Source organism: Arachis stenosperma, chromosome 2, assembly GCF_014773155.1.
Source record: "Arachis stenosperma cultivar V10309 chromosome 2, arast.V10309.gnm1.PFL2, whole genome shotgun sequence".
NCBI classification, from domain to species: Eukaryota; Viridiplantae; Streptophyta; class Magnoliopsida; order Fabales; family Fabaceae; genus Arachis; species Arachis stenosperma.
In genome coordinates, this window is record NC_080378.1 from 119,814,948 (window position 1) to 119,934,181 (window position 119,234).

General features: G+C 28.5%; 13 protein-coding genes across 15 annotated transcripts; 5 read left to right on the forward strand and 8 right to left on the reverse strand.

The window, feature by feature from the left end:
- Positions 1-1,567: 1,567 nt before the first annotated feature.
- LOC130961862 (protein GL2-INTERACTING REPRESSOR 1-like) lies at positions 1,568-2,903 on the reverse strand. The gene is made up of 2 exons (XM_057887899.1): positions 2,678-2,903; positions 1,568-2,538 (listed from the first exon to the last, which is right to left on the reverse strand). The coding sequence occupies exon 2, from the start codon at positions 2,482-2,484 to the stop codon at positions 2,122-2,124; it is 363 nt and encodes a 120-aa protein (XP_057743882.1). The 5' UTR covers positions 2,485-2,538; positions 2,678-2,903; the 3' UTR covers positions 1,568-2,121.
- A 24,419-nt stretch (positions 2,904-27,322) lies between these two features.
- LOC130960381 (40S ribosomal protein S17-like) lies at positions 27,323-27,993 on the reverse strand. The gene has a single exon (XM_057885760.1). The coding sequence runs from the start codon at positions 27,885-27,887 to the stop codon at positions 27,456-27,458; it is 432 nt and encodes a 143-aa protein (XP_057741743.1). The 5' UTR covers positions 27,888-27,993; the 3' UTR covers positions 27,323-27,455.
- Positions 27,994-28,151: 158 nt separating this feature from the next.
- On the forward strand, positions 28,152-28,555 carry LOC130960382 (uncharacterized). Its single transcript, XM_057885761.1, has one exon. The coding sequence runs from the start codon at positions 28,153-28,155 to the stop codon at positions 28,339-28,341; it is 189 nt and encodes a 62-aa protein (XP_057741744.1). The 5' UTR covers position 28,152; the 3' UTR covers positions 28,342-28,555.
- Positions 28,556-49,060: 20,505 nt separating this feature from the next.
- LOC130961785 (B3 domain-containing protein At2g36080-like) lies at positions 49,061-51,789 on the forward strand. Of its 2 annotated transcripts, none has more exons than XM_057887791.1 (2): positions 49,061-49,981; positions 51,380-51,789. In XM_057887791.1, exons 1-2 carry the CDS (start codon positions 49,216-49,218, stop codon positions 51,640-51,642), a joined length of 1,029 nt encoding a protein of 342 aa, XP_057743774.1. In that variant the 5' UTR covers positions 49,061-49,215; the 3' UTR covers positions 51,643-51,789. The 2 variants fall into 2 exon arrangements, with proteins under 2 accessions (XP_057743774.1, XP_057743776.1); XM_057887793.1 differs by having other exon boundaries at positions 49,067-49,981; positions 51,383-51,789.
- Positions 51,790-62,141: 10,352 nt separating this feature from the next.
- On the forward strand, positions 62,142-64,140 carry LOC130963629 (protein trichome birefringence-like 8). Its single transcript, XM_057889734.1, has 4 exons — positions 62,142-62,476; positions 62,977-63,366; positions 63,457-63,615; positions 63,831-64,140. The coding sequence occupies exons 1-4, from the start codon at positions 62,142-62,144 to the stop codon at positions 64,138-64,140; spliced, it is 1,194 nt and encodes a 397-aa protein (XP_057745717.1).
- LOC130961071 (uncharacterized) lies at positions 64,119-72,372 on the reverse strand. Of its 2 annotated transcripts, none has more exons than XM_057886732.1 (18): positions 72,213-72,372; positions 71,012-71,486; positions 70,393-70,487; positions 69,772-69,936; positions 69,280-69,667; positions 68,666-68,784; positions 68,285-68,357; positions 67,985-68,205; positions 67,861-67,905; positions 67,455-67,548; positions 66,768-66,959; positions 66,228-66,331; positions 66,015-66,090; positions 65,626-65,772; positions 65,335-65,460; positions 64,869-65,039; positions 64,461-64,520; positions 64,119-64,357 (listed from the first exon to the last, which is right to left on the reverse strand). In XM_057886732.1, exons 1-18 carry the CDS (start codon positions 72,254-72,256, stop codon positions 64,244-64,246), a joined length of 2,709 nt encoding a protein of 902 aa, XP_057742715.1. In that variant the 5' UTR covers positions 72,257-72,372; the 3' UTR covers positions 64,119-64,243. The 2 variants fall into 2 exon arrangements, with proteins under 2 accessions (XP_057742715.1, XP_057742714.1); XM_057886731.1 differs by having other exon boundaries at positions 66,003-66,090.
- Positions 72,373-83,837: 11,465 nt separating this feature from the next.
- On the forward strand, positions 83,838-85,194 carry LOC130960217 (probable F-box protein At2g36090). The gene has a single exon (XM_057885547.1). It carries the CDS (start codon positions 83,893-83,895, stop codon positions 84,934-84,936), a length of 1,044 nt encoding a protein of 347 aa, XP_057741530.1. The 5' UTR covers positions 83,838-83,892; the 3' UTR covers positions 84,937-85,194.
- A 1,534-nt stretch (positions 85,195-86,728) lies between these two features.
- LOC130961348 (40S ribosomal protein S2-2-like) lies at positions 86,729-88,541 on the forward strand. Its single transcript, XM_057887182.1, has 3 exons — positions 86,729-87,054; positions 87,287-87,685; positions 88,204-88,541. The coding sequence occupies exons 1-3, from the start codon at positions 86,788-86,790 to the stop codon at positions 88,360-88,362; spliced, it is 825 nt and encodes a 274-aa protein (XP_057743165.1). The 5' UTR covers positions 86,729-86,787; the 3' UTR covers positions 88,363-88,541.
- Positions 88,542-88,802: 261 nt separating this feature from the next.
- Positions 88,803-90,216, reverse strand: LOC130961349 (casparian strip membrane protein 3-like). The gene is made up of 3 exons (XM_057887183.1): positions 89,903-90,216; positions 89,350-89,473; positions 88,803-89,192 (listed from the first exon to the last, which is right to left on the reverse strand). The coding sequence occupies exons 1-3, from the start codon at positions 90,154-90,156 to the stop codon at positions 88,977-88,979; spliced, it is 594 nt and encodes a 197-aa protein (XP_057743166.1). The 5' UTR covers positions 90,157-90,216; the 3' UTR covers positions 88,803-88,976.
- Positions 90,217-92,231: 2,015 nt separating this feature from the next.
- On the reverse strand, positions 92,232-94,834 carry LOC130961900 (casparian strip membrane protein 2-like). The gene is made up of 3 exons (XM_057887938.1): positions 94,535-94,834; positions 93,496-93,619; positions 92,232-92,711 (listed from the first exon to the last, which is right to left on the reverse strand). Exons 1-3 carry the CDS (start codon positions 94,786-94,788, stop codon positions 92,496-92,498), a joined length of 594 nt encoding a protein of 197 aa, XP_057743921.1. The 5' UTR covers positions 94,789-94,834; the 3' UTR covers positions 92,232-92,495.
- A 2,844-nt stretch (positions 94,835-97,678) lies between these two features.
- LOC130962059 (casparian strip membrane protein 2-like) lies at positions 97,679-100,075 on the reverse strand. Its single transcript, XM_057888147.1, has 3 exons — positions 99,744-100,075; positions 98,805-98,928; positions 97,679-97,957 (listed from the first exon to the last, which is right to left on the reverse strand). Exons 1-3 carry the CDS (start codon positions 99,992-99,994, stop codon positions 97,739-97,741), a joined length of 594 nt encoding a protein of 197 aa, XP_057744130.1. The 5' UTR covers positions 99,995-100,075; the 3' UTR covers positions 97,679-97,738.
- Positions 100,076-100,809: 734 nt separating this feature from the next.
- LOC130961129 (probable UDP-N-acetylglucosamine--peptide N-acetylglucosaminyltransferase SPINDLY) lies at positions 100,810-108,823 on the reverse strand. Its single transcript, XM_057886842.1, has 18 exons — positions 108,423-108,823; positions 107,584-108,011; positions 106,633-106,794; positions 106,339-106,514; positions 106,151-106,226; positions 105,688-105,816; positions 105,438-105,557; positions 105,270-105,338; positions 105,100-105,181; positions 104,436-104,530; positions 103,731-103,795; positions 103,169-103,367; positions 102,793-102,987; positions 102,591-102,685; positions 102,345-102,480; positions 102,034-102,251; positions 101,820-101,947; positions 100,810-101,671 (listed from the first exon to the last, which is right to left on the reverse strand). Exons 2-18 carry the CDS (start codon positions 107,992-107,994, stop codon positions 101,211-101,213), a joined length of 2,817 nt encoding a protein of 938 aa, XP_057742825.1. The 5' UTR covers positions 107,995-108,011; positions 108,423-108,823; the 3' UTR covers positions 100,810-101,210.
- Positions 108,824-114,113: 5,290 nt separating this feature from the next.
- LOC130961965 (protein S40-7-like) lies at positions 114,114-115,037 on the reverse strand. The gene has a single exon (XM_057888019.1). The coding sequence runs from the start codon at positions 114,928-114,930 to the stop codon at positions 114,271-114,273; it is 660 nt and encodes a 219-aa protein (XP_057744002.1). The 5' UTR covers positions 114,931-115,037; the 3' UTR covers positions 114,114-114,270.
- Between the last annotated feature and the right edge of the window lie 4,197 nt (positions 115,038-119,234).

Below are 119,234 nucleotides of genomic sequence, written 5' to 3' on the forward strand. Positions count from 1 at the left end.
ACTTCATATATTATTTTTATGAAGAGAAAAAGAATTGACATGGGGTTATCCTCAAGAAGTAATGGTGGATAAATTAATTTTTGAATGCAACTGCTATGATTAAATCAATCCCCAACTATCCTTTTGCTGTTGTGACTTATGAGAGTAATACAATATTTTCATTCTGATGTTTTTGGGCAAACTGAACATTTATTTGCTTCCCCAAAATGTATTCTTTTATATCATATCATGATGCCTTTCTTATACTTTTATTATTATTATAACGATGACTGATTCAATGCATTCATATTCATTCATTTGACCCCATCCACAACTTAGTATTAATCTCCTGATCTGTAGTTTCGGTTCTGACTTCTGAGCCTTGGTCCCTCATGTTGTTGATGTTGCCCTCTTTTATCTCCCTCACCTCTAATGTTTTCACCTCTGAACTTTACCTTTGTCAAATTCCCCTTGTTTGTTGCTGACACTAAGTAACAACATTGAGACCCTTGGTGTGGGGTTTTCATCAAAATCAAATCAAACACATGAATCCAAAATAAAAAAGGAAAGGAGAAATGAATGGTAGGTTAACAAAAATGGATGCTAGTTTTGGGGTATTGCTTTGTGTTTTTTTGGATTGAAGTTATTGTAACCAATGCATTGCAGTTGAGAAATGCTTAAATGAAAGTGCAAAGGATCATGGAGATTGGAGGTGTGTATTGGGGAAAATAAGCAAGAGAAAAAAAAAATGGATGGGAAAAGGTGGGCATTAATAATCTGAACTAAATATCTCCCTCATTATTCTCAACCGCCCCAATTACTATTGCATTTATGTGATTATAAATGGTCTTAATAGATCGCCTTCTTTTTTTTCAATGCTTGGAACTACCCAACCCACCCTCCACCATCCCTTAATTCAATTTAATTGATCAGATTCTTCTCTTCCAAACCCACAATTAAGTTTTCTAATTCATGCCATTGTTCTCATTATGCTCGTGGATCATGGTTGTTACAGGTCATAAGGATAGTGATTGAAACTATAAAATTGATTTTTCCATGGGCGTGCCCTTAATAAATTGTTAGCATTTAATCTCATCGACAAAGTCAACAGAAACATTATCTCTTCCCATTAGTTGCAAACCATATGTTTGAGTTCAACAAAAATGCTTCATTACTTAATAGTTAGGTATGCACTAAAGACATGTCTATTACCAGAAATTCTACTCAACAATGAGTTTTTACCATTGTTAGTATTTTAATTCAAGAGCTCTATCACTGCACTATTTCGGTGTTAATAATCATGATTGTTTCTCACTATTGTGGACTGAGACATAAAAATGGGTTAGGTCGGTGTGGCAGCCACATGATTCATGATTTTTACAACAACCTTAGTGGGCCTTGCAATCTATTTTTGACTCTCAATAACAAAGTACACAGGATCTATCTACTTGTTTGTGTGCCACGGTAAACTTAGGATTCTGCTACTTTTATCTTGTCTCAAATTTTAACCCTTTCCTTTCAATTAGTATATAAAAATGGTGGCTATAACAAAAACAGCATGTGCTCTTGATTGAATAAAACAGTTATATATCTATCATAAAAAGAAGTCAAGAAAAAACTAAGGTCCAATTCACCTAAACACAAGTAAAACTGCCAGTGCAGAAATTCTGAATCCAGTCTCAGAAAGATACTCAATTTTTTTTCTTCCAATATTACATATTAATTATATAACTAGAATAGTGCTATTTACGCTCCACTCTTTGTGTGGGGGGGGGGGGGAATTGTGATGCCCTCAGTTCTAAGAAGAGGGAAAAACCGTTAAAAGAAAATGGAGCGCAAGTAGCACTATACTCATCCTACAAGAGAAAAGAGCAATAACATAAGAAGATAGGTTTAAAAAAAAAAGGTGATAGAGGTTACTAGAACTAAAATCCTAATAACAAGTATTTCTAGCAGCAGAAAAAATAGTAATAAGACGATTCATCTTTCTTAGACTTGTTATATTTTGAGTACTTATCACTCTGTCACTAAAAATAGTGACAGAGTGAAAGGTAACAAGTAAAAGGAAAATAAAAGAGTCACAGAAAGATTTTTCTGCCGCAAAAGAAGTACTCAAAAGAAGGTAGAAAATAAAATACTAGTCTAGTTCTTGTTCCTCCTTGTGTTGTTGTTGTCAATGTTGTTGTCTTGAAGAACATCAAGCAAAACGGTGCTCTTGCATTTGGGACACTTAGGATCATCAACAGATAGCATCACATACATGAGACAACGTTGGCAACCAACCACCACCATGAACGTAGCTTCAGGGCTGTCTGACCACTTCACACTGTCGTTGTCATCTTGGTTATTCAGCTCAGTTGACACGCACGAACTCGGCGGCGACACGGTTGCCGATCGAGCCGGCGACAACTCCTCCTCCTCCACCACCCTCCTCCGGTCAACCCTTGGTGGTGATAGGTTCAGCTTCAAGTCAAGCTTTGGAAACCTTCCATTCCTCTGACTCATGGTTTTGTTAGTTATTGGTTTTCTTCCTCTTCGGCTACTCTTTCTGTCTTTCACCTGTTTTTTAACAAGAGAGCAAAGGACTTAAGTGTAAATTCATATACTTCAAATCAAACTATGTGACAAAAGAAATACATGAAACAAAAAAAAAAAGTGAAAATTGAAAAGAAAAATATCTCTATGTGTATGTATGTACCTTAAGGATTTGAAGGAGAAGTGGAAGATATAAGAAAGAAAGTGATGTTTTATGTTTGTATTGGAGGGTTTGGACCTTGAAGGAAGGCCATGTTTATATAATGAAGAGAGGGGGTGATTTAATAAAGCTTAATTTAATTGTGAGAGAGAAAGAAAGAGAGAGAGAGAGAGAGTGTATGTTGTGTGATGAAATTGAATTGAATTGAATTGAATTGAATTGAATTGAAGTGATGTTGTATAGGGGGGGTAGAAGAAGAGTGTAAATTGTGAGCAAGAAAAGTATTAATTGTATGGAGAAATGGCAAGTGAGTATGCTGTATGCAGGAAGCGGAAAATTAAATTGAAAGCAAGACTAAATATAAATATAAATATAAATAAATATAATACAAAGTGCATAGTGAGGGCCTTTCTTCATTCATTACTATTTGCTTATTTATGTTTCAATGTGAGTCGGTCTTTAAGACCCTCAGAGATATGTGCAATACTTCAGACATTACTTTATATGCCTCAATAGATTAAGTTCATAAATATATTAATTTTTTTCAAAATATATATATATAGGTAAAAAATTAGTTATTAAATTAATCATAATATATTTTTATATAAAAATATATGTTATTTTAATTGTTTTTAATGTGTATTTTGTATTTTAACGTATATTATATATGAGTGTTATAAATTAAAATTGGTCAATAAAAAACTTTAGATTGAATATTTTGTATTCTAACAAATTTTTATTTTACAAAAGTCCTTGAAAATTTTTTCTATTGAATAGATTGGTCTTTTCTTTATTTTTTAAAGGAAGATTAATTTATTTTATATATAATAATTTTTAAGATTTAATTTAATTGGTTTATAATAATATTAAAATTTATTGAGAATTTATTTATATTATACTTTGAGTTTAATATTCTTAAATTTTGATTGTTTAACAATTGAAGTTTTAATTTGGTGGAAACTCAGGTGCAGTCGACTTCACGTGAAGTTGATGTCTAAGAGTCATTAAATAATTTGACTGATTTGACTAAATTTTCATCTAACGACTCTCAGATATCAACTTCACGTGAAGTCGACTTCACCTGAGTTTTCACCTCTAAATTTATGTATTTTCTCCGTTTCATACTATGTATGTGTTACTTTAAAAAAAAATTCATTTAATATATCTGTCATTCTCATATATTTCAAAGTAATATTTACAAGGTATTATTTTAAAATTTTTTACTTCACACAAACAACAACCAATGAAAATATTTACAATGAGTTAGCCAATAAGAATAATTTGATAAATTATTTTGTAATCAACTTTGTTTTAGGTTCCTTTTTTTGTGACTTGTTTTAGGTTCCTTTATTTAGCAAACAAGTGACCAAAGTGATAACTACTATAAATTAAAAGGCGTACAATAATTTCTCTTAATTTGTTTTGTAATAAATGCTCATAAATTTTAAAATTAAAAATATCTACCAGATGAAGAGAGATATTATTATTTCTAATATTGATGAATTAAATTTCATAGTTTCAAGAGAGAGCGAATTTGTTATTCTCATGTTAGTTTAGGAATAAGATATCTTAGTAATTTCAACCAAAAAAAAAAAATCATATACATTAGACTAACCAGAAAGTTAAAATCGAATATTATTTTTTAAATAATTACTTATTTATATCTATTTTTTGGTGACTCTCATTTATATCTATTTATATTTATTATGTTGACTAAAATGATGTTTTATTTATTTTTTATATTATGCTCTCAATATTTTTAATTACAATTAAATATTTACCTCATAGAGTAATTTTGGTTAAAAAACAATACCCTTCTATATTTGCATTAACACAAAAAAAAGAAGTCAATACTTAAAAAAAAAGAATTTAGTTAATATTAATTTAATTACATGACAAATACAAAAAAAAATATTATTGATATCTAACATTTCTTTAAATATAATACAATAGAATACACTCTCATGCATCTTCATCCCTTCTTCCACCCCATTTTGTCGATGCAAGAATCACAAAACAAGTAAAAGAATGGTCAAAGAGATGAGAAAAATGATTAAATATATTATAATACTATTATTACATTGGACCACAGATTCCAAATAATGTTCAATTGATGAGGATTGTGGGGGTTGCGAATATTTAACTCTTAAGGTTATCGTTATTATGTTTAATCAACCTACTATTGCACATTGCTTAAATTTTCTTTCATTTCTTGGTTTTATATTACTTCCTGGCATTCACAATAATTGATCTTGAGACTTTAATTATTTAATAATAACAACATGTTGACCCTTACTTACTCTTAATAATTAAAATGCCATATAAGAATTCCCGAAGATGCTGGGAAATTAAACTTTTCGTTTTCTAAACAACAATAAAGTCAACAAAAAAAATAAATAAATAATAAATTAAGAAAATTTTGATCTGACTCAAATATATATATATATATATATATATATATATTTTATTCGACCGATGAATTATTTCTCATGGTAATTTTATTGCTTTTTCTTCTGAAACTAGGAGTAAGTTAAAAAAATAAAAAAGTGGTTGAACATTATGGCTGTGGGTGCAATTATTTTATTTAAAAAATAGACAAAAAATAAAAAAAAAACCTTCATCTAAACAGATGAACATTTTTTTGAATTATTATATATGTATTTTGACACATTTTAGACATAACACTTGCTTAACATTTATTACGCTATTTTACATTATGTCTGTGTCTTAATAAAAAATAAAAAAATATTATTTTAAATATACTTGAATATATTTAAATACGGCGACTTATTTACATATTCTTGAAATGAATATAAAACTAACATCTATTATTAATTATTAATATAAAAATTACCTAAAATAATTTATCTGATTAAAAATAAGTTTAAAACAATACAAAATTTTATGTTTTAATATCAAATGAATATCAAGATATTATTATAGTTTATCAAAAAAAATTATTTTATATATTTGTTGTGTCTCATTGTTTATCAAAATTTTGAATATAATATTTCTGTATCTCGTATTGTGTCGTATCATGTGTTAGTATCAACATCTCTAATTTATAGGTTTTTATAGAATAAATTTTCAACCCTAAAAGTTTCTACCACTAAAAATAAATAAACAAATTAAATTCACTCTCTCTATACATAAATATTTTGACACAAAAATATGCTAAGGGAAAACAAGAAGCATGCAGTAATAAATCTGTGTAGTTGTTTGAGGAAGTACAAGAAAGTAATAGATATGCAACCATCATCCGACAGACATGCATTACATTTACAGGATCTGATCTCTATTCTATGTTTCTTTCATTGGGACCAATATTGGACCATTCCTTGTTTAATATAATATATTGCCCTCACAAATAAATAATTTCATTTTAGTAATTGTTCATACCCTCGCCCAAGTATAAAGGCCCTCCAAATAAAAGGCCTAATCCAGAGGATCGAGCCTTGCTAAGCACCAACCTTCACATTAAAAAGTCGGTGTTGAACCCGACTTACTTCCAAGAAGGCGGGACAGAGAATAGCTGGCAGATAAGCACTCATTCAAATGAATAACTGCCCCTAAAATCTCTCTAACTACTTTATCGAGCCATATCTTAACCTCCCTAAGATAGTGGGACGGTTAACACCCTAAAAATATGGCACTACCCCAACGGTGGTTATTGGCTCACCACTATAAATATACTGACTCCCCTCAGGTATCTCTAAGCCCAATACTCTCTAGACCTGCTCACACCCTTGCTAACTTAGGCATCGGAGTGTCTTTGCAGGTACCACCCTCCATTCACTCACGAACACAAATCGGAAGGAGGCTCCAACGTGCAAACTAGCTCGGAAACCACCATCTGCGGACGATTGGGCCAACCAAAGCCATCCATCTTATTAATCTCCGATTACCCACCGTAACAGTAATTATTATGAATATTAAAAAAATATGTATATATAAGTATATATTGTCACGTTAGTTAAAAAATATTTTTCACATTTATCATGTATTATCATCTAAAAAATGAACATAACTGAATTATAATATATAAAATTTTATATTATTACTATATCAAAATTAAATTCATAAATAAATACATTTTTTCTTTAATTTGTCAATTTTATTAGTCATGATGATTTGTTATATAGTAGTGTAGCAAGAATATGGAGCATTTACTAAATTCTAGAGGTGAACTCCAATTGTATATGCCACCTACCCGTTTCTTAATAATATTTAGATATAAAAAAATTGTACATTTAGAGAAACTTAATTAGTGGGTAACTCAAATTAGTTTAGGAGTAAAATATGCTTTTTTTTTTTTTTTGCTAAAATAATGCATCTTTTGGAATTAAACTTTTAAAATATTAATATGAACATTTAAAAATTTAAAGGCAAAAGTCCACGAGATAAAAAAGAATTGTAAAGTAAAATGTAGTTAATCCTAAATAATATTATTTAGAAAACTTATGTGTTATTTTTTTTTCTCCATCTTACTTCTACAGAAAATTATTAGTTGGAGATTTGTGGCAGGAAGTCAGAAATATCTATAGTTATCAAATTTGGTTTAATTTGATCGGTTTGATTGAAAATTCGATCACTCGTTGAACTAGTTAAATATCAAATTTGTTGAATCTCGAGTCAATTCTGTCGGTTTTAGTAAATCGACAACTCAATTGGTTTATATAACCTAGACTTGGTCATGTTTATTTAAAAAAATTGAAACGACGTCGTTTTAGTATCTCTTCCTCCTCCCCCTTCATGTGATGTCCTAATCTGATGAATGCGATGGTCAAACCCACCCTCAAGCCCTCGTTTTTCTTTTCTCTTGTTGTGAGTCTCGTTATTCTTTCTCTCAAGCTCAAGTTCTATTACTCACAGTCTCACTCTCATCTCTCGTCATGGATCTCTCACTTTTTACTGGGTCTCACATTCATTGTCTCAACTCAGGCTAACTCGTCGTCACGGTCTGTCTTATCAGTCGCTGTCTTTTTACGCTCGCTTCATCGACGACAGAAGCAGATAGAACTAGCATCTAGTTCTCGAATTGTGGAGGTTGTCGTCTTTTTGTTTCGACCATTAATTCATTTTGTCAACTTTTTTTACCGTCAGTCCTAAGGGAGCTTCTTTCGACCCTATTTGTTCAGTGAAATTAGAATTTTATGGTGGTTGTTATTGTTGTATATAATTTTTTAGAATTGTTGAAGCTGAATACTAGAGATTTGAAATAGTATTTTTTTATTGTGCATGGTATTTCATTATTATAAATTTTTACTACACCTTAAAAATAATCATAGTTAAATTTATTGTTGTAAATTATCAATTAGCTAAATTTTTGGTGTAAGTTAAATTGTTGCTGAATATATCACTGACCAATTTTTTTTATTGCTGAGTAAATGCTGGATAACATCACTGTTTTTCTATTTTTAATTTGTTAAATTGTTGCCCTGTTTTTTTTGTTTTTTTTCTAGAATTTTAAAATGTCTTATAAAGATAGATATAGATTCTGACTTTGAGATCACTTCTGAATTTGATTTACTAATTATGTTATTTTTTGTTCGTTTTTATTTATTTAAATTAAAAAATATTTTATAATAAAAATTAATTTATTATCTCTTTTTGTAAAAATATACATTTTAATTTTTTATTTTAATTTTATTTAATTTTGATCAAATCAAACGAATGAATCAATAATCTCTCGATTGAATTAATAATTCAATAACTCAATTATAAAATTGAGTTGATTACCGATAACGATAAAAATATATTATTCTTTTAATGGGATTTAAATTTTTTATGAAATATAATCATTGGCAGATATGGGAAGATAGTTAAAAGTCAAACACAACATCTCAAATTTAAATGAAGCATATAATATAAAAACAAAGAATCATATGTTCAACAGCGAATTATATAAATGTCTAATTTATGAGTTGACTGCATAACTAATATTAAATTTAAAATATTAAAAAATAAAAAATTCCTACCTAACTATATCTATATCAATCAAGGACGAAAAAAATTGGTGATCAAGATCAAGGTAATTGGAGAAAACCCTAATTAAAATCCAGCTCCTGCTTTGCATGATTTGGAAACCACTAACAAGAATTGATGAATGGTCAAAAGGAAATTATGTAGAAGTTTGACCAAAGTGATGAAGGGAAATAAAATCAACCTGTAAATAGACATTATTTTATTTTCCATATAAGGAAGTATATGGTCAACGTGGCAAAGGTTCATGGAATGTGCTTTAAATGATTTGTTGATGCATTACTATAATAAGTAGACAACAATTCCATTCTCATTCATCAACACTTCACCACACCATAATATTATTATTATTATTATTATTATTATTATTATTATTATTATTATTATTATTATTATCGATGACAGATGTACAAACAACTTAGATAGGTAGATAAATAAATATATGAATTATTAGGGTTATGTTATGTGTACATTAAAATCAATTATTAAAATCAGATACTAATAAAAAATACATGTTAAAATATAAATATATTATAAAAAATAAATTAAACCACACATATATTTATACATAAATATATTGATAACTGATTTTAGTAACTGATTTTAGTGTCCAAATAGCATTTCTCGAATTATTATTATTCAACTCATTCAAAGTAGTGGAAAACCACACACACCAAATAATTATCATACATACATAAACCAAAGTATACTATACCAACACAGGAAAAATTAAATAAATATCTTACTCTTGTCATTTTCGGTCGCATTATATTTTTCTGCCTACCATTTACTATTTTTTGTTTATTTGTAATGATCATATGATCCAAGTTAAATATGGTGTTTCAGTTCATGTATTTTTATCGAATAATTTACATTTTAAAATAAATAATTTTTTAAAATAATTTTTTTTATATAAGTACATACACAAATATTTTGTCTCAAAATATACAATTTTTATTTATTTTACCTTAATAAAATAAGAAAATAAAAATAGATATTAGGAATCAATATTATTTACTCTTTTTGGCTTGATCCTCTCGTTTTAACCGTTTTTTGTTAATTTTTTTTTATCAAATATGTATTTTCGTATTATTAATTAAACTAAAAGAAATCGATAGTTGCGTATTTTTAGTTTTTTTACCACTTAGATTAAGCTTTTTATATAAGTGATTTCCCAACAGTTTTTGTATGTCTAATGTTTCACGCATACTGTCAAACAAGAAAATAATTAAGCTTTTTTTTTTCAATTACCGCTTTAATTTTGAATTTTATTTTTTAGGATAATTTTTTTCTTGATTTATAATTTTTAACTCATCATATGTACTCAGTCTATTATTATTTGTTATTGGTTGTTCAAACTGAAATTATGAAACTGCAGTACATCTTATGATTATAAATACAAATATACCAAGCGTATAATAGTAGGAATTGTTGGAATAAATTAATTTCAATAATCCAGATTATCCATATTGAATCACCAAAAATATTATAGTGCGGAAGCGTACCTAAATTCATAAATATGAATCATACGATCGGAAGAGTTTGGATCTTGTGGTTCTTTCGATCTTCCTCAACCAAAGCCTTCTGTATTCCTAGGAGGCTGTACTGCAACTCTTTTGATGGGGAAAGAGTAACAAAGGCGGCTTTGGTATATTGGGGACCGAAACCCTGAAGGTCTATTTATATTTGAGCATGGCACCCATTAAACCCTTAAGCCCAAATAAAATAGTATCTAAAGCCCAAAAGATAATATATCTAAAATCCAAAAGATAATTATCTAAGGAACAAAAGATAATATCCGGTTTTATTCTCATTTAATTCCAAATCAAAAGTAACAATGACTTATTCAATTAGCATTTATAACAATAAATGAGATCATCATTATATAAGTCATTTAATTTGAAATAGCATCATTTGTGATTATAATTGATATATGTATTGCCCACAAATAAGTTAGGAAATTAAATAATTTCCTAACAATCTCCCACTTGGGCTATACATATATTCTTTCTTGACATAATCACATTTTATAAACTTTATGCGCGCATCTGAATGCTATTTCTTTCATTACTTTAACAATCTGGTCCGTCTCATACATTAGATATGGAACTACCGCAGCTTTTATCACATTAAATGCCGTGACTAAACCACGCCAATCACCATCCTAATATACTTAACGACATAGATCAAATTTGGATGAGTAATATGGAAATTACATGCCAAGTGATCTCATGCATGTCTATTTCCAGCTGGTCCAACTTTATTGAGATCAAACACAATACAAATATTACAAAATGAACATTTCATATAACATGAAATAAACCATCAACTTAATTCTGCAGAAAATAACTCAATATCTGTCATAGGACATATAGCATAAACTCCCACTAAACCAAGGCATCATAAATATTGACACCCATCCGAGCAGTGTGCTCATGAAAAATTTTAGGGTTCAATCCCTTGGTAATGGGTCTGCTAGCATATACTCTGTTTCCATATGTCCTATGGAAATCTATTTTTCTTAAACTTTCTCCTTGACAACTAAGAAACTTGATGTCTGTATGGTTCGATTTTGTCAAGCTCTTATTGTTATTGGAGTATAGTACTACTGACTTATTGTCACAAAATATCTTTAATGGCCTTTCAATGTCATCTACTATATGAAGCTTAGTGACAAAGTTTTGCAACCATATGCCATGAAATCGGAATCAGAGTACCTAATGATCTCCAAATTTTCTGATCTCCGATAAATAAGCATGTAATCCTTTGTTCTCTTTAAACAACGCATTACGCGTTCAACAGCTATCCAATGATCCATATCCGGATTGCTCAAGTATCTACCTAACACTCTCACTATAAATGATATATCGGGATATATGTAGACTTGAGCATACATTAAATTCCCTAGTGCTAATGCATAAGGTTTATCATGCATTGCTGTCATCTCAAGATCATTTTCAGGGCATTGTTTGAGACTGAACTTGTCTCCTTTAGTTACGGGTGTGTCCATTGGTCTACAACTTTCCATACCATATCTACTTAAAATCTTATCGATATAGTTCTTTTGTGATAATCCAAGAATACCTTGAGAGCGATCTCTTAGTATCTCGATTCCTAATACAAAAGAGGCATCACCAAAATCTTTCATTTCGAATTTGTCCGATAGAAATTTCTTAGTTTCATGCAACAAGCCTATATCGTTACTAGCAAGTAGAATGTCATCAACATATAAGACCAAAAGGATGTATTTACTCCCACTGAACCTGCGGTATACACATTCATCTATAATATTTACCTCAAAATCATAAGGTAATGACTTAATTAAACTTGTGATACCATTAACGGGAAGCTTGTTTGAGACCATAGATGGATTTTCTCCTTTTTCTATTGGATCTCTTTAATGACACTTCTTGAGGTTGTTGAGCTTGCTGTATGGGTTGGGGTTGAGGAGGATTCTCATTATTTTCCTGTACTGTAGCAGTATCTCGAGTAACAATAATATTCTTATTGTTCTCTTGTACTGTAACTGGATCTACAGTAGGATTCTCATTTTGCTCTTGTACTATAGCTGTATCTTGAACAACAATAGGCACAAGGACCTGATCATTGTCAGTTATAGAATCCTCATCAAAAGCAACATTCCTAATATTTCCTTCCCCCCAAACTCAACATCCTCAAGAAATCTCGCATTTCCCGTTTCAAAATAGATCTTAATGCAGGATTGTAAAAGTTGTACCCCGTGAACACTCAGCGTAACCAATAAAGTAGCAACTAATTGTCCTTGAGTCTAATTTTCTTTCATGCGGCCTATAAGGTCGCGCCTCAGCTGGACATCCCCAAATATGCAGATGCTTTATACTGGGCTTTTTCCAGTCCAAATTTCATATGGGGTTTTGTTAACTGCTTTGCTTGGCACCCTATTAAGGATGTATACTGCGGTCTTTAATGCTTCTCCCCAGAGTGATTCAGGCAAGGAAGAATGACTAATCATACTTCTCACCATGTCCTTAAGAGTTCGGTTCCTTCGCTCTGCAACACCATTCATGCTAGGTTTGCCTGGCATAGTGTATTGCAGAACAATACCACACTCCTCTAGGAAAAGAGCAAAAGGCCCGGGACGTTGCTCACCTGAGCCGTCATATCTTCCGTAGTATTCACCACCACGATCAGATTTGACAGCTTTAATTTTTTTTTTTTTCAAGTTGAAGTTCAACTTCAGCTTTGAAAGACTTGAAAACATCCAAGGCTTGGGACTTTTCATGAATTAAATATAGGTACCCGTAACGAGAGTAATCATCTATGAACGTAATAAAGTACCGTTGTCCATTCCAAGAGACAGTAGGGAATGGGCCACATATATCGGTATGTATTAGTTCTAAGACATCTTTAGCTCTCTCGGCACCTAATTTCCTTTCGTTTGTCCTTTTCCCCTTTATGCACTACTCAATGCAGACTTCAAAGTCCGCCAAATTTAGGGGTCCGATAATTTCATCTGACACGAGCCTCTGAATTCTCTGTTTAGAGATGTGGCCTAGGAGTTTGTGCCATAATGATGCCGAATTCTCATTTAGTTTTTGTTTTGCACCCGTTTGCAGTATTTCATTATTATAGGAATTTAAGTTAAGCCTATATAGATTATCCACCAAATGACCAGAGCAAATATTATTTGAATTGTAAAAGAGACTTACTTTATTGTCTCTGAATGAACAAAAATAACCTGATTTGTCCAAACGAGAAACAGAAACCAAATTTCGTCTAAATGACAGTACATAAAATGTCTCTAATAAATCCAAGTAAAATTCACTCGTGGAACATAATCTAAAGGTTTCTATAGCTTTGACCGCAACTATATTGCCGTCTGCTACGTAGATGTATCTTTCAACATCACTTGGCAGTCGACTCCACAGACAACCCTGCATAGTGACACTTACATGAGTAGTAGCAGCAGAATCTACCCACCAAGTATCAACAGGTGCATAACTTAAACTAGCCTCAGAACAAACGAAAGTAAGAACTATACCCTTCTTTACACGCCAGGTGGCATATTTGGTACAATCCTTCTTCATATGTCCCACCTTTTTACAGAAGAAACAAGTTGAAACTTGATCTTGTTTCTTAGCCTTTTTTTTTTTTTTTGCTGAGAAGGCACATCCGCAGTAGTATCACGCTTTCTTTTATACTGATAAGATGAAGCCATGTGAGCACTTTCAGTCTTATCTTGCTGTAGCCTCTCTTCTTCTTGCACACAGTGAGATATAAGCTTATTTAAGGATCAAGTATCCTTCAAAGTGTTATAACTCACTTTGAATTGCCCAAAGTGTGCAGGAAGGGAAATCAAAATGAAATGCACGAGTAAATCTTCAGACAACTCTAATTTTAGTGCTTTCAATTTTGAAGCAAGATGAGACATTTCCATAATGTACTCCCTTATGTTTTCTTTACCTTTATACCTCATGGAGACAAGTTTGCTCAAAAGACTACTTGCCTCCGCCTTTTTATTCTTGGTAAAGAATTTTTCAACATCCTTTAGGAACTATTTGGCATCTTTATCCTCAGTAATTGAGCCCCGAAATGCCTCAGAAATTGAGCGTTTTATAATCATAATGCTCATTCGATTGGATCTCTCCCACTTCTCTATTTTAACCTTGTTGAGATTTTTCGGAGTGGAAGTGAGTTTCTCCTCTCGAAGAGCTATATCTAGATCCATACAACCGAAGACAATCTCCACGGTATCTTTCCAAACTTTAAAGTTTGAACCATTCAGCATAGGAATACTGCTAATTTGCGCAGAAACATTGGTAGCTAAAGCCATAGTTTCTGGATTAGAACAAAAAGAACATGCAGTAAATATTAGTTAATTAATGGGTAAAAAATCCATATTGAGATATCTAGTACAACATTAATTTTCAATCTTTGGATAGAAAAATTAACTGTAAGTGATACTCTCATTGCAGTAATCAAATATTGTCAAAATTCCTGTCACACATTAAGCCTTTCTTTGGACCGACTTAATGCGCACATGGAGACTTAAACTTCGCAACCTATTTATTACCGCATATATTTTCTATTAATTGGCCAAACAATAACCTTCCTTTGGGCCGATTATTGATCGCATAATTAATAGAAAATAAACAAAAGTGTGCAATGCTTATTATTTGGCCAAACAATAAACTTCCTTTGGGCCGATTATTGTTCGCATAAATAATAAGTATTACTTTATTCTTTAATTAGTTACCCAAATATGTATTTACCATCAATATGTGTATGTAATTCGGCCAAATACAGACCTTCCTTTGGGCCGACCAATATTCGCATGAATTACATATCACCATATTCCTAATGTTTTAAATAAATCAATTTTCACAAAAGAGGCTACTTTGGCAGCATAATGTTCAATCAATTTATTTCAAAACCAAATCTTTATAAAATAGATGGGTATACTAATCCAAATTGTTAGTAGTTTCTTTATGTAACAATTAAATAATATTTTCTATTATTTAAATATTATTAATATGTATACATAACTTGGCCAAATATAAATCTCCTTTTGGATCGATTAATATTCGCATAAGTTACATATACATAATAATTCTTATATCCTATAAGGATAATCAATTAACTTTACACCAAATTAATAGCACACATAATTAAATCCAAAATAATCATAATAATGTTCTTTAGAATAAAACATCTGTTTATTACGTAAATTAATTGTCAAATCGCTCTCATGTAAAATATATATATATATATATATATATATATATATATATATATATATATATATATATATATATATATATATATACCTTAATGTATTATCCAAACAATAATATATATATACATATTCATAATGATAATACACGTATATATATATATATATATATAAAGATTGCAATCACAGTATTAGAATAAAAAAAATGTTAACCTTTAAAGTGATTATATATCCTATACTGTGAAAGGTTATATATACAGTGCCGTTTGCGTTGCCTTTTTTTTTTAATTATTATTAAATATATATACGTATATTGATGCACATACAAAAGGGAACAATTAGCGTGTAACAATTTCGGATGCAACGTAAACAACGCATATATATATTGATCTAATAAAATAAAATCGAATATTTTCGATGATTAAATTATGGATGGCTCTGATACCACTTGTTGGAATAAATTAATTTTAATAATCCAGATTATCCATATTGAATCACCAAAAATATTATAGTGCGGAAGCGTACCTAAATTCATAAATATGAATCATACGATCGGAAGAGTTTGGATCTTGTGGTTCTTTCGATCTTCCTCAACCAAAGCCTTCTGTATTCCTAGGAGGCTGTACTGCAACTCTTTTGATGGGGAAAGAGTAACAAAGGCGGCTTTGGTATATTGGGGACCGAAACCCTGAAGGTCTATTTATATTTGAGCATGGCACCCATTAAACCCTTAAGCCCAAATAAAATAGTATCTAAAGCCCAAAAGATAATATATCTAAAATCTAAAAGATAATTATCTAAGGAACAAAAGATAATATCCGGTTTTATTCTCATTTAATTCCAAATCAAAAGTAACAATGACTTATTCAATTAGCATTTATAACAATAAATGAGATCATCATTATATAAGTCATTTAATTTGAAATAGCATCATTTGTGATTATAATTGATATATGTATTGCCCACAAATAAGTTAGAAAATTAAATAATTTCCTAACAGGAATGAAAATAACGCAAATACATAAATAAAAAATATATAAAAAACGTAGTTTTCTGCCTTTTATTCAGAATATTCGTGGACTATTAAATAAAGATAGGGGATATAATAGGATATAATATTTAATTTAGTTCCGATTTTGTATATGTAAATTTTTCATTACACTGTATCCGGCAGTTAGCGACAATTATGAAGTGGAATAGCAGCGGATGTCAATCAGCTCAAAGATAAAGTGCGGTAAAATTTTTAGCGGCGATTAATAATAACTACTGAAATAATCACTGTTAGTCGATATTTTGCTGCAGGTTATTTTAGTGACAGTTTTAACCGCTACTACAAACGTAACTAAGCCTACTTGTAGATGGCGATGGTTGTTAATCGCAGCAAAATGTCAATTGTCAAAATACTGTGTTTCTATTATAGCGGTAGATTTATAACCACCGCCAAATGACCCAAATGACATATTATATTTCTTTTAAAGCCGAATTTTTAATATATGATCAATTTTTAAATTCTTTTTACGTTCTTCCACTAGGGTAAGTTGCTTTAATTTATTAAAACAAATAATAACCAATCAAACTTAAAAAAAAAATAGAACAGAAATAGCTAGATGCTATGTTAGATTATGTAAAATGATATCGTTTTAATTTTGGCACTCATAAGTAGTGTTTATTAAAATTTTTTCTCCCAAAATAAGTGATACGGCGTTATTTTTTTACTACTTATTTAAGCGTCAAAATCAAAACTGCATCATTTCACAAATTCTAATGTGGCATCTGTAAAGAATGTTTATTGAAACTTGTTTTTCAAAATAAGTGATATGGCCGGCGGTGTTTTTTAACTATTTATTTGAATGTCAAAATTAAAATTATACCATTTCACAAGTTTTAACGTGCTATTTGATTGTTTATATCAATATTATATTAACGTTTGTATGTCAAAAATTATCTCAAAAATTAATGTGAATTATATTTATAAAATTTAAGAATTAAATAAAAATAATTAAAATTTTAAAAATTAAATTAAAATATAGGTATAAATTTAGCCATTAAATTGAGTATTAACTGAATATAATAGTATCAATGCAAAACTGATGAGTCCGGTTTTGTTTATTAAATTTAAAGCTGCATTGAAATAATGTGTATTGAGTTGGAGCTTTAATGAGAGCCACCCGAAGCATATGCTACTATACCATCCTTCTTTAAATATTGCTTGATAAGTACAAAATATTTAATAATAATATCGGTCATCCATTTATGAGAATATATATATAGGGTTGCTTCCAACCCAAAAAAATAAAAGTAGTCATAACTTCTCCCTTTGATTGTCTTGAAAATAAATGAATTCACCTTAAAATACTCAAAGGTTGATGAGATAAGTGGTTGAAATATGTATTTATTGTCTTGTTAAATATTAGCTATATACTTTCACAAGTCCAAGGCACATATATATTTTATAAAGTTATCCACTCAATTATTCAATTAGTAATTTTATTTTTTATTTTATTTTATAAAATAATATATACATATATATTTATATATACTGAGTTTTTTTAATTTATATTTTTCAATATATCAAATGCTAGTGATTCTTTATTTTATTTAAAACTAGGAGATAACTTAGTTAGGGTGATATTTAGGATGGTATAGATATTATTTTTTATTCAAAATTATATATATAAATTTAATTTTAATATATTAATAGTATAAAATATTTTATATAATCATACAATTATATTCGTTTTTTTTGAATGACCATTCATGTAATCAATAAAAATAGTAGATATTTTTTATAATGTGATACTAAATGATTAAATGTACATATAAAATTATTTCACACGGATATTACATTAAAATTAAATAATATTCACTTGGATAATTTCTAACACAACCACACACTGATATATATAAATTTGAATCTAAAATTTTTTGTTACATTTTCTTTTGGTTGAACTACTACGTATTGTTTGGCGATGAATTGAAGACAAATTTTTGGTGTTCAAGTTTTGGGAATATTAATAAGGCTAGGGAATTTTTACTGAAAGGAATATAGACTTTAATTAAAATGTTGTAAGATAAAGTATATTATTAGGTTGGTTTAACTGATCGACTACATCTTTATTTTCTTTTAGTTTAGAAATAATGTTAAGAAAATTTAATCCTTATGATGACTAACCCAACTTAACTACTAAAATCAGTTACAGTTTAATAAATTTCAGTTTATAAGTGACCTTAATAAGAAAAAGAAAAATATGAGTCGAAGTAATATAATTAGGGTGAAAACTCAGGTGCAGTCGATTTCATGTCAAGTTGATAATTGAGAGTCGTTAAATGATTTGACTGATTTGACTAAATTTTTATCTAACGGCTCTCAGTTATCAACTTCACGTGAAATCGACTGTACCTGTATTTTCATCTATAATTAGACATAATATAATTCCAAGTCCAATATCTAAGATTCAAACATTATCCGAACAAATAACATTTATAATTAGAAAATCTTGACATGCAACTCCACAATAATTGAAATTCTAAAAAAAAAATCTTTGAATTTCTGAATATTATAGATATAATCATTGGTCTCATTTTATTCATTTAAACATTTTAAAAAAATAATTTTATAATATGATATTACTCAGAGCTTCTATGATAAAAAAATTTAAAATTTCAGTTACAACAACAAACAAAATTGGTCGTTAATATTTTGTTCCCTTTGATTTTTACTAAGGAAACAAAAAAATGGAAGTAAATTAAAGAGGTAATTTAATTTGTAAATATAAAAACTCCAGAATCTTATAATGTGTGTATATTTAGGGTACTTAGACACTTGTTTGATTATATGGTATTACCGGTAATGATTATGTTACATGCATATTAAAATTAGCTATTAAAATAAATTATTAGTATAAAATATATGTTAAAATATAAATATATATTAAAAATAAATTAAATTATATATGTATTTATACACAAATATATTAATGATTGATTTTAATAACTAATTTTAGTGTACGAATATAATTTTTTATGCTGCAAACATGCTTAGTCTTTAGTATTGTTCACCTTAGTATGACTCATACTTGTTGTTTTTATCCATAAAATTCAGCTCTTTATCGTGTTAAAAAGAAAAAAAAAAAGAAAAAGAAGGAAAAATAAAAAAAAAAGAAAGAGAAAAAATGGATAATGTAGGGTAGGTAGAGATGTTCCTAGAATTTGCATGGTGAATTTAGTGATGAACATGTACGTGTATGAATGCATGGTCCGTCGTACAAAACGAAAAGTGCAAAATAGTCTTCCATTGGAAACCACGTGTACATTCCATTTCTCATATCAAGTGTTTTATAAAATCTCTCCTATATAGTTATACTCTTAATTAAACAACATGTGAGGCTTTTAAAATTGATGAGGATTACTAGAGTGGATTATGAAGTATCTATAATTGAATATCTATTGCTAATTGATGTTAGAGATATAATTATACATAATTTTTATTTATTTAAATTCTTAAAATAAATAATTTTATGACATAGTTATTATAGTTTTTATGAGTAGAATATCTATAGTTTAATATAATTATTATTATTATTTTTGGAAAAAAAAATTCAACATAAAATATACTAAAATTTAAAGTCTAAAAAAAATTCTTGCGAGATAAAAGATGTTTAATTTGATATATTATCATTTATGAATAACTTCTTATTTATTGAAATCCTGAAATTTTAAAGCACATATTTATTATAATAAAACGATATATTTTAAATGGATATACACAAGATGTATTAAGTTTTTTTTTTTATTTTAGTCTATGATAATAATAAAAAAAATTTGTGGTCTATAAATTTTATTATAATTTTAGCTTTTATTATGATAAAAATTAAAATTAGAATTGAATTTATGTATTATGGTGGATAAAATTTGTGAATTGTGAAATTTTTTTTATTGTTATCATAGACTAAGATGAAAAAGTAATTTGATAAAATGAGTTATATTATAAAATTAATTATTGTAATCTTGATCGAACGCTAAAGAAAATTGAAGATTTTGCCCCCCTCACTGTTAGAAAGTCAAACAGAGAGAAAGAGGAATAGTATTGGTGTCTGTCTAAACCTTTAAAGCCATTGAATTTTTGTGTCGAAACAAAAATATAACGGAATTAAATTCGTGGAGAGCGATTGCCTAACCATTCTATACCAATATCCTCATGTGCCTCTTCAAATCAACTCTTTACTTTAAATAATAAACCCCAAGAATGGACTTTGGGATATTCTTCACTCCCTAATGTCATCTTTAAATTAAAAAAACAAACACAATCAAAAGATTATTCATCTTAATTACTATACATTATATATACATTATTTTTAGTAAGTTTAATTTTGTTCCGATTCGGTTCAGCTGGCACAATGCTTCGGCCCGAGCGGCCGACTTAGCGGGTGCGTGACATTCGAATTGAGGAGAATACCAGACATTTTCTCTTCTCCAATAAAGCACATGACAACTGAGATGGAAAACTTTTTGGAAGGCAGGTTTGTCCTAATGGGACCCGCCCTAGACACAGAATATATAAGGAGAGGGACTTACCCCTCTTCCACGGTACGTCACTATTCCGATCCCTCACTTTTACTGTCGCCTTATACGGATTTTGACTTGGACGTCGAAGTCCCTTTTACAGGTGGCTCCCTTCCACTTCATCGCAATAACTTGGGAGGTCGCGTCGCTACTTCGCTCACCCTCTTACGTCAGTACAAGAAGCCCAGTCGCGCTCCAACACCCCAAATCCAAGTCCCCTGTATCCTACACGCACCCTGTTCATCCGACCCGTTCGTCATCCAACTAGACGAACAAATTTTGATACAATAATAATATTAATAAAATTTGTACAATTACTTATTCCGATTTATTACAAATTTAAATAATTTTTAAATTAGTGAATTTGAAAATTAGTATCAAATTCTTATCCTTTAATTATATATTTGGCCATTATTTTTAATCAAATGCATGGTTATATATAATTGCATATTCTCCTTTTTCACAAGAAACATATCACTAGTATAAATCAATCATGAGATGTTAATTTAACATAAACCTAACTTATAACTCATATGATGAATCAACCCTTTAATTTCTCCACAAGATATAGGCTAAGATAGAATAATTATTATATTCCATTTAATTAGTGTATGTTCTTGTCAAACCAAGTTGGCATTTATGCACATATATAGTATCCGTGTTAGTTTACGTATTGCTACTCATAAATATGTACCAACAAAAAACGTGAAATAAATACTCAATAAATTGGCTCACCTCACCTTACATTTTTAATGCGCAGACTAATAAGAATTGTAATTGAAAAAAAATGTACTAACGGATAACCAATCGAACTCAAGTTCCAAGTATTTTTTTGCTCAAATTTTATTTTAATTTTTATAGTAGTTGCTACTTGGTATAATTAATTAATTGAATGTAACAATATAGTATATATTGTTGTAGATAAGGCCTTAGCTTTGTACCAATGTATGTGTAATAAAATAGCCTCTATACTATCCCGCATGTATCTTAACATTATAATATGCAACAAAAGACATCAACATATGATGAAATAAGGATTAATATATGAAAAATATATTGAGGTTAATCTCTTACTCAAGTAGCTCCAAAGAAACTTTTAATAAAACACTACAACAATATATATTATTTTTTAGAGTTTTATATATAAAAAAATTAAAATTTGTCAAAAAAAAATAAATTTTGACACTATTTTAACTATAAAAATATATTAATAAAAATATTGTCAAAAATAATATTTTTAATTATAAATAATTGTGAAAAAATTTAAATTTTATTTTGATAAATATTGGCTGTCAAAAATAATTTGTTAAAAAAATTTGAGAATATATTTTCTGTGATATTTATTAACCGTTAAAAATATTATTTATTTTGACACTTATTGATCATAAAAAATTTTTAACAAAAATTTTTAACAAAGAATGAGATGAGATATTGAAACTGAAGAATAAACTAAAATTTTGAAGATAAAGAATAAGTAGTATGACCGAGAGCCAAAATTGACGGAGCCCAAAGAAGAAGAGGAATAGTGGAGTAAATTGAAAATAAATTAGTGTCAAAATTGAGGAGTAATTTTCTATGGTCAAATTATTCATCAAGAAAATATAGAGAATTTGATATTTGTGATATTTGTCAAAAATATATATTAATTTTTATATTTAATTATTGCTGTTAAAAAAAATAATATTAAAATAACTCTCTTTTCTTGTAATGAAAATAACCGGTAATTTATTTTATCTACAGTAACAATAAAAATAACAGTTAATATATTTATCAATAATTAAAATTAGTTGTTTTATATTTATTATTAAAAGATTTTAGTGATCAATAATGAATTTTTTTTATCATTATAAAACTTTATAATAATAATAATAATAATAATAATAATAATAATAATAATAATAATAATAATAATAATAATAATAATAATAATAATTGTCACAAAAATATAATTTAACTAAAAAGAAATATTGATTATAATGATATTGCTACTCAAACTAGATTTAGGTCCATAATTTTGTACATGTTTGAACAAGCTATGTAGGTTAAAACTCGGAGGGTTATAAGTCAAATATAAACATCTTTCTTTCTTCCTTCTACCAATAATTATATCACTAATTTATCAAAATACGCCATGTAATGGCTAAGAATTTCACACAACTCCATAATTATATTTCCCATTTTGGTGTAGTTAACTTAATTATATTTTCCTATATAAGCATAGACATTGTACTCACCTACCAAACTGTAAAACGTTTGGTCAACGAACGCCAAAAGAATATTATTGGACCACCAAAAGTCAAACATGCGGGCTTTAATCTAATAATTCTAAATTTGTTTTGTGAATAATAATACTTATTTTCAACTCACTTTGTTTTCGTCTTTTTCCATTTGTAGAGTTGGTAGATGGAGAATTATTCTTCATCTTGCCACATAAAGGAGTTTAATTTATGTAAGACATTGAAAATTTTCTACCCTTCTATGCCTTTGTTAATGAAAATAATTAATGAGAATGAACAATTTGGTAGATGGAACTTTGAAAGAAGTGACTCTTAATTAATTAACAGAAGTAGTTGCCTGATTTATTCATTAGTATAATTAATTAACATTCATATAGTACCATACAAATTAAAGTCACAACTCACAAGCAACAGGATGAGAACATGAGAAACTTCAGTGTTCAACACTGAGAATTCGTTTGAATAAGTACATGAAATTAACTTTTAATTATTAGCCACTATTAGTTAATTTTTTTATTACAAAATTATATTTTAAATTTTTTTTTGGAGGATTTATAGTTTATGATTAAAATTTAGAATTTAAAATTTAAGATAAAAAATAATTTTACCAAATTGATTGATTTTTTTATTAGCAATGGACTGTAAAACCTAAAGAAAAATAAACTAAAAGACAACCGTTCTTGAAAATGAGATGCCGATAGAATCAGCATGAAGATAAATAAAAATATAAAAAGGTAAATTAAAGAATACATGAGAACCAAATTGATTGATATTAACTTAAAAAAATTGACTCCCTAATTAATTATTTACACTTTAATTTAAAACAAATATTTTTAGATTTTTCTAATATTGAAAATTAAATATTTAAAATTAGTTACCTAATTTATTTATACATTTAGATTTGGATACAAAATTTAAATATTAACTAAAGATTTATGTTAACAAATAAATAATATTTTAAATCAATTTACTACGTATTTTTAATGGAAACATTTTTTTGGTATTAACATGGACATATTTAATATTATACATACCATGCTGTCCTGGCGAAAATTATTTTGTATAAAACTTGAAATATTATCATTATTTTGTTATTAAGAATTTAGGCCCTCAATAGTCACCTGGTCTATTCCTGAGATAGTCAAATGCAAAATTAATTCTACCACAAAGAGTCCAAATGAAACTATGGGCTATAATAATAACATAAAAATAATTATTATTTTTTTAAGAAGAAAGAAAGAAAGAAATTCTGATCATCCTAAACATATTTTTTACACAGACCAAGCAGATTGAAACCATAAATTATAATACCCTATTGATGAAACTTTGAATTAAATTCTCAACCTCCTCTCATTGAAATGCATGGGAAGCATTAAGTTGCATGCCTATATATTAGCCTCTAAAAATTATGGAGATGACTGGTGAGAGAAAGTGTATATGCATTTCAATTCTACTACTCATGCATTCATGTGCCAACTATACACACTTCTCTGCAATCTATTAATACACCCATTCAAGTTTTTTCAATATATTTTGCTGCTTTCTACTAAGGTTGTGTTTATTTTGGATGAGATAACTCTAGAAGGTAATGCATTATTTTAGGATATTTAAATTTGTTAATATAATTTCATAAATTTAATTTTGATATACTGTTCGTATAAAATAATTTTATATGTACATCCAATTACGTAATATTACATTAATAAAAATAATTACTTTTTACATCGACCGCATAAATGGTCATAAAAAAAAATATAATTGTAAGACTGTATAAAACGATTTACACTTTTAATGCATTAAAATTAAACTCAAATTTTATTACAAAAACAAAATATTTTTAAAATGGTGGAAACAAAATATTTTAGGGTTTAAGATATCTGATTATGACGAGTTAATTCTTATTGGGCTGTTGTAAAACAAAACAGAATTTAAATCTCAGAATTTAAACAAAACAGAATTCTTATTGGGTTGTTGTAAACTAACTACTCGACTAATTTAAAAGTTGGTTACTAACCATATAATATAATAAGGGACAATTCACCTTATTAAACCAAATGGATACCAATATTACCTGAATGTTCCTAATCAGAAAATACAACGTCAAAGTTTCAAAACACATTTTTATATAAATCGAATCCAATGGATTCGAATTAGGTAAAAAACGTTGCTGAATAAAAATCGAATCAAGTGGATTCAATTTAAGTATGTGGTTAAAATGATAGCAAATCGAATGAATTTGCTTCGATTTATATAGAAATGTGATTTGAAATTTTAGCGTTGTATTTTCTGATTTAGAATATTTAGGTAATATTAGTATGCATTTGGTTTAATGGGGTAAATTGCTCGTATAATAACATTAATATTTGGAAATTATTTATTAAGTGAACCGCATATGTAGAATCAATGTTGCACTTTCCGGTGAAAATTCCTTCAATGCTGTCACTATTAAACACTGTGACTATATAATCACCAAAATATTTTCCAGATTCCAATATATCCACCGTTTCACGTGACACGTAGATTAGTTTCTCAAACAATTAATAAAAAGTAAAATAAAATGAAATTTATGTATAGTAGATAACTTAGACTACAAAATTAACTGCACTTTAAGGTTGCTTCTAGGTCCATGAGAGTACGCTATATTATTAAATTTGAATTCATGTTGGTCTGTGTATAGTGTAATGATTTTATGGAATGTTACGGATCATGCAAATTCTTTCATACTTTCTACCTACCTAACCTGCCCCAAGTTACGTTCATGTACACATATATATACGGGGTGCACGCAATCTTATTTTTCAAGTTTCATATTAAATTTATCCAAGACCATTGGGTACTTTAACCCAACTATTCTGTCATGTACTTCAAAGATATTCAATGCAACATATTGAGGAAGATTGGTTTATTCAATTGACTACTGTGTTATTTTTTCACTTATTGACTATATATGTATAGTAGCTATTGGTTTATTCAATTTATCCTCATGCTGGTAAATATTCATTGATCTTGTTTTATTTTATGTAAATATGATACATAATACTAAAACAGTAGTGTCAATCAGACTATAGTTTATCTCGTACAGTCAGATGAAAATTTTACATAATTTCTGAATTTAATTTGTTCATTATTTAGAAATTACATATGCTCTTATCTTAAAGTACACCACCTTCATATTATGAAGAGGTTCAAGCATGCTTAAACTATTAGTAAGAAATTATATTATCAACAAATTAATCATATATTTGTTACATTTAAAAATTCTTGGGCATTAATACATGTCATAATGTGCGCAAATCCTACAATTTTTGCTGGACCTTCAAGCTCCAATTTGGATTTGTAACCTTCTATGCACAAAACCATTGAAATGGAACAATGAAGGTTTAGGATTTTTTTTGGGCCTCAATCCCATTGAGGCCCAATTTCACCCTTGGGGAGAATTTTTATAAAAAAAACGGGATATTTCAGGAATTACCGTATAGCGTATTATGTATAGTCCTCGTTGATTATGTTTTGTTTATGCAGCTGAATGAATTATGCAAATAGTAATTTGTCATCCCAAACATATCCTTTATTTTTTTGGTTAAAACAAACATTCTTAGTCTATTATGGTATCGGCTAAAAGAGACATGTTAATTGGTGAAACTAATCCCCTTCATTCATCTTTGTGCTTTTAAGTTTAAACCATGCAAGCAAGGAAAAGATGATATAGTTTATGTTTATCTAGTGACTTGTGAAAAGATGATATAGTTTCATGTATTCTCAATTATCATCTTCGCATAAAAAGACTCTTCATAAAAACTACTTAACATGATTAGCCATGTTCATACATGAGTAAGAAATCATCTATGCTCTCGGCTATCAATTTCGCATGAAGTTACAAAATTAATTGAACCTGAATTTCGCCCAAAAATAGTTACTATGTTCTAGTTTCCCAAAAATAAATAAATAAAGTAATAACTAACCTCATTCTTATCGTTACTGCACCAAGATTAATCTAACTTGCTTAACCATTCCCTTCTAACATAAAATCATAATTCTAATATGTAAATATAATAAAAATTCAGCTAAAACCTACTAAAATCACCAATATGCAATAGTGCAGCATTGTAATATTCTCTCCCAATGCAATACAGAACACACTGATAGCACTAACAATTTAACCAAAAACAAAAATTAATTCCATTAAGAAACGCATTCAAGAGTTTTAACAATATAAAGTTCTAAAGTCTGAACATAAATAAAACGACAAAAATAACAACGAAAACGACACAACCACCATTATCAAAATTCAGAACCTCCTACCAGCGCCGCCAGCAAAACCACCGCGGCCAAACGGAACCTGCTGAACCGCCGTAGGCTCAACCTGCACAACGCCAGGAATATCAGACATACCTAACGCAGCAAGCATATCGATGGTCTGCTTATCGACCTCGATGTTATCGACATTAATGGCGGAAACTTCTGGAACGAAATCCATGCGCCTCTCTCTCTCCTCTTCCTGCAGCTTCAGCGAGATTCCACGAACCGGTCCTTTCTGGATCCTCTTCATCAGGTGCGTTGAGAACCCTGCGATCTTGTTTCGGAGCCTCTTCGATGGGATTAGCGCTACTTCTTCTAGAACCTTCTTGTTCGTGTGAAAATCCAGCGTCATTTTCGAGTAGTACCTCTCGATCACTTGCCTCGAGGATTTCTTCACCGTTTTTGTGCGAACTCGCCCCATTCTGTGTTTCACTCAGTGAGTTCGTGCAGCGAGTTAGGGAGAGGAGAAGAAGAAGAAGATACGAAAGGGGATTGTTACTTGTTAGGGTTTCAGGGAGAAATTAGAAACTCGAAAGTAGGGTTTTGTAGGAATTTTTCTTGATTGGGCTTTGGGCTGGGCCTTTTTATTTTGTGGGCCTTACTGTTTAGTTACTGGGCCTATTTTCATTCTTCGGAAAAATACTTAAAAAACTTTGAATTTGTTAAGGGATGGGAGGCTGTATGAAATGGTGTTGTGGTCGTACCCACCGACGCGGAAGCAAGTGGTGGCGAGCGCCGCCGTGTTTGTGACGGGAGCGTCGCTGGTGGCGGCCGGAGCATACCTATCAATGGCGAATATAGGCCCACAGCAGGCTCGTGCTAAAGCTCGAAGTGAAGAAATCAAGAAGCTTCTCAGGAAGTTTCTCGATGATTGATTGCAGCAACTTGTTAGAAAATTAGGGTTTCATGCGTGTAATTGAAAGTTGTTTAATTTGTGATAAATATTTATCGCTAAACTGTAATATTATGAATGAATATAGTTTTTGGTTACGAATTCGGATCGTGTTGTGCCTTTTGTAGTTCATAAATTATGTGTAGAAAGCTTCAGTTTTAAGGTCCTATAGTGAATGAAGGCTTCATCCCCTTCCCTTGGAGTTATATGTTTATTTATTTTTTATTGAATTATATGTTTTTTTTTGTTTCTACGGTATCTCCCAACCCGACAGGTTAAAAACTAATATGCCGCCGTACTGAACTCCATTTAAGGGGCTAATGGGTTGCTACATACACAAGGCAGGATTCGAACTCCTAATACTTTTTTAAGCAGACTAGTAAGCTAATCATTGGACCAACCCAATTTTGTTGAATTATATGTTTATTAGGTAGCGTTTGGTGGAGAGATAGAGACGAAAGAATGAGACTGAGAGAGATTGAAATAAATTTCAGTATTCTGTTTGGTGCAAAGTGAGAGACAAAAATTAAAACAAGAATAAAACTCTAATTTAATTTATACAAAGGATAAAATTGAAATTAATTAATTGAAATAAAGATATTTTAGGTATAAAATGTTATTAAAATTTCAGTCTTCATCTCTAAAAATTTTAGTCCCATGTGTTCCTACTTTTTAGAGGTACTGAAATACTAAAATTTTAAAAACAGAGACAGAAATTTTAGTACCAGTCTCTGAACTAACAAATATGATACTGAATCTCAGTTTCTCAATCTCTGTCTCAATACCTCAAAACAAACGCTACCTTATTTTCCTAAAAGTGTCATCTCAATGCCTTGAGAATTTGAATAATAACTTGTATACATTTCAATCAAATTTATAACGAATTAATTTTTTAAAGTTAATTTATATTAATTAATTAGTTAGCTCACTTATTTACTTAAATAATTGTTATGAGTTTAATTTAAATATACATGTAATTTGTATACACTTAAATCAAATTTATGACGAATTAATTTTTTAATTTATCAAGTTAAAAAAATCAACTTAGATTAGTTAATTAGGTAGCTCACTTATTTGTTTAATATATGGACTGTTTTTTTTTTTGAACTTGTATGGACTGTTTAATATATAGGGCCGGTTTCAAGTTTCAGCCCAAAACATACTTACACAAGAGCAAAAGAAAAAAACCACTCACTTAAAAACTGAAAACATATCCAGTCCAACAAAAAAGTATAAAAGAATATAAATGACTTACTACTTATATATATATACTATTGGACTAATAAATACTGTCTCATTATTAACTATTTTTTTATTTTAATACCAAAAAAAAACTATTTGTTTATTTACTTTTGTTTAGATAAACAATGAAAAAGTAACATTTTCAGTGAACTATAATATAAGAATTAATTTAAAGATATTTGAAGTAGTTGCAAACTACAATAATAATGTACTATTATTTATTTAAGTGTTTTGTGGTGCATCATATTAAGCACATACAAAATATCAGGTTAATTTCATACACAGCAAAATACAGATTAGAATTTGTGAATTACTCCCAAATCCAAGTAGCAGTAATTTTTTTTTAATCTCACCTTATCCCTTTATACATTTATTATTATTAATTTTTCTTCAATCATACCTAGTAGCTGGATTTATCCTTATCTTTTCTATAATACCTCGTTAATTCTATTTGCTTTGCTTCCACACAAAGCATGATGCTTTGTTAATTAAAGGTGATATCAGATATACATGACGAATGGATAATAATCATTCTAAAAATAATAATAATTACAACAATAATAAGAATCTATTTAAGTGTGACACATGTCTCCACCTCCTATGTATATCTTTCTCACAGAAAAGGACATAATGAAACTCTAGTAGTGTGATTAATTATTATTAATTAATTAAAGTACTAATAACAGTTCACCATGATTGATAAAGTTTAGTTTTTGACTTATATATCGTTGCCTTTTGAGTTCATTTTAACGTTCACCGAATGCCCATTTTTCTGATTCTATATTTATCAAATGTCATATTCACTACAGCATAGGATGAAAAAGCAAATCAACTTTTAGGTGAAAATTCTTCACTTCACGTCTCTTTTCTCACACTAGGACAAAATTTTACTTGTTTCAACTACTACTCCATCAACATACATATTTACTTACTATTTTAAAAATAAAAATATAGGATGCTAACTTTTAATTGTCAATATTAGTTACTTTTATTGTAAATTCATTTAACTTTATTTTTTAGAGAATTTTGAGTTCAGAGTTAAAATTTAGGATTTAGAATTTATAATTTATAATTTAAAATTAAAAAAATTGGTTTCGTAGTTAAATTTTTTAAATATTATTAAAAAAGTCTAAAAAGTCTGTATTTTTATTAAAATTTGACCAGTATTTAACCAGTAAAAAAATAAGTAATCTGACACCATTAAAAAAAATACTAATAATAACTAATTAATGATTACAAATCACAAAATTTACTGTCTTTTAACACTCTTCAAATATTATATTTAAGCATTAAACAAGACAAAAGACATTGATATTCTTTCAAAAATAATTGCACAAATACTCATATTTTTAAATATATATATTAATATTATATTAGATTTAGATCATAAAACATTCAACATTCATATATTCCTTTTTTAAATAAAATAGTATCATGAGTAATATCACCTAACATCCAAGAAGCAAAGGACATAAGCATAGTTTACCCTTAAAAAATACTATGTTAACCAATGAAGAATCAAATAAACTAATTAATAATTATCTTTAATTTCTATTGGGATAACTATTATTTGATTTTATAATGTGAATCATTTTGAGAAGGCATATATAATGAAATTATGAAGTTTGATTTGTCATGACTTGGCATATGGGCAATGCTTGATTGGTGGTGATGATGGGAGAGCTATAATAATAGGTCTTCTATTGAGTCCTCAACCAATTGACTTCAATCTTCAAAAGTTAGGCCATGGATTGTGACATTTCATTAGTCTCCATTTTTGACACCCACATAAGTGATAAGTGTCCCTTTGTGTGACAAAATCTACACGCGGATGCGTATAAATTCTAGTAACTATATATATTATATTAATTAAATTTCTTTATAATAGTGTATATAAGTAATTAATTAATTTATTATTCCCATTGTTTAATTGATAAACACGTTACATTGTATTCTTATCTAGCTAACTACGGGTGTAAAACTTTGAAATGTTCAAGGTAAAATTTGCATGGCTGGGTGAATAAGAAAGATAGGATTTTATTTAATTAAACCCAAGAGTATATATATACATATAGTTTATGTGCATGTTCATTGCACCTTAAAATTTTGAACTGTTTTATGAAAATGCTATCTGTCATACTTGCTGTGGATAGGCATCATCATTTTAAATGGAACATCTATCTTTTTTTTTAATTTAAATTGGTCTTTAAATACAAGAAAAAATATTTAGAATAGCGACCGATGATTTTAACGATTAACAAAATTAGTTGTGAATAGCGATTGATTTAGTGATTGATTAATTTTTTCTATATCAAAAAATATTAGTCGCTAAATCGGTCGCTAATTTCTAATTTAGCGACAGAAAATTTGATCCCTATTTAATGACCGATTTTATTAGCAATCGATATTGTTTGGTGAGGATTTAGTAGCCTTAATTAAAAATCGATTGCTAAAATCAGTCACTAATAATTAATGATCAACCTATTTCAAATTTAGCGTCGCTATATTGATAATTTTTTATAATAAAAATAGTTATTAATATAAATATATGTATATATATTAAAATATAAAATATATATTAAATATATATAGTGATTAATTTAATAATTAAATTTTAGTGTATACATAGTATTTTTATTTTAATTTTATGTTATTTTGAAATATCAGTAACATATTATTACGCATGCATATATATGACTTATATTAATACTAATTATTTATGGATGGAATATAAATGTCTTAATCAACCACATAAGCATATATATTAGCCCTCAACTAAGTAGCACTAGCTAGCTAGTGTCCATCACATGCAAGGCCTTCACATACACATGAATTTTATCACATTCTAAATTCTTTGTTATTTTGTACATTACTCTTTGAAAAGTAATAATAATAATAATAGTTACGTTTGCATTCATCATCACTTAAAGAGTATGTTCAGGTTAAGGAACGAAAAATAATTTAAGACCTCTCAATGTGGCGGACTTTATAGGTGGACGTTGATGTATTATTTGTTGGTTAGTGTTTTCTATTATTTATTATGACTATTATTATTAATTTATTATCATCATGTGTTGGTACATGCATTCATTGTGTGTCCTATTAGACCGTATATTAACGCATGCACTCCCATTACTTTAAAAGGCAAGTCAAATTTGAGATGTTCTTCAATTCGTTGTAAAGCTACTTCTAAATGTTTACCCACAAAACTTCAATCAACACCTAGCTTATTTAATTTCAAACATGCTATCAATACACTTCAAATTAATTATTTGTATAAAATATATATATTAAATATTATGATTGATTAATTAATGATTTTTTTATATGTATATAATATTTTTATTTATTTTTTCAATAAAAAATGTTAAAATGAGTTCTTATATATATTATGATAACAATAAAGATTTATCTTACTAAGTTTGATTGAATATATAGATATAATGATATTATTGTGATCTATATATCATATTTTATGTTTGTAATAAAATTATTTTACACATAGGTCTCCTATTGATTATTTTTGTAGTATGTTTCACTCTTTTTTTATATTTTTATTTATCTACCTTTTATTTGATCCTCTTCTAATTGGACTCTGTTAATATTTTTTAAACATATCAAAATCACTTTTAAAGTGAGATTCTATCAATTTTATACTTTTTAAACGTTTATATTAAAAATAAAATTTAATTTTGATGTACTGATAATGAAAAATATTTTACATAATCTATCGTACAATTACAACTATTTTTTTAAATGATTATTCACGCGGTCAATATAAAAAGTAGTTATTTTTGTTAATATAGCGTTATATAATTGGATACACATGTAAAACGGTTTTATTCTGATCATGTATTAAAATTAAATTCTTAAAATATTAAAAAAAATAAAAATAATTTTTTAATGAGAAATAAGGAAATGGAGATATGGGGCCTAGTGGACCATGCTATAATATATTGGGCCTCCTGTGGGGATGGTCCCACAACTAGAGTCCTATACTCTAGATCCACCCCTAAAGAGAAAGGGTTACACAAGCATCACGTGACACGTGCCACTTAACCAATTCCATCACCATTCTCTGCAACGCTTTTGTTACACTTTGTAGTACACCCAACAATAATAACTCACAAAAGAAGAACAAGAAGAAGAAGAAGAGAGCATGCTAATTCCTATTGAAACCATTGAGTGATGAAGAATAAAAGCAAGCATGGTTGACAAATAGGAACTTGGGAATGGAACAACAAATTCCTTTTCTTTTTTTCTTTTTTTTTTTTTGAATTTTTCTTGAGGGGCCCAGGGGGCCTTTCTGATCCAATGTGGGCCCACAAAAGGGTATAGAAATATTTACATTGATATTGTGGGCCCCACTTCCCTTTATGTGTAGCCCCCACCACAACGCATGCCTTTGCCTTAATGGGTGAGAACTCAGACAACACAAGTGAGAAGTGTGAAAATTAATTCACCAAATCCATTTCTTTTATTTTTAGGGCCAGCCCATACGGTCCCAAAGAAAAAAAAAATTAAAATTAAAAAAAGCATCGTCTCTTCTGTGTATTATTTATTATAGTGTCATTAGTGTGTATTTGGAAAATGTCTCAAAGCTTATGCCTAATTGCCTATGTTATATCTACTCCTTTTTTTTCTAATTTTTATGGACAAAGTTGACAAATACAGTCTTAGATATGATATATAATTTTTTTTCTGTTTTATGTTTGCCTTTATTTTTAAATAGATGTGTATTTTTAGGCAATAGATATAATAAAACAAAAAAAATTGATTGTACAGATGGAAATACAAATACAATTTTTTTGTCTCAATATAATTTTTTATATTTTTTATATTTCCTAAAGTTATGACAAAGTATTTGTCTCTCTTTCTATTTATGTCTCTCTATTTATTTGATTTTATTTTGAGAGAATTACTAAAAAAAATTAGAATCTCACATTATTTATAGGAATTGACCATTATTACAGTATTTATAATTCATTGAAAAAAAATATAAATTTTTATGAACTAATTTTTAGATTTGAATTAAATATATCCGATTAACTTGAAATGATATGATACATGATCATATTTTATCTTTTATATTAAACCATTTATAAAAGTTCAGTCTTGCAGGCTTTACATTTCAAAATTTTTGTTTTGGATATGAAAGAGTATGTTAAAAGTTTTACATTAAATGTTCCAAAAATACTGTGTTATAAAGTCGACTATGCTATGTATATATTAAAATTAGTTATTTGTATAAAATATATGTTAAAATATAAATATATATTAAAAATAAATTAAATTATACATATATTTATATACAAATAAACTGATAATTACATTAATAATTAATTTTTGTATTTAATTTTAGTGTACGATTAATATTTTTATTACAGAACATGCCAAAAACAAATTTCAAGCTAAAGGGGTAGAACTGATTTTTCCCATGTGACATCATTGTTTGGATTCCACTACCTCAAATTAATACCACCTTGAATTGATTCAGAGAAACTGAAATTTTGTTACTTTCTTTATCAAAAATCATTTTAGAGAAATTGTTTAACATAAATTATTTTACATCAAAATAGATTCTAAAAAATCATAGAAACACAGACATTCAAAGATATGATCAATAGCATAATACTTATTTGGTAAATATTCTTCCTCTCTATTGGATGTTGTGTAATTTTGCATTGGTTTTTTATGGTAATTTTTGTTAAGGTCAATAAAGATTGATTTCCAATTTTTAATTATAAAAACTCTGATATATTATAAAATTATTTGTTTCAAAAAGTTAAATTAATAGGAATAGTTATATTTTTTAACACGGTGTATTATGAGTCTCATATTTTTTAAAAACATGACTTCTAGCTAGATAGTTTATAAATTAAATGTAAAGCATCTTTTGTTACTTGAATAAATATTTGAAATTGAGTTAAACTCGTCTAGTTTTAATTTTAATATGGTTTCAAAGATATAATTTTTAATGTTAAATTAAATTTGTCAAAATTATAATATTATTATTATTATAATTATTTAGGAATCATTTTTAATTATAATTTTGAAATTGTTAAAAATATAATTGTTCATGTATTTTTTATTAACAAAATTTCTTAGAGTTTTTATCTAAACAATTAAAATTCGATTCTAACTTGTTGACTTAGAAGAAACAAAAGTATAAAATAAATAAAAAGGGACAAATATCTAAAAAAATTATGTAAATATTTTTATATATCTGCATTCAATTAATCTAAAAGTATATACAAACCCTAAATCGTTGAAGCTTTACTTTATAATTTTAACCTGAAACCTATATTATATATTAAAAAAAATAGAAACATGTTTTTGAACTCATTTTAACAGTTTAGAAAGATATTTAATTATCAATGATTCATCAGTAATAAAAATCTTAATAATAATTAAAGTGTATATATTTTTAATTTCTAATTTTCTATGACTTATGGTGAGACTTGAGAGGTTCTTATATTAATTATTATGAGCTTTAAGAAGAGAGGGTGAAGCATCTAGCTGGTGTATAGCTGCATGCTTCTGAGTAATTTCTGATGTACTAATTATATATATACTTTAGAAAATTGTCCATTTATTTAATTAATTTAAATTAAACATATATAAATGATAATATAAAATTATAAAATAATAGAAATAAATTACTAATAAAACATATGTTAGTATTATAGGTAGCTGGGTGTAGGTTGTTTTGTTAGACCAGTGACCCCATCATGCCAGATACATATATATAGTTTTCTTGGATTAATGACAAAATGTTAACATAAAGTATAGTATAGATTAATACCTTAATAAGTTGATAAATAGTAAAGTTGATAAATATATGAGGAGTCCCAGGTTTGCATGCTATGTTTGTTTTTTGCTCCTTAATTAATTTTATTAATTATTTTATAATTTTCTTGGAATAAATAAATTATTAATTCTTTCTTGTCGGATTGCTATATATATTATTTAATTAATAATCATTTCAAGTTGATATATGAAACTTCATGAAACTTATCATCATATTTTTCGTCATCCATGCTGCTTTCGCCCCACTTTCGCATCATCAATTGCTTGTCTCTTACCTTTTCTTTAATAATAATAATAATAATAATAATAATAATAATAATAATAATCAGAAAACATATTTGACATGGACTATAGCTTTGAAATCATTTCAGCAATAATTCATAAAATGAAGAAAACAACAATTCATAAACTGAGAAATACCTTCAAATGTATGTAAAAAACTAAAAATATAGACATAAATTTTAATTAATAATAATAACAATAATAACAACAATAAAATTAGATTTTATTATCATAAAATTAAATATTTTTAAAATTTAAACTAATACAAGGAGACATATAAAAAATTATATTTTTAATATACTTTTTGAAATACGAATTAATTTTGAATTTATCTAAAATTTTTGTATAGGTGTTTGTTTTTTTTTTTGAAGAATAATAAATATTAAAATCTAAATTTTTTTGTCGTACAAATTTTGATATTATATTATAAAATTATTTTTTAAATAAATTGAATTAATACAAAATATATATAAATAATTATATTCCTAATAATTATGACCACCTAAGTTTTTCAAAAGTTTATAGTAGTGGATATATAATTATATATAATTTTCAACCTTCTTGCCTTGGGTTTCGGTCTAATAACATTTCACCACAAGGCAAAACAAAATTATAGTTTGGGAATGTGTTATTTGTTTTCCATGTAAAGCACCATGAATTATTATATACAGATCAGAAGGAAAGAAATCTAGTTGCGTGGGACACTAGCATAAATAAAGAATATAATATTAATTTCATATGATGAACGACAATATTTTTTTTTTTTTAAAAATTAGACTTATTGCTAACAATTGAATGATGTTAACCCATTATTAGTGATGTTTTCGATAAGCCAAATCTTGGGTATGTGTCTTAATTAAACATCCATTTCATGACTAGTGATTAACAATAAAACTTTGATTGAACCACTCATTATCACAAATTATATATATATTGGCTATAATCTTGCACCATGAGACACATTCTCATATAGCGTATAGCATTCCCTCATAATAAAATTCTTCAAGTAACTAACCATTGTTATTATTATTATTAAATTTAATTATTCTATTAGTCCTATAATTTTACTAAATTTTTAATTAAATTTTTATATTTTTCTTTTAATTGAGTCTCTATATTATTTTTAATTTTATAATTACATATTTTTCATGTTAAAAATATTAAAATTATAACATAATATTTTTACCAAAATACATACGATTAAAAATTTAATTAAATTTTTAATTATAAATACTTTCAATTTATAAAAACATATTTAGTTAATTCTAATATTTTTTATACCAAAAAATAACTTAATTATAAAATTAAAACAGTATAAGAACTTAATTAAAAAAATGTAAAAATCTAATTAAAATTTTAATACTGTAGAAACGAAAAAGATATTTGAACCTTATTATTATTATTATTATTATTATTATTATTATTATTATTATTATTATTATTCCTTGATGATGATAATCTCTTTCTTAAGAGTATCTATATCTATATCTATATATATATGTTTATCACCTTGCCATTTGGCATGCTAATATGCAATTAGCTTTTTATGTTTTCTAAATTTGCTTTCACTCATAATCATGAGTATAAATGTTAGTCAAATAATAAATACTTGGACTAGGTTAATTGTTAGATATACATTATTAGTCATGTTCATTCCACTTTCCCCACCCCTCAAGTCTTCCAATAATATAGTTCAAATTCAACCTATCTAGCTGTCTAGTTGAAACACATTGTTAGTTTTATTTGACTAATATTATTCTTAAAGTTCCATTGTTTGATATATGTTTCATGTTTTTGTTAAGAAGTTTGTCTCAGGTGCAATCTCGTCATATACTAAATACAATTTAAAAAAAAATGGCCATAATAACTTTCTCATAATACTTTCTTTAAGAAAAATTATTTTGAGACATGATGAACATTTTGCCATTCTTTACATTTTTTTTTAAATATTGGTATTTTTTTAACATTTTTGTGTTGCATATATAGCTATATCTTTCTTTTCAAAAAAAAAAAAAATTACACTCATGTATAAGGCTACTACACCTCTCTTTAATGTCATAGAGAGAATCATAGCTTTTATACACAAATTTTAATTCCAACAAGGTAGAGTACTTATTTAGTCTTTTAATGTTAGATTAAATACTATTTTTTTTTTTACATTTAAAACATCTCATTTTTATTCTAAATATTTTTTTTTTTCAAAGATATCAATTTTTTCTATTAATATTTTTTTAATTTTCGGTTATTTCATTATTTTTAAATCACTATAGTTACTACTATAACTATTATAATTACAATTTTTGTCACTATTTAAAAAAAAAACATAATGTAAAAAAATATATTTTAAAAAAAAATTGTAATTTTAACCATAAAACTAAAATATGACGAAATAAGATGTTTAAGATAAAAATATAACATTTAAAACATTAGTAACAAAATTATAACTTACACGATACTTATTAAACAATACTTTATCTTTTCAAACAGTATATAACTTTTAACTATATTAGATGTACACTAAAATTAGCTATTAAAATTAATTATTAATATATTATAATATAAAATATACATTAAAAATAAATTAAATAATATATATTTATACATAAATACAAAATAACTAATTTTTATAATTAATTTTAGTATATAAATAACATTTTTTTATAACTTTTGATCTAATGATACACATTCGAGCCAAATGAAATAGATTGTTGTGGAATATAATCACGCGGATATAAGATAAATGATTAATGTGCAAAGACAATGCAAAGTTCAGTACCACTTGAGTCCCTACCTATCAAATGAAAGTCTAAGATATCGGCCATTTTGCATTTCTGCACTATTATCAAAGTTTAATGGTCCATCTCCAAAAGACAAGTATGTGTCAAGTATGAACTTAAGGACTATGGTCCCCTACTAATTAATTAACCTCTTGAATCAACAAATTTAGAAAAAATAAATGAACTAAACATTTGTTGAAAATTTGGCATCAACTTTAATTTCTGGTTTCTTATTTGGTTCCGTTTGGAACTATAACTTTCAACTTGCTTTTAGTTACTACTATGCTTTTTGTGGGAGTTTTAGGGTCACACATTTGTGTTCACATTTATAAATTATTAATTATTGATGCTATATATCTGGGATTAGATATCTTTGTACACTTTTCAGGTTCAAAAGGGCATCACGCAAAACATATTATTATTAGCTAATACTATGTTTATCAATAATGATTAATAATTAATTAGTTTCTAAGTGAGATCTGCTCTCTAACTAATTATTTGGTCCACTATTATAATTCCGCCCTTGCTCTTGTTGTTTAAATTATGTTTTTTTAAGGTTTCAATTTTTATATATGTATTAATATTTTAGTACAAGATTCTTTTGTACTGATGATATTTAATTAAGTGGTATTATATATGTATGCAAATTAAAATAATTAATATTTTTATTTAGATATATATAATAGAAATGAAAGTTTAGTTATTTTTGTGTATGTGTATTGACATGCTGAATAATTAAATGTTAAATAAAATATTTTATCCTAAAAATGCACAAAATAAAAGTTAAGTTTTGTTTTAATTATGCTAGTCTACTCACCTATAGTCCGAAATTTGACCAATTAGTATGAAATTCAAGTATCACATGCAAGGTGTTGTGTAATACTGGTAAAAAATAATAAAAATAAAGTGATAAACAAATTTTAAAAAATTTATATTTTAGATAGATGAATCTATAAAAAAAATATTAATAAAGTCTTTTATAATAATAAATGTGGATAAATTATATTGAAATTAAACTTTTCTTATATTCTGATCATAGAAACTAATTTATAGATGCATTCATGTCTACTATTGTATGTGGAGTATTTTATTGATATTTTTTTTCTTTCGAAATTAATTTGTCCGAAATATATAAAATTTTAAGAATTTAATTATTATTTGATTCAAATAATAATGATGATTCTTTTTTAAGAAAATAAAAAAATGAAAAAACCTGAGGATAATAGTCTTGACTCTTCAATAATACTAACAAATAAAGCCCTAGATTGGTTTTCCAAAAACACGCACAAACACACTAATTAATTACGGTAAAAACTCAGGTACAATCAATTTTATATAAAGTTAATAATTAAAAATTATTAGATGAAAATTTAGTCATATTAATCAAATTATTTAATCGCTCTCAACTATCGATTTTATGTGAAATTGACTATACCTAAATTTTCACCATTAATTAATTAATAATTGGATGAGTAAGTATCTGTTGTTGAATTTGTTTAATAAGTCACGGTGTACGAAACACACTCAGGTGCAAGATGCGTATCAAGATTATAGATTGCATACATCGTCTTTGGCCTTTTATTAACAAGTGGTGTTTGGAATATGTCACCACTTCAATGAACACTATTATTACAATCTCGAACACTCTCTCTGTTGTATCTCTTTACTATACAAAAGACAAATTTTTTAGTTAAACCAATCATACCATCTCTATCACAAAACTAAACCATGCTCTTGCTGCCTTTCTTCATCGATTCTAATAAACAAAAATATATAAATAAATAATAGAGATACAAATTCCTGCCTTATTATTAATATATGCAATTTTCTTGCAAGTGTGTATATCTCTTGAATTTATGTGAATTATTCTACATATATTATTTTTCTTATCTTATATACTGAATCTTTTTATAACAAAATTAAATTCTAAACTTTTATTTTGTAAATATTTTGATATTATATTATTGTTATAAATTATTTATTTCAAAAAATTAAATTAATAAAAAAGACATAAAAAATTATATTCACTATACAACCAATAATAAATAATAACGATTTTAGCAAGTTTTTGCAGCGGTTTTAAACTGTCGAAAAATATTTTAGTGGCGTTCAGATTCTTTAAATGGTAAAAAATGATAATAATACAAATGAAGTTAATTATACATACAATTTTTTGAAAATAATTAGTCATTTTTAAATGGATTTCAAACCAACAATAAAGATTGAAAGAAATAAAAAACAAAAGAGTTTTTGGCTAGGTCATGTTTATAATGCATATATATATGTATGTATGTATGTGTGTGTGTGTGCGCTCATGCAATTTATCACTAAAAGGAAAGACATCATAGACTTAATTAGTCATCATATCAATTCTTACAAGGTAAGATAGATCTTGCAAAATATTCAAGTTGATGACGAGTGATTATTCTTCTCACTTGGGAAATTGAGGAACTCCAAGAATGGGAAATATTTAAATGTTATATATATATACAATGTATTATATACCTGTATGACTACATGTATAGCTAACTAGAGTTGGCATCATTGGCTCACTATTGGTCAAATTAAGGTTTTGTTTATTGCATTAGTATTATTATTATTATTATAATTAAGTTTGGTTTTTGGATTAGTCCAAGCACACATCATTACTTTAAACATCTAAATTAAATTTTATTTTTTACATATATTACTATATATGACTACTAATTAACATTGTTGGTGTTTTTAATTTGAATAATCTAAAGGCATATATAACCTTAAACTAGAAACAACTGCTCTTCTCAAGCAATTTTTTAATCATTTTCATGAAAAGATTAAAAGAAATCATCATGTATATTACTTATTAATTTATACCAACTAATTTTTTTTATTCACTAATAGCTAGGGTTAGTCCAACATGATGTATAAACTACTAAATTAAGAATTTAATTATATTTTGTATTTTTTCTTTCGAAAAATACTAGAAAATAGTTTTAGATTTAATGATAATAATATAAAAAAAATTTTAAGTTTACTGAAAATACCAGTGTTCCAGTTATTTTAACCGTTGGTTTTAATTAATATATATTATAAATTTTTTATAATTCAAATCAACGGTTGAAATAATTGAAACACTAGTATTTTCGGTACACTTAAAACTATTCCAATAACATAAATCAAACAAAGCTTTAATTAAATATTCCACTGGAATACCTGTAATTAAAAAGAAAAACCCTAAAAAAAATGATTAATTAGTTGTCCCTCTATTTGGAGGTGCCTACCCTACTTTCCTTAAATATCTTATGGAGGTTGTCTTGTTTCTCACCTCATCAACCTGAAATAAAGAATTCAGATTTTTCCATACATAAAGACCAACCCATACCACAAATGTAACATATCATATGATATAATATAAATAAATAAATATAATTAAAATAATTGCATGGCAGAGTCCTAAGTGCTAATAACTCAACCCAGGCTGTGTCTTTCTTCATGTTAAAGGATTCCTCTCTTAGCTTGCACTATGCACTAGGCCAAGAAGCAAGATCTTTTGTGCAAGTAATACAAAAATTCATGTTTCGGCATTTACTTGTAAGTGATCATTTGCTGCTGAAAACCCTGTGATCATTTTCAAGATCTTTTTTCCCTCTCTAGCAATTAATTGCACCCCATGTGTTATTCTTCTGGTTTTGCATTATTTCCATGCTCATCACCACATTGAAAGGAAAAAATATTTTTTAATATATATATATATATATATTTTAAAAAAATCTAGAAAGTAATCTTTTAATTAATCAATATTAAATATTTTTTATTATAAATTTATTTTTTAATACTATTTTTAAAAAAATTTAAAACTTAAAATTTATAATTTAAAAATAAAAAATTGATTGATATTAACTAAAAAAATTATTAAAAATTATTATTTACATTAAGTTGTTTTGTTTAATTTATAATTTTAATTCAATGTGTTATTCTTCTGGTTTTGCATTTCCATGATGATCACCACATTGAAAGGAAAAATATTTTTTAATATATATATATTTTTTAAAAAATATATATAACAAGTAAACTTTTAATTAGTTAATATTAATTAATTTTTTATTATAAAATTACTTTTTTTACTCTATTTTTTAAAAATTTTAGGATTTAGACCTTAAAATTTATAATTTAGAATAATTTTAAAAAAATATTTGATATGCATTTTATTAAAAATTTGTATTTACATTAATTTGTTTGGTTGAATTATTATAATATTAGAATAAAAATTGGTTGTTAATATTTATAATGAATAAATTAAATATATTTTAAGAGTGAATATTATTAAAGAAAGACATATGAGGAGAGTTGTTGGTATTAAGAGAAGAATAGAGAATGAGGATAAGAAAAGGCCAAACAATAATGCACTATAATTATGGTTGTGACTCCAACAAGAACTTAAACTTTAAAAAAAAAAAGTTTAACCTTTTGTAGAGCAGAAAAGGGTGTCTGAATCTACCTGGAAATTGAGGTGAGTTTTGTCTTTAAGTCATGGAAAAGACACAATCTAACTAAAAAGAAAATTAAAATAAAATAAACTAAAAATAATTATAAATGAAATGGAATAATTAAAAACAATATACTAATTAAAAATTTTAAAATAAAATAAATGTTGGATACAAAGTGTGAGGAGGGGATTGAAACACGATTGCCCAGAAAGGTTTATGTGTCTTCTCTAATTGGACAGATCTTATCTCATCTCTCTTTCTTTTTCTACATATATCTCTTCTTCATTGGGAAATGAAGGCATCTATCTATTAATATATTTTAATTATTTTTTCTCCTTCATCCAAATTCAATTTCATAAATTTCAAGTTCAATTTTTATGTATAAAAATAATGAATTTATTATTTAAAAAATTATTTAAATATATAAAAATAATTGTATATATAAAATTCTTTAATTATAAATATCAAAATTTAAATTCTCTATATTAATTAACTGATAATATAATAAATTTAATAATTTAGTCTTTACTGTATTCAATGTATAACATAATAAACATTCTAGTCATTTCCTATATTAAAAATAAGGAATGGCCAAACACTAATAATTCAGGCAAGCACGTGACATAAACAATATTCTAATCTTCCACCTTGAATTAGAATACACATTTGAGATACTTGAATAATGAAATAATAGACTTTACATATATATTATTATCACATACATATATATACCCAAAACCAATACAAAACAAGTGAAGAAATGGACCACTGTACCCTTCTCCTTTGGCTACATTTTCTTTCTCACACAATTATCAATCACCACCACTAGACCTGAGGTACCAAAAATAAATAAAGAACTAAGGAACAATCATTGAAAACTAAATTTAAAAAGTTCATCCTGAACTTTTTACCCATAAAAAAATATATACATATATTTTTCATTGTAATAATTATTTATAACCAAAACAAGTTGATATTGATATGAGATTGATTTGGTAAGAAGATAGGAAATAATAAAGAACCAAATTTTACCAAACCCTAAAGTCAATAAATTAATTATATGTATTATTATTGTCGATATAAAATTATTATATTATCAAAAGTATATAATTTTTTTATTTATATAATATAAATATTGGATTAGATGATAATTAATGTATAATAATAAAAGGATAAAAATGGTTTTCAGCGTGTATATAAAAGAGGTTTAATTATTTTGTTATTCTTATAATTTTGTAAAATTTTTAGTTAGGTCTTTATATTTTTTTTCTTTTTAATTTGGTCCTTACACCAATTTTTTTTAATTAAGTCCCTATTCACAGTAATTGTTTTAATTAAATAGGGTCCCAATTAAAAAAATAATGCAAAAACCCAAATAAAAAGAAAAAATTATAGAAACCCGATTAAAAAAAAGTAATGCAATGACTCAATTAAAAGGAAAAAAAAGTACAGAGATCTAATTAAAAATTTTGCGAAACTATAGGAACTAATAGAATAATTAAACCTATAAAAAAAACGAAGAAGATATTTTTTTAATTTAATCTTCTTGATGTGCATTATAAAATATTTTATATAATTATATAATAATTAAAATTATGTATTTAGATAAGTTTTTAAATAATAAACTTTTAAATTTACTTATTTTTACAATGTAATAATAATATACAATTATTAATTATTTTACACTAACAAGCATGAAAGATAAATTTTGTTTTATATAATATTTTGGCCGGCAAAGGATTGGAATTAATTGGGAATGAAGGAGCAGAAAATATTGATGATTACTTTGGTATGAGAGGAAGAGAAATTAAAGGGCCACCACATCACTTGATTTGTTTGCCAATTTAGTAACATGGGCGTGTCTCTAATTACACGAAATAATTATTTATTTATTTTTCAATATATAAATTTGGAAGAATTTTAAATGTACCAAAAACACTGGTATTCCAGTTATTTTAACTATTAATCTAAATTATAAAAATATATATAATATATATTAATTAAAATCAACGATTAAAATAATTGGAACATCGGTGTTCTTCGATATACTTGAAATTTTTCCTATAAATTTATTTATAAATTAAAAGAGAATCTCATCCCCTTAAGATTCATACACATATACATGTTCGGCCCAATTCAGTGATAATAATTGAAATTTTATAATCACAGTATGTCTCACGTAGCATAACAACACCTGTACAAAGTGTACACCTTCTGCTGTGTGAATTCATACACCAATCATTGTTATTTCACTAATTATAATATACTAATTATGATACAAAACCAACACGAGTGCTAATAATTCATATGCATATATATATACCTCACCCCCAAAAACATACAAGTCCAATGTTAATCACTATTATATACTAAGGACAGTGAATAGTAATGTTTAATTATTCGTACACTTATTAGTTTAAGAAAAAATTGAAAAAATAAAACTAAATGATCCACCAGCTTTTTATACAAATAATATATTTTTATATGCCAACAACATAAAGAGATTTATATTGTATATTAATTAATTAATTAATTAATGTATGCTTGTATTTGAATAAATTCTAAAACAGTGGATAATTAAATCAAATATTTTTACTTAAATTTTACATAAAAGATCAAATAATAAATTATCATATTGATAAAAAGTATTTATCTTTAATATATAAGTGTTACTACATAAAAACTAAACTAAAATAGAATATAAATAATGTTACCTAAGCACTATAAGATTAATCACTATCAATTCTTATTATTAACATGTGATTATAGATGTAAATCTTATTTAATCATAAATATTTTACAAAATGGGTTCATTTTTATAATATTTATATTATAAAACTTTTTTATACAATTATTTAATAAAATTTGTTCATACTATGACGTAAAAATATATAAAGTCATGATCCAATTAAACCTAATTTAATTTCACAGAGAATTCATAGAAATCTACTAGATCGAGTAAGATCAGTCCAAGAAGTTATGATGTGGGTCAATAGTAGCGAAGTTTGATACAAAATTTTGAAGGGCAAAAATTTAACATAAAAATTTATTAAAATAAAATTTATAAATATAATTATTTTTTAAATTTGTTACTAATAAAATAATAAATAAATAACTCTACAGATAAAAAATATAAAATACTTTATAATAATATTTTTTAAGTCTTTAGTGACTTAAAATTTTCAATAATTGAATCAAAACTAAATTTTTTAATAATTTATAATATTTATTAAATTTTTTTATCAATTTATACAAATTCAATAATATCAATACTTATTAAATATTTTAATATTATTTATCATATAAAAAATTAAATTAAATAAACAATAAAATATAAAATAATATTAAATTCCACAAATAAAAATACCTAAATTTTTATATTTAAACTCAAAAGTAAAGAGAGTGTTGCTTGTTGAATAGAGAGTTACCAAATACTAATAGAGAAGCTACTTTTTTTATTTGATTTGATTGTTAAATGATCATTTTTTATTCTTATCTTTTTTTGTTAGATAACTTTTTGATTTAATTTTATTTTATCTTTTAATTTTGATGTGTTGAGAAAGCCAACAAAGATTCATCTAATTCAGTTCAAATTTAACGTTCTTTATATTATAGTAAAATATTTAAGCCAATTAAATTATTTTTTATTTTTAAAAAAATACTACTAATTTTTTTATAAAAAATTTAAAGAATCATAACCTCCCGTTATCTCAACTAAACTCCACCCCCTTCGAACCAATCTACTCGATATATTCAGCCCGACCCGACTTGCATATATAATAAGCAAAACCTTGTCATTCGCAACTTCAAATGCATGCTATCTTCAACTCAAAAATTCAGAAGTGATCACTCACTTTTAAAATGATCTCCATCAAATTTAGGTATTTTATAATTTCAATTCACTTGAAGTTGTTTAAAATTATTGTTAGTTTAAAATTATTGTTAATTTAAATATTCGAATCTCTTACAAAATTTTTACCATCATTTAGACGAGGATGTCGAATAATTCATTCATTGTCTTGATAAACAAATAGAAACTTTCACCCAAATTAAAGAAACGTAAATCTCGCATCTAAATCTAAATTCGCCTTAGTTTCTTGTATCACCTCGAAATAAAATTACATTTAAAAAGTTTCTTAAATAATAAAATTAAAAATTAAATTATTTTTATTGATATAAACGTAGAATATGTAAAACTCTTTTATATTATTAGTAATTTATTACAGATAATTTTACATGTACACAAAAAATAGTCATCAAATTAATTATATTTATAAAATATATATTAAAATATAATAACATACATTAAAAATAATAATGTCAAAAATATATTTTTTATAAAAATATTTTATTTAAAAGTATGACTTATTTATTTAGCCATATATTAATAAAAAAAATAATTTTATAAGACCTCAAAATCTAGTTTTATAATTCATCATTTAAGAAAAAAAAGTATTTTCACATAAAAATAAAAATTTAATTTTAATATATTATTAGTATAAAATAGTTTTACACATACATCTAATTATATAACGTCACATTAACAAAATATAACTATCTTCTATATTAATCGTATAAATAATCATAAAAAATAAATATAACAGCACAACTTATACAAAATATTTTAAGTACATCAAAATTAAACTCTAAAAATAATTGTAAAGCCTTAATTGGAGTATCAGTTTTGCAGTATATATATATGGATTCCGTTAGGAGACAATGGACTATTTGTACAATGTGTACAATGGTTATTGAGTTATAAAATGAACATCTCCTATACTATTTAGAATAATCATCCGAATACAAGGGATAATAAACATCTTCTCGACCTTTCGGATCTAGCGCATTAATACCTATGATACCACTCATCTCAAAAACTTCAGCTGATAGAAAAATATAATACTAATGATTATATCTTTAATACTCCATAAACCTCTATTATACACATTGTATAAATATTTCATTGACTCCTCGTACTTTTCCTATATATATGTATATAGTTGTGTTAGTTCTCCTCCTCCATCTAGTAGCACATTTTGCACACACACACACATCATAAACTAGTTTATACTTCATACAAGTTAACAACTCATACAATAATAATACACTACTCATACCCTACTCTCTCTCTCTCATTGTCATATCTTTGCAAACAACACATAAACAAACTCCATCAAATACTTCCCACAGTTTCCACTCTCTCTCTCTCTCTCCAAAACTAAATATAAGCACTTGTTTTCTTTTCTTTTCTTTGCCTCCTCAAAAAACAAACAAAAAACAATGTCTATAAACCACTACTCTTCTTCCCCTATGGACCTCCAAGAAACGACACCGTTGTGGTGGACTCAACAACCACAACCTCCTCTCCACTACAACAATAATATTCATAATTCCCAAAACACCCCTCGCTTCAACCTCAACAACGAAGAAACCGACACCGCCACTACGTCACACGAAGGAGACGAAGAAGAAGAAGAAGAGAATCTTCCAGAACCAATACAACAAGACGATAACAACCACCAACATAACGAGAGAATGTTCGAGAAGCCGTTAACGCCAAGCGACGTTGGAAAGCTTAACCGTCTCGTCATCCCAAAGCAACACGCCGAGAAGTACTTTCCTCTAACTGCCTCCTCCGCTACTGAGTCAGGCACCGAGTGCAAGGGTTTGTTACTGAGTTTCGAGGACGAGTCAGGAAAGTGTTGGCGATTCCGTTACTCGTATTGGAACAGCAGCCAGAGCTATGTGCTAACCAAAGGATGGAGCCGTTATGTTAAGGACAAGCGTCTCGACGCCGGCGACGTCGTTTCCTTCGAGCGCCACCGCGCTGACTCTCAGAGGCTATTTATTCGCTGGAGGCGCCGATCTTCTCCGGTGGCGCAAGTTAGCAGAGTGCCTCACGCTGATGTGAATAATGACAAGACTGGTGTAGCGTGGACTAGCGGATTCTATTGTGCGCACCCTCCTTATCCTGCGCATCATCTTCATAACCAACACTTAACATATCCACAACAGCATGAGGGGAGTAGTAGTAGTCTTCATGCAGGTATGAAACTTTTTTTTTTATTTAATTTTAATACATTAATAATCTAAAATTATACAATCAACTAAGAGTATAATTTTATACATAATTAATATAAAATATAATCATTTTTGCTATTATATCACTAAATATACGTATATATTACGTTAGTATATAAAAATTAAATTTATTAATGTGATTATATATAATTGGATATTATTTTACTATTACAAATTTTATACTTCTTAAAAATATTTTTATTTTGATTTTTGTTTACTCTTCTCTAGTGATTTTGTTTAGATTTTTTTATTTATTTTATTACTTTAGTTTGATTGATGAGGGTGGGTGGGTAATTGGGTATTATTATTATTATTTCACAAGGATTTGTTGATTTTATGGAATAATGAGTGCTGCAATCTTATTTTACCTAGATGACCTTTTTAATGATTATTTGTTCTTGTGATGATTTATTTGTCTCTTGAGTCTTAAGATTGAAGCTTCCGTTTTCGGTGCATCCAATTTGGTAATATAATTGTCTATTTATAATGCATGTCTTTTTGATGAGATAAGAATATAATGAAGAACCTATTGTTTTTTGCTTGGAAGAAATGATGTTTATTATTTGTACAATGAGAAATAATAAAGCATGATGAATATAATTCCATTTCTCTTTAATTAGTCATCTCTAATTACTATTAGAACACCTTTTTTTTTTTATTTACTATTAGATTATATAAATAATTATTAATTACACTCTCATGAAAGTGCGTGGAGGTTACTTTCCAATTACTTGGGAAAAATGCGAGGTTATTAGAACTTTAGAAGTTAGAAGCCTTTTGTAGTTTGTGTAAATTTTTTGGGATTTGACCAAACTACCCCCGTGAAGAATACGCGCCCATTTTTGGTTGAATGAAATCATGAACATGAAAACAATTTTCTATGTTCCTTCTTAGTACCTTTTCTTTCCAACAAAAGCTTGCAGGTTCAGAAAACTAGGCGGTGCCCTTCAATCTGTTTCCATCACTTCATCCTCATCACAATCAAAATTTTCCTTGTACCTTTTTTAATAAAATAAATAAATAATTTAGACAAAATATTAAGGTGAAAACTTAGATACAGTCAACTTTATATGAAATTGATAGTTAAAAATCGTTAGATTTAGTCAAATCAATCATATTATCTAACGACTCTTAGTTATCGACTTCATGTGAAGTCGACTGCACCTGAGTTTTCACTGAATATTAAAATATATTTAACACAACTATTAGATGTTTTGAATTAATTAAATCTTATTATGTAGTGATAGTTAGGTGATTAATTAAAGTATTGTTAATTCATTTGTTTAATTAATTAATTAATTAATTAATTATGATTGAAGCATTGGCACTGACATGTGCACGTGTTTAATTGAAATGGTTGAAGTAGGGTCCCAAGGGAAGAACCAAAGGATGAGACCAGTTGGAAACTGTTCAAGTTCAAGTTCGAAGGTACTTAGGTTGTTTGGGGTGAACATGGAATGCCAAACTCAACATGATGATGATTCTCAACCTTCAACAACAAAAGAGGATACTAGTAATTCAGATACCCACCATTTCTACCACCATAATTATTATCATCAACCTTCTAATAATTCTCACCCTAATCACAATCACATGTTACCTCATCAACAATCATACTACTATTAGCACCTTAATTAATTAATTAATTAATTAGCATATACTACATATGTGCTAGTTAATCCCACCCCCTTTGATTTGATTTTGCTTTATTTGATTTTGATTTTGTTTTTTGGGGTATGCTTCAGGTGTAAGATATAACTATATGTAATCTTTATCCGGTTAATTATTATTATTATTATTATTATTATGTTAAAGGTTATGGAGTATCTTTCTTGTCTTAAATTGGAGGGGTGCATAAAGATGCAAGTGTATTATTTAATTTTGTTATGGGATCTTGATGTTTTGGTTCAACCCGACATGTCAATTTATCTAAATACCACGGTGCGAATAAGTGGCCATGTTCCCAATGTTGTTAATTAAAACTATGCTTCTACGTAGTAGTACGTAGGAGTATTAAATAAGGAATGGATATAATATATCAATATTGTATAAAGACTTCAATAATAATGATATTAAATTAAACTAGGTACCTAAATTAATAAGTATATGTATAGTAGTATTAGGCTTAATGAAGATTGTCCATTTGGTTTTGGAACTTTGTCCATCCACTATCCTAATTTGAGTTATGCGAAGTTAAGAATTTTGTTTGCAATATGTTAATTAAAGGAGAGAAAATCTTAATATTTACAAAAAATAACATACAAAATTTAAGTTATGAATGTATTAAAAGTGTGTGTATATATAATTGTCATTGAAAATTTCAATAAATTCATTATTTTGTGTGCATACAATTTGAGCATCTTTTATTTATTTTGATATTATAAATTTTAAAAATGAAAAAAAAATTATATATATATATATATATATATATATATATATATATATAAAACTATTTATGTGATTCTTTTTATTAGTTTAAACTTTTGATGCAAATAATTTCATGACATAAAATTAAAACTTTTTATATGTCGAAAAATTTAAACTTTGACCTTTGTAAATCTTCAAACTAAAAAAAACATAAAAAAATATATGACAAATAAAAAAAACACTAAAAAAGAGTTACATAAATCTAAAAAAAATATTATATGAGTAACGCATTATAAATAGATATAATTAGACAAATAATCTCATGACATAACAAAGAATTAAACGTTTCCAATATATTATTAGCAATGAAAAAAAGTTTTTAAGTTGGCAAATGATGCACCCATATTTGCTTAGCTTGAACCTTCACATTATTGAAGTCCATCCTTCAACTAAGAATAATTACTCATTTTGAGCTTTATTTTGGATGTTGTTTGCAATGCAATTGACTTGTATATCTCTAATGGATCGATTATATTGTCTGTTATCTTTAACTAAGTCAACCAAGGCAATTATGATTTTTAAGGTAGAAGAACATTAGCTTCTTTACAATACCTAGAGTTTAATTTGACCATTTGCAATTAATGATATGCTTCTATTATATAAGGGTAATTGATAATGTTTTGGTACTATTTTGTTTTCTATTTATATAGGAGTACTTGAAATTCAACTCAATCTCTAATTTGAAGGGAATAAATATTGGATAACTTAATCAACTTGGTTTAGTCGAGTGCTCAGCTCACTCATTTGTTTAAGTAAATATCAGAGATTTAAATCCAATCTCATGTATGTAGCAATTTATTGATCAGCGACAGATCTTTAAATATAGTTCAGATCTGCGAAAAATTAGATCATTAATTTGTCGGACTAAAAAATACCATAAACAAAAAAAAAAATCAGTCAACTAACCAATGACCGGATTTGATAAAATTGATGGCCAATTTTGTGGTGCCTATAAATTTTTGTCTAAATTTTGTCTAATTTACTTTTTGTAGTAAGTTTTAATTTTTTAAAAATTATTTATTTTTATATCTTTTAAATAAAATAATAATTTTTAATCACTTTTAGTAAATAAACACCACTAGGCACCATAGCATTCACTAAAATTGATTGAACTAAATTTGAGGTTATTTAAAAAACTTTATATTATATACACATTCATATGATTCAAACAAAATGGGAAGCCTTAAAAATCTTAATGGTTTTACTGCTTTGGATTTTTGGCTTTATTAATGGATGGCAAGATCATAGTATAAATTCTTTGAAACGGCCTTCAATGTTTGTGGGCCTTCAAAAGCTTTGTAATTAAACATCATAATTATACATAATTAATAGAAACATCTTTAAACGGTTTCCTTTTCCCAACATTCTAGTTAAAGTTGATCAAAAATATCCTCCAAAGCCCAAACAAATTAAATCCAACACATTTGGTAAATATGGAAGTCAACTAGCCATTCTCTTGGCATCTTTCCATTTTGGAAAAGCCACTACTATATATAAATAATTAGTGTCATTTTTATGAACATCATAAAAATTTAAAAATTCTTCTACATATTAAATAAATTAAAAAATAAAAAATATTTTTCTTCTTTCATTTTGTAATGTAAAAGGTATTTTTATATAGAACTAACCATTTTCCCATACATTTAGTTTATTTATTTCAGGGAATGAACATTTGATTTATTTAAGTAAAGTCTTAAGTTTAAACATATGAATAATAATAACACCATGTTATAAAATTTTATCTCATACTACTATAGTAAATCAAATTGAAACAATATAATAAGAATTTAATTTGTATGCGCTTTTAATATGAAAGAAATTTTAACAAACAATCAAATAATTAATCGTGCATATATTGATATATAAAAAAAATTTAGTATATTTAAAAAATAAACTAAATATAGAATCTAATTATATGAGTATTGTTCATACTCTAGCCCAAATAATAAAAGGTTCAATCTAGTAGATTGGCCTCTACTACTTGTCCGATCTTCTTCAAAAGGTCAGGTTTGACGTAAGGCACTTAACACTTATTTAAGTGAATAACTATTTTCGTAAATTTCTCTATCACTTTTAGAAGAAAAATCTCAATAACCCTAAGATAAAGAGACGGTTATCCACTGTTAGAAGTGGAACAACTACTTCAATGCTGGTTATTTATTCATTTCCTATAAATACACTAACATCCTCAGGTAAATCTAAGTTCAAATATTCTAAACTTGCTTAACTCTTTGCTGATTTAGACATCGGAGTATTTTGCAGGTACCATTCTCCTCTTATTCAAGCATATAAACAACTTGGAATGCGGCTCATAGACGCGAACCAGTCGAAGACTGCCTTTTTTCAACGTTTGAGCCACACATTCAAGTCCAATCAGTCCGGTTTCAGATAACTCTCGGAACAAATATATAAAATTTTTTATATTATAAATATATCAAAATTAAACTAATAATAAATTGTAAAATATTAAATAGTTTTTTTTTTTTTCAAAAATTAATCCAAAGATAGCATAATAAGTCATCTTCAATTGCCTAAAATTGCAAACTCCATCAAAAGGTTGTAGTGTGTCATCATCTTTTATGATTATGAATTAAGTATTAATGATGATGTCCAACCAAACATGACCATAACACTTCACAAAAGGTCATGACGGTAAATAAATATTAATTATAGTTATTAGAATATTTGAATGATGAATTTGTGTGAAAAAGAAAGTAGCAGGTAGTGAATAAGATTATGTATGTGTGTGGATGTGTGTGATTGCAACAGGATGTCAAGCAGATGAGAAGATGAGAAATCGCCGAGGATAAAGATATAAGGATGTGACATTCATGAATTGACCCAATTAACATCTCATTTTCTCACTTTTTTCTTTTAAACCGTGCCTAAAACAGAAATAAAATGTCGTAGGTAAGAGAGAGAAAAAAAGAAGAAGAAGAAGGTTTTAATATTAATTTAGAAGTCTTAAGTTTAAATTTCGCTACAAGTAATGGTCAAGATGAAAAATAATAAAGAGATAAAAATTTTTTTTACATAGATAAATTAAAAAAAAGTTATTTTATTTTTTAATTATTAAAAGTAAATTATTAATTCTTTATTTTTTTACATAAATACCTCTTTTCATATAGAATTATCCTTAAATTTTTTATGATCTTTAAAGTTATATTTTTCTTTATTCTTTCCTTGGCATATAATTAAGTTAATTAATCTTGATAAATTGGATAAGAAAACTAAAAAAATAGAATAAACACTCAAATTAATTCTCAACAAATTTCTTATTACATACTTTAGTTTTTGATTAATTTTTTATTATTCTTATTAAACATGTTAATTTTTATGTATTTTTAATAAAATTTTTAACATTCATACTAAATAAACAAATTTTATTAAAAAACAAATAAGTTTTTAAAAAATGCCAAATAAAATAAATTAATTTTCCTTCAAAAACCAATTTATTTGATGGATAATTATCTAAAATAATAAAAATTTAATAAAACTAAAATATCCAATTTTTTTTTTTTTTAAAAAAAAAAAGAGAAGCAAAAGTGGCAAGAAAAAAGAAATTGAGTGGGTTAGAGAGAGAGAGAAAGAGTATAGTAATTAGTAAGTGAACACAAAAAGGAAAGGAAGGTAAAGAAAAGCAGAAAAGATAAGAGAGTGCAGAGAGGGGGCAGAGAGTAAGGTATGGTGTGGTGAGGTACCATTGGCCCCATTCACTCACTGTTTTCTGACGTCATCCACCTCCCATTTTGAGAACATGAAGAACTACTTTTATGTCTTTGTTGTAATTCACTTATATTATTCTGGAATCTACTTCCCCACTGTTGGGATTCTCCCTCAAGATTTTACACAATCACATATATACCCACCTTCATAATAATAATAATAATAAAATAGAAACTCAATTTCACATCAAATAATTGAAAATTGTTAAATAATTTGACTAATTTAATTAAATTTTTATTTAACGGCGACTCTCAATTATCAATTTTACATAAAATTGATTATATTTAAGTTTTTGCCTAATAATAATATAATAAAATGATGTTTTTAATGTGTGTTTTAATTTAAATCTAATTATAACAAAAAATTTAATTTTAATATATTGTTAGTGTAAAATAATTTTATACGTATATCCAATTACTAATGTCACATCAATAAAATAATTATTTTTTATATTGACTACGTGAATGATAATCTAAAAGAACTAGTGTGATTATAGGATTATGTAAAATATTTTACACTACCAGTGTATTAAAATTAAATTCTTATAATAATTAAAAAGGAAAATATTTTTAATTTATTTAATTTTATAAACTATAATTTTTTTTATTAATTAGAAAAACTTCAAATTGGTATATTTTATACTATTAAAAAAATTATATGAGAATGAGTTTTAGTTTTATTTATTTAGAAAAAAGTGTATACCAATACCATAAATACAAGAAAATATATACCTAAATATAAATAACATAAGTTTGTGTATATATATCAAATCAATATGAATATATGGGAGGGCATAGTGCTAAGTAGTCATATTTGTGTGCTGTTAATTTGGTCCTTGGTGGGTTGTTGAAGGTGGTGGATGTGTACTTGATTTGATATGATATGATATGATAGATAACACACCCCAAGATGCATGTAGCAAATATAAATACATATATATAAACCATTCCTTCTTCCATTTACAAATTAAATACTTTCATTCATGTGCTCAATCTGACATCTTCAACTTGAGTGATAATTCCAACTTGACAACAACATTATTTGAACATTAATTAATTAATTAATTAAATTAATTGATTAGCTTTATCTATCTTTTCTTGCTACCACAAAGCAGGTGCTAAATAATGACAACAATACTAGACTAATTAATTAATATCATATATTAATTCAGAACCTAAATTAAATCATTAGTTTTAATGTTAAAAGATTTCATCCTAGGTATTCAATTATATATATTGAAATGATTTTTTGTTTATAAGTCATGCATATCGCATTAGATTATTGATTGTCTATTAATTAGAACAATCTTTTATTTTAAGTTCCTGGTCTATCTACTTAATTATATAACTACCACTTTATCATTGTACAATATTATAGAATTTTATTAATATGATTTAATTTAATTGACTTATTTACTTAAAATTCATCACTTCAATTTTGAAAGTTTCAATATATTTTATCTATATGAATTCAATATTAATTAAATTTACATTTTATCAAATAATAAATAAAATGAGTTAGAATATAGACAAAGTCTTTAAAATTTAAAACTTTGTTATTGAATTTTTATATTAAATAAAATTTTTAATTAACTCCGATCCTTACTAATTATTTTTTGTTAAAAATATAAAATTATTTTAAAATATTAATTTTCATTTTTTATGTAGAATAAATTGTAATAGAATAGTTTAAAAGTAAGTATTTTAGAATTATTGTATTTTTTCAAAAGATAACCACTAGTAGTGATGTAATTACAAATTTTTACCTATTATAAAGATTTAATTACAATCTTTCAAACTATAGAAACCTAATTAAGATTATAGGGACTATAAAATAATTAAATATATAAAATAATAGTGTGTAATTAAAAAAAAATTAACTAAAAATGTTAAAATTTGTATTAGTTTATTTAATATTTATTAATATTAAAATAATTAATAAATACTAAATAAGACTGATTGTTATTTTTATCTTTCTAACATTATCGATAAATATAATGTAAATAGCAATTTTTATTTTATTTTTTTGTTTAAATGATAGTGATGGCGGTGATGAGAGACAAAAATCATAAGGATGATGTTGGTTACACTTGCTTATCTTAATTTGTCATCAAGACTCAAACATGTGAATGGAAGAAAGTCATATATGCATAGATGGAAATGCAACACAAGACGAAATTTAATAGAAACACGTCAACAATTTAACATGCTATATGGTCCCCCTCCTCCACTGTCTTCTTGCCAGATATCTGTTTTTATATGGTAACATTTTATTGTTTTTTTATTAAAATTTATATATATGTTAGTAATTCTATGTATGTATTTATAAGCATCTGCAATACTATAAGCAACACGCAAGAAATTGAAGGTAAGAGGAGAAACGTTAACAAGAACACAATGTGGGGTGAAATGTTTAAACAAAAATGGGAAAAAGTGAAAATAAGGCAAAGAAACAAAAAAAGGAGACAAAGATATATCCTTGGAGTAAGCAAAAAACACAGCATATCAATCCAAGGAAAATTTTAACATTAATGCTTCATTGGAAGAAATTTATGCCTACTTCATCCTTTTATCTACTTATGATGTGTGATTGATTCACCTCTTCTAATAATAGGTGTTTGAGAAATCATTCATTTTGAGATTACTATCATCATGTTTTGGGTCAAATTATATTATTTCAAAATTAATTGTTATAATAAGTATCTTAAGACAAAAAATGGAAAGATCTTAAAATAGCAAAATAGAAAAAAATAATACATAAATTTTATTGTGTCTTTTTCTTTGATTTTGCTTAAAATCAAATTAATTTTATCTTAAAATATTTTAATGACTATTATATCTATTATTTTCTATACATACATATAAATATTTTAACATTATAGTTTGGCTTTCAAATATTTAGTAGCTAAATATATACCTAATATTCTCATTAAATAATCACTTATGTATATCTTTTTATTAGTTTAAATTTTTAAAAGATAATTTTTTAGTATGATATCAGAATTTTTACAACAAAAAATAAGATTTGATCTTTGTTAATCCATAAAAAAAAACAAAATTTTGTTATAAGATAAAATGGCAACTTAAAAAAATATTAGAAATATAATTATTTATATTAATTTAAATTTTTTTAAAAAATAACTTTTTGATATAAACAAATAAATATACATGATATATATATATATATATATATATATATATATATATATATCATTTTTTCCGTAATTGTCTTGTACAATTATAAAAATATATTTTATTTATTATTATTAAAGTTTAATTTTATTGTACCAATATTATAAAACATTATTTTATATGGTCGTTCAATCACATCTATATTTTTAAATAATTATTTATACTATAAATATAAAAAATAGCCCCTTTTGTTGACATAACCTTACATACTTTGATGACATATGTATAAAATTATTTTACTTAATACATAAAAAAAAATTTATTCTTATTAATTATTATGTGTAGAAGATTAATAATTTATAAGATAAGAGAGATGGGGGTCAAGCGGGGAAACTGGCAGAAAGCAAGCGATGATTGTGAGTGATAGATATCATTTGTGGCAACCTGAGCTTTGTCTTTTTGGCTGATTAGAATTCAATGTATGTATGTGGATGAATAAGGAGTTTTATTTGGACCACCACTTCTTTCAATTCAATATATTTCAAATTTATTTGCAATCTATCTATCTATCTATCTTCTCAGATAATATATGATCATGATCATGAAAATGATAACACACACTAAAGAAACAACACTTTGATTGATTGATTAGGTTTTCACCGTTTCAAGTTTCAACCACTCTCTATGTATTATTTGCACGGTACCTGCTATATTCTTCAGGTTTATTTTGTAGATCCCCACCTCAATAAATAGAAAAAAAATCAATATTTTATAGAAAAAATTTAAAGTGTACAAAAAATACCGATATTTTAGTTATTTTAACTGTTGATCTAAATTATAAAAAATATATAAAATATATATTAACAATTAAAATAACTGAAACACCGATATTTTTAGTACACTTAAAATTCTTCCTATTTTATATATTGTGAAAATCTATATATAAATTAAACTTGTTATTATATAAATGTTTAGTAAAAGTGCTATTTAAATAGAATGTTAAAGATAGCAATTATTTATCAAAATAAGAATTAAGCTCAAATAATATATTATTATATAATTTATTCCACACATCAATATCCAATGTAAGTAACTTTATATTCATATAATCATCTTAATATATATCAATCAAATATTGTAATAAGTCTCGGCTCATCAATTACATCACTTTGAACAGAGAAGTCAAATAAAATTTTAAAATATTATTAAGTGTTTACCAATGAAAAAAAAAGAAAAAAATAGTATTATCTAAGTGAAACAATTCAAAATATTAGAGATGGAAAAGCCAACTTTCAAAAGAAATAACAATAATATAACGAATTACCTGGCCTTAAAATAAAAATTTTATAACTCTTAGACTCAGGTTTAATAATTATCTTTTAGAGGTGCTTCTTCTAAGCCCTTATACTCGTCATTATCATAAGTATCTTTGTAATATTTAATTATTTGTACATTATGAAATATGAATCCTAAAAGTATTTTATTTTCTCGGATGAGAAACTATTTGTATAAAACTGTTAGAAGCTATTGAAATCAGGGTGTGACACGTATAATGAAGAAGTGCTTTTGATTATGATTGATAATAATACTATGAATATGTGTGTTACCTAAACTTGAATCTCTACAAGTATTCATTTTTTTTTTTTTTTGTGTGGACCCAAAATGGAGTATGAGAACTTGAACTCATCATTTGTCTTTATCAAATAGTGGTATCATATTCTTGGCTTATCCAAGGGAAAATGCAACATAATTAGGCACCCATTATTAAGCAAATAATGCAACATAATTAGGCAAGCTAGGACATTAATAGTAAAAATCAAACATGACAAAATAAATAAATAAATAAATAAATAAACAAACAAATAAATAAATAAATAGTGTGCCATGTGATTAATATAGGGTCCATACAAGAGGCCCATTTAGCTTTTAGAATTGAGATGGAGACTAATTTTGAGTGGCTCACAATCTCACATGCTCTAATATATAGTGGGAGGGTCCCAACCAAAATTATATGATAGGTATTTATCATTGGCATCTTCATATAATGACCAAACTAAGAAACTAATAATATAATACCATGTTAATGTAAAATTCTTTCTATAAAATATCAATCTAACTCCCTGTATTTAGATAATTTCATACTAAAAATATTGAGTTTGTAGGGTAATTAGGAACATGATTTTGTAGGTCTAGGTCTTGTGGTTAATTAAGTTAATCTTAAACAAAATTTCATAAAGCAAAGTAAAATGAATAGGAATCTTAACTTATTTTTTAAATTATCTTTCTAATTTGTAAATAAAAAATTGTAAACTTTACTTTTATATTTTCAAAAAATAATATATATTTAAAATTTTACTTATAGATATTAAAATAATAACTAAGGGAATAAATTAATACTCTCCATGTAAACATTGGATCAATACACCCACCCGATCAAGCCCAAACTATTTACACTTTAACTTATAAGTCATTACCCAATAAATTTATGAGCGTTATACATGTAGTAATTTATTGGCTAACAACAAACCTTTAAATAAAGTTCAAATTTATAATGAATACCGTGAACAACAAAATAAATAAATAAAGAAAAATGTCCAGGGTATTAGTGAATTTTGAGAAATTTTTATATCTCTCATTATCAACCGGATTTTGAATTTTATGAATCTAAAATTTGTAGAAAAAGGCTCTTTACCAATTTAATTTTTAACATACTAACTACCTATCAACATAATTATCAAAATCCTTCCGCTTTTCGTGGATCTTCTTCAAACCTATAATCAAACTAAACATCTAACCCTCAACATAAAAATTAAAAATTTTACTAAATAGAGTCCAAAAAGAATGAATAGAGAATTGGCTTATGCAGTCACTTTTGTCATTCTCTTACTATCTTCCCTATTATTTTTCAACTTTGAGACCCTCTTTGATCAAGATTCTCCTTCATATTTTGGTTTCTTGTCACGTATCATCCCCAAGAATTTTCATGCACAGCCATCAGTCGCCGGAGGCTGCGATTTTTCAAGAGGCCGGTGGGTGTGGAATGAAGGCTACGCTAGTAAATCATATGATGAAAGATGCCCGTTTCTTGATCCCGGTTTCCGGTGCCGGCAAAACGGACGGCAAGATGATGGTTTTCACAAATGGAGATGGCAACCGGAAGGTTGTGATCTTCCCCGGTATGTGATGCACACTTCGCTCATTCATGCATGCATGCATGCATGAACTTGAGTGAGTGAGACTTAGCTTTCTCATTGTTAATTCTAACTATTCATATATAGTAACGTCTTTGTGTAACAATTTATAGATAAATTAGAGTTCAAATTGCCAACAAGAATTGTTACTTGTGGATTTCATCAATTTTTTCCTCTTTCTTTTTGTTGTTTTTGGAGAAGAAAAGAGGTTTGATTTGGTAAATAAAAGCGACTATAGTGGAGAATGGTTAACAGTCTGTTAGAAACGTTAGCTGAGTATGAAGCCAATCGAGCACTAGTGGACACAATAATCTATTTATAGTAGTTAATTAGTTATATTAGGGTTAGGGCCAGTAATGCTTAATTCCCATAAGTGTGTATCATACTATTGATTTCGATGGAAAATTATTAACCGGTTTAGTAAATTCTATGCTAGCTTTCTCATTTTTCTCTCAACCTGTATAGTCATATTTTGCTATTCTCAGATTCAACGCCAGTGACTTCCTAGAGAGGACTCGAAATGGACGGGTGGTGTTTGCCGGCGATTCGGTCGGGAGAAACCATTGGGAGTCTTTGCTGTGCATGCTTTCTATAGGGATCTCTAACCTGTCCAACATACATGAAGTGAATGGAAACCCTATAAGCAAACACAAGGGCTACCTTGCAATGAGGTTCAAGGAATTCAACATGACAGTAGAGTACTATAGGGTACCATTCCTCTCCGTCATCGGTCACCCACCACCAAATTCAGCTGCCGAGGTTCGAACGACTATTAGGGTTGATGAGTTGCACTGGTATTCCAAGAAGTGGGAGGGAGCAGATATTCTTGTTTTCAATTCAGGGCACTGGTGGAACCAAGACAAAACTATCAAATCGTAGGACCAACCACAACCTTAAAAAAACCTTTCGGTGACTAAGAATTGTTGCTGATGATTGATGAACTCCCTTTTTTGCTTTGTCTTCAGGGGTAGCTACTTCCAGGAAGGAGGGAAGGTGAATATGACCATGGATGTGATGGAAGCATTTAGGAGATCCTTAGAGACATGGAGATCATGGGCATTGAACAATTTAGATCCAATGAAGAGTTTCATCTTCTTTCGAAGCTATGCCCCTGTTCATTACAGGCAAGTAGTACGGGAAATTATTCTTCATTACACACTTTGTTAGAACACTCACTCTCCGTGAACTCACAGTAATGCATAAAACAAAGACACTAATTCCATTTGAAAATTTTGATTTGAGGATTTTTCAACTATTGGTGCCTGGCTTATAAAACTATTTTTGTTTGTTCATTTTTCCGTATATTTGAATGAGGATTAACTATACAGTGAAATTGTAGGAATGGGACATGGAATGAGGGGGGAAACTGTGACATGGAGACAGAACCAGAAAAAGACCCTAAAAAACTTGAACCTGATCCATACTATAACAGAGTTATATCTGATGTTATCAGACAAATGCAATATGGGAACTGGAAAGTGCAATTCTTGAACATCACGTATCTTTCAGAGCTGAGGAAAGATGGTCACCCTTCCAAGCACCGGGAGCCGGGCACCCCAGTCGATGCTCCTCAGGATTGTAGCCACTGGTGCTTACCGGGAGTGCCGGACACATGGAATCAACTTCTTTATGCTCAACTAACTCTCTAAGAACTTCCCCCAGAAAGTGCAGAACAAAGGCCAATCAAAATTTCTATCTGACCACAAAGAATGTTATGTTTTGGTAGCTGTACATAATCTGAATTGCTTTTGATTATTTTTCTACATCGTCTTCGTCATCCGAGTCCACATCAATGGCTGCCATTTGCTTCACTTTCTCAAGCTGCCTCAAGAGCTCCAACCTTTCTCGTCCATAAGTCGATGGAATCTGCAAGAAAGACAAGTCAAATTTGTATGAGGTGATGGTTGGAAGATCATCGTTGTAAGAGATGATGAAACGAATAAAAAGTAGGAGCTCCACATGTACATACCAGACCCGGTACATATCTCTGAATTGCAGCCAACATGGCTGCATGCCCAACTGCAGTAACCTGTGCAAAATAACATTGTCATCCTTAGTAGGTGACACTGGATTGCTATCATAAGGATATAAAAAACACATCTACTGGTGGACATTTTGCTCTTTCGTTGCTAATGGATTCCATATCTTTCTAATTCCTTAATGTATAAACGCAGCTTTATCTTATTATTTCTTTTAGATATTTAAAGCATATTTTTTAAAAAGGATAACGAATAGATTGATTGTGTACAAATAACTCGCTCTGATTCACGATCAATAATAAGATTTATAAATCCAACTACTTTTAGTTAGGTCTGTGATTAAGGATTAACAGTATGCTACACTAGTCAGAATGGAGATTCAAGGAGTTAAAACTTACTGGAAGAAGCATCAAAACACCAATAGGAACAACTGAAGCCATGTCAGTCACCGTTCTTTTAAGCGTTTTCTTCTCCTTCTCAGTCAATTCATCCCCAATCAGAGCCCTTCTAAGCAATCCTGTAGCAGCAGCGACATCAATAGCTAGAAGTTGAGTTCCTTGCCAGACATCCTGCTCATTGAGTAGCAAATTTCAAGTTCAGACAGGTCTCAGATGTTATAAAGACAACTCATAACTTTGGTCGAAACTTTTATTTCTATTCATTTTATGAAACAGTGAGCACTGTCAATATTACCAACACTGCTCAATAAATATCATGCTACCCAATTTCCCATTTCAGTTTCTATAGATGGCATGGGAGAAAAATAATTACTCAAGCTTCATTGATTAATGTGACAGATGAACTCAAACCAAATAAATAAGGATAATGTTCACATTAAAGAACCACCTCCAGAATAAAACATACCGTTCCTGTTTCTTTTAATTTGCCTAAAGATTTCTCTATGATATTTTCCTTCTTCTGAACCCTGGACAACTGAAAAGATCCAGCAGCATCACTATAACGAGCACCATCATCAATGACTACTAAATCCTACAAAAGCAAATATAAAATGTTAAATCTAAAAGTGTACACCAAGCCAAAACCAACAGAAAGTTAAAGAATATAGTTACTCCTTCATAGTTTCTCAGAAGCAACATGAAAAGGAACAAAATATTTCGTACTTGCAACTTACAAGTCATAGAATTTCCGATGTACCTCGTTATTTTCTGATTGATATGTACTATTTTCGACGCGTTTCTCAAGTTCCATTAACTCCTTTCTCAGAGTCTCAAACCGGCGGAATTCACTGAATTCTTGGTCCATGATCCCTACATTTGGTGGAGACTGCTCATCATGATTATCCTGCAAATAAGATTCATAGTCCACATTAATCAGAGGTCAACATAGTATCCACCCAACCACTAGAGCAGATAATTAGATTCACAGATAAAGCAAGAAATCATAGTGCCAGTTTGATGTCCTATGCTGATACATTAACAAATCAAAGCCAAATAACAGGTTCTCACTGAAGACACAAAGACGCAAGAGAATTCTCGCTGAAGATACAAAATGGCAAAGAGAAGGAAGCATACAGAAGCACTCACATCAGCCTCCAGGTCAGACTTTCTGCTACCACGAGGTATAATGATGTCCAAGAATCCACGAGATTTTCCAACATTTCTGAAAAAAACACATAAATCAAAAAACAGAAATAACATTTTACCGAAGAAAGTAACAGCTGACAATAGAGTGAAGCTTTCAGAATACCAGTCACTAGATAGGAAAACAATAAAGCTAAAAACTAAGGAATTTCATACCTTTTGCTCCTATCCACCCTTGCATTTGCATTCTTTCTGCTTTTCCCTTTCGTAAATTCTTGATCATCACCAACTTGTGTGTGAGACTGACCACCACCAACTCCCTGAAGTGAGTATAATAAAATTGTTACTGACCAGAAAATGCAGACTCTTATAAGGGGAAACGAGAGAGGACAAGTATCCATGGACATCGAGCAACATACTGATGAATTTTAGCAAGAAAATAATGAAGTTGGGTACTCCTTATAGAATTTAATCCTTTTCTAAAATAAAATAATCAAGACACCTTAAATGCTATGGGAATAATAAAAAGAACATTATCCAAGCATACAACTGAAGTTGCATCGATATTCACAATGCTTTGAAAGCTAAGACACAAACACAGGCTCAATAGCTCCAGTCAGTCTTATCTCCTAACGAACATATAGAAGTGAGAAACACTAGATAGTTATCTAGATAACAACTATAATTGGAAACCAAATAGGGATATGCATATTCCACTTTCAAAGTGGAAAGTCATTGAGGGAAAGGAAGCCATACCTGCTGTAAAGAATCAGCCTTCGCCCTGAAAGATGCTTCCAGGAATTCAGCTTCTTTCCTAAGTTTTCGTATTTTTTCCAGGTCAGAACAGGCTGCTTTTATATGCTCTTTTCCAGAAATAGAGCTTGATACATGTAACTCTTGGAGCAACTTTTCGAGTCTTGTCACAGCTTCTTCAACACTTTTCAATGCCTGAGAAATGGCAGAGATAAGGCATAAATTAAAAAAAAAAAAGATATATGAAAACAACACTCTCAGCATCTATTTTGACTGTGCTCATTACGTAATTCATACAATACTAAATATTAACTATGGAAGCACAGACATCAGAACATTTATAGTCCCTTCTAAACAGATCAACTTAAAATATCTAAATTTGCTTCCTAATCTTTACCATTATAAAATGCAATAGATGTACAAATTTTACTTTTGGAATAACAGATAAATCAAATATAACACACACACACACTAAGTAAAAGGTAAAATCATCTGGATAAGTTGACACTGCCTTATCACTGACAGCATAGAAGGCTAGGAAGATAGCTCAACCTACCCTGTTAAAACCAAATAAAGCCTAACAATAACTTATCAAAAAACCATATTAACCCTCAAAGTCTAGCTTTGCAGACTTAACTGAATTGGAAGCAGCATACATTGATAAAATAATTTTGAAGCAGGGAAACATACCTCATCAAATGAATCTGAATCTTTTGCAATTGACTTAACTGCAGATCTCTGTCTATCAACTGTTTTCTTGATCTCTTTTTCTAATGTCTTCTCCCTGCATTTTACATTTTTACAAAGATAAAATGAAACAATTTTCGGATTAAGAAAATCTAGGTAAAAGATCAGCTTCACAACCCCTGCAACTATACAGTCTCTTTCAGTTGTTCTTACAAAGCTTTCAGCTACAAATGATTCCAATATCCATAGTTTACCCCAAACATTTAATTGAAATTTAAATGGCTGAATTTTTTTTCAATGAATATGCATATGCATCTACTGGAACACAATTAGAAAAGCAGACAGACAGACGCAGGAAAAAAAAAAAAAAAAAAAAACTGAAATATGTAGAATTTTCCTTGCAGCTTACGTTTTCATCCCAAGTTCTTCCATGGACTGCATCAACTTCTTGTGCCTAACATAGAAGATAAATAATAAACATCTTAAATAAGAATCTAATGTATTTAAATTATATTGAATGGTGGTTCAGTTACCCTATTGACAGAAATTCAGCTGCTTTCACATTTGAGGGGCTTTCTAGCCATGTACTATATTTGATAAAGCTCTGAATCCAATGAGAACAAACATAAAATGCCTGGGGTACTGCTTCAGCATTTGGGGGACCTTCATCTTTACTTTTATGCGTGTGAGTCTGTTTTGTAATGCTGGTGATACCCGGATAAAAAGGAAGCCAGTCCAGCTCTTCACAAACTACCTATGCAGTTAAAGAGCTTTTGCCAAGTTAAATTAACTAATAAGCAAATCTGCCATATGCAGTGAATTTAAATACCAACCTCCACATACAATTGGTATGAACTAATGGATGAGAGCTGAGGGTAGTAAAAAACGCTGCCTCCTATAAGGTACCTGTAAGAATAAAATAAGCAAATGTATAAATAATCATAGAATACAAAAGCAAAGTGAATAGGAAGATGGTGAAAATACAGGAATTTGATGGAAAAAGGAGAAATGGGATAGTCTATATGGTTTATTATAATGAACTGATGATACAATGTTTGTAAATACTAACCAAAAATACCTATTAATAATAATTATCTTGGTCAAGTACTACAACAAAACTACTAGTAAGCTCAGCACAAAGCTACTAATAATAAGATTCTTAGAACTGTAAGAAACCTGACATTCTAAAGGAATAACATCAGTAGAAGTTAAACCTGATGATATCTTCCAGTGGATCATCAAGGGTATCAAAACCATTCGCCAAAAGGAAGGACCGTGTACTTCTTCCTAAAGCGATAAAGAATCCAAATATAGCCAAATCCTTCTCCAAAACCTGCACCATGAAAAATTTTTATTGAAGCTCTCTGTTACGACAAAGTAAATACATGACAGGAAGATGATTTAGCTTTGCTATACTCAAATCAATTCATTTCTTCATTGTTTTTGTTACTTATAAGAAAGATCTGTCCTTCATAACATTTTAGTTTTCATATTAAGTAAACTTAGTTCGTACATTTTTCCACATTTAAAATTAAATAGATAAATAAATCTAGACATTATGAACTACTTTTCTGTTTCAAAATTTAACCAAAATAAAAAATTTCAAGAACAATGTCATAATTGTGGATCTCAACACAATTAAACTAAGGTCAGAAACATTGGACCATAACCCCATCAACCAATAAGAATTTGTATACCAGTGCATTTTCAAGCAAAGTATAGGTCTGACTATGGTAATTTAGCTGTGAGACTTATGTGTAGTCAGTTGAACTGAGTATGAATTCAAGAAGGTTAAACCAAGCTGTCTTCAGAGATGCATGTAACTTGCCTCAATACTTTCAGAAGTTGTCAGTCTTGACCAGATTTTCTCCTTATCAATAACTTGCTGCAGTTGCCTCTGAGCAAGATTCACCCAGAAAACAATCTCTTCTGAACCCCATTCATCTTTTGCTCTACAGGCTGCAGCTCTTGGCCCAAAATGAACAAGAAATTCTCTGTGCAGACCAATATCCTTTATAGAATTATAAGCTTGGCTTACAGGAATTAGACCAGCCAGCATGTCCATTAAACTACCAGTTATCTCTGCGATCATGGAAAAGAATTGTGAACAAGAAACTTTGGCCGGGCCAAGTTTAGAGACTACAGCAATGCATGTTAGTGCAAGCAGAAGAAGGGACGTGTCACTTGCACTGCTTGAACCCATACTTTTTCCATTCCTGGGAAATTAATTAAAAGATCAATCATGTATTTTATCAAAAAATAAGAACAATGAAAGCTAATAGCTCAACATATAAAAATGCAATGTTGAGAGTGAACATACAAAACAGCAGTAGCGGAAAAGCGTCCATCCCCTTCAAACTTATTAACAAAGGATGCCACAACAGCTGGAACCTGCTCAGACCAGAACCATTCATATGCTTCGGGCATTTGGGTTGATAATTTTTCTCTAATTAAACCCTCCAGGGGAGCAGATAGCCTCAGCAAACTGGATCAATGCCACGGTTGAACAAATTAGTCCCAAAACAATTATAGAGTAGTACAAAGTATTGAAATTAAGCAACTCACAGGAATCAGGGGGAAGAAATAACAATTAACATGGCAATAACAGTATACAAAACTATTGCATCATTAAGTTCAAGTAGCCAACCCCAGCAAATGGGAAAAAAGTTTGATTCTTGTTCTTGTTGATATTTGAAAGTCATCAGTATGATATAAAACTTCGACATTGAAGGTACAAATCAAGTCAGTATTTACTAACGTTAACACAAAAATCCATAAATGTAAGACAATAGCAAAATATATTACTGCAGTTCTTCACACAAGTTCAGGTATAGAATTTCTATTACTCTCTAATAAATAAGCCTAACTTATTTATTGTTTGCTACGTCTAAAGCAAAAGAAAGAAAGAAATAATGAACCAAAAGGCAAAGCAAAATGGTACCTCCTTTGAACAAAGACATTGACATTTCTGTCGTCGCTGCCATCTCTTCGCGATGAAATTTCACTTGCCGCATGCAATAAGGAGAAAACAGCAGCCTGGATGAATTAAAGCAACCTGTTACTTAATTTGTCATAAATTTTGATGAATTGAAACAGAGCTTGAGTAAAATATGACCGATGGGATAGTACCATTTCTTGTAGCAAAGACAATAGAGGAAACATTACCCAAATTCATTCATGTTGAAGCTCATCCACATACACATACATAGCCATTCTAGATATAGCTCAAATATTATGACCAGAAACAATAATCAATAATAGGTTCAATCATCTCTGATATCCATGAACCCAAGTACATAAGTGTTCATATAATCATAACCATACTTTGACATCGCCAAACGTTGCGGCATGCTTATCTTGGATTGCAACAAAGGCACGCAACTAAAGCCAATAGTGACACTTTTCCCATTTACATTTCATCTAGCAAGAATTTGTCTTATCTATGCACAAGTTGATCAACAAAATTAATTGGTCGTTTCCCATTAAAGGCTGTCCATCAAAATTCATTGTTTACACATGATATGAATCAAATAATACCATCAAAGGGTTCATGACAATACCTGATATGACACTGGCTTCACCCATGCATTTTGGTCTACCCCAAGCCAGGCAGTTGAAACCCAGGATACTCTTGCTAATGATTTATGCTCTTTAATAGCTAATTCAAAAACCCTGGCAGCGTCATATAAAGCTTGAACAAGTGCATCACAGAAGTCTCCATCTTCAAGTGAGCTATTAAGTTTCACCCTCATTTTCTCGAGGTCTGTACTCGTGCTAGATTGGGGACTCCCGTTGACAGTCACACCATCATCAGCTGAGGCAAATGGGAAAATGTATCCCCTCCTCCTGGGTTTGGAAAGCGTTATATAGTACTTCCCACACCCCACCAAACCAGCATCACCATTCGACACAAAAAATTGTCGTATCAGGCAGCCCTTTCTTGAATTACCCCATTTATTTCGTAACAAACACCGCAAAGCCAATACTTTTCTGCCTGTGCAAGGGGAGCCATTGGAAGGCCAACAATTTGAAGAGCTGCAGAATATATTGCAATCAGAAGAAACACTCACTCAGAAAATTGCATAGTAACAAACTCGGAATTATTTATATATATAGAAACAAAGGACCAATAGCTCAACCATACTATTTCATTGGTTGACCCAATCTCTACGTGTGCGTCGGAGGGAGGGTGTTTGGATTAATCATACTTAACGGGAAAGTCTTTTAACAACAAGAATTTTTCCCTTTAATTTAAACAAGCACCAACTCTTAATGGATTACACTCTGTTAGTCTGTTTAGTGTTAAGGCACCATTTGACATTGTATAATCAAACTGCCACCAAAATACTGAGTCGTCTTGATAAATTAACAGCACAATAACACACAATCAAAATCATTACCTACTAAAGAAAATAAAAAAAAAAATAAAGTAAAAAACGAAAAGAACTTGAAAAGCAGCAAGCACTACACTACACTACACCTATCATGTATCCTTCTTCACCGAGCCTCACTGTTCACCAAACTCGTGACAGTTACACTAATTTCGAAAACACAACAGACATTTCCATTTATTTTCCAGTAGCTAAATCCAAATCATGCTTAAATAGAGTACAATCCAGTAAAGTAGATTCACAATTAGAGCGAATTGAGCTCAGACGAAACCTAGATACGCTTTGATGGAAACCTAGCAGGAATCTTGAAGTGAATCTTGAAGCGAAAAATGAAGCAAGAAAGAAAAGAATAGATGGAGTTTGAGTTCACCTTAGTGAAAGGTAGTTGTTGTTAGCGTTCAATTTGAGCGCCATCACGAAATTGAGTTTGAGAGAGAGAGAGAGAGAGAGAGAGAGAGAAGGGAAAGAAGAAAGAAAGAAATAAAGAGAGAAGAGAAGCCAAGAAGACGAGAGAGAGAGAGAGAGAGAGAGAGAGAAGGGAAAGAAGAAAGAGAGAAAAAAGAGAGAGAAGAGAAGCCAAGAAGAGGAGAGAGAGAGAGAAGGTGGTGACGTGGCAGAGATGGGTGCTTTATTATTATCCGAAGACGTGGACAACACAAAAATCACACACACACTCAAAGTTCACACTTCACACAACTGATTCAGTTAAAGTCTGAATTTGTTAATTCTTAAAATTTTTTAATATTATAATTTTAAATATTTAACATATTCAAATTATTTTAACATTATATATTTTACGTTTTTAATTTGATTTTCTGATTTTATATAAAACTTCGATTTTAAGTGTCTTGTGCATAATAAATTAACATTGTTATTGTATTTTTTGAAATTATAAAATAACATTTTTTATACAATTTTAATTATTCACAAATTTGACATATACAAATTTAGAAAAATATTTAATTAGTATTCCAAAAATTTGTTTTTACAATTTTAACTACTCAATTTCCAAGGAATACAATTGCCTAGAAGATAATTTGGTTGCTGAAAATAATGAAGAATATTTTCTTTTTTCTTTTGGACATTGGTGATGAATATTTTTTGATGAAAATTTACATGAAATGCAATTAAATAATTTAATATTTTTAACTATTTCATTTAAGGATCTGTTGCTAATGAATGGGTTATTGCATGCACAAGGCGGAATTTAAACCTCCGACACTTATTTAAGTAGACGCGTGAGTTGACCACTCGACCAACACAAGTTGGTTATTAATTTATTATATAACAGATTTTTACTATTAATTAAAAAAACAATTTTTTTGAAAAATTCTGGTCTTGCTAATAATAGTAAGCCATGGGTGCTACTTCGTTTTTTTTTTTTTTTTCTTTTGGGTCAGACAATATGAGCAGCTTGGATTTGGAACTTAAAATAATAAATCAGAACCTCTTTTCTTTTGTATTGTCTCCATAGAGAAAAGCCTTATAGCTTTAGAACTCATCATGGCTTCAAGCCTTAAACAAATTTGCAGCCCAATCCAATGGAAGTTAAAAGTTAATTAGGATTTGACAATTGTTTTGGTATCTTTTGAAAGAGAAATTATTTTTTATTATGTCTTATTGTATGGTAAATTTATTTTGTGTATTTTTAATATATGAAATAGTGACAATTTTAACTAATACCATTTATAGTTAAAGTTTGTAAAAAGAAAAAGTTTTTGAAACATGTATTAAATACACTTTAAGATTATCTAAATATTTTCTAAACTCTATATTCCCGTTTAGAATAGAAAAAATATAATGTAATACCAAAAATCTATTTAGATTTTAAGTAAAACGCAATTTTTCAGATTTAAATAAAATACTTAAAAATATTTCACATGTTAGATATGTATATAATGATAAAATGATATGAAATGATAGAAACTCAAGAAAATAAAAATATCCTCTAGTGTTGATAAAATTATAAAAAAAATATACTAAACATTATTTTAGCTTTATTTAACATGTAAAACTGGATCTTAAAATAATATATTAAGAGATAAATTATTTTTTCATTTTCTTTATGTAATGAAGTTTTTCCTTGTGAATGATATATACTCTAAAAAGCCAAGACACTAGTAATAAGAATTTTAATATATAAATATAATTTTTTATGCAATAAATGAATTGAAAATGAACATTATTTGTTGTTTACCAATAGAAATTTATATTTTAGCAAATATTTGTAAATAAAAATTTCAAATTGTACTTTCAGGGTTGGTAACCGACAATTTAATTTGAGATGTGGTTATATATATATATATATATGACTTGACAAACAAATTAAAATGAAAATAAATATTCAATTCCTCATAAAAGCTTACCAAGTGAACTTAATTAATATAGAAATTCACATCACAACCCCTCATACTTTCATTCCTTTTTCTCAGTGATATATTAATCAACCATCCATATATATTCATTAACTATCTAGAAAAAGGGCCAAATAAATAGCTTTTTAGAGAACATTTCCACAAAATATTTTTTTCCATATATAGATAAGGGAGCTATTCAGATAAAAACGTTCAAAACATCTTTTTATAAAAATATTTTTTAATAATTAAAACTTAACATATATAATCGATTAAATCATATTATTTTTGTCAAAATTAGGTTAGATAAATTGATTTGACCAAAAAATAATGAATCAAATCTTGAACTGGTTTAAATTAATATTATTTTTTATAAAAAATACTACAATACCCTATTATAGAAAATGACTAAAATACTTCTATTTTATATATTAATTTTGAAAATTCTAAATTTTAATCCTTTATTTTTCTATCGTAGGATTAGGATTTAAAATTTTTAAAATTAATATATATATAATAAGAGTATTTTAATCGTTTTCTATAATAAGGGTATTGTAGTAATTTTAAAAAAAATAATTAATTTAGACTAATTCAAAATTTGATTTACTTTTTTTCGGTTAAATCAATTTGTCTAATCTAATCTTAACAAAAATAATATGATTTAATTGATTATATTTGTTAAATTTTAATTACTGAAAAATATTTTTAAAAAAAGATGTTTTAGACGTCTTTATCTAATGGCTCTCACCGATGACATTTAATTTCCATTGATGACCTTATCTCAAAATTATTTATTTGTTTTTTTTTTTATTCTAGCAATATTAGAAGCTCTATAAGGATTATATATATATATATATATATATATATATATTACTAAAGAGTAAAATTTTGTACTTGATATTTACTAATTTTTAAAATTATTTTTTATTATAAAATTTAAATTTAAAAAAGTTAAGATTAAAAAAAATTATATAATAAAAAAATATTTAATATTATTTAATTAAAAGTTAATTATATATATGTATTGAAAATAATTAATGTCTAGAGACCGCTCAAGAATGGGTGATGAATGATGACGTTTTGGACTGTTTTCTATCAACAAAATTGGAGTTATTATATATATAATATATACGACACACATAAAAAAATAATGTAGATATTGGCTATGGGGTCATCATGTATATGATAATGATGGTCCCTACATATATGAATTAGGTTTGTGGCACGACATTTGCATGGCGGTGGTGAATTATATTATTTCAATAATAAAGAAAGAAATCTAGAAATTATAAATAAAAGTTTGCTAGTATTTTGTTGATTGTGACGAAGATGCATATATAGCTAGAATAGTGTTTTTATTGATTATAGATAGATTATTATAAATCTTGTTGGACACTGAAAATTAAACAAATAATATGCAAAAAGAGAATAGCACATACATGTGACTCACGAGGGGTATTAATATTTATATTATTTATATTTATATATGATGATTCCATATTTCTCTCCCCAACCAAATCCTATCATGTTCTCAAATTATTGCTATCATTAGGTTTAATTTCATTAAACAAACGGACAAATAAGTATAAATATTAAATAATGTTATGGAAGTACGAACTAATGGATACGTAGTTAAGTAATTAAACTAAAATCTTAATAATAAGTAATTAAAATAAAGCTCTTAGACAAAAAAATGTTGGAAATATTTAAAAATTTTCTTCTTTAATTTTGAAGCGAGTATATGAATTATTATATCTTTAACATCGTATTTATTTATGCAAGAATTTATTTATATATACTCCTTTATCTCTTTTTATTTTGTTTTATGTGCTATTTTTTTATCTTTTAGCGGATTGAATTTTAAATTCTGTTAATCACAAAAACTTGATATCATGTTATAAATTTATAATACTATTGTTTTAAAAATGTTAAATTTATAGAAAAAAATATGTAAATAATTATGTCTCTATAATTATGACTTGAATTATGAGGGCATGGTTAATTAATTAAATAATGTAATTCACACACTAATGATTAATTCATAAAAAAAAAAAAACGAAAGATTTTGTAGTGCAGGATGGAAGTAGTATCGCATAGTAGTAGTAATGACTAGTGTGAATTAGAATCTATATCATATATCATATATATAAATTTCTTCCTCTTATATTTTATATTATTTTCATGAATAACACACGTATCATCGTGTACCTCGTGCCTAATAATAATAATAATAGTCAAAATAATAAAGAGTAAAACATATGTAAAAATATAAATAATTGGCCACTGATGTGTACTTTTGCCCTGGTGTTTTGAGTACTTGATGATGATGCTTTTCAATTAAAGAATTGTGCATGTGCGTATAATGCTAGTAGAATACTGAGGTAGTTACTGTGAGTTATATAATAATTTTTTAGCTAGTTACCTCTTATAGACATGTATATAAATAACTTTAATTTGTTGCACTGTACGTGTGTGTGATTAACAATTTAGAAATTCTTGATTTCATTCTCTGATAATAATAATTCTCTTTTCTCTCCCTCTCTTTCTTGCATCATAATAATATATATATACTATTAGCGACGGATTGAAAAATTATTGAAAACTCGTAAAATTTTTATTGGGACAGAAAGATTTGCTCTCACAAATAAATAAGAACGGAATTAAGGTATTTGTCTCACAAAAATTTGTAAAATTTTTACAAAAAAATTATTTAAATGTCCTTGTATATATATTTGTTGCGTAAGTAATTCTATTTTATTTTATTTTAATTTATATGTTAAAAATTGTATATGTATGTTATTATGTTTGAATTATGTTTGATTTGATATATTTAGTTGAATTATATAAGATTTTATTATGATCGTATTAAATTTTAAAAAATTTAAAACTCAATAATATCCAATATCCATAGATATCTACAAGTATCCGCTTCTCCTGCCGAGAGAAATAACCAGAAACCCACAATTGTTAGAATATAATTATGATCAATTATGATCAATTAGTATTATTTAATATATCTGAATATTTATTATATGAGATTACATCTTTATTGTTAGGGATAAATATGATTTTGGTCCCCAACGTAGAGGCTGAAAATTTATTTTGTCCCCGGCCTTTTTTTCGCTACAAAATGGTCCCCAAGGTTTCAGTTTGTTTTAAAATCGTCATTCGGACAAAAATACCCTCCCATCTTCTTCCTCAACATTAACGGAAGCAGAAGCAGATGCACAAACGCAGAAAAAAAAAACAGCCAACAATGGATAACAAAAATAACAATAACAAAATTGAACATCAGAAGAACCCACCACTACCACCACCATTATCATCATGGTCATTATCATCATCATCAGAACCATCAACAAAATTGAAAATCAGAAGAACCATCAACCAAAAACAAAACATCAAGCAGAAGCGGAAGAACAACAGAAGCAATTTTCAGCAATTCAATAACAAAAGCTCAACAACAACAACAATTCAACTGCAATTTTCAGCAATTCAATACCCTAAAATCAACTAACAGAAAATTAAAATCCAGCTAAACTAATCCAGAATCAAATCAAGCATCTAACACTAACCAAAAACAGAAATTGAAAGCAAAATGATAACTGAATTATGAAAATAGAAAACAGAAAAAAGGAGACAGGGAAGGCCGTGGTGGAGCGCCGGTGGTCTGGGCATGACAGGAAGTGGCTGGAGGGAGGGTAACGGGCGGCGGTGAGCTCTGATTCTTTCTGTGACAGGGATTGAGGGAGGGGAAGCAGGAAGGCTTGCTGGCGGTGGTGAAGCAGGGGAGGCTCGCCGGCAATGAGTTCTGGTTCGAGGAGTCTGAGACAGGAAAGCGGACGGTGCGGCGGCAGGAAGAAGAGGCGGGCGGCGGTGCGGCGGCATGGCATCCCTCTTCTCTCCCCCCTCCACCCTCCCCTCCTTCCCTTTTTCTCGGCCCCCCTTTTCTTTCTTTCTCTCCCCACCCACCCGGCTTCTCAGTATCCCCCTTTCTTTCTTTTTTTTATTTATTTTATAGTTATTTTATTTTAATTTTTTTAACGAGGGTTAATTTGGTAATAAAAAAACAAAATTGGTAAAAAAGACGATTTTAAAACAAACTGAAATCTTGGGGATCATTTTGTAGTGAAAAAAAGGCAGGGGATGAAATAAATTTTCGACCTCTACGTTAAGGACTAAAATTGTACTTTATCCCTTATTATTACGATTTTCTTAGTTCCTATAAATACTTTTTATATTGTATTATTTCAGGCAACTTAAATATACTCAATATTCAATAATACACAAATCCTTTTTTCAGTTTAGTCTATTGTTTCTAACAGCAAAAATGAAACAAAAACAATAAGCATTTTACTAAACGGAATGGAGGCAAAATGAATACTCATTACCATCTTTATTTGGAAGTAAGAATTTAGGGTTGTACACTATCTAGTTTCATAGATATATAATCTATTTTAATTCGATAAAAGCGGATTGACAAATGTTAAATATAAGAGGAGAATAAATGAAATAACTTAGTCAAACAAACAAAAAAAATAAACCTTTAACCTAATCCATGTGAAATTGCCATTAGGGTGCAATAAGACCAATCCTATATATGTAACTAACCTGCATTATAAAATATGGAATTTCCAACTAAAATAAGAAAGCTTGGTATAGTAAACTTTTAAAAAATTTGAGGAGCAACAAAAAAAAAAGTAAAGAAAAATAAAACTAGAAGCTAAGGAAGTTTTTAATTAGTATATACATAATCTGTTAATATTTCTTTATAAACTTCTATCTTGTTTTTAAATTAATTGTCATGTGTATTGGCCTATATCCGATCGATGCCAAATCTCTATACTTATATATACCCTTTATTCATTTAAAGAAAATCTCTAACAAATAAAAAGGTGTATAAATTAACTTTCTTTTCTTTTCTATGTACCAACATTTGGTTAATTTTGTCATTCAGACATTGTTAGTTATCAATGTTTTACAATCTCAACCGTTTTAATTAATATCACATGGAGGGTTCTTTAATTTAACCGTGGAGTTTAAGTTTATTAATTTATTATTACTAATTAATATATCTCGGTGAAAATTAAAGAAACATACTTGTATTATATATGTCTCATCCAGATACCAAAGAATTTTTGTTGTTTTAGTGTTTACTATTTATTTACTTAACATTACTTTTTTTTTTAGTTTATAGCAAATGATGTTCTTAGGACAAATTACTATTATATATATTATTTTTGCATAAATATATTTTTGTTCTTTTATAGTATTTTGTTTTTAATTTACTTAAATGTTACTTATTTTAATTAACTTTTAATAAATTAAAGTAAAAAAAAAAGACAAAAAATAAAAAAAATCAAAGATGTTGATTTGACATATAATAAAATTTCAGTTAAACCAAACAGAAAAGCTGGAATAAAAAAGTGGCGGTGGTTGTTATCCGTTAGCTATTTGGCTGAAGAACCACTGCAATCTACTGAGATTATTGTAGTCATATATTTGTTTAAATAGTTAAGGAATATAATATTTTTTAAAAGTTTCTGCAATTAAAACGAGTTAAATCTCAATTTAGTTCAATGTTTAGAATGACTTCTACAATTTTATTGGCCCTAATTAGAACTCCTAAATTTGTAATCGTGGCTCTCCGATTTGTCCCTGCGATTATCTCTGTCACCGAAATGCTGATCTGACGCAATTGCATGACATGGTGGACACTACTTAAATTACGGCGCATTGGTTTTGGGTCCAAACTTTTTGGAAACCACGTAGAGTAAGGGCTTTCTTGATGTTTTGCAACTTATGATCGTCGTAGTGGAAAAAAAGAGAGTTTTAACCCACAAAAAACTAAAACAACGTGATTTCTAAAGGGTTTGAGCACGAAACCAATATCATCGTTTAAGTAGTGTCCACCGTATTATGCAATTGCGTCAGATCAGCATTCCAGTAACGGAAATGATTGCAGGAACAAGTCGGAACCACGATTACAAAATTTAAAGATTTTAATTAGGATCAACGAAATTGTGATTATCATTTTAAACATTGAACTAAATTTCAGAAGCTAAATGGAGATTTAAATCCACTAAAAACATTGAAATGAAAGTAATTTAATACATACTTATTACAACGTTGGCAGCTTTAATTTTCACTACTAACTTAGTAATAAACTATAAATACAAATACAGTAAACATATTAATACATATACAATAAATTGATGACATGTATACAGTATATTAAAATGAGTTTAATTGATCAACCAAACCAAAATGAATTCCATCTTCTCAAACACTCATAAAAGATTATTTAGTCATTATTTACAATATAACCTAGCAAGTGGGGCACTTAATAAGTAATATGCGAACGAAAGATAAGGAACTATAGTAGTAGTTAATTAGTGGCATGCAAAGTCTTTCAATGAAGATATATTAATTAATCATACATAATAAACGTCATGTTAGGGAGAAAATAAGTTTAGACGGCAATGCTTCGGTCACATTATTTAATTTATAAACTGCGTTTTGTTAATTGAAAATGATGTTTCCACGCAAATTATCTTTTCTTTGTGTCCACTTTCAAGTGTTTGAGACGACTTTTTATAGTGGCTGCTTAATCGTTTCTATATTAAACTACCTTTTAATTTTTTTCATTATTAACCACTAGTTATATAAAATATTAAATATTTTTGCTTAATTTTTTTATTGATAGAGTAGTTACCAAAAGTGATATAATTACGAATAAGTTCAACTAGATAGTCAACTTTTTGAAATAATTTGTCTATATTAAATTATAAATACTAAATTTTAAATATTGTTAAACCGTAAATTATATTATGATGGTAAAACCTAAATTTTCTAGAAAAATAAAAATTTTAAAAATAATTTTTGTGCTAAAAAATAAGTAATATTTATTAATTGAAAGTGATTCCCTATAATTATTCATTATGAATACATGAGAAATAAAATATAATCAATAAAATTGCTTTAAAAAATTGCATGGTTGGTGAAGAACTCATGAGTGCATGCATTTTGCATTGTTTTAGATTGTGTGACAAACAAAATCATTTCTTACAAATTTGTATAATTTTTTTAAAACAAAAAAACATATTTTTTTTGGAAAATGAACTAAGAAAAATATTTTATGGCTAGAATTAATTTGAAATTTTTTAATTATCAAAAAGATCAAATTGTAAGAATAATTTAAAAAAAAAAATCTATAGATAGGATGATATGTATTCATTGATGAATATTGAAAGAGAAATCAAGTCTGAAGGGTCACTATCGGCCTAGCTGGTCCACCTAAAAAATTAAAAAAAAACTAGAATTAATTAATTGAATAAGTCAGAGATTAAGTTAATATACATCTACCATTTAACACTACATGAAAAATAAATTAAAGTATGCAAAGCAAAGCTTGTGGGATTATTATTAACTAAATTTATTATCACTCTTGTTACTAGTGTATTAATAAGCACTAATATACGTATTATATTACTATTTTATTTATTGAATATGTATAAAAATAATAATTAAAATAAAATTATTTGAGATAAAAAATAATTTAAAATTTAATTAAGAAGTCTCATGTTCAAGTTTTATTTAGAAATAAATTTTTTTTATATAAATTATATATAATAAAATATATTTTACTACATAACTTTTTCATATTTTCATTATATATAATATAGAAATATAGAATTACTTATCGTTTGATATATATCAATCTAAATTAAACATATAATGAAGTGATAGTGCAGCATTAATTAAGAATATGGCATTTCCATAGAAAAAAGATGCAATATATTGTTCAACTTGCAAAAAAAAAAATGTGTTAAACTTGAAAATCTTAAGATGTAATATACTAAAGAAAAAGTTTGTTTGAGTTGGTCGAATAGCTAATTCACTCGTCTAATTAAATAAGTATTAAGGATTCGAATTTTATGAGCAGCAAGAAATGACCAAAGTATAACTTATTGATTAATGTTAAATTATTAAATAAAATTCATATATGTGACAAATTAAATTTTGGTCCAACAAAAATATCATGAAAAAAAAAAAGTGAATTGAAGGTATTTGTCTAGTTGTGTGTGTATATATATTTCCATGTAGCAGTTGATGAAGTTACATCATTATATTACAATCATGTGTGTATGTATATATTCATGGTCAAAAATGGATTTATATGGGATAATGATGATATTGAATTTCAAAAGGGAGAGCACTTGAGGCTTCCAATGGCATTAATGAAGTTAGCAAAAGTATTAAAGTTGAAATAGTTACGTCACATTGAGATATAAAGTTTGCTTAAGTGTGATATGACATTTAACTAACCCTTTGACACATTGATATAGTTACTATTAGTGCTCTCAGATTTTTTATATCATTATTTAATATATATTAACGTGACGCTAATTTTGTTTGGATTGTGGATTTGTAATTGACCACTTTTACGAGATATATATAGTTGTTTCTTTTTCCCAATTTTAACTCATATAGACTCATAGTCATAGACCCTTAGTTTAGTTTGTATCGTTAAGAAGTTAAGACTGGCTTTTATCGCTAACCTTTTAAGTTTGCAGCTTAAATTACATTTTGTTTTGTATTATAGAAAGATTTACATAAGAGATACTTCTATAAAGACGTGTAAAACGTACACTTAAGTGCTTTATTATTATTAGATATATTAATAAATTAATTATTTTTAAATTTTTTAACAAATTAAAATAAAATTGATTTTTTTTAACAATAACAATAAATCCAATCTTTTTAGAATTCTAATTGTATTTTTAAATTTTTAGGGATTCAAATATCAGTCAGAGATATATTTATCTTTTTATCCAAAAATTTAAAGATATTCGATTTAAACTGTGTAATTCGATCAAATCAAACTGGGTCTAATAATTATAATACAATTGGGTTTATTATTACTGTTATAATAAACTGATTTTGTTCTGATTTATTAAAAAATAAATTATTAACTGATTTAATAAAGATGTCTAATAATAATATAACAAATATAAACATCTTTTAAAAAAGATATTTTTAATGTTTTTATTAAAGTGGTCTCTTTTACATAATTATACTATATATTATATTAATTAAAATACTGATGGTCTCACAGTTAATTAATTGTGTAATTCTAATATATAAAAATTTTGTTCCATTAATAATACTTAATCTATTCAAGGCACTTTATACTTATTTTATTTATATTTTCATGTAGTTTATATAAATGAAAATGGAATAGGAAAGACAAAACATAAGAGGTTATATAACTTATGGATGAATTTATTTTGTTCAATTAATTTTACATTCTTATATTTTGATCAATGTTTTTTTTGTAATTACATGATTTGATAAAATACGTTTTCCTAACCCATAAAATTTATTTTTCCTTAAAAGGAAAAATTAACCACCTCTTACAAATTATATTTTTGTTTTTTTGAGTATTAAGAGTCTTGACTTGTACTTCATTTGCATGCACAGTCTGTAGAGTGTAGACACACATATAGTCAACGATTAAAGAAGGCAGAAGGGCAATACCGTAATTAGATGAAAATTGAAGGGCATTTGAGTCATCTCATGTTATCTATTCCCACACACTATATAAGTACCTATTCTCATTTTTTCTCAAACCACAAAAGCTTCTCACTCTCTCACCGCTAAAACGAACACACACACCAAACTCTCTTTTCTAACATGGCTTGCACCTCCGGCGAGTCGTCCACGGCGGAACAACGCAGCGGAGCTGCCACAATTTCCGCCCTCCATCCCGACGTGATCGAGTCCCACATACTCACGCGCCTCGACGGAGCCTCGCTTGGCTCTGCCGCTGCAACATGCTCACAACTCCACGCGCTCTCCTCCAGCGACCACCTATGGTCACGCGCCTGCCGCTCCATGTGGCCGTCCAGTAACTCGCCACGTGTCAGTCAAGTCATTTCCACGTTCCCCAACGCTTCCCGCTCTTTCTTCTCCGACTCCTTCACCGCTTCTCGTCCTCCCGTAACCGCTATAACTAATTCCTCCAACGGCTTCACGAAAATCCAGGAAGCAGTAACAACGGAAATAATCTCATCCGTTGATCTCTTCTACGGTGAAGATCTCATGTTATCGAAAGTTATCGAAACCGAAACCGAGACTGGTTGGTTCCTGTGCTCGCCGTTCCGCGTTGACCTCTTGGACCCGAAGGAGGCGGTTAGAACTGAGGTTAGCTATCGTGATGACACGTGTCATAACATGGTTGAAAGGTTGAGGCTGAGCTGGATTGTGATCGATCCCGCCGCGAAGCGAGCGGTGAACGTGGCGAGCCGGAGAGCGGTGTCGGTGCGGCGGCACTGGCTGACCGGTGAGGTGGAGGCGAGGTTTCCGATGGTTGTGTCGGGCGGAGAGAGAGGGACGGCGGCGGAAGCGGCCGTGTGCGGCGCGGTGGTAACCTGGGGAGTGAGTGACGGAGGGGAGATGAACGTGAGAGAGGTGAGTCTGCAAATTGAAGACATGGATGGGACGCACTTGAACGGTAGGGATAGTTTGGTAATTTTAAAGAGGGCGCTGGAGGGTAAAAGGGTAAAAGCGAACGTTGAAGAAGAAGAGAAAAGTTACGAAGAGTTTATGAAGGAGAAGGAAGAAAGGAAAGAGAGAAAGGCGAGAGTTGAGGGAAGGTTGGATATGCTTTGCGTGGGTCTAGCGACGTTAGCGTTTGCGGGGCTTTTTGGTCTTTTTGTCTTCTGGAGATGGCACTGAAATACACTTGAACGAAACGACGAACGTTCTTTCTGTCGTTTAACATTTTACGGAGCAAATCGATGTGTGTGAAATTGTGAATGAAAGAGGGAAACATACATTTGTGGATTAGTGAGAGATTTTACATTATTACACGGATCAAAGTATCTGTTGTTGTTATACTGAATTAATATTTACTAGTAAAGATAGCAATGTATAATTAAATGTGTAATATGTAACTTGAAACTTGTAGTAATAGAACTCAATTAATCATGTTCATTATGTTTGTGATGGGGAATCTGTTCCCATTTTGTCTAAACATAACTACAAATTTTCATTGAAGCATATTGAGGAATGAAGATAAAAAATGGTTAGAAGCAAATATCAAATTCCTCTCTCTGTCTCTGTGTCTCTCTCTAGAATATAATATTGTCATTGAAATTGAAAATATAATATATATACTTTACAATATCTTATGAATCATCATCGTGTAATATATATCAATATGAGTATGATTATCTAATTTTGATGATTTATATTTGCTGTTGACCATATTTATATATTGATCTGACATTAGATCATAATAATAATGGTCAAGATTCTCGCTAGACTTGTATAGTACATATTATATACACTTTCCTTTTCAACATGATTAAACATGCCATGTTTAACTGATAATTAAGGAGTGGATGTTCACTTGTTCAAGACTATAGGAGTTTTTTGAATGCTTGAAAGCCTAAGGTAAAAAGTTAAAAAATCCTCTGCACGTGCGTCTCGCATGGATCCTGAAGATCGGATGAGTTCACAGTTCGCTATTCGACAACACACATGGGAGTTTAATTTCTAATGAAGATACCTTCAACTGGCCAACTATACAAACACTCTTATAAGGTAATAAAAAGTTCGCAAATTGTATAAATATACCTAAACAAATGTGATAATAAGCTCCGTTATATAGATGAAAATGGGGTAGTATCTAATGCATTTAGGTCTAAATTTGACATTAGCTCTACTCACTCATTCATATGCCTTTGAAATTAAACCATCATAATCATGATATATGATGAGGCTATGAGCAAAAAACAGAAAATATGTCTATATATGGATGTGGTATTTCCTTGCAAGAAACCAAAAATGATATAAATATCCAACATGTAATGTAGTTATGGAGTTTTGAGCCATGTGTGTGATCACATCTTGCATATCTTTGAATATAGCTCATAGAAAAATTGTGAAAAGAAATACTAATTATCATAGCTTTATTTTTTATTTTTTTTAATATGAAAAAAATACATATTTTCACCAAGTTAAAAATTAATTCGTCTCGAATTTGATCTTCATTTGAGAGTTTGTTAGTATCATAAATTATATATATTCAAGTGTGGATTTAAATACCTGATACTTATTTAAGTGAACAAGTAAGTTGAATAAAAAATTGTTTAATTTTTGTTTTTTTTATTCCGACAAGACAATGCTAATATGTGAGTTTATTACTGGCTAATGAATTGTTGTCTACATAAAGTAAAATTCAAATTTCCATAAATTGCTTAAACAAATAAGTAAGCTAATTATTGGACTAATCCAAATTGGTTAAGAAGTTGGTTAAAGGTTAATTATTAATTTATTATTGATCAACTTGTGTAATTAATTTAAGAATGGGCCAAAGGCGAACTGAAGCGTTAGAAATCCATCAACAAAAAGAAAAAAAGGCCTGGCAGAAAAACAGTCTAGGCCCAGCCCACACCATTCACTCTCACCCATAATCCTCTTCCATATAAAAACCCCAAACCCTAACCTCAACTTCGTTGCCGCAAAACACAAACAAACCCTAATACACACTCTTCGGAGCGCAGCCAAAAGACTCGTCCAAACATGGCAGAGCGCGGAGCTGGCGGTGAACGCGGCGGATTCGGCCGTGGATTCGGTGGTCGCGGTCGCGGTGGTGACAGAGGCCGCGGTGGTCGTCGCAGAGGTGGTGGCCGCAGGGAGGAGGAAGAGAAATGGGTTCCAGTGACGAAACTAGGACGCTTAGTAAAAGACTCAAAAATCCAGAGCCTCGAACAAATCTACCTTCATTCCCTCCCAATCAAGGAGCACCAAATCGTAGACCAATTGGTCGGACCTTCTCTTAAAGATGAGGTTAGTTACAATCTGTTATAACCGTTTCTTGTTAGTTATAAACAAATACGATAATCAATTTCGATAGTTTATATGAATTCGTTGAGCTGAGTTAAAACTTGTATAGTAAAATTCTTCTCACAAACTCAGTTTAGGGATCTAAACTTGCAAGAGTCGTAGAGTTAATTTGATTTAGTTAGTTAGACCGTTAGAGTTTGTTGTAACGGTTATTTGTGGTTTCTGTGTATGATAGGTGATGAAGATTATGCCGGTTCAGAAGCAGACACGTGCCGGTCAGAGAACAAGGTTCAAGGCATTTGTGGTCGTTGGTGATGGAAATGGACACGTTGGATTGGGAGTGAAGTGCAGCAAGGAGGTGGCTACTGCTATCCGTGGCGCCATCATTCTGGCGAAGCTTTCGGTTATTCCGGTGAGGAGAGGATACTGGGGAAACAAGATTGGGAAGCCTCACACTGTTCCTTGCAAGGTTACAGGGAAGTGTGGTTCTGTCACTGTTAGGATGGTGCCTGCACCTCGTGGTTCTGGAATTGTCGCAGCTAGGGTTCCTAAGAAGGTTCTGCAGTTTGCTGGTATTGAAGATGTGTTTACTTCATCAAGAGGATCCACTAAGACACTTGGAAATTTTGTCAAGGTTTGAAATTCCGTCGAGATAACTTTTTTTCTTATGGCTTGTTTAATTATCTATGGGTTGATATGTACATATTTTGAGTATTGAAAAATAGATTATTAAATACATGTGAATAAATTTGGATTTGGCTTAACAACTAGAAGAGTAAGAGATGTAGAATTTTTCTATAAAATGTAGTTTGTTCATTTTTTGTGCATTTATAGTAAATTGGCTTACAAATTGGCTGATTAGTTCCCATGTTAATGCTTGATTGTAGTGATTTACATTTTAATTGTTCAATAAGTGGAAAAATGCTTAATGTTGTGTTTGGATATGCTGTTATGTCAAAGTTTAGATTAGAATCATTAAATTTGCTTTTCGTTAGCATTAGAGCTAGTTTATGATAAGATAGAAACCTTGATCATATGATTACCAAAAGCATTTTATCATATTGTATCAATGTATGGAGTCGTATCAAAGACAAATTGATATCAAGATGTATAAATTAGAGTTTCGAGAGTATTAATATATGTTTTTTACAGGCTACTTTTGAGTGTTTGTTGAAGACCTATGGATTCCTGACACCCGATTTCTGGAGAGAAACTCGCTTCTCTAAGTCTCCATTCCAAGAGTACACAGATTTTCTAGCCAAGCCGACCACAAAGACCCTCATCCTCGAGGAAGAGAGAGTTGATGCTTAAGCCAAGTCTTAGTTTTTTGCTTTTTAAAATGTTATAATTGTGATGACTGTTCTTTAAGCCTCATTAGTAATTTACATGTCTTTGCTGTATTTTACTTTTTGGAGTTGACGTATGAATTTTACATCTCCTGGATTTTGTTATCAAGTTTTGTTGATTTTATATTATGCGAGTTTTCAAAAGGACTAAATTTTCTTTTATTTTATTTTTTTCAGTTGAAGCACTTGGCAATTATAACAAATTTTCACTATCAACACTTAGTATAGGACCTCCAATATTTCACCCTTATTTTTGGTCAGGAAATTTTTGTCGGTATGTTTAAGCCATTTGCATGTTGTGTATAGTATAACCTTCAATCCTACTTCTATCTTAAAAGTGTTAAGAGAAAAAATAGAGGAGAGGAATTGGAAGGAAAATTGAAGACATAAGTTGATTAGGACCAAATTAATGCAAGTAATCAAGTTGATGCTCCATGAGATCAAACCTTACAAGTTACAACCCAAGGAATTAGGACTTGGGAAACAGAACAAACAAAACAAAAACAAAAACAACCAGCACAAGTAACTTAGCCCAAGCTAGAATGTTATATGCAAGTTTCTTTAATCTTTCAAATCTTTCTAATGGCTCCTAAGAGCCACAGCAGTCATAATAACCAAGAACAAAAGTAGAACCACTGAAACGAAGGCAGAGATCACAGCTCCACTTGTTTGTTGACAGAAATCTGTAAACTGATTGCATATGGCAAGCCAGTTAGAGTCTTGGTCCCCGTTATGTGCTAAGTATACTATGGCTGCGGCTGCAGCAGCACTTGCAGTTGCTAGAGTAAGAAACACCTACAAATGTTTCACAAGGAAAAAAAATAGGTTAATTCAAATTATGCATTTTGCAACTGGTTATTACTAATTACTACACTTTTTTGTATAATTTGTTCTAAGTAGTTAGTTATGAATTTATTAAAAAGTGCAAAGAGAGATCACAGAATAAAATTACCATGTCTAAAATGATGAGGAAAAGTCTTGGTCCAACTGCATGGGGGCGTATGATGGTTACTATAGAGAAAGGCAGTGATAGAACCAAGTAACCACCCACAAATGCCATTGAAATAACAAAGAACCTGCAATTTTTGGTAAGCCTTACATTTTATGAATGCATCCAAAGAGATATTCTTAGGTGTCCTTAGAAAGAGAGGAAAATGAAGGAAGGGGGAAAAGTGAGCCTTTTTCATATAAATTAAAATTTAACCTTTTTGGATAACTTGGTGAAATTATTTTATGTACTAAGCCTCTAAGAGTGTGAATTTTTATCATGCGTTGCCATTATTAATGGATAAAGCATAATTTATCTAAATGTTCTATGAGCATATAGCAATTTTGTTTCGCGCATCGAGTTTACGTATACCTATCTATCATTGAATGAGGTGTAGGACTTATACGAGATAAGTCATACACCTCATCCAATGGCATTGAGACACGTATATTGACTCGGCATACGAAACAAAAATGAGCATTAATATAGAAGGCAGAGCATTGAGAGAGTGACATACTGAAAAGCAGAGAAGTTATCATAGCTTGCTTCAAACTGAACGAACTGAGTGAAGAAAGGTAAAATTTGATCAGCCATTGACATGGTGGCAGCAGCACCAAGAGCAGCAGCTATGGCACCTAACCTTAGAATAAAGTCCATTATTGCCACCCCTTTCTTCCATCCTCCTCCCCTTTTTGGTGCACCAATCAATGGTGTTTTTTCCTTAGCAATTTTTCTTGATGATGACTCTCCCACTTCAATAGTAGTTGACATTTTTTTTTTCTTACCCTTGTTGGAACTTGAGAAGAAAAATATATATGAAAAATGTTGTCTAAAATTATATGAATTGTAAGATTTAGTGATGAATATTATGGTTTCATGGTATATGAGCTTATATAGAAAGAGAATGTGGTCAACGGTCAACGTTTGATATAGGAGAAGGTATTAAGAACTTAATTAAGTAGGATATAGGAGAAGGTATAAGAGGAGTTGTTATAAAACCATTTCCACTTCTTACTTTGTAACAAAGCAAGTAGAGGCACAAAAATGTTATTTAATTATTTCATTAGTTACTTTTTCAAGTGAAAACGGATCATGTTTATGTAAAGTGTTTTTTTAAATTATTTTCTTTAGAGAATTTTTCATAATTATGATAATATTGATTTTATTATGTATATTGAATCGACATATATTTTTTGTATTATTAGATAAAATACGAGATTTTTTCACATAAATCTCACAAAATATTTATGTAATTAAAAATATATATATCAATTTTATGGAAAAAGATCCTCTAAAGTGACCATGTTAGTAAAGTGGTAAAGTAATGTTTTAATCACCTTTGAATTTGTAACATCTATTATTTATGAACCTCACTGTCTTAATCCAAGAATGATTAATGATATACTTTTTTCGCCAAAGTGATAATATAATTTTAGAGGAGTTAGATCCCAACTTTATATATAAAATAAGAATGAGTACGAATAATATAATTCATGAGTTTTTATTCTTAAATTATATTTGCATGAACCTAAGTCAACCATTGATAGTGCAATTGGCTCTCTTATTTTTGTTTTGGTAGCAATAGCTTCAAAAAATTGGTGTTTTAAATAAGGTTGTAATGGAAAAGTGATGAAAGATTTGATAGTTGTGATATACCATGCAAAGATTTCTTTATTGGCCTTAAAGAAATTAAAATATTTTGTAACCTATCAACCAAACCGCATAGACTCTAATTTATTAGTGCAATATTGGACTCTCTTTAATTTGTCAACCTTGTCTAATATAAGTTAAGAAAAATTTCAAGTGTACCGGAACATTAGTGTTTTAGTTGTTTTAACTGTTGATTTTAATTAATATATATTATATATATTTTTTATAATTTAGATTAACGGTTAAAACAATTAGAACATCGGTATTTTCAGTACATTTAAAACTCTTCCAATAAATTATAATAATAAAGAGAAATTAAGGATAAATAAACTAGTACGGAGGGTCTAATAGTCATGAATATTTTAATAATGAGTGAAAATTTTTATTTGCATGCAATCTCAAACTTATTCAAGAGAAGTATGAGATGAAAAAGAAAATTAAAGTAAGAAACTTATCAATTATCTTGTATGTAGTGGTGCCAAAAGGTAAATTCATATTTTATGTGTAAGTTGTTGCCATTGTTTGCTTTGAAATCTATATAGTCCATAGTAGAATAAAGAAAATAAAACAGTGCAACTATATATCCAAATCTTTTTGGTAATTAAGTCTAATTAAATTAGCTTAAATTCAATAAAAGTTATTTTTATTATACCAGTCTGTTACACATGAGCGTTTCAATGACGCAAACATATCATTCTTTGTCTTCGCGCTCATTCTTCTTTTTCGCCTTTCTCCTACTTTTTCTTTGCGTTCCTTCTTCTTTGCGTATTTTCTTTCAATCGTCATTTTTTTTTTTTGTGCTGTTGTTGCTGCGCTTTTTCTTTTTCTCCTTTTAATTGAGGTTCATTTGGATATAAAAATAAATTTGATATGTTTTTGTTGATGATTGAATTTTTTTATTACTTGTTTAAAATTGTATTGATTTTAATTCATTTATAAATTAATTGAGATTCATTTGATGTTGTTAATAAGTATTGACAAAAAAAAAATCAATTAATATTATAGTCGTTTTAATAAAAAACAGAGTGAAACAAAGACGATGACAACAAAATCTTATTCTACTAAGTATGATCGGTTCATATATATAATTCGATCGTCCATACATAAATTTTAAATATGAACTGATTAATTAATTAATTAAAGAGCTACTAATAAAGAATAGAGAATTATAAGCTGTAACACAATAATCATGGCTCAAACTTGTGTGTATTAAGTAGAAATCTTATAATACAAATTCCAACCCAACATCAAATTAGAAAAAGCCAATAACCAATTGAATTTGGTACATCATTGACTTCAAGAAAATATAAAGATCCTCACAATTCGTCACAAAGTAACCTTATGATGAGGAAATTTTAGGAAATTACAAAATAAACCATACAATATAATACATAACAATAAACACATAGGCAATAATAATAATTTGCAGGAAGCCCCCTAGGAAATGTTGAATTTAGGCATCAGTGCTTCCCAAGGGCCAAAGTATTAATGATAATCATGATGATGAAGGAAACCACAGTCAAGAATGAAGAGATAACAGCTTCACTGGTTTGCATACAGAAAGTTCCATATTGGTTGCATATGGCTAACCAATTTGGGTCTTGCTCTCCATTGTGTTCCAGATATACTATGGAAGCAGCTGCAGCCGCACTTGATGTGGCTAAAGTCAGAAAAATCTGCAAATATGTAACAATTCATATCATAAGATTCTATAATCTAAGTTATGTAAATATATTTGTGAAGAAAAAAAAAAGTGAAAACAAAAAATAAGACTTTATTGTTTTCACTATTTTCACTTTTTTTTCTTTACAAAATTTAAAAAACAGAAAACACTGAAAATGATGCAAACCAAACGCACCCTAAAACTTCTAAGATTCAGACCAAATCGATAAAATTAAAAGTTTAATTGGAATTGAACTGAATATAATAAATTAATATAATTTTTAAACTAGTTTTTTAGTAAAAAAAAAAAAAAAGAAAATTTTGATTTTATGAAAAAATTTTACAATTTACATAGACAATCAATAGTAAATTGTCATATTAATAAAAATAACTAATTTTTAACTCCATATTTAAAAGTCATCAAAATATATAAATCTGATTGAATGAATGTGTAAAAGTCTTTATATTATCAGTGCATTAAAATTAATTTAAAATAAAATTTCTAATTTATTACTAAATCAAATCTAATGCGTGACTGATTTTTAGTTAATCCAGTTGAATCGATGGATCTAGTTATTAAAACCATGGTAAATATCAATAAGCTTGTTGTATTTAGTAACTAAGACAAATATAGAGATATAAAGAAAAAAGTAATATTCCATTATTAGATTCTATAGAATTTTTAAGGATTAGAAGGTTTTCAAATAATTTTGAATACTAAATAGGTCCTTTTTATAATTGAGTATTACTCTACAACAAAATTTTGTTAATTTTTTAGGTTTAATTAAGAGAGCTTACAGTGTCTAAGATGATGAGGAAAATCCTTGGACCAACTGCATGAGGCCTTACAATGGCTACAATAGAAATAGGTAAAGAGAGGACCAGGTAGCCACTCACTAATGCCAATGTAATTACGAAAAACCTGCATTATTATTTTAATTTAGTTTAAAGAAACATATCGTTAATTAATCACAATTAAGGATCAAGGTATATATATATATACATGTTACATCATTTTGGAAGATAATAAATTTGGACAAAATTTTCTAATTCTCAAATATTTCTCTAGATAATAAATAAGAAATTATGCAACTAGTTCATCTTATTGATTAATTAAGAAGTTTAAGGATTAATTAATATTTTGTTAAGCATGATGTTTATATAAAATCAATTATTTTCTTATATTGAATAGACTGAATTTCTTTTTATATAGGGATTAAACAAAAGTATGAAACACAGGAATTAAAAGAGTTTAATTTAAATGTACTGATAATACAACAAATTTTACAAAGTCATCTAAAAAAATTCATGTTTTTAAACACTAAATTTAAAAATTTGTTATTATCGAAGATAGGCAATACACAATATTTGTATAAATCGGTCAATGCAAAAAAATTAAATTCTAATTAAAAACTGAATCGACTCGGTTTATAAGAAAAAAAGTTATAAAATAACATATTTTTAACAACACATTGAAAAAAAAGTAGGTTTAATTAGTCTGTTGGTCTTTATAGTTTTGCAAAATTTTTAATTAGGTCCCTATACTTTTTTTCTTTTAATTGGGTCTTTGCACCAAATTTTTTTTCAATTGAGTCCCTATACTTTTTTTTTCCTTTTATTTGAGTCCCTCTACCAATTTTTTTTTTAGTTGGGTCCCTATACAATTAAACCAATTACTACTAAAAAAGACCTAATTGAAAAAAAATTTGGTGCAAAAACCTAATTAAAAAGAAAAAAAGTATAGGAACCGAATTAAAAATTTCGCAAAACTATAGGCTAACAGAGTAATTAAACCAAAAAAGTAATTAATTAAGATAATTAAGGAAGGTGAGATTACTGGAAAGCACTGAAGCTGTCATAGGAGGCTTCAAACTGAACAAATTGATTGAAGAAAGGGAGACTCTGATCAGCATTGGCCATGGTGGCAATGGCTCCAATGGTGGAAGCTAAGGCACCTAACCTCACTATGAAATCCATTATTGACACTCCTTTTTTCCATCCACCTGGCCTCTTTGGTGTTCCAACAATTGTTGCTTTTCCCTTTGAAACATTATTATGGCTTGATTCTGCCACATCAATTGTTGTTGACATTTTTTGTTTCTAATTAGAGAAATTTAATTCAATTACTATATATGTTATTATGTGAAGGATGCAAGTGTTATTATGATTGATTCAAGCTTATATAGAGATAATAATTTTATGGGGTTAGTGAATTAAGTGAAGTAGTGAAGTTGTTAATTAATGAAATAATCATTTCCAACTTATTCAACTTTTTTTTTATATAGTAAAGCAAGTAGATGTGTAAGGTGTAATAAATAAATGAAAAAAGCCTAAAGAGCCAATTATATCAAAAGCTAACTTATGCCAATTTTTTGTATTTTAGTTTTAAAATTTTAAAAATTAGGATAGTGGAGAATTATTTTTTTTTTATAATAGACTTCCTGTTTTTATAATAAAGTTTATAAAGTACTTAATTAATTAAATGCCAAAAAATATTTGGTATTAAATCAAATTATTTAATAATTAATACAACTTATTCAACTTTTTTTACAGTAAAGCAAGTAGAGGTGTGAGGTAGGTGTAGAGAAAAAAAAAAGGGTTTAATTACTCTACTAGTCTTTATAATTTTACAAAATTTTTTATTAGGTCTCTATACTTTTTTTCTTTTTAATTGAGTCATTGCACCAATTTTTTTTTTAATTGGGTCCCTAACTTTTTTTTCCTTTTCTTTGGATCTCTGGATTAATTTTTTTTAGTTGGGTCCCTATACAATTAAGCCAATTACTACTAAAAGGAACCTAATTAAAAAAAAATTGGTGTAGGGATCCAATTAAAAGAAAAAAAGTATAGAGACCTAATTAAAAATTTTGTAAAATTATAGAACTGACAGAGTAATTAAACAAAAAAAAAACACACACACATATACATATATAGTAATTAATTTCACAATTTTTATTCTCATTTTTTAGGGGGAAAATAAAGAAAGTATATAGAGTACTTAATTAAATCAAATTTGGAGTTGCTAGCTAGCAAGTCAGCATAATATAAAATAGGAAAAGTATATGGAACCAACTAATAATCAACCAAGAATGGAACAACATAATTAATTATAATTATTTTTATTAATTTATAATTTAATTTGTTTGTTAAATTATTATTGAACACGTTCAAAACATGAGGGAAGATATGCTAGTGTTAGGAGAGAATCACAGAACAGATGCTTTGATAATTCATTAGTTGGTTTCATATAATTAATTATGTTTTATTAATGCGTAACACATAAAACATAGAAATCATATCCAAAAACATCCAATTTACAAGAAAAAGAAACATCCGTGTACCTATTAGTAGCAACATCCGGTTGAAGTCACCGGTACCTCTGATTTACCAGTTGGCTAATTCTTGGCTTATATAAAGTTAGTTCCCTAGCATTGTTCTATAAAATAATCATGTTTTTTGTTAAAATGATATAATGGAAGAGTTAAAGCAATGCTAAATATATAGCTATAATTATTTGTTAAAATTAAAATATCAAAAACAAAAATCAAAATACGTGATCAAATAATTTAAAAGATTAATTAGCATATAATTATGAATATGAGAAATGTTTATGAACAACAAACCCGACTTGGTATTATTCAAATAATTCGTATAGTTTCTATATGATTAAAGTTCATAATCCATATAACCTAACCCATTAAATGCAAATAATCAAGAGATATTTGAATTTATTAATTCATCAACCAAACCACATAGCAAGTCTCCCTAATCCATAACACATTATTGGATTCTTTGTTAACCTAAATTTAATTTAATTGACCTAAAATTGAGTAAACTATAATATAGGATATAACTATTGGAATTTATATATGTGGTTACTTTTTGACAATTTAATGAGTTAATTTGTTTACAAAATAAATATTCTTTTTTTTTTTATATGTATAGTCTAATCCAAATGTAGCAATTCTAAAGGCATTTCAAATGAAAAAGAACTAATAGCACTTAATAGAATTATACTCTCTTTATAAATAATGGAGGAATCACCAAATAAGGCAATATTATTCAAACTTTTTACTTTTTATATTATAAATTATTTATATGTGTATATGTCAAATAATAAAAGAGTAATTACCTAAATCAATTTCCAAGCATTTTAAAATTGGACATTTTAGTCTCCTAAAAAAATTAATACACAAATCAATTCTGAAGATTTTATTCCGACAAACAAATCCATCCCTAATTTATTTTCCGTCAGATCAATCTCCAAAAATTTTAAAAGTGGACATTTTAGTCCCCTAAAAAAATTAATATACAGATCAAATCAATTTCTAACATTTTTTTCTATCAGACATATCAGACATAACATTATTATTATTATTATTATTATTATTATTATTATTAATTGCATAATAATATTATACCATAATTTTTTTTGTATTATTTAGATAAAAATAATAATAAATTTATTCATTAGATTCTTATGTATGTATTTATAATATAAAAAGTATATATATATATATATATATATATATATTCACTCAATAATACTAATAATAATAATAGAATTAGGGAAATTTAATTTGTCCTTTCGTTAGTAGAATTGGGCTCATATTTTCAATATTATTGAGTTGGATTTCAACTTAAGCCATTAGTAATATTAAAACAAAGGATTATTATTAGCTTTCTATATATAATCTACAAATAAAATTTCAGTTATTTAATTTTACTATTTTCTTTAACTAATCCTAAGTTTTCAATCTTTAATTAACACCATATGTTTAATTAATTCGCTATATGTCCATAATTTATTAAAAAACAATTCAAAATTGCAAAAGTTAACTAGAGAAATGCAAGATCATAATTGTGATTTTCATCACGCTTAGTACAACAAAATCAATTTGATCACATTTGATGATGACAACATTGGAAAAGTAAAAAAAAAAAAAAAAAAAAAAAAAAAAAAAAAAAAAAAACACACAAAGATAAATACACAACACTAACACACATATATATGTAACTTAATTAATCAGCACAAATTAAATCAATGCTTCTTGGCAATAGCCAAAGAAGACATAACAATCAAGAACATGAAGATGACAACAACAATGAAGGAAGAGACAACTGCTCCACTTGTCTGATTACAGAAATCACTGTATTGGTTACAAATTGCAAGCCAATTGGAGCTTTGATTTCCATTGTGTGCTAGGTATACTACTGATGCAGCTGAAGCAGCACCAGCTGTTGCTAGAACAAGAAACACCTACAATAATAATTTCATCATATCACTAAATAAATATCATAACTAAGATTTCAAGAATAATTAATATAATCAAATTAAGATATATTATTATGAAAATGTTCGTTGGTAGCAAATATTTTGCTTGTTTAGACGCTATTAAGTTGATATAAAAAAAAAATTTTTTTAATGAAAAAAATTTTTTTTAACATGTTTGGTAAATTTTTAGTAGTAAAAATAAAAACACTAAAAAAAAAAAAAATACATATTTATTGAAAAGTTATAATTTACATATTTTTTTTAAATATTTTTTTCTTTAAAAAAAATATATTTTTTATATAATATATAAACAAAAAAATGCTTTTATATGGTTATACCTAAATATAATTGATAAATAAAATTTTTTTTTTTCATGAGATATTCAAATATAAAATTATTTTTATTTTTTTATAAGATCTTTTAAAAAAAAATAATTAAAAAAATCTTTTTTTAAAAACTTACCCAAACAAACCTTAGAATAATACTTTAAGTCAATCTCTAAGAAATTTTATTTTAGCCAAATATTTTAGTCTTTAATAAATTTTAATTATCAAATTAGTCTTTAATCTTTCATTTTGTTAGGTATTACTAAAATATTTTGACAAATCGATTCCAAAGTTTCTAAAATCTTTTAAAATACTCAGATTAATACTTTCAAATAGACGAGAAATTCTGATGTAAAAATTGATTTTTCTATTGAAATAAAAAATTAATTATGAAATTAGTAATTAAAATTTATTTAAAATGTCAAACTAAAAACTCTTTGAAATGACTTGGAAATATATAATTTGTTACTAAATAAAGATATATATGTGATGAAAGAGGTTATTACAGAGTCTAAGATGATGAGGAAGAGTCTTGGTGCAGCTGCATGGGGACGAATGATGGCCACAATAGAGAAAGGCAGTGATAGAACTAAGTACCCACCCACCAATGCCATTCCAATTACCAAAAACCTGCATTCATTTTTCTATTATCTGAAATAAATATCGCTTTATGTATCCATGTATGATTATGTCCAAATATCTTAAATTTTAAATCGTGTAAAGCATATTTTTTATCTTTAATATTTATAATTTATTTTAAAAATATCTTTAACATTTAATTTTATTCAATTTTATATCTGACATTTTTTTATTTGTATCAAAACTATTCTTAAAAATTTTTAATTTTGTTCCTAACATTTTATATGAAATTAATGTTCAGGGATAATTTTAATAAAAATAAAAAGTATTAGGAATAAAATTGAATACAACTAAATATTAAAAATATTTTTAAAAAAAAAATTACAAACACTAAGAACAAAAAATATACTTTATCTATTTTTAATCTATTGATTTAGTTAAAACAACATTTATTTTAAAATAAATGGAGTATTTTTTAAGTGACACAATAAATATGATTTCGTCTAAAAACTCAAGTTTTTTTTCAATCGTCAGCTAATTTTTTAATTTTAAATTTTAAATTATAAATCTTAAATATTAAATTTTAAATCTTAAATTCTCTAAAAAATAAAGGTTAAAAAATAATCTTATAATAGAAATAGTTGACTAATATTAACTAATTAAAAATTAATTTTCTATACTTATTTTTTTTAAAATATATAATTTTCCTCTAAACTATCTAAAACATGTAAATTTATCTGATCTCAAATTTTCTTAGCAAATTCATAAAACAAAATGTGAGTCAACATAATAATTAATCTAAAACCAAATTCATAAACATAAAACACAACTCTAATAAATAGTACAAGTTATCAAACATGACATACGTGAAAGTGGTGAAGCTATCATAGCTAGCTTCAAACTGAAAGTATTGAGTGAAGAAAGGGAGTGTCTGATCGGCGGTGGCCATGGTGGCGGCCGCACCGAGAGCGGCCGCAACGGCACCTAACCTTAAAATAAAATCCATTATGGCCAGCCCTTTCTTCCACCCTCCTGGCCTTTGTGGTGCACCAAGCAAAGCTGCTTTTCCCTTAATAACATTGCTTGATTCTGGCACAATATCTATGGTGGTTGACATTTTTCTTTTTTGGCTTTGGAAAATTAGGGAAACTTAATTAATTAATTAGTATATAATATTATATAGTAGTGTCTAAGGATATGTGAGATTGTAATATGAATGGATGTGTAAAATGGATTGAATGTTTTGAGTTTATATAGAGAATTAGGGGGATCATAAACATTTGGAAAAGTCAACTATATGATACATGAGAAGTCAAGTTGAGTTGTTTGGAAACCATTTCCACTATTAGCTACTTTTTTTATGACATGATAGAATAGAGAAAGTTAATATTCATTTTATTTATTTATTTTTCTTCTTATAATAGACTTGGTTTTCTTGAAATATGTACATCTAAAAGTAAGTGTTAATTGACAATAAATATAATTTACTAATAAATATAAAAAAAATAGTGTTAAAATGAATATTATTGTAAAATTTAAAAATTATATATAAAATAAATATTGACACAGGTTATGATGCATACATTTGTAACATAGAGACACCAAAAAAAAAAAAATTAATGTGACAAAGGTATTTAAAATTGTTCAAAAACTAGACTTTATTTTACAAATCAAATTAATCTCTTCATTTATTAATCATAGTCAACCAAACCATGCAAATTCTCTCTAATCCATTAATCCACTAATCTAATATAAAATTAATAAAGCCTCAAGTATATTGATTGGTCAAAACAACCTGATAAAGCCTTCCTAATCCCTTTAATCATAATTTTCACAAAAAGAAATTATTGACAACTTTGGACCCAATTATTAAAGTATTGATCTTTATATGAATAAATTGCTAGTTTTCACAAGATATGGCAAAAGTCAATGTTGCACAAAAGCCTACACCATTAGAACAATTATCATTCATGGAGGGAAAGAAAAAATGAGTTACAATAGCTAAGAGATGTTCATTCAAAGCAGCATCACCTCTTTGCAATTTGCATATTATCATATCAGCACTTGAAACACAAATTTTGACAACACTTGCCCTACACTTTCCTGCTAGGAAAAAATTGCCAATCTATAATGCAATTTTTTGTTTCTTTTTTTTTAAGAGGGAAAAAAAAAACAGAAACTTAGGGATGCCTAGGTTGCTACCAAAGACTCTTCCAGCAGCAACATCAATATACATTGTGCCAACCTAATACTGAATCCTATTTTTTTGTAATACAGTTCCAACATCCTTGAATCACTTACATAAAGGACTCTCAGATGAACAATCCAAATTTTCAACTTGACCCCACAATTCCTTGCTTACTACTACTACTACTACTATGATTCAATGACCCTCCATTTTCTTCACAATTATGAATGCTGAGTTTGGAGGATTGTTGCATTGAATTTGAAGTAAATCCATTAGCCTTGACCGATTCAGGGTTACTACCCTCACTTGAGGTTATGACCTTTACTGGCTTGGACTCTTGGTTGGACGTGTCGCTCGTTGAAACGGGGTGTTGCAACGATTCCATTCGTTTCAAAGACGGAACGTCTCCTTTACAATATCTGCGCCACATTTGCCGGTATGTTGACTCTAGGCCGAGGATGAAATTCGCTCCGTCGCAAAGAGGGGACTTGGACATGAGTTCTCGTAGACTCATTCTCAAATTTTGTAGCGCTGGAATGTCGGACGCCAACTTTAGGGCCAATTTAACGTATTCGTCTTCGTTTTTGGCAACTAAATGTCCAAGGCCTGAAAATTCGAATTCCAAAGCTATGCTCAATTACACGACTTAGATCAGCCAAGAAAAAAATTTTGTGCCAAAATGTCAGCAATGAAACACATGAAAAAAGTACAAGTTTATTGGGAAACACCCACAAATTTTCTGAGAATTTCTTACCAACATTGCTAAGAAGACTAACGCCAACGTTGTGAGCATGTACTGAACCAGCCATTGTAACACATGGAACTCCCATGTATAAAGATTCACAAGTTGTCGTCGTTCCAGCATATGGAAACGTGTCCAAACTACACGAAACGACAAAATAGTTTACAAGTTCAGTAAAAAACACAAGTTATCTTCACAAACTTAGAATGCAAACAACAGATATTACCTTATGTCCATCAGAGAATAGGCTTGCATATGATCATGGTTGAGAAGTATAAGGGGCAGAAGATCAACACGGAGAGGTTCCAAACCTAATTGCTCTAGTGTTGAAAGAAATCTTTGTCTCACACTTTCACAGCAAAATGGTTTACATTTCACCACAAGGCGAGAATTCGGGATTGCACACAGTATCCTTGCCCAAACCTGCAATACTTTAGGTGTAATCTGTCGAAATAAAATAACATAAGTTAGAATATGCATGATTACTTGACTAAATAAAAACATTTCGTATTAAATAATATATGTATAACACACTACCTTCGCCAGATTGTTAAAACTGCCGAATGTGACGAAGCCATTGGAAAGGGCAGGAGTTGGAACAATAGGACCGGCTTCAGGAGAAGGCGTGTAACAAAGGAAACATTCTGGTAAACGAACTAGCTCTTCAACGTGACTGAGATATAGAAGTACCATTAGCAAACAAACTAGAATAATCATAATACGAAATAAGTGCTCTGAACAGATTAACGACAAGAAAGTACAGAAGTTCTAGAGGAGATCTACTTCTGCTTTGTTTCAGGAGGGTCCACCAGAGAATCACTGATTCTATAATCAATTGTTGGCAATCCGGTGGTGTTTGGATAACCAATCCAAGTCACCTGCATGTCAAGCACTATAGGTTAAATATTTGCAGAAAAATAATCAAATCTACTACTAAAACAAAAGGAAAGAGTTAAGAGTCTCCATATAGATGTGAAAAAAACACCTGAATCGGAGCAGGTCGACATGCCATCATCCCCAATTTGTTATTTGCTGTATGGCCAGTAAGTTCTACCAAAATATCAACTTGATCTTCTCTAACCATTTCGGCAACCTTCTTTTCATCGGTCCCATATATATCTTTCCAGATCCCACCCTTCTTTAAGACTTTCTCTCTAAACCGAATGGTTTTAGCATCAGCCTGCAACAACACAAGAAAATCAATTATCTGCCAAAAATATAAAAAATTACGACAGCAGAAAACTATGCACCCGGAGTTATCAGAAATGATGAAATGTAAGCCAAGACAACAACTATGCAGAAATGCATGCCGGGACAGATGAAACCAATGCGTTTTTCACAGAAGCATTTATAAACGATACCTTGACAACTGCTGAATAAACAATCACTTTATAATTGGTGTAGTCATGATATACAAGGGGAGCTTCAATGAAATACGACACAGAATGTGTAAAATAGTCAGGAGATACATATCCTATCACAAGAGGACGTTCAGGATCTTTTGAGTTGTTCCATGATGTGAACTGCGGATATAGCCTCATAAATCTCCTGCCCCAGTCCCTGAAAGGAAACATTTCACTTTTAATAGTGTCCAAGCTACACATCTTTCTACCTTCCACATTAAGTGGATTTCATGCACAAAATAGAAACTACATGAAGAAAAGAAAATATGACACTACAATTTTTCTAAAGTAACTCTAAAAAGACTTCCTTCAAGACTAAAAAGTTCATTCAACCAATGAAAGTTGATCGAGAAGTCAATTGAAGTACAATATATCTCATCACCAGGGAAAGTTATCTATATTATCAAACATTTATGAAGAAATAGCAAAGTAGTTGACTAGCTAAAGATGCCAATCAAGCAGCACCAATGAGGCAATAATCGAAGTTCGTGAAAATAAGTTCATAGGAGAAAACTGCAACCTGTGAGCCTCAAAAAGCTTGTCATCATTCCCTTCATCAATGTAATTCATTGCGAGCAAGCGATTCTGCACATTAAAGTGGATTTAAATGAGATTCCAATTAATATATGGACAAACCTCCAAGAATAAAATAGACATCGGAAGAACAAAATTCAGTCGTCCATAGCTTGTATCACAACACAAGCTAGTTTATGAGAAAGTTAAAGTAATACTACTTACATTTTTATAGATAAGTTAGTTTCAAAATTAACATTCAAGTATTCAACTGAACCACCTTTTATTATTATGGAAACTTAAGACTCCTTAGTCCCTCAACTTATCTAAGGAATCCGACGAAAACATAGAATCTTCTTTAATCAAGGATACTAAATATGTATCTAGGCTTCCCATTTAAGGAAGTTCAGTAGAAGTAAGACAGAAGTGAATTTGTTAGCAGAATCAGATTTATTAACATATAGGATGTGACGCTTTACACTAAGAAAGCATACACCAAAACCTAAATGGAGCGAGAAAGATTCAGACAACACCATAATAAAAGCATCATCCATCACATCCATAAAAAAATGTGAAACACTTTGAAAGTTGAAGTTGCTTGATAACAATGAAAACAAAAGCACCACCCAAAGTTTCAATTTTGGACATCAAAAGCATCGATTGAACAATGAAAGAGAGAATGAAAAAGTGGGGGGAAAAAAAGGCACCAGACCTGGCCAGCATTTCGTGAGTCAGGATCAATCTTAAGACATTGCTCATAAGCGTTAATAGCTAAAGCAATATCACCAGCATCTCTATAAAGAACTCCTGCGCAACAATAATACATTATATTAAGTGTATGCAGATGTTATAGAAGTTCTTCTTGCTTGAACTTTATTAAATCATATTTTGTAACTGAACATAACGAGAAAAGTAGAATCTTTTGGCCAAGAGAGATAACTTGCAGAAGTCTAAAGACAATAAATCACACGTATTCAGAAACCCCTTCCACACTAACTGCCATTCTAGTTATCTTCACCTAAACAGTAATATCATTTCAACATAAACTTTGTAGCCAGCATTATGTTTGATCTCTTGTACATAAAATACCAAAATGCTACTATGAAAATTGGCCTATCGAAAGAGAAAGTAGACAGATTCACTTGAACCAACTTAAACTTTTTTTGTAAACCTTCTCCAACCATCTAAGTCTATAATGTTACATTGTTACTGAATCACGGTTACTGAGAAACCTGATGAAGATTAGCAAGTCCAACTATACCTATTCTAAAATTATGCTCCTTTCAAAAAGAATTAAATTGTAGACAAAGACAACCACATCCATGTTCAAACCATAACGAGCAAACAAATAAATCATAGGAAAAAGGAGAAAATACCTAGGTTATTGTATGCTTCTGCATATGTTGGATTTGCCATGATAGCTTTTTCAATCATACTTGCAGCAGAATCCATTTTACCCTGGAGAAAGAATGGAAAACACGCAGAGAATCAGTTACTGAAGAAACTTCTGATTAATCCCAAATTAAAAAATTACACAATACCTAACCTGGACAGTGTATACAACCCCAAGGTTATTTAATGACTGTGAAAAGTTTGGTTTGATTGACAATGCAAGCTGCACATAACAAAAGGACAAAGTTGTGATAACTGCTAACAAAAAAATGCATTTTGACACGAGCGTTACAAAATGGACATGATTATAATTAGTCATTACCTGATAGCATTCTACAGCCTTGTCAAGGTTGTCACGATCTTTGTATATAACACCTAGATTGTTACAAGCTTCTGCACAATGTGGATTGAAGTGGAAGGCAAGTTCATAGAACACAATAGCCTAAACAGTATAAATTGATTTTCCACAAATTCGATTAGTCATAGAAGAAGTTGACATTTGTATCATAATATAATATGATAAGTTTATATCTGCAACTGGAAAAATAGTCACGTGGGTGTGTAAGACATACCATATCAAATTTAAGCATCTCCCCATACGCAACCCCAAGATTATACATGGCATCGGCATAATGCCAATTATAATACAAAGCTTTCTTATAAAAAGCCACACCTCGATTGATATCTCCTTCCAGTTTAACCTATAAACCAAAACAGTGATTTAGGACAATAACTGGAAAGAAGATAGTATATTAGTATGAAAACTCGACTTCCCTTCCTAATTCAGAAGGAACAAGGAGAAGATATTATTTTGTATTTCCAGAAAGCCACTTCGAAATTGTGCAAAAGTAATTTAAAGTACAACAGTCACTAAGCAACAAACTGCGGATTCCATGGCCATCAAAAGTAAATAACTTTGTGTTAAAGAACCATAGTGTAAAGTTTTACACGGTTCTACAATTTTTACAATGTATTACCATTGCGTTATTATTCATGCTGATAATAAGATTATACGTGGAATTTCACGAGCATCACCTTTGTTCCCAAGTCGGTCAAAGCTATAGCCATATTATTCTTTGCAATCTCAAAGTTAGGAGAAACAGCTAAACACCTGCCACAGAACATGGATTGAACATAGAAGCCAACATCAAAAGTCAATAATTCAACAAAAATATTAGATGCAGAACTTGGTTCCGAAAAAGATAATGCAAGCTGTAGATAACCTCTCATAACAAGTAATAGCCGCTTCTAAATCACCACGATTTTTGTAAATCACACCCATATTGCAGTATGCTTCAGCATACATAGGCCTTTCTGATGCAGCCTTTTCATAGAAAGTGAGGGCCATGTCATATTGCATCATTTCAGAATAGACCACGCCGAGGTTATAATATGCTGGCTGCAGGAACACGTTGTACGGGAGGAAAGGTATTATTATGCAGACAAAGCTAAATAAATTTAAAAAAGGGATATAGCATTCCAAAAAGGTAAAATGATTGGAAATGTAAGAGAATTACAGCATAACGCGGATCTATTTTGAGGGCTTCAAAATATTTTTGAATTCCCTCTTGTGTGTTTCCTGAGAGCTTTATGTTGGTACCAATATCTGTTAAAACAATGGCTAGGCATTCCGCAGCTGCTTTATACGATGGATCTACTCGTAAAGCCTTCTGATATGACTGTTCCAAGTGCATCAAATATTATCTCAGTAATGACTTCGAGGCAAATTTTCTACTAACTTCTTAAAGCTCTAGAATCGGAAATATACATTATAATGAAGTACAATGACAGTTAAAACTTTGTGATATTAGCAAACAAAATGTAATATTGAGGTTATATAGATTAACCTATGCATCCCAATTCCCAAACATCATATTCTCACAATACAGGAGCCAGAAACAGCTCTGAAAATTTTAAGAAGTTGAAACCGTACACCTAATCTATACCTTCATCCTTCAAGGTAAATCGAGCCTTACTAGTTAATGAAAATGGATCCTCTCAACTGAAGTCACTAGACCATTTAAACTGTGGATTTTCACTGTTGATTGGATACGCTTGTGGGATACATGTTAGGGTCCACCATGTGGTGAAAATTCACGCTTGATATGGTCCAGTGGATTTTCCAACTGAAAGGATCCATTCCCATTAGGTAATGTATTGAGGCTGTAACAAGAATAGCCACTTGAAAAAGTATGAAAAAATTACAACCCTTCATGTTTCGACACTACTTTCATAAATTACTAAATAATTGTAGCAGTCTTCGTATCAGAATTCCCAGTCAAATACTACATCATCTAAACGTATATTTCTAAAGAAAAGCCAGATGGTAGATCCACTCCCAAGGAGCTAGCTATGCTTATTCTACATCATAAACGGCAACAATCATGCCGCATCATAAACAACCGAAATGAAGAAAACAACAATGCTGCGGAATTTATCACAAAGCTACTTAACTGGCATGGACATACCTCAGCTGCTTCCACAAGGCGACCTTCTTCTTTGTACAGGATACCGCAGTGGGTGAGAGCGCAAGCATTTTGAGGATCCAATCTGATAGCCTCGGCAAAACTTTCAAAAGCAAGCCTGCCCATATTCTGCATCTGCAAGCATATCCCCTTTCCTATGTGAGCCTCCACATTTCCACTATCACTGTCAAGGACACGTTCATACAAAGCAAGAGCATCGACGAACTTGTTCCTTGACCGTAAGATGTTCGCAAAAGCAAGATCATCATTCCCTTCGCTTTGCTTATCCGCCGAACCAACATCCACAGCAGAGCCACCAGTACTTATAGAATTCTGAGAGACTTTCAAAAAACCATTGTCTTTAGATAATTCCTTTTCTCCCCCATTCCCATCATTGTTTTCTATCCATGCCATCTGAGCACTACACTTCCCTAAACAAAAACAAAGCATATCACAGACACTGTTATTCTTGCACTCTGATGAAACAATACAATACCGTGTTTGGATCAGCTTAGTTTTCAAAACAGCTTAAGATCAAAATCATGAGACAATTTCCAAAAAAATAAAAGTAAAATAAAAAATCCCAAAATAAGATGTTACTAAACATGCCTTTAATTCCATCCAAATGCAATAGAAATGGAATCAAACTGAAGAAGTGAGCATCAAGTAACACTGTAAAGCATCATGAACGCAAATTGATCAAAACCCCAAAACCCCCCAACAATGAAAACAAAACCCTAACAAGTAACTACAACTAACTAACATTGAAGATTTCGAACAAAAGAAGATCAACATAGCAAAGGTTAGATCTTTAGCAACAAAATTAGGGCATGGAAACTTACAGGGGAAGCTCCAGAAGCGTCTTCAATGGATGCAGGAAAAGGGCATGGGCAAGTTGGAAACTTTAATCATAAACCCTCAAAAAAACAGCATCTTGGGAAAAGGGGCAGTTGCAATATAGAAAAAGCAGAAAGAAGAAAATAAACAATGAGGAAAAGAAGAGAGAGAAGAAGGAGAGTGGTGAAATGAAAGGTTCTACAATATGAAGAAATGAAGGATGGGCATTCAAGAAGAAGAAGAAGGTTGTGTTGTTTTGAGGGGGGTTTTTTTTTTTTTTTTCTTCTTTTCTCTTCCCCCTCCGACAAAGAGAAACAGTGGTTGAATGTGTCACAAACCCAGAAAGAAACCCTCTCTCTCTCTCTTTCTCTGACACTGTTCCTTTTGATTACAGCATTGGACGCAATTGCATAGGGACAACACAAACTTTGTTGTTCCTCTTTTAACCCCTTTTCTCTTTTTTTTTTTTTTATTTATCAATGATCCATCATCTTCAATTATTACATCAACTATGGGGAAAAAAAAAAGAAAAAAGATAACATGGATCTAAGTTAAGTGTAATTAATTAAGACTTAATAGTTTAATTTTGATACACTTTTAGTGTAAAACTAGGGGTATATATGGGTCGGGCCATACTGGGTTTGGCTTAACCCATATTCAGCCCGAAATATAAACCGGGCCTAATGTTTGGATTCTAACCCGATTCTAGACCCGATGAAACCTACGCACATTCGGGCCGGGTGAAAACCGGATAAAAATCGGGTTTTTAGCATGTAAAAATCACCTAATCTCTAACCTTTATTTCACAATTCACATAGTAAAATTCACTTAAAAAAATATAACAAGAACCAACCATTCTCTAAAATTAAAGCATAACCATAATCAATACTAATATTGTCTAACACGAAATATTTAAATCAATACAAATAACACAATATTATGCATTAGTGTAAAGTGTTATGCATTTTAAACATAAAACATTAACTTATAATCTTATAAATGACTAATAACACAAAATATTAAGGTTTCAATATTTAAATTCCACATAAGAATAGTCATCATCCAACACAAAATATTAATTGTGTATGATGACCGGGCCATCGGGCCAAATTTGGGTGACCCGAGATATGGCTCGGACCCGACCCGAAATAATGACCGGGTCTATCTTTGAGACCCTTACCCGACCCTAGACCCGATGAAATCATATTAAATTAGCCCCTAAAGTGTTCGGGACCGAGCAGGTCTTCGGGTCGAGTCGGGCCATGTACACCCCTATGTAAAACGTTTTATTCAATTGTACAACGATATTTATTTTTTTAATGACTATTTACGCAATCAATATAAAAAATATTTATTTTTACTAATGTGAGATTATGTAATTAAATGCACGTGTAAAACTATTTTACAGTGTATCAAAATTAAATTTATTAATTAATTGGAGTACCATAAGCTTTATTCAAGCATCAATAATTTAAGATCAATTGTTAAGAATACTAAAATAGAAAGATTTTTATTTTATAGAGAAAATAAGATTTTATACATTGGATACTACTAAAAGCTTCATAATTAAATATTTTTTCTATATTGTTATTCTACTTTGATATTTTTAACAAGTGCTCTTGAATATGTATGAAGAAAGAAAAAGAAATAGAAAATGTGAATATTCTTAGTGACCTTAAAATTAGATGGAGATAAAGTAGAAGTACTTTATTAGAAAACTAGAACTTTTAAAAGGATAAATGATTTTTATTTGATTTATCTAACATATGCAAACCAAAACAATAGGGTGCAAATATGTAATAATTAAACCTCAACATACATTATACATGAAAAAATAAAGGGGGGTGAGATTTGTGGTGTGCATTATTTATGTTTGGTCACTTGTTTTGGTACTTATTTTACCAAACAATTTTTTAGGTTTAGATATTAAAAATAATTTAATTAGTCTTGAACAAAAATTGTACCTTCAATGAGAGCAAATTACTCTAAATTTGTTAGACTCTAAACTTTATGTATGCTAATGAAGTAATGATTAATGTCTTTATTCTTATGTGGATTATATCATTAATGATTTTGAATAATCAGTTGAAGCCATGAACATAAAGAGGAGTGGGGAAATTGTTTACATAAAGTTTAATATCTTTACATAGTTCCTTAAATTCAATGACTAAATTAAATCACACTTTTAGCCTCTTTTTTTCCGCCTTTATTGGATTACCAATATAATTATTTATTTAGAAACAACTTGAGAGGAGAAAAAGGGTAGACATACTTTGAGGCAAAGACATTAGTTAAGAATTAATTATTTGGATGGAATACATGCATGGTTTTAAATGAAAAATGTATAAAGTGGTAAAGTGAAAGGTTAATTATTATTAAATTTATAATTTTTATAAAATGTGTATTTTATTATTCTAATTTAAAAGTAATTAATTTTTTATTTGATCATTTTATTAATTTTTTTATATTAGAGAATTTTAATCCAAAAGAAATAAGAAAAGAAAAATGATATATTTTTTATTTTTTATTCTTAATATTAAAATTAATTGATAAAAAATTTAAAAAAATTATTTTTAATATAATAAAAAAAAGTGTATAAAAAATATATAAAAAAAGAAAAATGTTGTAATCAAGCCCAAAGCGTGACAAACAATGTTGGATGGACTTTTCTCAATGACATGGACACATTTCTCCACCAATTAGGACAAAGGGTTCCATGGCTTTTTCTAAGATGGGAAATTTGATGCATATAATATGTGTTAGGCAAATGTTAGGAAAACGTGGATATGCTATAAATAGATGATTTCCTTAATGACAATGAACACATTATGGATCTTAAAAAACATGGAATTATATTATGAATGAATTTCTAAAACTAGTGCCGTTTGGATATTAGATATGACCTATTGATAAAAAGTAAGAAATATATTAAATTTTGAATGTGATAAAATATATATAAGTAAGAAGTATAATAATTTAGATTTTTTAATTAAAGATAGAACTCTTCAATTAAGAAAGATTAATTATTAGATGATCACAAGAACTAATCGCACAAGGAAAAGTGAGATTTTTTAAAAAATAAATTACAAAAAATAGTGAACATAATCAGAGTTTTGGGAATATAATGTAAAATGTAAGTAGGTAACATAATTATATCAATATTTGAGAAGGAGAACAATAAGGAAAAAAAAATTGTTGGACAAATCAACCAAATACCAATCATATTCGTAGTTCATATACTTATAATATCATCATTTAAATATAGTTATGATAAGTTTTAAAAGATATTGGTATAGGAGTATTCAACTATTTTTTCTTTTTTACTTTATTCATGTTTTTGTCTTTATTAAATTTAGTGAAAAATACCAAATGAAAAGGGACAAAAATTTTAAAAACACACCCACTAGTTTATTAAAACAATAAAATTTCTTAGTAAAAATCTTGTTTTTTCCTAAAATTTTTTTTAGGAACAATAAATTGATTTTTTTTTTTTTGTTGAGTTGGCAAGCCTAGTCCATTATAACAACCCTCCACATTGGACTTCTTTAGTAACCACACACAAAAAGAAAAATTGGACCAAAAAGAAGAAGAGAAAAACCTTGGGTTTCTTTTAACAAAAACACAAATGTAATGTCATGCATTATCAAATGAAACTGAAAATTGATACAAATTTTATAAAATTTAAGGTGCCTTGATTTGTATTTTCATTTTTTGTTTTATTTTTAGTATTTTTTTTTAATTTTGTAAAGAAAAATATGAAAATAGGAAGTAAAAACAGAAAATAAGATTTTATTGTTTTCACTTTTTTCTTTACAAAATTCAAAAAACAGAAAATATTAAAAATAAAAATAAAAAATAAGAAAGCAAATCAAACACACCCTTAACTCTTACAAAGTAGGGTTACCTCTGTTTTTTTTTTTATTAATTTCTAAATTTAAATTGGCTTGTTTGATTTTAATAAAAAAAGGTTTATGAATTAGCCAATTAGGTAGGATTCTTTTTGCCCCAATGTGTTATGGCCCTAGTCCGAGGTAAGGTAATAATAGCTCAAACTTGGAGCTAGATTTTATTAAGCTTTTATACAGTTTTTCCAACTATAAACTTTTTGAGTTATTGGTATCTTGTTATATTATACATGTAATTCAAGTAATTAATGTTAGACAACACTAATAAACACCCTATTTTAATAAATTCTTTATTTTATTTGTTTGGGGTATATCACAAGGAAAGGGTTGGTGAAAGAACCAAGTTTGCGCTGACCTTTGATTCATGTAAGCACAAGATTTGTCCTATAATTAAAGTTTCGAAAACTCAATTTAGTACTTGTAATAATAATAACAAGGAAGAAATATTTGTAAGCTTCTAACCCTTTTAATACATAATTAATAAAGTACACACATATGATCATTTGAGCTTAAAATATATATATATATATATATACATTTTTTAAATGTTAACTATCATAAAAAAAAATAAGTTCCTATGTACCTTCTATTTTTTTCGGTCTCCCCAACACATTTTTCACTCTAGCAAATTAAGGATTAGTCCAAAAAAAAAATCAAATTTCAATACTTATTTAAATAGATTAATAAATTAATAAATTAATCACTAAATCAACTTAATTTGATTAGTATAAATATACTTAAAATATGTAACAGTCTGTTGAGGTCATCTCTCTTTTCTTACTTGATGGCTATGGCATAGGAAGAGGCTGTTTTCATTAAAAAATAAGCACATATTATTATAACACAAATAATTTCTGAATTTTTTTTACAGAGTCATAGACAACCACAAAATAAATAAATAAAATTGTGAAAAAAAATACTAGTGGTGTATTTTATATACACTAAAATGAAGTTAAATTTTCCATTAAAAAAAAAAAAAGCTTCAAAGAGCATTATAGAAAAGGTCAAATGCTTCATATTCACTCGGCTTGTCATATACAAAACTGTTTATTCGGTCCCGGAAAGAACAACAAAAACATATAACCTTAAACAACCACTAATCTTTGTTATCTCTAATGATGTAAAGTTAAATAGTTAATAGTGATTATCTAAGCAACCACTAACTCATATTATATTATATTATTCATAATCAATTCAATCATAGAGTACGACATCATAATCGACACAACAGCTCTACCTAATCTTCAAGATCTATAAAAGCTCAATTATGTTGATTCATTAATCTGGAAAATATGTCTTTACAAATTCTTTCCTTAAATTAGTTTAATAGAATAATCATATCATATAATATAAACATATAAATAATCATCAATAATAACTATTGGGTTAGTCAGTCTAGTTTATTTATCTACTTAAACAAATATTGCAACTGATTAATAATCAATTTATTTATGATTATAAACAAATATTGCACCTGATTAATTAATCATTGACCTGCTAGTTTAAAAAATATCATAAAAAATAAAATATTTCATTTACTTAAATAAGTAGATGTCAAATTAGTTCTTAGTCAGCTAAAATAATGAGAAATGAAAAAAAAAATATCAAATAGAAATCAAGCCTCTCCATTTTATTAATTATTATCAAACATAGTGTTTTATTATATATTTTTATTAAAAAAAAAACAATATATAAAGAGATCACACTTGCTAATACTAATTTAAGAAAAGAAAACGTTGAGAGAACATTCCCAATTCAAATAACTAAAATTCTTAGTCACCAAAAAAAAAATAACTAAAATTCTTGTTAGTCACCATAAGTGAAGCTATCAAAATTGAGCTTCATCAAATTAAAAGAAAGAAAAAAAAAAACACTACTAATAATTAATTAACTTATTAACTTAATTTTGAGTTTTTAACTGATTAATAATATCATTACTTCATTAGTATCAATCAAGAAAACCGGTTTTGCGCCAAATTGCATTTCTCACTTGGCGAAGATCTCTTCCTTTGAGAGTTCTACCGACGCCTTCCAACACCGAAAACGACGTCGTATTTGGTAGAGCGCCGGAGCTTCGCGCTACGATCTCGTGCGGCGGCAGCATTTCGTCATCGTCGTCGTATCCGTCGTCCACATCGGCAAGATCGCCGGCATTCTTTCTCGTTTTTGCTGCAGCAACCGGAACCTTCACCGGATCAGACTGCTGAAACTTCCGGCCTCCACAGCCGCCGCCGGGAACCGACTGGGAGAAGTAACTGTCGCCGTTCGGCCTCGGGATCGAAGGAATCGTCATCGTTGACGTCGAAGATGACGACGGTTTCCGGCGAAGAACTGCTAAACGATTGGATTCTGGTAACGCCGCGAGGATGCCGGAGTTTTGGTGGACTCTCCGGTGGTCGTTGTTGTTCGCCGGTGGCCATGCCGAGAACTGATTCTCCAGCTCGGAAGCTTCGTCGACGGCGTAGAAGAGTTCTGCTTCATTGAGCTCATCGCCGGCGGCGGATGCGGAAGGTAAATGTGAGGGTGAAACGGCGAAGAGGCCGAGGAGGCGGTCAGAGGAGGAAGATGGTGGTGAACGGCGGTGGCGGGAACTGGCAGTGAGATCCATTTTTTTTTTTATTTGTTAAGAAGAAAGAAAAAGTGATAAAAAGAGAAAGTAAAGAGGAGAGAGAATGTGTGTATCTATCTATCCGTGACTCTGTGTGATGTGGCGAAAGTGTGAAGAGACACAAAACGAAGAAAAGAAGGTCTTAAATGCCATCAAGAATGTGGTGGCACAATCACAAAGAAAGAGAAGAACAACATGCATTTTTTTAATTTTTTTTTTTACCATCTACTATAAGTAATGACTAATTTCTTGCTGAGTCATAAATATTTGATAAATTACCTAATTTTTTAAAAAATAAATAAATATTGATATATATATATATACGATAAATTATCTAATTATTTTAATAGTTAATTTTAATATATATAATATTATATATTATAATTATTTTAGTAATTGATTTTAATATATACATAATATTATATATATTGACAGAAGTAGGCTAAAAAATTTTGATATTGGAACAAAAAGAATGATATACTTTAACATGGTAATTTTTGGTGTTTTTTAAAACTGTGGGAGTACACAAATCGGACTCTCCGATTTGTGTTTTAAAAGTTGAAAAAATCTAGAGTACACAAATCGGAGGGTCCGATTTGTGTTAAAAAAATTAAAAAAACTCAGAGTACACAAATCGGACCATGCGAGTTGTTTGATTTTAAAATTTTGCTTAAGAAATCGCATGGTCCGACTTGTGGTTGGGCAAATATAAATTTCGGAAGCTAGAAAACGGACCATCCGAGTTATTTGTTGTTTTCAATTTTTTTATTAATAGAGAATTCGCATGGTCCGAGTTCTGTTCTATTGACACCACATGACTGTGAAACTTATGTATTCCCCACATTTAAGTTCAACACCACTTTTTTATCCATATTCAAATTAAAAAACCACAGAAGTAATTATAATTTATAGAAATAAATTAATCAAGTTCTTAATTATTAGGTTAAATAATGAAATGAAAAAAAATGCATATCATTATCATTTTGGATTTGGAAGTAGTATTTGTTTGGATTTGAGATTTGTGGGATCCCACACGTAAGCTATGGAAGTTGAGGACATACTCCTTACAACACGACACGCATGCTAAGTAAGGGTAAGGGGAATGCCATTGCTTCTTATCCATTGATATTTAAAATATTAAATAGCATGTTAGAATTCCAACTTCTTTAATTTCCAAATAATATTATTGCTAAAGATTATCGGATAATAAAGTGATTCAATAGATAATTACTTCTCAGAGTTCATGGGTTTAGTTTTCAGGAAAACCACTAGTTACAAAATTAGTTTTTATAAGAATTAAATTGTGTTTGGTTTGACTATGTTAAAGGTAAGTTAAAAAGAATACTTAAAAAGGATGGATTAAATTTACGTTTAATAGTATTTTTGCCAAATTATATATTGTAGTTTAAAAGGAAGTATTAGGTGAGTGAATGTTATTTTGGGCTAAACAATTTTAATATGAATTTTAGAGATATATTTTATTTGCAAATAGAGGTTTTTGGTATATCTACAGATGGGTAGATGTTGTAAGTAGATAACGTATTGAATCAACACACAACTAACGTGTTGAACATTTGACACAATTGTATGTAACATGCAGGTAATGTGTCGCTACGTGGTGTACATTCGTTCAACATACATGTAACGTGTTGTCACGTGACGTACATCTATTCAACATGTAAGTAAGTGTTGGACTGTTTTTTTAATATCTCTATAATTCTATAAAACACTTCAAACACCCGTATTTAAATAAAACATTATTTTTTTATATTTAAAATAATTTTTGATCATTTTATCTCAAAAACACTTCTATTAAAATAGGTTTCTTCAATAAAAAAGTTTATAAATAAGTTGTTATAATTAAGTCTTCACTTTATTGTTAAGAAAAACAAATTTTTATTAATAAGTTCTTATAATTAGGTCTTCACTTTGTTGTTAAGAAAAAACAATGGAATATGCTTCATGGCAATAGTTAAAATGATTTCTTTTATTGTGTAACTTAGGAATTTAGTTAAATATTTTTATCTAGTATAAGAATCAAATTACAAAACTTTAATATACAAATTAAATTGGATATTTAGCGAAATGATAGGATCTTATAAAGTAATAGACATATAGTTAGATAAATTAAAAATATTATTTATATATTAAAATTAATTATTATGTATTTATATATAAATATATATTATTTAATTTAATATATTATAGCATGTATTTTATAGATTTTAATATATACGTAATATAGTTGTAGATAAACACCAAAAATAATTTTAAGTTTGTCAAAAAAAATTAAATAATTAAAATTAATTATCAATTTAGACAACTAATTGTTATCGTTAACAATAGATGGATATAACGATAAAGGTAAATATCCTATTCAATCTCTCATATTTTTTTTTTCGTGAGACATTTCGTATTTTAATAATCTTTAAAATTCAATCAAACCCTCACTTATTAAGAAAAATAAACAAATTAATTCTGCTACTAAATGACAAACGATTACTTATTGATGTGTTTAGTAACAGTGCGAGGTGTTAACCCTAAATAATTGTAAAGACTAAATCTTCTTTTGATTCGTAGTCATCCCAACGACTCAACCATCATCTTCTTTTTTTTCGTTCCCTTCTTCTCTCATTTCACTACCTAATTCGAAATGATTTGGGATTTTATAATTTTCTTTGATTTAGAAACTTTAGTTGTTAGGTATCTTTTGTGCTAATTTTGTTCATGTTGCTTTTTAAGGTTTAATTGATTTGGTTTACTAAGCTAGACTTAAATAAATTGAGTTAATATGTGTAGCCATTAATGATAGGTCTGAAAAAGAGAAAAAAAAGGAAAAAGAGAAAAAAAATAAAAAAGAGATTTTTAATTTCTGTAACTATTTAGAGTTTATACTTAATGCTATTATTTAATATGTTAAATTACACAATTGGTTCCTATACTTTTAGTAAAATTGCAAATTAGTTTCTACACTTTAAAAGTTTGTAATTGGGTCTATAAAGAGAATTAAAATTTGTAATTTAGTCATCGCCGTTCAAAAAATGTTTAATTTAACAGAATATTCTCAGAATATTCTCTATTTTGAACATGTGAGCTGCACATGTGATAATAGGGACCAATTTACAACTTTAATGAAAGTATGGGGACCAACTGTGTAATTTAACCATTTGAAAATTACCAAAAATTTCCTAGGCTATCTGAATCCACCCCGCTCCTCCCCTCCCCAACTCTCTCACTCTCACTTTCTCACTTTTCAAAATGTCACGCCTTCGAACCCAAGTGGCACGCCCAGGCCTTCTCTTCTTACTCTTCTTCTCTGGGCACTTGAACTGGCGTGGCACGCCTTGGTGTTCAAGTGGCACTTGAATTGGCGTGGCACATTTGTGTTCTTTTTATGGTCCTTTTAGGTAAGATAAAGGGGTAGATGATGCAAGTCATCAGGATTGGAAGAGAAGAAAAAGTTGTCGTATGAGAGAGGCGAGATGGAGAAAGGAGGCGGACCTGACTCGTGAGCACAAATGCGGTGGATTCGGCATAGCGACGATGAACCGAGGTGAGAGATAGAGAGCGATAGGGTTGGGGTGTCATTTTAGAAAGTGAGAAAGTGAGAGTGAGAGAGTTGGAGAGAGACGGGGTAGATTCAGATAGCCTATGAAATTTTTGGTCACTTCAAATGGTTAAATTACACAGTTGGTCCTCATACTTTCACTAAAATTACAAATTGGTCCATGTTGTCAAACATACGCAGCTACATGTTCAAAATAGAGAATATTATAAGAATATTCTGTTAAATCAAACATTTTTTGAACGGCGGGGATTAAATTACAAATTTTAATTTTCTTTAGGGACCTAATTACAAATTTTTAAAATGTAGGGATCAATTTGTAATTTTACTAAAAGTATAGAGACTAACTGTATAATTTAACCTATTTAATATGTTAGTAGGTAAATCATTTGTCGATAACAGAAGTCAATTTATTTATTTTTTTTAATAGATGAAAATTTTATTGAAATTTAAAATTACTTAAAGTGCATTATATTTTATGAAAAAAAATCAATGACCAAAAAAATATTTACCCTAATAATAATGATAATAGTTGTTAAAGTAAAGGTCACTAGCTATCACACCTAATAGCGATGAACTTAATTATTGAAATGAATCTCTTTTTTTACTAGTTAAGATAACATAATCCTTAAATAAAAAAAATGTTTACTTAAATGGCACGGTATAAAATCTTGAAGATGGCACAAACTTTATCTATTCCAAGAAGCATGCTCAAAATAATTAAAAGGAAATTTGCTTA

Bases quoted from the DNA above. Each gene is read 5' to 3' on its own strand.
- LOC130960382 (XM_057885761.1), top strand. From the start codon at position 28,153: ATGGTGTTGTGGTCGTACCCACCGACGCGGAAGCAAGTGGTGGCGAGC.
- LOC130961348 (XM_057887182.1), top strand. From the start codon at position 86,788: ATGGCAGAGCGCGGAGCTGGCGGTGAACGCGGCGGATTCGGCCGTGGA. The intron at 87,055-87,286 runs GTTAGTTACAAT...TGTGTATGATAG, and splicing joins GACCTTCTCTTAAAGATGAG to GTGATGAAGATTATGCCGGT. The intron at 87,686-88,203 runs GTTTGAAATTCC...TGTTTTTTACAG, and splicing joins CACTTGGAAATTTTGTCAAG to GCTACTTTTGAGTGTTTGTT.
- LOC130963629 (XM_057889734.1), top strand. From the start codon at position 62,142: ATGAATAGAGAATTGGCTTATGCAGTCACTTTTGTCATTCTCTTACTA. The intron at 63,367-63,456 runs GTAGGACCAACC...CTTTGTCTTCAG, and splicing joins CAAGACAAAACTATCAAATC to GGGTAGCTACTTCCAGGAAG. The intron at 63,616-63,830 runs GCAAGTAGTACG...GTGAAATTGTAG, and splicing joins TATGCCCCTGTTCATTACAG to GAATGGGACATGGAATGAGG.
- LOC130961965 (XM_057888019.1), bottom strand. From the start codon at position 114,930: ATGGATCTCACTGCCAGTTCCCGCCACCGCCGTTCACCACCATCTTCC.
- LOC130961900 (XM_057887938.1), bottom strand. From the start codon at position 94,788: ATGTCAACAACAATTGATGTGGCAGAATCAAGCCATAATAATGTTTCA. The intron at 93,620-94,534 runs GTAATCTCACCT...ATAATAATGCAG, and splicing joins GACAGCTTCAGTGCTTTCCA to GTTTTTCGTAATTACATTGG. The intron at 92,712-93,495 runs GTAAGCTCTCTT...ACATATTTGCAG, and splicing joins TCCTCATCATCTTAGACACT to ATTTTTCTGACTTTAGCCAC.
- LOC130960381 (XM_057885760.1), bottom strand. From the start codon at position 27,887: ATGGGGCGAGTTCGCACAAAAACGGTGAAGAAATCCTCGAGGCAAGTG.
- LOC130961071 (XM_057886731.1), bottom strand. From the start codon at position 72,256: ATGGCGCTCAAATTGAACGCTAACAACAACTACCTTTCACTAAG. The intron at 70,488-71,011 runs GTATTGTCATGA...TAATTCATCCAG, and splicing joins TGAAGCCAGTGTCATATCAG to GCTGCTGTTTTCTCCTTATT. The intron at 68,785-69,279 runs GCAAGTTACATG...TTCATGGTGCAG, and splicing joins CAACTTCTGAAAGTATTGAG to GTTTTGGAGAAGGATTTGGC.
- LOC130961349 (XM_057887183.1), bottom strand. From the start codon at position 90,156: ATGTCAACTACTATTGAAGTGGGAGAGTCATCATCAAGAAAAATTGCT. The intron at 89,474-89,902 runs GTATGTCACTCT...CAAAAATTGCAG, and splicing joins GATAACTTCTCTGCTTTTCA to GTTCTTTGTTATTTCAATGG. The intron at 89,193-89,349 runs GTAATTTTATTC...AAACATTTGTAG, and splicing joins TCCTCATCATTTTAGACATG to GTGTTTCTTACTCTAGCAAC.
- LOC130960217 (XM_057885547.1), top strand. From the start codon at position 83,893: ATGGCTTGCACCTCCGGCGAGTCGTCCACGGCGGAACAACGCAGCGGA.
- LOC130961785 (XM_057887791.1), top strand. From the start codon at position 49,216: ATGTCTATAAACCACTACTCTTCTTCCCCTATGGACCTCCAAGAAACG. The intron at 49,982-51,379 runs GTATGAAACTTT...AAATGGTTGAAG, and splicing joins TAGTAGTAGTCTTCATGCAG to TAGGGTCCCAAGGGAAGAAC.
- LOC130962059 (XM_057888147.1), bottom strand. From the start codon at position 99,994: ATGTCAACCACCATAGATATTGTGCCAGAATCAAGCAATGTTATTAAG. The intron at 98,929-99,743 runs GTATGTCATGTT...AAATGAATGCAG, and splicing joins GATAGCTTCACCACTTTCAC to GTTTTTGGTAATTGGAATGG. The intron at 97,958-98,804 runs GTAATAACCTCT...TTATTATTGTAG, and splicing joins TCCTCATCATCTTAGACTCT to GTGTTTCTTGTTCTAGCAAC.
- LOC130961129 (XM_057886842.1), bottom strand. From the start codon at position 107,994: ATGGCATGGATAGAAAACAATGATGGGAATGGGGGAGAAAAGGAATTA. The intron at 104,531-105,099 runs GTATTTTCTCCT...ATTGTTGCGCAG, and splicing joins AGAAGCATACAATAACCTAG to GAGTTCTTTATAGAGATGCT. The intron at 102,686-102,792 runs GTGTTTTTTTCA...CTTGACATGCAG, and splicing joins GTCGACCTGCTCCGATTCAG to GTGACTTGGATTGGTTATCC.
- LOC130961862 (XM_057887899.1), bottom strand. From the start codon at position 2,484: ATGAGTCAGAGGAATGGAAGGTTTCCAAAGCTTGACTTGAAGCTGAAC.